This window comes from Dermochelys coriacea, chromosome 10 (genome assembly GCF_009764565.3).
Source record: "Dermochelys coriacea isolate rDerCor1 chromosome 10, rDerCor1.pri.v4, whole genome shotgun sequence".
In the NCBI taxonomy this organism is placed as follows: Eukaryota; Metazoa; Chordata; order Testudines; family Dermochelyidae; genus Dermochelys; species Dermochelys coriacea.
In genome coordinates, this window is record NC_050077.1 from 46,054,883 (window position 1) to 46,166,081 (window position 111,199).

Consider the following 111,199-nt stretch of genomic DNA (forward strand, 5'->3'; position numbering starts at 1 on the left):
TGGGATGGCAAGTACTCACAGTGAGTGAAAAACTTTCTCATCCTTCCCCTGGCCTACAACTTCCATACAACCCATCCCACACTGGAGACAGACACCAGTAAAAAGCCTGGCTGAACTTCTAGGCCCTGCAAGACTGCTGGATCCCCTGCAGATAGCCACGACATTTCAAGTGGCTAAAGCGGGATGCTGTGCCACTCAAGTTTGGCCTGTCCACCCTTCCATAGATGGAGGGGCATCCAGGCCATACCTGAGTGCTGCTGTGACCCCAACTGCCAGATTGCAAAGCTACTCCATTTGGGGTTCTTCTCAAATGGGGCGGCCTGGACAAACTACTTCTTGTGCCCCGCAAGTGGCCCTGAGCTTCTCCACCCTGCCCTGAGGAAAGTTACATTTCTTTGAACTTGGAGGATAGCAGGCTAGCTTCATCAGCTAGATCATTTTGTTCACTCTGTTACTCGTTGCAGACATGACCAATGCCAGGTTTACTATGGCAACAGTGGCACCATGGAGCTGGCCTTCTCCGCTTGCACTGCACCCCCGACCTTGCTGTCTCCCCCGCCGACCACTTGCTCCTCCCAGCCTGCCTGCTGGTTGGCTGAGGGCTCCTCTCTGTCCCCATCCCCACCCCCCTGCGTCTCTCTGCCCCCTGGCCGGACCCCAGTGCACCTCCAGCTCTGGGAAGTTTCTGTTTCCCCACACCTGTCTCTCCGATGCTGAGCCACCTGGGACTGATGCAGAAGCCTGGCCAGTCTCAGATCTCAGTTGGGGGGGCGATGACAGTGGGGGGAAGGAGGGGGCTTGGCTGGGCCTCTCCAGGCAAGCGGGTCCTCAGGGAGCCCATCCAGGACAGGCCCTGGCCTGGCTGATCGCGCCACTCCCAAGGGGCCGGAGCAATTCCCCATCCTGGGAACAGCCCTGGCTGCACTGCCAGCTCAGCCTGGCAGGCAGTCGCCTCCCAGCAGGGCTGGTGAGTGTGGCCAGAGGCAGGGCATGGGGGAGTGGGTCTCTTAGGGGTCTGGGAGCATGCTGGGCTGTGAGGGGGAGCAGGGAAGATGTGTGTATTGGGCACTAGGGAGTGGGGGTTCTGTGGGTGTGCTGGGCAGTTGTTGTGGGGCTGTTGGCAGGGGACCACTAGGCAGGAGTGGTATTGTGCAGGGCGCTGGGCATTTGTGGAGGGGTCTGAAGTGGGTGCTGGGCATAGTGGGTCCAGGGGGGCTCTGGCCACAGGGAGTCAGAGGGTGTTGGGCCAGGGGGTGTGGTGCAACAAGGGCCCGCCCCCTGAGGCGAAGTGGCATGCTGTCAGCACAGGGCCAGGTGGGCCACTATGTGTCTGGCAACTGCTGGTTTGTAAATAGTGCCCTCGCACTGGACTGGGCGGAGTAGGGCCGCCCCTGCTATGCCATGCCCCATTGCCCCTGGCTGGACCTTGCTCTGGGGACTGACTTCCCTGCACCATGCTCCATTGCTTCCATGGGGGCCCACAAATATGTTTGGCACTGGGCACACAAAAGGTTAATCTGGCCCTGGACATGACCTGCTGCAAGGTGTTAGGCAGGAATATTGCCTGTCTAAGGACATTCCATCTTGGTGTCTACCACCATGGGCAGTGCAGAGATCCGACTACTCATCTTGGCCATGTTGGGACCTCTGGGCTGGTTCTAGAGGCACTAGATCTCCATCAGCTTCTCACTCAAGGAACAAATCTCCATTGCCTACCACTGCCCCATCAGGTAAGAGCCATTCCATCTGCCTCAAGATCCATTGCAACTTCTAGAGATCACTGAATGACAGGATAGAAGGAAGGACGTCATGGATCAACCTCCTTGTATAGCCCCATCTTCCCCAGATGAAGCTATTACCTTAGGTCCTCCTCACTTATTCGAGAGTTTGAAGGTTTTCTAAGACTTAATGCAGAGTTTATACTCCCACATCAAAGAGAAAGCAGTTCAAATCTTAGTCACAATTCAGATCTTCATACTATCAGCCTAGACTCCAAGACACTTGTAAGCATAGGTGTAAACCCCTGAGACACTGGTCTTCAACTTCATTGGCTGTGGAATTCTCTCACCAGACATCTACATCAACAAAGCAATCATGCTGAGGTTTTCATTGAGGACAGCATACCAGCCATGACAATTCTTCAAGACACAATACCTTCTTTTGGAAACCATCTGTCCCTTTTTCGCAGTGTTTGGGCCAATATAACATCAGACAAATGGGTTCTCAGCACTATGGAAGGTGGCTATATCATCCAGTTCAATTCCCTTCCTTCCTCCCACCACCTTCACTGTCCCTATTCAGGGACCTAACTCACAAGGCTGCTTTACTTCAAGAGATGCTATCTCTTCCAGACTTGGGAGCTACAGAGGAAGTTCTTAACACAGAGAAAAATTATTTTATTTTTGTTAGTTCCTAATTCTCCAATAAGAGGTGGGTTCTGGACTTGAGGAACTTGAACAAGTTCCTCAAGAAACTGAAATTCAGAATTGTTCCCTTTCTTCTGTTTTCCCTTTCCTGGAACTTGGAGACGTGTGTGCTGCTCTTGATTTGTAGAATGCTTATTTTCACACAGGTGGACCTCCAGGCTAGAGGAAATATCCAAGGTTTGTGATCAGAAGAGTGCCCGGCCAGTAGACAGTTAATACTGTTTGGCCTTGTTCAGCTCCAAGACTTCACCTCAGGGGTTTGCAGGCCTGGCTTCACTCTGTTTACCATCTGGGAAAGGTATGGAGAGCAGATACGCTTTGAATGATTAATAACTATTCATTCTTCCTGGCCCTCAAAAATCAGAAAAGCTTATGCCTCTGTTGATTCAAAATAGGATCCACCTAGAAAGTAAAGACAAGAAAATGGATTATATCATGTGATCCACTGCACTCAAGAATTCTACTCCCAACAATAGAAACTAAAATGGCTAAATGTGAGTATTATTAATCATCTAAGCAAGAATCTCATATTTGCATATGGATAAAATGTCTTTCTCCTTCCCAATCTAGCCAAAAAGCAGTCCAAAAAGTTACCAAGCCGGGTAGTGCCCTGTTTTCCTATGCAAAGCGGCGCATTACACACTGTGACAGGTTTCAGAGTAGCAACCGTGTTAGTCTGTATTCGCAAAAAAGAAAAGGAGAACTTGTGGCATCTTAAAGACTAACAAATTTATTTGAGCATAAGCTTTTGTGAGCTTCTACTTGTGCTACATTGATGACATCTTCATCATCTGGACCCATGGAAAAGAAGCCCTTGAGGAATTCCACCATGAAATCAACAATTTCCATCCCACCATCAACCTTAGCCTGGACCAGTCCACACAAGAGATCCACTTCCTGGACACCACGGTGCTAATAAGCGATGGTCACATAAACACCACCCTATATCGGAAACCTACTGACTGCTATTCCTACCTACATGCCTCTAGCTTTCATCCATCACACCACACCATCCATTGTCTACAGCCAAGCTCTACGATATAACCGCATTTGCTCCAACCCCTGAGACAGAGACAAACACCTACAAGATCTCTATCATGCATTCTTACAACTACAATACCCACCTGTTGAAGTGAAGAAACAGATTGACAGAGCCAGAAGAGTACCCAGAAGTCACCTACTACAGGACAGGACCAACAAAGAAAATAACAGAACGCCACTAGCCATCACCTTCAGCCCCCAACTAAAACCTCTCCAACTCATCATCAAGGATCTGCAACCTATCCTGAAGGATGACCCATCACTCTCACAGATCTTGGGAGACAGGCCAGTCCTTGCTTACAGACAGCCCCCCAACCTGAAGCAAATACTCACCAGCAACCACACACCACACAACAGAACCACTAACCCAGGAACCTATCATTTCAACAAAGCCCGTTGCCAACTCTGTCCACATATCTATTCAGGGGACACCATCATAGGGCCTAATCACATCAGCCACACCATCAGAGGCTTGTTCACCTGTGCATCTACCAATGTGATATATGCCATCATGTGCCAGCAATGCCCCTCTGCCATGTACATTGGTCAAACTGGACAGTCTCTACGTAAAAGAATAAATGGACACAAATCAGCCGTCAAGAATTATAACATTCAAAAACCAGTCGGAGAACACTTCAATCTCTCCGGTCACACGATTACAGACCTGAGAGTGGCTATCCGTCAACAAAAAAACTTCAAAAACAGACTCCAAGGAGAGACTGCTGAATTGGAATTAATTTGCAAACTGGATACACTTAACTTAGGCTTGAATAGAGACTGGGAGTGGATGAGTCATTACATAAAGTAAAACTATTTCCCCATGTTATTTCTCCCCCCACCCCACCCCCTACTGTTCCTCAGATGTTCTTGTTAAGTGCTGGAAATGGCCCACCTTGATTATCACCACAAAAGGTTTTCCTCCTTTCCCCCCCCTGCTGCTGGTGATGGCTCATCTTAAGCGATCACTCTCCTTACAGTGTGTATGATAAAACCCATTGTTTCATGTTCTCTGTGTGTGTATATAAATCTCCCCACTGTATTTTCCACCGAATGCATCCGATGAAGTGAGCTGTAGCTCACGAAAGCTTATGCTCAAATAAATTTGTTAGTCTCTAAGGCGCCACAAGTACTCCTTTTCTTTTTTACACACTGTGAGTGGGCCAAGTGATGGGTAGGGAAGCTGTGAGTAAAATCAACAAGATATAACTTGTGAGATTGAAGATCAAATGTGGTAAACTGCCTATTGTCCCAAGAAATCCAAACCACGTGTTTGCACTCCAGAATATAAACTATACATTTATTTGCCTTGTGAGGTCTGATCTACAGATCTCTGTATATGGAGAGTGTCCCTTGTTCTGTCGCAAGGCCTAAATAATGTGAAATGCTTATTTACAATCAAAGAATGTATGAAATACGGCCATTAGATTTAGAAGATTATAAGGGATTTGTTGGTCTTCACTGGGAATACTTGCTGCACTTTAGAAGTAATAGGAATTGTCTGGCACAAGGAAGAAGGAATGTTGCAAAATATAACCAAGGGCATAATTATGCATTATTAAAAGAAATTGCTTTAAAAGTGGGAAATTCTAATTACTAATGTGGGCTAATAGTGAAATACAGTCCCTGAAATGAACCAAACATAAAAACCATCCAATATGAAAAGGAGAGAAAACATTTGTTCTACACCAACATCATCTCCTGGAAAGTGACAGAAGCAGCAGAGAAACAGAGCTGAAATCTGAGCATTCAGCTGGCAAATAGCCAATAGAAATCAGATCGTGCCTCTTCCTCCCTCCCACCTACACCCCCCCGCTCCAAGCTCTGAAATCAGGGCATATAAAACTGACGTCACCATGTGGGACCCCAGAGCTTACTGAACCCCTGTATGGGAAAGACTTCCCATAATTCAGGGTCACAAGACCAAGAGTTGACTAAACCCAAGAAGAAGGTGCAGAATCCCCAGTGTGACGGATGCCCGCACCAGCCATGTGGAAAGGGCTCTTCCTCCATTGCATGGTATCATAAATATAAAGGGAAGGGTAAACACCTTTAAATCCCTCCTGGCCAGAGGAAAAACCCTTTCACCTGTAAAGGGTCAAGACGCTAGGATAACCTCGCTGGCACCTGACCAAAATGACCAATGAGAAGACAAGATAATTTCAAAGCTGGAGGGGGGAGAAACAAAGGTTCTCTCTGTCTGTGTGTTGCCTTTGCCGGGACCAGAGCAGGAATGCAGGTCAGAACTCCTGTAAAGGGCTAATAAGCAATCCAGTTAGATATGCGTTAGATTCTGTTTTGTTTAAATGGCTGATAAAATAAGCTGTGCTGAATGGAATGCATATTCCTGTTTTTGTGTCTTTTTGTAACTTAAGGTTTTGCCTAGAGGGATTCTCTATGTTTTGAATCTGATTACCCTGTAAGGTATTTAGCATCCTGATTTTACAGAGTTGATTCTTTTACTTTTTCTTCAATTAAAATTCTTCTTTTAAGAACCTGATTGCTTTTTCATTGTTCTTAAGATCCAAGGGTTTGTGTTTGTGTTCACCTATGCAAATTGGTGAGGATTTTTATCAAGCCTTCCCCAGGAAAGGGGGTGTAGGGTTTGGGAGGATTTTGGGGGGAAAGACGGTTCCAAGCGGGCTCTTTCCCTGTTATATATTTGTTAGACGCTTGGTGGTGGCAGCAAAAAAATCCAGGGGCAAAAGGTAAAATAGTTTGTACCTTGGGGAAGTTTTAACCTAAGCTGGTAAAAATAATCTTAGGGGTTCTTTCATGCAGGTCCCCACATCTGTACCCTAGAGTTCAGAGTGGGGAAGGAACCTTGACACATGGTTAACAGGATAAGTAGTGGTGAGATTCCATTTCAAAGCTTGTATTTCCCCTTGTGTTCTTCAACACAATAACTGGCAGTTATCTTCCTGTGTCTACACTCTCTGGTGAGCCATCAAGTCACCATATTTTAGGTTTAACTAATGCTATATGTGTGCTCTCCTTTTAAGCCCAAGCAAATTGGCCGTGGCTCATGTCTACATTAGGAGTTGGATGTGTGAATCCCAGCTTGAGTAGGCATTCTTGCACTACCTCTCATTGAGCAAGCATGCTTAAAAATAGTAGTGGAGCCATGGTGAGCAGCAGCACAAGGTGGTCACTCTGAGTGTGTACTCACGGGGTCCAGGCAGGTTTATACTAAGGTTATGGCTACACTAGAGAGCTTACAGTGGTGCAGCTGCTCTCCCATCACTGTAATTAATCCACCCGCAACAAGCAGCGGTAGCTACGGTGGCAGAAGAAACTCTCCCACTGACATAATACTGTCCACACTGGCACTTAGCTTGGTGTAATTTATTTACATCCCTGAGTGACATAAGTGATACCAACATAAGTGGTAGTGTAGACATAGCTTCAGGGTGGCTAGCCCATGCTGTTGGCTCACCACTTCCTGTGTTACAGCAGCTATACAATAGGCACCAACTCCGTAAATGCTCCAGGGCTGGAGCACCCGCAGGGAAAACAAATAGTGAGTGCTCAGCACCCACCAGCCACAGCTGATTGGGGGCAGCTCAGTCAATGAGCTGATTGGGGGCGGGATGGAGGCAGGAAGAGGTGGGGCAAGGGTGGAGTCTCAGGGGAGGGGATGGAGTGAGGGTGGGGCAGGAAGAGGTGGAGTGAAGGCAGGGCTTTGGGGGAAGGGGCAGTGCAGGGGCGGGGCCTCGGGGTGTAATGAGGGTGGAGCACCCCCAGGGAAAAGTAAAAGTCAACGCCTGTGAGCTACACTACTAGTTTTAGCATGTTCGCTTACTGTGAACTAGCGCAAATATGTCCGTGAGCTTGGAATGACAGCCCCAGCTGCAAGAGTAGATGTAGCCTAAGAGGTTTGAACTATAACTTTAAGCACCTGCTTTTGATATTCTAAACTTGTCTCTTTTGGATCAATCCATTCAAATAGCAGGGAGTCGGGACTAGACTCTTAAATGTGCCTTAAAGACAAGTGTATCCTGACTCCTTGGAGAAACACTCAAAGTGTGATAAACGTGTGGAGACTAAAGAATTCGGTGACCGATAAACATAAGTAAATGTGATTTGCATTTTTCCTTGGTGTAACTGCTGAGTCTCAACACTCCTGTATGATACAGGCCGTTGCATTTCCTGGAAAAGAGAAACCAGAGCATCCCATGAAAGACAATTTTAATATGCTTGATCTTTTACATAATACTTCCTGAAATTTGAAAAATGAAACTTTAAATAAATGTGAATGACTGTTTGCTAAGAGATCATCTCTCTGCTGGCCTTGTTTTCCCAGGGTGGCAATAGGGCGCTAAGTCTTCAGTGAACAGCGATATTTACAGTATCACTTTGCGCCCCTTCTGTGCTGCTGGTGGTGCGGTGTTGCCTTCAGAACTGGGTGCTTGGCCAGCAGCTGCTGCTCTCCACTCTGCCTTCACAGCTAGGTGGCGATATATGCACTTGTGGGGTGGGGGGCATAAGAGACTACAGACACAAAGAAGAGTTTTGGTGATGAAATAAGTTTGAGAACTACTGGCAGAGCTTATTCCACTAACTTGTACATTGCAGCCAACTTTTTATTATGGAAGGTGAAGAAAGCAGCTAGGAGAGAGGCTGGTCAAGATTTGATTCTGACAAACAAGGAGGAACTGATTGACAACTTGAAGGTGAAGGCAGTTTGAGTGAAAGTGATCCTGAGGTGATAGAGTTTGTGATTCTATAGAATGACAGGAGAGAAAACAGTAGAATAAAGACAATGGACTTCAAGAAGGCAGACGTTAGCAAACTCAGAGAATTCCTGGGGGAAGCAAATCTGGGGGGGAGGGGAGTTCAGGAGAGTTGGCAGTTTTTTAAAGAGGTATTATTAAGGGCACAAGAGCAAATTAACCCAATGCATAGGAAAGGTAGGGAGTATAGTAAAAGATCACCCTGGCTTCACCAGGAGATCTACAACAATTTGACACTCAGAGAAGAGTCATACACAAAGTGGAAACGAGGTGAAATTACAAAAGATGAACCCATAAAAAAAACAGCACAAGTATGTAGGGAGAATTAGAAAGGCCAGGGCAAAAACTGAAATTAAACTAGGTAGGATCATAGAGGGTAACAAGAAAACATTTTACAAATACATGAGAAGCAAGAGGAAGACCAAGGACAGGAGAGAGCCAGTGCTCAGTGAGGTGGGGAAAGACAATAACAGAAAACACAGCAAGGCCAAAGTATTAATGTAAGTGTAAGACTGTCATGGAATCTGTGATTTTCATTTCAGCCCCGGGGCAGTGGGGCTGGAGCTCCTGGACAGCACCCTCACCTCCCGGGGGTCCCACCACAGCTCCTGGCCGCCGTGGGCAGCAAGGGGACCCCAGAGCTCCCAGCCACAGGTCCCCAAGTTCCCAGCTGCCATAAAGGGCAGGGCCCCCCACAGCTCTGAGCTGCTGTGGGTAGATCGGGGACCCCACAGCTCCCAGCCACTGTGGACACTGGGAGGACCCTGGAGCTGTCAGCCACAGTGGCAGCTGGTGCTGGACAGCCCTCCCTCCCCTCTTACAGCCGGTCTTGGGCTCGGGCTCAATCCCATTTTGTCATAGTTATTTTTAGTAAAAGTCACTAAAAGGCCATGGACAGGCTTCCATGAATTTTTGTTCATTGGCCATGACTAAGGCTAAGATTGAATCATGGGCATGTTTAGTAAAAGTCATGGACAGAATCACTAGCAATAAACAAAACCTCATGGCCCAGTGACCTCTCCATGACTTGTACTATTATAACCCTGATTAAATCTTTAGTTTTCTGGGGGTACCTGCTGGTGCTCAGGGTGGGGGCCTCCAGGGGGCCTGCTGGTGCTTGGGGAAGGGGGGTGACATGGGACCACTGCTGCTGCTGGCAGGGGGTGGCATGAGACTGCCGCTGCTGCTGCTGACAGGGGGAAGCCCAGGACTGCCACTGTTGGGGGGAGGGGGGCAGCAGCGCAACTGGCCCAAGGCCGCTCGGGTCAATCACTCCTGCCAGCTGCAGAAGTCACAGTGGTACCGGAAAGTCACAGAATCTGTGTCCTCCATGACAGACTCAGTCTTACCCATGACCTGTCCATGACTTTATTAAAAATAACCATGACAAACTCTTAGCCGTTATTAAATGCCTTTTTTGTTTAAGTCTTCACCAAAAAAAGTTAGGGTGATAGCTGGACATCTACCATATGAATATCAGTGTAAGTGGGGTAGGACTTAAGGCTCAAACAGGAAATAAACAAGTTAAGAACTACATAGAAAAGCTAGATGTCTTCAAGTAGGCAGGATCTGATGAAATTCATCCTGGAATACTTAAGGAACTGGCCACAGAGATCTCTGAGCCATTAGTGGTTCTCTTTGAGAACTCATGGAGCATGGGAGAGATCCCAGAGGACTGGAAAAAGGTGCTATATTTGCCCATCTATAGGAAGGGAGGTAAGGAACACCCAGGGAATAATAGACCAATCAGCTTAACTTTGGTATTCAGACAGATAAGAGAGCAGATAATGAAACAATCATTTCCTTCTCTGTGCTTACAGACCGAGATGATAAGTAACAGTCAACATGGATTTGTCAAGAACAAATCATGTCAACCCAACCTAATATCTGTCTTTCACAGGCTAACAAGCCTTGTGGATGGGGGAAGCAATAGATGTGCTATATCTCGACTTTAGTAAGGCTTTTGATATTGTTTCACATGAACTTCTTGTGACGGGTTGGATCACAGAAACCCCCTTGGAGCTGCCAACTCATGTGCCAAGATTATTTCTGCCCCTGCTTTTCCTGCCAGCTTGGGACTCCAGCACCCTGTCTTGCTGAGCCAGACTCGCCAGTCTGCTCCAACACAGACCCAGGGTCTGAACCATGTGCCCCAAAGCTGCAGACTAACTGAAAGCAACTTAAGAAGTGTTCCTGTCCTTGACACTGAGATGCCCAACTCCCAGTGGGGTCCAAACCCCAAATAAATCCGTTTTACCCTGTTTAAAACTTATACAGGGTAAGCTCATAAATTGTTCGCCCTCTATAACACTGATAGAGATATGCACAGCTATTTGCCCCCCCCCCCCCACCAGGTATTAATACATACTCTGGGTTAATTAATAAGTAAAAAGTGATTTTATTAAATACAGAAAGTATGATTCAAGTGGTTCCAAGTAGTGACAGACAGAACAAAGTGAATTACCAAGCAAAATAAAATAGAACCCGCAAGTCTATTTCTAAGAAAACTGAATACAGATAAAAACCTCACTCTTAGAGGAATTCCAGTAAGTTTCCTTTTACAGACTAGTCTCCTTCTAGTTTGGGTCCAGTAATCACTCACAAATCACTCACAATCACTCACAAATACAAAATGAGAAATGACTGTTTAGGAGGGAGTATTACAGAAAAGGATCTGGGGGTTATAATGAATCACAAACTAAATGAATGAAGTAATGTAATATCACCACAAAAAAAGGGAATATTATTCTGAGGTGTATTAGCGGAAGTATTGTAAGCAAGACACAAGAAGTAATTCTTCCACTCTACTCTGCACTGATAAGGCTTCAGCTGGAGTATTGTGCCCAGTTCTGGGAAAGATGTGAACAAATTGGAGAAACTCCAGAGGATAGCAACAAAAAGGAAAGATTGAAAAAACTGGGTTTGTTTAGTCTGAACAAGAGAAGACTGAGGAGGGACATGATACCAATCTTCAAGTGTGTATAAGGTAGTTATAAAGAGGAGCGTGATAAATTGTTCTCCTTAACCACTCAGGACAGAACAAGAAATAATGGGTTTAAATTACAGCAAGGGAGATTTAGGTTAAACATGAGGAAAAACTTCTGAACTGTAAGGGTAATTAAGCACTGGAACAAATTACCTTGGGAGGTTGTGGAATCTGTCTAACCTGTTCTTAAAAATCTCCAGTCACGAACACCTGTCAGGGATGGTCTAGATAATACTTAGTCCTGCCTCTGTGCAGGGGATGGGACTAGATGGACTGTGATTGTACAGATTTTCTCTACAAGTTACTGAAACATGAACATGGAATGCCATGGTGCCATTTTGATGAGATCACTTTTCAGACTAGAGCCATACTTCAGACAGCAGCTGCTTACAAATGTCTTCAGTTATGGAAATAAATAAGTAAATATAGCACCTGAAAAGTGGCTTTTTCTAGAGTCCAAGTCAAAAACCTGAAACAGGTCCAGGCAACCCAGATGGAACAGAAGGAGTTTTGTGCTCATTGTTCTGGTTACAGATTCCAATTCTGATTACTGTCCAGAGGCTGGGGAGAGTCTGGATATGGTCTCAGTAAATACACCCCCTGCCAAAAGAGTCATTTATGTTGACAAAACATAAGGCAAGCTTTAGATTCTCTATCGTGGTGGATAAATATGAATATGCTTTTACACTGCAAGGACAAAGGTAATGTATCCCAATTACATTTCCAACCTTGGAAGTGCCCAGTCAGCCAGTTAAAGGCCAATTGTTAATCAGAGCTGCTAGATGCTGAGTACTTTTGAATAGCTGATCTTTCAGATTTAAAAAAAACTATAAATTGCTTTGAGGAATGCAAGGGAGGGGAAAATAAACTGAAACAAGAAAAAAGTTTTAGCTATTCTCATGAAAGAAAATGTTTACTCTGTATGTTATCTACCTGGCAAGGGTGCATGCGTTTCTTGTGCTATGACTTCTCAAAGCGATGGAAGAGTCCTAAATTACTTAGTTTTATAAATCACAACAATATTTAACAATTCTACCCCAAGTCTCAAAGCACTCAGCCAGCATTCATTATGCAACACCTACCTCACAGGGATGCCAATTCATTTTTGAGTTGGGGAAACTGAGGCCAGGAGGTGCAGTGATTTGCTATTTGTCACGAAACAAGTCACTGACAGAGCCAGAAATACTATCTAAATAACCAAAGGGCTTGTCTTCGTTAGTGAATTGACATGAAGTATAGCTTGCGTGTTCCCATTCCACTTTGTTATGCAGAAATTAGCTGTTGGGAAAGCACAAATCATGGATCCCTAGAACACAATATGGTGAAAGCCTGGAGTGACTGGAATGAAAGTCTCTATGACAGTAACATAATACTAGGAACAGATACCTGTTTGCGTCCATATTTTGAAAGGTTCTGCAAAAAGCAGATATCCTAAATTCTGAATCTTCAGACATAATCAGAACTATTCAGAGTTTCTGTAACTATTTGTCTAAGGTGTACTACCTACCAATGACCAGCTTGCATACATTACAAAATGCATTCTAGCCTTTCAAAAAGTAATCAGAAGGAAGCAGTTACCAATGTTGTAAATTCAGATGGCAGAGCACTTTCCTGCTACACCGTTTAGAAAAAGGTACAGATTGTTTTTTCAGTTAAAGTCATTACTTTAATGCTTGAATGTTTGGCCATCACTCAACTCTTTGAATAAACAAGCATGTGTGCAAACTGTCAGAATTTCCATTTATTTAATACAGTCCAGCCTCCAGGGAATAAGATCTGGACAATAGCATGATTTTTTTCTGTAACAGAAATCAGCATAATCCAAAAAGATAGTTGAAATCTGGGGGTAAAATAGACACTAATTCACCTCTGATTTAATGTGTGGAAAAACTCAGAATTCTAAACAGAATCATGTTAATGACAAAAAAGCCAAACTAGTCTATTTTTGGTGAGAACTAAAGACCTGTCACAGGTTAAAAAGTGATTAAGAGATACCCAAGGCCACTAATAAGTGTCCTCTTAGAAAGACAGAGAAGAGATTGGCAGGGATGCCAAGGTTAGAAGTGTTTTTTTTAAGTTACTCAACCTGAACGGCTATCAACAAGAGGTTTGCAAAATTGGAATGGAACTAAGTGCCCTGGTTTGGGTGATTAACAGAGGCCAGACTGAGCTTAATGGGACTGGATGTCTACAACAGAGTTGAGAATTATACCTGCCTGGGCCAGCAGGGACGATGTTGAGAATTAAAACTGTCTCCCCTGAGCTTGTCAGGTCCTGATTGGTGGAAAGGTAATATAGAAGTCCCTTGGCAACGCAAACGTTTCTTGTTGCCATGTGCTGAAGAATGATAAGCTTCTTGTCCAGATGATCAAGAGAAGATCAGCTTCTAGCCCATCAGTCCCTGCACAAAAACTGCTCATAAGGCTCCATTGTTTATTGACTTTGGTGTCAGCAGCCGTGCTCTCATACTGCCAGCTATGTACAGTTATGTATCAATTCCTTGCTGATTTATGCAGCCTTGTCCGTTTCATCAGGATGGCCCACCTGCCCAAAAACCCGCCACACGCCAAGAAACCCAACACGAACAAATCAAACAACAAGCAAAGAAAAACCCCATTCCTGAAGCAGAGATTTTACTCTGAAAAGAGAGAGGAACCAGGGACTCCATGAAGAACTTTGCTTTTGATTTTAAATGGAAGGCACTGATACCACGGTAATGAGCAGCAGTATAAAACTGTCAGGTATCATGTCTCTCAAAATGGTTACTTGCATATTTACATGCAACTGTTCTTGAGCATCTGTTTCACATGGGCATTATTAGCCTTATCCTTTTAAGTCCACACTCAACACTAATAAATTAGAGTATGAGTTGGGGACATCACTTTCATTCCATAAGAAAATTCGCAACTCCCTATTGTTCTGTTTACACTCTGGCCTTTCCTCAGATATCCAGCTAATTCTGATCTCACTTGGATGCATTATGTGTCCTGGTTATCGGTACGCTAACCTTATGATTTCTTTTGTAATTTTTTTCTGTGGGAAACTAAGAAGTTGCCTCATTCAACAGCAACTTCTATGCTAAATGCATTGAGTAATCAGCCTTTGCAAAAGATGCAAACATCCTTATGACAAACTATTGAAAAATCACTGCAATTGGGAAACTGAGGTTGGCCAGTGGTTCTCCTCTGAGTGCAAGCATTTAGAACCATAAATATAGCTTAGCATTTGGAATCATTGCATAGAATAAGGATACATAATTAAACAATCAGTTTGTAAGAACCTAGAAGATAATGGGATTATAAGGAACAGCCAGCATGGATTTCAAGAACAAATCATGCCAAGCCAACCCACTTTACTTCTTTGACAGGGTTACTGACCTAGTGGCTATGGGGTAAGCAGTAGACCTGAGATATCTTGATTTTTAGTAAGGGTATGGCTACACTTGCAGATGTAGAGTGCTTTGACTTAAACCAGCCTTCATACAGAAGGGAAAGCGCTGCAGTCTGTCCTCACTGACAGCTTTGAGTGCACTTGATGGCCATATTTGCAGCACTTGCAGCAGCATTGGGAGAGGTGCATTATGGGGGGTGGGAGTGGGGTGGAGTGTGACAGGGAGTGTGTGGTGTGTATTTGGGAGGAGGGCGAGTGGGTTTTTGGGGGGGGCGCTGAGAGCATGTCAGCATGCTGTCTTGTAAGTTCAGACAGCAGCAGACCTCCCTTCCCACCTCGCCTGTCTCTCTCACACACAGCATTCCACAGTAACGGCTTGCTTTGTCTCCGAGCCGGTTGTCAGAAACGGAGTTTTCAAACGGCATATCCGCATTCCTAGGTGAGTTCTAAACAATGAGAAGAGTGGCCATTTGATTTAAGGGGATTAGGGGACATTTCCAGAGGCTGATCAGAGCGCAGTAATGCAGCACCTCATTCACACTGACCCCCCGGGCATTTCAGCCACTATGCAACAAGCGTTAATCTTCTTGCCAAGGTGGAGTACCAGAAGCGCTCTAGTCATGGAGTCAGACCACTCTACGTGCCTTGCCAATGTGGATGGGGAGTGAGCTAGGGTGCCTGGGGCTGCTTTAATGTGCTCTAACTCGGAAGTGTAGACAAGCCTAAGGCTTTTGATGTAGTCCCATATAACATTCTCATAAGCAAACTAGGGAAATGGTGTAGATAAATTACTAAAAGGTGGGTGGACAACTGGTTGAAGGATCATACTCAAAGAGTAGTATTCAATGGTTCACTGTCAAATGGGGTGGGGAGATGGGGAGCTAGTGGGTGCTGTGTGGATCAGTCCTTGGTCTGATACTAGTCAATAGTTTCATTAATGACTTGGGTAATGGAGTGGAGAGTATGATTATAAAATTTGCAAATGACACCAAGCTGGGAGGGGTTGCAAATACTTTGGAAGACAGGATCAGAATTCAAAACAGCCTTGACTTATTGGAGAATTGGTCTGAAATCAACAAGATGAAATTCAATAGTAAGCGAACTGGGAGCCAGGAGCAGAACTTGCACCCTTTGCAGGTTTCCGTCCTGATGCTGCTGCCTTGGCAGGGCTGATCCTGTGGAAAAAACCCAAGGCGAAAACACTTGACACCCTTCCCTGCTAGCACTGAAATAAACCAACAAGAACCTGCCCCTTCCAGCTTCCTTCAGGGCTGCCCCAGCTCCTCTCTCCTCACGATTATAATTCAATCATTGGGATCACGCAGGGCTGGAGCCCACCACACCCCTACGGGGCCAGGAGCGTGCCTGGTGTACTCCACAGGCGCTCAGCAGCTAGGCCTTGTAGGCGCTAGCTCTGGTGGGTTGCAGTAGCCACTCAGGTGCATGGCTAAAGTGAAGGGGTATTTTACTCAGGCTGGCAAGAAAGGAGGTTGTAAATACCCTAGTACTGTGGCTTAAACAGTAAAGAGATAGCACAGCAGTTCGTAGCTGGGCCCCTGGTCGGGTGGGCAGACCAATCGAGGGCCAATTAGACCTAGTGTCTGGGTTGCTTTGCAGCCCAGTGTCTCTTCTAGCAAATAGGTGTTTGCAGTTTCCAGGATGGGATCAGTCAGTGGGGCCACTCTGCACTGGTTCCCTGCCACTTCCTCTCTAGTCGCGCACAGACCCGCACCGAGCTGTAACATCCGGCAGGCACAGCCAGAGCCAGCTTTGTATTGGGGATTTCTCCCTGCAGCTACCTGCCAAGCTGTTTTTCCAAGAGCCAGGTCACTTCCTGGGCCAGGGATTTCTCCCCTTCCTGGCTGGAGAAAGAGAGCAGTGATGGGGAGGGGTTGCTGGCAAGGTAGTTTCTTGCTATCAGATTCATCACAGTAATTAGGGACCAAGAGTCCTTTGGGAGACTATTGTTCTCCAAGATGTGGGTGAGGGAGGGGGAATTGCTGAGCAGGCCTTAACTATTAAGAGCCCTTTATTCACTGGGAGTTGATGGGCCTTTATTCACTGGGCCCTTCTCCATGGGGCAGTCTGTATCCAGCAGAGTAGGGAAAAGGTGGTGGTGGGGGCGGGTGAGGGCAGGGGTCTGGACTAGATGACCTCTCGAGGTCCCTTCCAGTCCTATGATTCTATGATCTTGGCTCTCCCCTGTGACTTCCCCTTTTTCTTGTTCCCTGGTGGCTGCTGCTTTCTCTTTCACCTGCTGCTTTCTCGAAAGTTTGTCTCTTGCCAACAGAAGTTGGTCCAGTAAAAGATAATACCTTACCCACCTTGTCTCGTTTTCTCTTGCAGGCTGCTACCTCTTTCCCCTCTCCCCTGGGATGGCCTTCACCTTCCCTTCCTACTTCTTTTCCTGTGGCCTCTGCTGTCTCCTTCCCCCCTCAGCCAGCAGCTGATGCAAAGCTTTGGACTCTAATTAGAATTGCCCAGGAAGCATCAAGAATCAAAGTGGGGGCTGAACTCACAAAGACTGAGGGCAAACTGGTGCAGCATATTCCCAGTCGTGACTACCCCTGAATGTGCTGCTGTGCTGGGTCTGATGGTGCCTTGCTCATGTTGAATTTGGGGATTAAACCTTTGTGGGTTGCCATGTCGTGCAGGCCCTGTACTGGCTCTGAGTATGGGTGTGAATGTGGGGAGGATGCACACCGCCGACACAAGGAGCGTAGTATGGACAAGCAAAATCAATTTAATTACTGCAGTGGCTGCAAGTTGACGTAACTTAGGTTGACTTAATTTTATAGGTCTAGCCTTGCCCATATAATCTAGCATTTGATTTGTGTATTGCAGCTACTGCCTATTAACCTGTCCATGACAGGTAATTTTAGAATTATAAAATCCACATTTTTAGTTTGTAAATCTATAAAATGAGCAGAGATTAACTGACGCAAAAGCAAGTGCTGACTTCATGTGACCAGCAAAACTCAGAGAACAGGGAATGCTAACTATCTCCCTCCGGTATACACATATATACAGACCTGAAATAGTTCCCTACAAGTCCCCATTCTCTGTTACCTGGAGAACAATGAGGTATTTACGTGCTGCAGGCTATGCACTGACATACAAGTGTAAAATGCATGTATGTACACACATAATAGCTACACACACAGTGCTGCAGTGTAATAGCCTGCTAACCCAAGTAACACTTGGGAAGTTCTTTAGTGATCCCAGACAACACAGCCCAAATCCCAGCCCTAGGCCTGGGCTGTAAGTCAAAGTAAAGTCATGTCCCCGTGACCCACTGACTCGCATTCTTCACATTTGAAATGGCAGCCTCATCAGGGTAAAGCAGCATGACCCGCAGCCAGCAGAAAGAAGGGGAACTTTTGAGATGAGGCCTCTTTAGCTGGGTTAAAGAGCCTGCCATGGCTTTGGGCTGGGCAGGTCAGGATATGGCTGGGCTTTGGATGGCTGAGTCTCCAGCGTAGTGCTGGTGGAGTATAATGGGGCCCAGTACATCACTAGTCCATGGAGTGGGGAGGGTGGGCATGTTTAACTGGTTTGAAAAATCATTTCACAAATAGGTCCTAGAATGGGATTTAACTCTAGCGCTGGTGGAACTCCCGGCATCTGCTGCCACACACATCAGTTTCAGCACTGCCCCCTAGACAGTGAGCTGGCTTCACACCTGCCCCGCTCCTTGCGTTGCCATTTACCCCTGGCAAAGGGGCTGTATGCAGGACCATGTGCACACGTGTAAATGTGCAGCATAGTGGAAAAGCAGGCCATCAATCCAAGTCTTGACCAGCTTCTCTGCTCCAGCCTCTTGCCTTCTCAGGACCGCCCCCTCGAATCATGGGGAGCCAGTGCAGGCTGGGGTGTACTGCTTTATTAGGACCTCATGCGTCTTGCAGCCAAGCTTCTGTGTTATCCCCATTGGGTCATTGCAGAATGGGCAGCCTCACGCCTAGATACACTGAGTTGCAGTGATCAGCCTGGAACGCACAAATGCTGTAGCTTGGGCTGAAGTTGCTGGGAGGTTGTGAACAGCCCTGATCTGATGGCATGGTGACTTTAGGGTGGACAACACTGTGGGGTGTCTGGAACAAACATGGGGTGCCCTTCAGGGCAGGTTTGAATACTTTTGCCCTGATATGTGTTTTCTCCTCACCCACGCCAAAGGCCTATTCCTGCCGGGCAATGGAATAATTTTGAATGTGGTTCTCACTGCTTCAAAGCTAGCCAGTGGACAGGACAGGCACATGCTGATTTGCTCCTGCTTTGGAAGGGCAGAAGCGTGAGCTCCTGGGCTGTGTTGCAGAGGGTGAAGTCGCTGCATCGTCTCCCAGCAATCAGCCCCTCAGTATTTCCAGGGGTCACCTGGCATGAGTGCTGCAACTGACACGTCCCGCTGTGGCAGGTGCTTCCTTATTTACATTTCTCCCCAGTTTCACCGGCAAAAACCAGTTACGAAAGGGGAAGGGGCTTTAAGAAGGAAGAGAGGGGAGTTCACATCTTGAAGGATTTTGTAAGCTGGGGCAAAATCTCAGCCCTTTTTTTTTTTTCCAGTTGAGATTGTCCCTAGACAGCAATTTCTTCCTTTTCAGGTCTGTAAGTTAATACTGAGTTATGACTTGATCTTTGTCTCCTGAGTCAGCGCTGTGGCAAAGAGACAGTTGTCAAGGTGGCCTAGTCATTAAAAGGATCGTTGTTTTTTTCAGGTGAAAGTGAAACAATGTACAAAGTATGTGCTCACCTGCACGTATGTTCACATGGGTCAGGTGCCTGCTCCACAGGCCCATCACGCCAGCAGAGAGCAAGCGGACAGTTGTTAAAAATGGGCCAGTCTCGCTTTCTGTCGGGCCTGGAAGGAGGGCGGGAGGTTATCAACCTAGATGTCACCCAATAGTTCCTGTGCAAGGCAATTTGGGGGGACCGGTCAAAGAACCAAGTGCTGCAAGGCCTGGACCATGGAATTTGTAATCAAATGTCTCCGGATTTAGCCCTTTTCACCTTAGAAAGGCATATCCTAGCTACCGCCCTGCTGGTCCATCTCGCTGCTATTGCAGACCCAGCATGAGGCAAGCCTGAACTGCTCAATTCAGCCAGGCAATGCCTTGCCCAGCTCAGGAATAGCTTGAGCACAGGTACAGATCTGTGGCCATTTGGGCACCTCAGAGGGGTCACGATGCTGTGGGCCGTGGCTAGTGATAACTGCACAGTAGTGACAGGCTAGCAGGCAGGTCCTTCTTCCCCAAAGCCAGAGGCACCCACCACTTGAGGCACAGGAGAATCTCTTGCACCTCTAGCAGTAGAGGGCCTATGAGACACAGTTGAAAAGAGGGTAGGGTCTGATTAGACGCTAGCTGGTGCAGTGTAGTGCACCTCCTTAGCACCCTATATTTATATACATTTAGGCTGAGATTTGTCAAAGCTGCCTAATGCATTTGGAGTCCCAAGTCCCATTACATTTCCAGGGGTGCAGGCACCCAGCTCCCTCATGGGCAGCTTCTCTGCCCCAGGCCCAGGGTCCCACCCACTCACCCGGAGAGGAACACAGATGTAGTTAGACAAATACCGGAGGGGCCCCTGCCTGCTTCCCTGGCTAAAGAAGCCTTGGTGCTACAGGACAGGATGGGCCACCCCCCCTTGTAATGTCTGCGGCCTTTTTCTGCAGCCATATTAGGAGAGCAGAAGTCATGAGCCAAGAAGCAGAAAGACACATCCTCACTTTCCTTCTAAATTACATCAAAACAATGTAATATCGGGCTGTTCAGAAGTCCCCACTCCAATAGTACCCACCATCACCAGAGAAAGAAACAGATCTTAAGACTTTTAAAGAAAACTTTGAGGGCATTCTGCCTGGCAAGGAACCACTCCTCAACAGTTGTGGGTGTGAAATTGCTACTTCTTTATTGTTTTGCCTTTTTGGTCCCCACTTCGCTATTGTTTATCTGTAGGGTAACTCTGTCTGGTTCCTCAATTGTTTGTTTGTTACATAGCTAACTTTGCAAGGTGTAAATCGACTAAGGTGATGGGGGATGATTGGTTAAAGAATTGTTTCATAATGGGCTAGGATGGGTACAGCTAAGCAGGACTCAAGTTTCACTATATAACCTGGGGTCCAAAGGGAAGTGCTTTGGCAGCAGCTCCAGGACACAGCCCACGATCAGAGCAGCCAGACCTCACACTCTGCTGTTAACAATATCGTGCAAAAGCTGGAGTCCCCAGATGATGTGATACTGACTGGACACCAGGAAAAGTTCGTCTGCCTTATTGGCAGTGGTGAACATTGTATACTTGGTGTGTGCGTTCTGGTTTGGTGATGGTTAATAAATAGAGGTTAAGGCTATTACTGTGTAAGGCAAGGGTTCGCAAACTGGGGGTCGGGACCCCTCAGGGGGTTGTGAGGTAATTACATGGGGTGTCACGAGCTGTCAGCCTCCACCCCAAACCCTGCTTTGCCTCCAGCATTTATAATGGTGTTAAATATATTATAAAAGTGTTTTTAATTTATAAGGGGGCGGGGTCGCACTCAGAGGCGTGCTATGTGAAAGAGATCACCAGTACAAAAGTTTGAGAACCACTGGTGCAAGGCTCTTTCACTGGTAAAAAGTCCCGCAAACCCACAGAGTGTAAGGTTATGCCCTGAGCCCATGGAAGGCTAAGAGTGGGTGCCTGAATTAACAGGGTTACGCCTTGAGCCCTAGGAACAGGGTAAAAGTGGGTGCCTAGAGTGTGAGGTTATGCCCTGCATAGGTGCTGACTCTGTGGGTGCACCAATGCTCAGCACCCACCGGTGGACCCACCGATCAGCTCTCCACCGCCCCGCCAGCGCCTCCTGCCCGCTGACGGGCCCTGCAAATCAACTCTTCCTCCGCTCCACCAGCGCCTCCTGCTGGCCAAGGATCAGCTGCTCAGTGGCGGGCAGGAGGTGTTGTGTGTGGGGGGAGAGGAGCGGGGACAGGAAGAGGTGGAGTGAGGGTGGGGCGTGCTTGGGGGAGGGGACGGAATGGGTGGGAAGAGGTGAGGCGAGGCCTTGGGGGAAAGGGTGGGGGAGGGGCCTGGGGCAGAGCTGGGGGTCAAGCAGCCCTGGGAAATCAGAAAGTTGGTGCCTCTGGCGCCCTGAGCCCTAGGAACGGGGTAAGGGTAGGTGGTGCGGGTAACACCCTTACCTCCATGTCCACGCACTTGGGCAGAGGGGAGGCAGCTGAGGTCCTGGCTTGGGTGACGGTTTCTTACCCATCCCTGTGGTGTCTGAACCCCTTCTACAGCACACAGTGCCTTGTGTTCCAGGTCACGGTGCAGTGTGGACCCGCTGGGCTTTGCTTCAGAGCAGGGAGGGCAGCGCACCCACAGCCTCTCCCCATGGCTTGTGCTCTGGAGCACTGCCTCAGCATGGCCCTGGGCTATCATGGAAGGCCAGCTGGCTCCTGCACGCTGCAGCTTACGCGGCTTTGCTGACATGGATGAATGCTCTCAAGGGCCCCACAATGGGGCGCTGCCCTGTGGTGAGAGGGCGCCGGTGTCTCTCACTCTCGCCCCGTCACAGACTGGGCCTAGCGCAGGGCTCAGTGTTTTATGACTCGCCAGCTTCCCATTACTACTGTGACTCCTAGCACCAGCGCTGATGTTAGCACCTGCAGGGCTCTGCAAAGGGGCATGTACCCTGCTCAGCGGCCTCCAGCACCTGCTCCTGAGCGTGACGGGATCAGCAGCTTAGGCAGCCCATTGAGGAGATCTAAGAAGCCAGGTCCCCTGCATTCAGGCAGCTGTTTGGGCAACCCACCACCTCCCAGTGCGCCCCGCTCCGTGACACTGGGCCTTCGGGGTGACAAGGCTGGTTCCCCAAAGTGCCGGTGCCTTGTCTCCTTCTGACCTGGCTGAGCAAATTAGTCACGGAACCCTGTGGCTGCGGGGAGTCATGCAGGCTGCCAACAAGCCCAGCTGGGCTGCGCCTCAACAACAACCACAGGCCGGTTCCACAGCAAACGCCCCAGACTGTGTCATGCGCCCATGCTGGAGGAGCAGCAGCAAGTGTGGGACTAATGGCCTACATGGGGCTCAGCCAAGCCCTGTGCCGGGGCTGGGAGAGGCTGCAGCGGACAAGGGCATAGAGTCAGTGCTAAGGGGCTGCAGGGAGTTTCCTTTTTGTAGCTTTTGTTTTTATTTTACATTAATTGTAGTGCTGTGATACTACACCATTGAGGGTTCGGCTTTGGCAGCTACAGCCTCATGTTCCACAGAGTTTGTTCTGCCTGTTTTAGAGCTAGAACTCATAGGAACACATGAAACCACAGGCGAGTAACACAGGCAATCACAAGAACAAGGGCCACTCTCTTTTATTAAACTTACCAATAACGTTATGACAGTCACAGCATAGACAAGCCCTAGATCTAGCCATGCACCAGTTACAACTACAGCCAGCCTTACAGCCTCCTAGACAGTGTTAGGGGCTGATGGTTCTCTTATGGATTGATCATCAGGGAAGGGCTGAGCCCTGCTGGCGTTCTCCAACAGCAAGTGCCATTTTCCTGCTCTGGGCACCCCCTTTTTATAATGTGATTCTGCCTATACTGATGTTCGGGGCGTGTCCATGAACGTATCGCCATCTCTATTCCTTATTGGGCTGATGTTGTCCTAGAAACTTAAGACACCCTGGTGTCTGTAGGCTGTGTAGGTTCTCGTTTTTCTCACTAGCATTGCAGCACGACCTGTATCCTGTGGTTAAGATACATGTTGGAGCCGGATGTACCTCGACAGCATTTTTGTGATTTAAAATGAATCTTCCAGCTGATTTTTCACATATTACCATGAGGTACCTCTTGTCCCATCATTTTAGGGCGTTGGTTAGTATTCACTCACTTACTTATGTCAGCATTTCTTATCTCCAAGGCCTAAAATATCTAAGCTAAAATCTTGCAGGCGTCAGCCTACAGGGCTTGCGGTCCAGCCTTTCTTACTTGCATGATTCCCTCTAAAATACCGATCAATCTTATGCTTCCATAATCCTACAATTTAACACTAACATACAATGATTATACATAACAGGGCGTGTGTATCAGGAGTGTTGTAAGCACAACACGAGAAGTAATTCTTCCGCTCTACTCCAAGCTGATATGGCCTCTGCTGAAGTGTCGTGTCCAGTTCTGGGCGCCGCATTCCAGGAAAGATGTGGACAAATCGGAGAAAGTCCAGAGAAGAGCAACAAAAATGATTAAAAGTCTAAGAGACATGACCTATGAGGGAAGACTGAAAAAATATGCTTGTTTAGTCTGGAAAAGAGAAGTCTGAGAGGGGACATAACAGTTTGTTACAGGGAGGAGAGAGAAAAATTGTTCTCTTTAACTGCTGAGGATAGGACAAGAAGCAATGTGGACACAAGAACAAATGGGTATAAACTGGCCACCAGGAAGTTTAGACTTGAAATCAGACGAAGGTTTTTAACCATCAGAGGAGTGAAGTTTTGGAATAGCCTTCCAAGGGAAGCAGTGGGGGCAAAAGATCTATCTGGTTTTAAGATTCTACTCGATAAGTTTATGGAGGAGATGGTATGATGGGATAATGGGATTTTGGTAAGTAATTGATCTTTAAATATTCAGGGTAAATAGGCCAAATCCCCTGAGATGGGATATTAGATGGATGGGATCTGAGTTACTATAGAAAATTCTTTCCTGGGTATCTGGCTGGTGAATCTTGCCCATATGCTCAGGGTTTAGCTGATTGCCATATTTGGGGTTGGGAAGGAATTTTCCTCCAGGGCAGATTGGAGAGGCCCTGGAGGTTTTTCGCCTTCCTCTGTAGCATGGGGCATGGTTGACTTGAGGGAGGCTTCTCTGCTCCTTGAAGTCTTTGAACCATGATTTAAGGACTTCAATAGCTCAGACATGGGTGAGGTTTTTCATAGGAGTGGGTGGGTGAGATTCTGTGGCCTGCGCTGTGCAGGAGGTCGGACTAGATGATCAGAATGGTCCCTTCTGACCTTAGTATCTATGAATCTATGAATGGGCATAAATTGCAGCAAGGGAGGTTTAGGTTGGACATTAGGAAAAACTTCTTAACTGTCAGGGTGGTTAAGCACTAGAATAAATTGCCTAGGGAGGCTGTGGAATCTCTATCATTGGAGATTTTTAAGAGCAGTTTAGATAAACATCTGTCAGGGATGGTCTTGATAATACTTAGCCCTGCCATGAGTGCTGGGGACTGGACTTGATGACCTCTCGAGGTCCCTTCCAGTCCTATGATTAGATGATTCTATGTTAATCATAAATGAATAATAAACTAAAACCACTGACTACATTTTGTTAGTCACTGGCCTGCCAGGGCCAGGCTCATTTCAGTTTGAGTTGTTGGAGCCTTGTGACAGGTGCTAACATACACTGGCCCCTGGGTCATGTGCCCCTGTCACAGCCCCAGTCAAGCCCGCTTCTTGGCTACTCACCAAACTCTGGGGCCTGGGTGTTTTAAGCCTGAGTCCCAAGCTTAGGGCCTCTGATCTCACTCTTGGGGTGCAACTCTTCTATCACCCTCTCCTGAAAGTTGCAACCCCATGGCCCAGTCCCTGCTGGCACCAGCGCTCAGCCTCCCTTCCTGATAGTTCGAACACCCCCACTCCCAGTGCTCCACCTGACAGCCTGGGCCAGCTGGGCTATCGCTTCAAGGAGCATGACACAGGTGCAAACACTTCACACACACACACACTGACTTTGCACAAGAGTCCGACTCACCATTGCTCTGTCTTTAATCGCACAAGACTCCCAGAGTGACACTGCGTGAATAAACCCTACACCCGTGGTCCTGCTTCCGGTTCTGCCCCCCCACTCCAGAACATTCTTTTGGGGTTGTCTGGGGCCAGCCAGGGTCCTCCTGCTGCAGTGCATGGCTATGATTCTGAACCATGGAGCCTCCCCCCACCCCAATTCACCCCGTCTGATCTTGGTGGTCCATCCCCCTTCCCTTCTACTGCCACAACTCCTGTGCATCTCACTGAATCGTCCTCTGAGCGTCCTTTTATAGCCTTTCAGAACCTGGTGGCTCCCAGGGCAGCCTCTGAGAATGATCCTAGACCTTTACCAGGTAACTTCATTGCCAGGCAGCCATTCCTCAGCACACCCAGGGGTCCTGCTTGGATGCAAATTGTCTGGGACATTTGTATTGAATAGAGGACCAGCCCGATTTAATGCCCCCTCTATTGTAAACTCCGCATCACTGCCCCTTGGAATTTCAGTCCAGCCAGGCAGCACCAGGACAACAGAGGGGAAGACCCCATCCCATCCAAAGTGACGTCTGCAGTCAGACATACATACATACCAAGCCCTCCCCCAAGGCCAATACCTTCGTACATTGTACAGATTCCCACATTATCCTAACCCCTCTGCCGCCCCCACAGAGGAGCTGAGTCTGCTACGGCCCTGCCCACAGACCTTGGCCCCTTAGCTCGCATCGTAGAAACTTGGGCTTTTAGCTCTGAAGGTTCCCTGGCTACATCCTGCTGTCAGCCGAGAGGTGGCCATTACAACACCCTCCTGCAGATACCACTCGTGCTCATTACAGAACATGCTCTTCACTCATTCTTGCTAGCTTCACGTTGTCGAGTTCAGTGCTGTCACGTTGGAGCTGTGCCATCGGCTGCTTCCTCTGCATTGACCAAGCCGGAGGGAACAAACGCGGCTTCTTGATAAGCACATAAGAACGGCCACACTGGGTCAGACCAAAGGTCCATCTAGCCCAGTATCCTATCTACCGACAGTGGCCAATGCCAGGTGCCCCAGAGGGAATGAACAGAACAGGCCATCATCAAGTGATCCATCCCCTGTCACTCATTCCCAGCTTCTGGAAAACAGAGGCTAGGGACATCATCCCTGCCCATCCTGGCTAATAGCCATTGATCGACCTATCCTCCATGAATGTATCTAGATCTTTTTTTAACCCTGTTCTAGTCTTGGCCTTCACAACATCCTCTGGTAAAGAGTTCCACAGGTTGACTGTGCATTGTGTGAAGAAATGCTTCCTTTTGTTTTAAACCTACCTATTTATTTCATTGGGTGACCCCGATAAGAAGAGATTGCTACATATCAAATAACGAACCCCAATAATTACCAAAGACAAGAGAATGATTCCGCAGTTAACCAATTTTATTTTGGAAGTGCCTTAAAATCAGTCATTTGAATTTACACATTCACAGCTCATCGAGATTAATGATTTCACTTTCCAGCTTTGGTTCTGAAGCATGGAGCTTAACATTCACAATTCACGAAAAGAGTATTTGAATGCTTGCACAGTTTGCAGTAATCATTATTGTCATTCTTTCAAAAGGCATGAATAGTCAGCTAGCAAATTACGCTGGGCTTTTTGGTGATATGCCAACAAAAATAAGAGCTACGGGCTTATCCATTAAATACAGAAAGGGAACAAACAGACAAAATGAGTCAGACTTTCATAGCAGAAGCAGCAAGTGCAATGAATTAATAGTTTCTTTCAGTAGCAGCCAGCAAGTCCTGGTTTAATGCATGCACTTACTCCTAAACAATTCACGCCTGAGTGGCCAAACGAGGGAGCCACACTTCTCTGTGTCCTAGCAGGAGCAGGCGAGAGCTGGGCAAATGATGGAAATGATGGGAAAGCAAATGGCAATTCATCCCTCGTAGGAGCAGGAAACAGGCTGCCTTGTGGGGACGGTTACTGTCATTAGCAGAGGGGGGAACGTTCACCCCTGTAGGGGTGCAGCACACGCTCTAGGCACCACTTATGTACCATGCCAGCCCAGTGGAATGAACCCCTTTTCACTCTATTCCAATGGCTCAGGCCCACCCAGAAGCCCTTTCAGAGGGGCCCAGCAACCAGCTCCGTCCTGGATTTACTTGCAAGCATCCCAGTGCTCTTTGTACTAGTGTTTGCCAGGCTGAAAAGCCCTTAGCTGAGGATTCCCTTCAGCTGGAGTTGTGCAGACACCCTCCCTGCCCAAAGCACCCTGGTGTGGCTCTGCTGGTTTCCCCAAGGCGATCCTCTTTCCACCCTTCCTAGCACAACACATTGCTGCAGGCCACCATCCCTGGACATGGAAATGCTGGTGCTGAGTTCCTCCGAGAGCTGTGCTGGGGCAGGCAAGGGCCACATGACACCCCCAAAAAGGGGGGCCCAGGGCCCCAAGTGAACAAATTGCCCCAGGTCCTCCCAGGCGTTCTGCTTCCTCCCCCTCTGGCTCCCCCGCCTGGCCTGCATCGCTGCTTGGAGTCACAGAGATGCAATTTCTCCGTGTTAGATTGTTGTTTGAGTGCAGCTAGAACTCTGGCCCTAGTGAAGTTAATGGCAGCTTTGCCATTAAAATCAGTGGGGCAGGATTGCACCTGAGGGCTCTTTTATCTGAAGTCTTTAAGTTCCGTAAGATTTGCAGTTCGGTCGCTTAATGTCAGTGTCTCGCTGTGAGATTCCCGCCACTGCTCTGGAGCACAGCAGAGTGGCAGAGGTGTCTCTCTCTCTCATGTGCGCGCGCGCACACACACAGACACACACACACACACACACACACCCCTGCTCTGGGGAGCTGGCCACAGGGAAGTAGGGCAGAGATCCTGAAGGACTGCATGCCAGTGATGCTACCCTGGAACAGAAGCCCCTTGTTTCAGGGCCTCCGTGACACAGCACAAAGCTGCTGGATGCCAGTACAGAGACTGACGCAGCTCCCAATCAATCAGTTCATCGGTTCCTAAGGTCAGACGCACACAAAAGACATGCGTGACAGGACCTGGTGCGTCCCCACGGGATGGGAGAGCAGTGCTGGCTGGCTGGCTATGCTGCCGTTGGGGTTTCCATAAATCACAGGCAAAGCCACTCCCCGCTGGGCAGTGATCTCCAGGAACCTGCTGCCAGTGCCGTGCAGATCCCCAACATCCTTGCGATTCCCTCCTGGGACAGCGCGGCTCCAGGAGGGCATCTCCGTGCGGCTGTGCGGGGGACGTGCCATGGACACCCAGCAGCTCTGGTCTGAAAAGTGGCAGGGAACCTTTCCCAGGACTCTGGAAGCACCGAGTTCACGTAGCAGCTGGCCCCATGGTAGCCCAGGGAGCCACACTCACGCTTGGGCAGGGCTGTGTGTCTGTGGGTGGGGGGAGGGTTAGAAGTTCTCATAGTGATGCACAAAGTAGGTCTGGTCCAGTTTGTTGATCTGCTGACAGGCTTGCTCCACATTCTTGGTCATCCCCGGAGGGCCGCAGCTGAACACGCCGATCTTCCCCACCTGGGGAAGCAGGAAAAAGGCAGGGGCATCAAGTAACAGAGCCTCTGAGAGCACGGGGCTCCCCCAGCCAGCCCTCTGCACTGGCCTGGCTCATCACACCAGCAGTCTCTGCTCTGCCAGAGGCTCAGAGCAGTTCACCCTGCTGCTCTCAGGTGCCAGCTCTGGTTTCCTCCCACCAGCAGGAGGGGTGGGTGGCTCTACTCCCACTGTGCACGGGATGCTGGGGCCATGTATCTCACACCTCCCCTTCTCTTGGCAGCACCCTCCCTGGTTTGTTGCTCTAGCCTCTGGGAGAGTCCAGGAACTGAACCTGTGCACACATGCTAAGGGAAGACTCTGCCCTCAGGCCACACCACCGTCAGCCCAATGCACTTGTACCAGTTTGGCCTGCACCTTGCATGAACGCCCCCCAAAGACACCTCCCTTTAGGAACAGCCTCGACCTCCCTGGCAAGATGGGTGAAACAAAAGCCGCGTTTATTTCTCTGTTCACAATGAGCCTCTTTCCCAGAGCGTCTCAAACATCCCAGCTGGACTTTCGGTTCCTAAGGTCAGACGCACACAAAAGACATGCTGGCAGCGTCAGGGGCTCGCTGCAGCCATGGCCTCTCCCATCAGCAGTGCACTGGGCAGTACCAGGTCCCATCCCCCTCAGAGCAGGACTGTCCCTGTTTTTGCTACTGTTTTTGTCTAGTTTTCACAATCCCCAAGCAATGGGGCTCCCCCAGCCTGGCACATCCCTCCGCCTTGCCTGCCGGTCAGCCACAAGACATGTCAGTTAATTTAATCCCACTGCTTCTAGTCAGGCCTCCGACATCCCGCCCCACGTTCGCATGTGTGCAGGCTGTGGCTTGTCTCCCTTTGCAGAACACGGCAGAGCTGGCTCTTCTCAGCCTCCCTCACCCATCAATCCCTCCCCGGTCATTTTCATGGCTCTGCTCTGAGTGTGGTCAAGTTTGTCAGTACTTTCCCAGTGATGGGGTGTGCATGGTCTCCGAGGGCATCTGTGGCTCTCTGCCTCAGGGCAAGAGGACATTGCGTGTACAGCCCTCCACCATGTTGGTCTTTCACTGCCATGGCACGGTGCAAACTCACGTCCAGCCAGCTGGCCCACCAGCAGCCCCAGACGCTTTGGGGATTACTGGTGTGTCTTGCTGGCAGGGTGCCAGGCTGTGACGCCCCTGTTCCAAAGCCTTTTGGCTCTTGCTTTGCAGGGGCAGGGCTAAGAGATTTTTGTAACCCTTTGGTACCCAGACTGGGGTCTGCCTGACAGGACATGGTCAGGAGGGAACATGAGCCAGTGGCAGGATCAGCCCGGGCCAGCTGGCATGAGGCTGTCATTTTCCCTGTCAGTGGGGTTGGCAGACGCCTCTCCCCTCCCTTGGCAAGGCTTCAGGATAATCTGCGGCCCAGCCCCACCCTTTGACTATTTGGGAACGTTTTCTCCAGGCCCTTGGGAGCTCCCAATGCTGCACACAGGGCTCCTCGGGTGCCCCCCGGCACATTGCTCAGCTGCCAGCTCCTATACCCCTTGCTTAGCAGAGATTGGTGGGGGCGAGGGCCAGCCGGTACTGACCTGGGGATACACCTCCTGCAGGGACTTGAAGAATGGCACAAAGGGGGGCCGCCCAAAGTGCGTGATGGAGCGTAACCCTGTGAACAGGCTCCGGTTCAGCACCTTCTGGAAGTGTCTCTCACAGATATACTGAAAGGAGAAAGGCGCCATGGGTCAGGGAGGGGAGGTGGGCAGGGCCTCTTTGCTCTAACATGGCCCAGGGGGACCAAACCAGCACGCAGCAGCAGTGGGACCAGGCACACGGCACAGGGGGCGGGCCCAGCACAGAGCGGCACTGGGACCAGGGACACGGCACTGGGACCGGGGACACGGACCGGGGACACGGCACTGGGACCGGGGACACGGCACTGGGGGGCGGGCCAGTACAGACTGGCACTGGGACCAGGGACATGGCACGGGGGGCTGCCCCACCACAGAGAGGGACTGGGGTCAGGGACACAGCACAGGGTGGGGGAAGGGGCAGCCCAGAGCAGCACTGGAGCAATGGCTAATCACCTTATGCCCGCTCTCAGTTGGGTCCTGCCCCCCTAGCCCAGCCTTGGCGGAGGTGAAATTGGTCCTGCCCTTTCCCATATCCGGGCCTCCCCCTTGCCACAGAGCAGCAGCCCTGGCGTGGGGCACTCACCAGCATGGTAGTGCGCAAGTCAAACTTCTCAGCCAGCTGGGTGATGTAGATGTGCACAGACACCAGGTCGTGCCGGTCGTTCTCCTCCACCTCGCGGATGATATCAGCCAGCCACTCGAACTGCCGCTGAGTCCGCGTCACCCAGATGAAATAGATCTGAGAGCACAAGAGAGCGGGTCACCCCAAGCCAGCCCCTGCTCCGGGGGATCCCCTGCAGCCAGCCCCCACTCCCCAGGTCCCCTCAGCTGGCCCCATCCTGGGGACCCTCCACCACCAGCCCCACCAGGATCGGCCATGAAAGGTAAAACCTCTGTGCTAAGGGAGGCAATAGATCGCAGCCCAGAGGGGGCGCACTGGGAGCACTGGGCAAAACTCATGGTGCTGCATCAGTGAGCATTTCAGGACCTCTGAGGAAATGGGTTGGGTCCCAGAGATGTGCGCAGGGCCAGGGGACACGCTCTGACAACAGCATCACCAAATGCATCCGATGAAGTGAGCTGTAGCTCACGAAAGCTTATGCTCTAATAAATTTGTTAGTCTCTAAGGTGCCACGGGTACTCCTTTTCTTTTTGCGAATACAGACTAACACGGCTGCTACTCTGAAAACTGCAGCTTCTGAGACAGATAGCAAGGGAAGGACAGTGCTGAGACCTCAGAGTGACCTGGAGCAGACAGGCTAAGCCCGACCCCTTGGCCTCGCTGCCTGCTCTCTCCTGAGTGCTGCGGGACTGTTGTCAGACGTTCCTCTCACGTAACCAGGGCAGCGAGAGGAGAGGCTAGGGAGTTCCTCGCACTCTGTGGGCTCTCACCTTCTTGCACGGCATCTTGGAGTTGACTGAGGACTTGAAGACCAGGTCTTTGAGAATGGAGGCAAAGGGAGTCACCCCGATGCCTCCTCCCACCAGCACAGAGACTTCAAACTTGTTCCACTCCTGGTGGCCCTCGCCGAACGGCCCATCCAGATACAGCTGGGAAGGAGACGGTAGTGAGCAACGCTGCCATGCCCGCGCTGCTGTCTCAGGGAGCAGACCCCAGCTAGCACAGCGCAGAGCGCCCCAGGATGGGGGCAGAGGACATTTTACAAGCAGTGCCCAGAGATCTCTGATGTCCCCTTAGGACAGACAGGAGCCAGGCCAGCTACATTTCCTTGGACCATCCCACATGCAGCCAGTGGCAATAGAAACCAACGCACCAGCCGGGGTAGGATGAAGGACTGAGTCAGCCCATCCAGGAGTGGGACTGGTGGCTCCAAAGAATCTAGGTGCGCTAAGCCAGAAGCTTAGATCTCGGAGCCTGAGCTCCCCCCGTGCCACACACAGCTCACTCTGCTGATGCCCGGGTGCTGGCGCTCTGTCATGCTCGGAGGACTCCACTCTCCAGAGATGTGGCTTTTTCGCCCATCCCCAGACTCACAGGGGAGGAAACGCCCGACTGTACCTTGGGATATCTGCCAATTTCAGCCACAATTTCCGGGGAGTACAGCTCCCGCAACCGGGTGGTCCAGGGCCCTGCGGCTCGGATATGCAGGCTCAGCGCATCCTCATGGGGTGCAGAGGTCAGGGTGAAGGGGTGGTACTCATTTGTCCCCAGGGACAGGCAGGCAATTCGCACCCACTGCCCGGACTTGTAGTCAAAATCCTGTGGCCGCTGGAACTTGAGATAAGTAACGCCTAAGAGAAGGGCAAAGATTTCCTTAGCACCTTTCATAAGAGAACAGCTCCTGCTCTGTAAAATCAGCTTCCTCCTGATCTGAGCCATGCAGGGGGTGCTGCACATGGCTCCTTCCTGGGTGGGAGCTGCACATGCACAGAACAGAGGCTCCAACGCTCACCATGCTGCCAGGCCCCGGGTGGGAGCAGGACGGCAGGGGAGGGCTGAGATTGGGTGCAGGGAGAGGCTGGCTGGGTGGTGGTGAAAAGTGGTGTGGTGCTCCCAGCAGGGAAGAGCTTGGCTCTCAGGGGCAGGGCAGCTGAGCAGGCTGCCTGGAGGGTGACGCCAGAGGAAGCCTCCTGGCAGCCTTGTGAGCCTGTGTCTGCTCCTGTTGCTGGGCATGGTTTGGTCTCCAACGGCAGCAGCGTGGTGACGTACATTCCAGCGCCACTGCCATGTCCGACGGCCATCAACAGACTTCAGCAGGGATGCACCCATGTGTCTGCTGGGTCAAGGCAGCACAGGCCTGCCCCTGCCAGCCGGAGATGGCTAACCAGGGACGCTAAGAGCTCCGGGGCTCCAGATCTCTGAGAAAGCTGGATATACCCCGCAGGCCTGCGGAGGGTCATGCAGACTGCCTGACACGCTAAACCCCCCCCCTTCTCCCGGGAGCCGCCCCCACTGTACCTGAAGGGAGGAGCTCAGCTTTCAGCACACTCATCTCCACCTTCTTCCTGCTCAGGCTGATCAGCTTATCTGCCCCATAGATGAGAGCTGGGATGATGAAATAGATGTGGAAGCGGGGCTGCTGAACCAGGCCGTAGCTGCCATGGACAATGACCTAGGAACACAGCGCCAAGCACACCCATGATTGCAGCGCTCAGCGCAGGAAACCACTCAGCTGTTAACCTGCCCCAAATGGAGGAGCGGGATGGCAGAGCTACCCAGTGGGCAGTAAGGCTAGGTCAGGCAGGCTAGGTCAGAGGAGCCCTGAGCAGCTGTTAGCTATGATAATAATAATCCCTACTTCTTTGCATCCCCATTCTACAGATGGGGAAACTGAGGAACAGAGCAGGGAGGTGACTTGCCAAAGGTCACCCAGCAGGCCAATAATTGAGTGCAGACTAGAACCCAGGTCTCCTGAGTCCCAGGCCCATGCTCTACCCACTAGAACCCACAGCCTGCCACATGTGCACTCTCTCTGTTAGCAAGGTTCCAGCACCTGCATGTGCTTTCTAACCAGGGCAGCTTGGTGGCTCACAGTGCCATGCTTCAATCTCTGGGTGCTGAGTGGATTTGCACCCGTCTCTTCTGTACTGATGCATATTCTCTATGCTACCAATAACATTCATTCTTCCAAATCTGCAAAACGTTCACCTCCCCTCTGCTTAGCAGTTCCTTCCGCCGCCCAGCTCTGGACCTGTGTGAGCGGAGGACAAATAGGAACTCCCACCTATCGAGTCTAGGTTTGCACACTGTGCTCACCCCCATGGGAGGTGAAAGACTGGTTGGGAAGCCCATCCACTCCCTGTATGTCCCTCCAGCTCCTTGCTAAGAGCTGTGAGGAACACTCTGCACCAGGTACAAAACAGGCCTCATGCCCAATAGCCAGAGTGCAAGAGCGAAGCTGGGCCACAGGACTCCGATCCACATACCATGATATAGAGCAGCACGTAGAGGTGGTGCGTGATCCAGAACCCCCGGAAGCTGATGCGCCGAAAGTGATGGGAGGCGAACACGTACATCACCGCCAGAATCACCAGCAGCAGCACCCCGGTCATGCCTGCCAGAAAGAGGGTTGAAGAATGAGGGGCGAGGGGTCACCAGAATAGCCTGTGCCAAGCTTGGAACTGCCGGGGCAGGGGAGCTATGCAGACACCCCCCCCCCCACACACACAGAACGCCTGGCACGCACGGATGGTCACCCTTACCTGGGATAGTCTCAAAGAACCACCAGTAGTACTTCTGGGGCATCTGTGACCTAGAGAGAAAAGAGATGACCTAATCCTCTGATATCAGATCACAGATTTCTCCACAGAACAAACCAAACGCCCACTGGCTTTCCATTCCACAAATGGCCTCTAACATTGCCCTTTGGGGATGGTGGCCATCCACAGACTGCAGGCTCCCCAAGGAGCTCATTTCCCAGGCAGGTTGGATGAGATCTCTCAAGCCATCTAGCCCAGCCCTCTGCATCGCACTGTCCTCCATCTGTGGTCTTACCTAGCTGCTCCTCAAACAGTTGTGCTTTGCCCAAGGCAGGGCCTCCAAAACACACTCACCCATCATCCATGAAGACGTTGGAGAAGAGGCAGGACAGGATGCTGAGTGGGCTGACCGAGAAGATATAGACATTCACTACATGGCCCCCGGTGTGGAGAACTGCAGGACACAGAGACAGAGCAAATACATGGTCAAGCGCCATCATATAGCTGTGCTTGAGAGACCCAAACACACGGGTGGAGCTAGGCAACCAATAAGTGCTTTGCAATACAGAGGGGACCCCAATTTTTGCCCGGGTATCTCTGTCTGTGTCTAGGGGGGCAGGTCAGTCCTGAACGGCATGGCCCACATCTGACTCTGGCTGTGCAGGATGTAGAGTGGCTGGCTTTGGGGAATGCCCCATTCTCCGCCAGTATCAGGGCCAGGGGGATCCCCCCACCATGTAGCCAACTCACTTGAAAAGATCAGGGCCGCCATAGCAAGCCAGCGATGGAAGTCCACGGCGGCGTCGAAGGGGATGTAGCGGTTGAGGAAGGTTTCGCGCAGGAAGGTGATGAGGTTGCGGCACATGGTGAGCAGGATGTAGGAGTACATGAAGGAGATGCTGGCTGCCGCCCCCCGGGAGATGACAATGCCCACGTAGGTGGTGTCAGCAATTCCTGTTGCTGGCGATGCAAATGCATAGTCTGCGGACAAAGCGGGGTAGGGGGATTACACACAGGGCGAGCACAAGAGAGTGCGGGGGAGGAGCTCACTCCCTTTCTGTGTCTCCTTAATAGAGGGGCAACAAACCAGCTCAATTCTCCAAAGGTAAGGGCAGCAGGACATGGTGGAATGCAGGGGTGGGCTAGCGGGAGACTGGTTATGGCTCTCTGATTCCGAGGGCCAGTCTGTGCCAGCTCCATCCTCAGCACTCCCATGATGTAAAGCAGCCTAAGGGCCTGTCTGAACTTACACCCCTGCTGTATGGGATACCAGTGGAACGTCATGCCAGGGGGGGACTAGCATAGTGGAGGAGGGCTCTGCCATGCACAGGTACAGGAACTAACCTTGCTAGCTTTATGCCAGGGGAAAGAATACCACGCTGGCCGCTTATGGCCAGAGGCAGACCCCTTTGCACTGCGGGCAACAGGGACAAGTCTCATTAGAGTCTGGCTGGGGACTTCCATTCTCCTTGTCGTTCTGATGTCAGTGTGTGTAAATGATTCATGGACTCCCCTCACTGTCCCAGCCCATCACCCCCCCGCCCCATCAGGCTGGCCTAGCACACAGGGCCCTGCTCCCTGCGCACCCCCAGAAGCGCACATTCCTGCTTCTCTCCTCCCTGGATGGTGGCGCTCTGAGCTGCCCCGTCAGCAGGGGACGCTCTATGCTAGCTGGCCACTCACAATATGCTCTCTCCGCAAACACGCCGGCAGTGATGGCGGAGAACAGAACCACGCAGGCAATGTGGCGCCGGTAATTCTCAATGAAACGCTTGAACTGCTGGATCTTCTGGTGAACTTTGCTCCGTTGGTATTTTGTCCTTTGGGCCTCAGTGTATAAATGTGGCTGGTGAGGTGTTGCCCTAAAAAGAATAGTCGTCAGCTCACGGTTAAACAAATGCAGCACTCTTCCCACCAGAGTGGAGGGCAAAACTCCAGTGGGCTGCAAGCGAGCAAGGGTTAGATCAGTCACATAACCACAGGGACCATGCACTTCCTTAATGCCACTGATTGCCAGGCTCCTTGGGGCAAAGATTCTTTCACTACATGTCTGAGCAGCAGCTAGCACATTGGCTGGGCTGGCACTTCTGCTCACTACTGTGATACAGCTAATAAAGGAGAGTAGTAAAATGATGCAAATGTGTGTCAGGTGATGCCATCTGGCAGTTATATGGGGATTGATAACAGCTACTAAACAGGTTTCGGAGTAGCAGCCGTGTTAGTCTGTATCCGCAAAAAGAAAAGGAGGACTTGTGGCACCTTAGAGACTAACAAATTGATTCGAGCATAAGCTTTCGTGAGCTACAGCTCACTTCATCGGGTGCATTCGGTGGAAAATACAGTGGGGAGATTTATAAGCAGATACTTAAATAAAGGCAGATAAGATACACTTTAAAGGACAGCCATAAAATGAAAATAATTACAGTAATGGGAAACCTCAGGGACAGCACTAAGGGCAGGGCAGAAGGTTGGGAACTCCAGTGGTAGATCACTAAATTCATAGGAATTCCAATGTTGCTGCAGGGCATGTTCCTTCCTTGGGTGATGTTTGGTGTCACTACAGCCGTGGGTCTGGGCCTCGCCCCTCTCCCGCTCGTTGGGAGAGAATTAGGGTGAACAAGCAGAGGGAGACCATATGTCCCGTTTTGATCTGAACAGTCCCTTATTTAAGCTCTGTCTCAGCTGTCCAGACTTCTTTGGCAAGAGTGGGCATTGGTCCAGTTTGCTCTTGGCAGCCCCAAGCAGGGGGAGAAACAGGGATAGGATGAGAGGCAGGCAGGCTCCAGCAAGCAGCAACGCCAGCCCCAGTGTCACGAGGGGTGGGGAAGGCAGGCAGGCAGAGCTTGAGCAAGCAGTGACACCAGCCCCGCAGGGGAAGGAGGGACAGGGCTTGGGCAAATGGCTTGGGCCAGCCCCACGCGCTGTCCCGTTTTCCCTTTGGGAAATATGGTTACCCTAAGCAGAGGCCCCCGAGAGCAGGGAGATGATGTGCGGGGGAGTCCCCTACCCAGGGGAGTTCAGGACTGACCTAGCTCAGAACTGCCCCCGACCCCAGGTCCAACTTCAACTGGACCCGCTCAGCCAAAGAGACATGTTCCTCACAAACTGGCTCCTTTCCTGACCAACCTGACTGGAGTTGGACGCACTGCGACTTTTCAATGGGCTGGATTCTGACACCCCTTACACCCACAGCACAGCCACTGGCTCCTCGTGCAGGTCCACTGAAATTAGTGAGGCTACCCCAGGTGTTAGGCACTACTCAGCCTGGGGAAGGGCATCAGAAACTTGGGCTTAGAACTGCGTGTGGCATGCAGGGAAGGGCAGGGGTGCTCATGCCATGCTGCCATCCTACCCAAAGGCCAAAACTGGTAGTTGCTTTCTTCCTCCCTAGAGGGCCCCTGAAGTTTCAACTGGATCCAGATTCCTTCTTCACTTCCTGCCCTAACTGGTGTTTTATTTTATAATCCAAGCCAATCTGATACAAAGCCACACAGCCATAATACACATAACGCTCCGGGGTCCCTTTTACAGTCACTGTCCATAGAGAACAGCTGCATTAGCAAGGCATCAAACAGGAAACACTTGAGCCAAAACCTGACCCCTCAGGCAGCCGGCTCAGAGGCTCAGGCTAGCGCCCAAGGATTGGGGAGGGCGGGGGGCAGGGACATACGCATTTCTTGCCCATCCTCTTCCCCAGCTCTGGCCTCTCGCACTCCACAAGCTGTGCCGTGATTTCGAGTTGGGGCTTTCTCCCTGGTTGGGATTGTGCTGCCAAAGGAAGTATTTATAAACCAGAGATGCCGCTGTGGATAATCTGTGTAGCATGGCTCAGAGCCAGATGTGAGGGAATGAGGCTTTAGAAAGCAGCCAGGCACACTGGGCTCTTGTGCCGAGTTCTCCTGCAGTAGGAGCCTGACAGGTTGGGTTATTGCACACTTATACTGCAGTGTCAGGAGCCAGACCCGCCAGGCCAGGGGAGCCAGAGGGCTCCCCAGAGCAGAAGGCTGCACCTTCTCATGATGCAGTGTAAGCCTGGGGGTTCTGTACCAGAAATCTCATGTGAAATCCAGCTCTTGATGAGCTACCGTGTGAACTCAGCAGCCAGCCGAGGCTGGAATCAAGGGGGAGAGACAGGAGGAGCTGTGCTCTCCCTTACTGGGCTTGCAGTTGGCCTGCTCCCAGACACACGCTGGAGCTTCAGAAGCAGCCACTTGCCTTCCCTCTCTCCCCTCATCCTGCTGGGGCAGCGGCTGAGCCCGAGCATGCTGGTAGGGAGGAGATGGGTTGGGAAGACAGAATGCAGCACCAGCACACTGCCTGCTGGCCAGGGGCAGGCCCCAGGCCAATGGGCACAGCTTACCCGTTGGTATTGGGCCGGTTTATGAAGGAAACACGGTTGCTCATGTTTTGCCTGAACACGTCGGGAACTCCTGTGAGGAGGAGAAAGGACAAGCGTGTGACACAGAGACTATGCTTCCAGGAACGCCCCAATCATGCCCCTGGGCTCTCTGCTTGGCAGGGAGGGGCTCTGCTGGCACGGGCAGCCTGCTCTGCTCAAGAGAAGGGCCAGCTGTAGAGTCTCCGCAGCAGAAGGCAACTTCCCCAACTTGTAGCGAATGGCGCCTCTGTGGGTTGTAGCTGGAAAAAGAGATGCTGGAGGAAAGACAGGACTTCGCTCTGCCCTCCAGTGCCAGCCACCCCCAGCCCAGCTGAGCGCAACAGAAAGGTCACCTGGACTTTCTTTGCTCTTTGTGCCCCACCACGCTGACCTTTGATGCAGAGCTGGGTGAAGCGCAGCTCGCTGTCATGGTCCCGCAGCATGTAGTGAAAATCCTCCCACGTCAGCTCCTCCTTATCCTGAAAGCCTGATGCCTGGAACATGGACTCAATCACCTGCTCCATCTGATCGCCCGAGAGGCAGTTGTTGGAGATTTCGATGAAGGACCTAGAGCAAAGGGACAAAGCTGGGAGCTGCAGAACAATCAGCTGACTCTCAGAGGGCGAGAACACAGGCCTGGCTGGGGGATTATAGAGACCTGTGCAGGGGATGTGGCACATCATTATTGGAGACACTTCAGATGAGACCGACCATCAGAATACATCCAGGGGTTCTCAACGATATATCCAGGGGTTCTCAGCTCCAAGTACTGGACCCAAGGGGTTTCACACCTGACCCCCAGAAGTTGAAACACCTCAAATGAGCAGCCACTTTTGAGAAGGCATATGCCAACTACCTATCCTGCAGCACAGACAGGAGGAATACCTCAGCATCCTGATGAGCTCTTCCTTGGAGAGGAAGCCATTCCCGTCAACGTCGTACATGGTGAACATCAGCTTTGACTTCTCCTCTGGGGACCCTGTTAGGAAAGAAGATGGATGGAATAAGAATTACTTCTTATTTCTGTAGTTCTTTGCAAATTAGGGTCTCAAGGCACTTTACAAGGACTGAGGTGGGGCTTATGGGACCTGCAGTAACACAGTCATCATTCCATCAGAGAAATTCCTGCAAAAAAGCACACTGCTAATGTTACTTTGAATTTGCAAGCAAGTTTGTTTCAGCTGCATTTGCTGCTCCTCTGCGTTTGATTTCTCTAAATGCTGTCACGCGAGCTTTACCAGCATGAATAGACATGAAGAAAAAAATCTTACAGCTTGAATAACTAAACGCTCGTCAAATGCAAATTCTTTATGGAATATTTGAGTGTGAAAGTCACAATTCACACTTGTGTTAGTTAAGGACATCACTCGTCATGTCAGGGAGCAGAAACAATCCCCTGTGTTTATTTAAGTAATCAACAGGGCACAAATTTTGAATATTTCCAACAAACTCCTTCTTAATGAACTCCCAACCAAAGATGAGTCGCTGTGGAAATCTGCAGTGATTCTGAATAATGAATAAGTCTGAGACCATCACTATCTGTCTGCAGACAGTTTGCAAAGAGAAAAAGAGGCACAATTTGTCAAACAAATTATTTGTTGTTAATCATTCTCCTAATCAGTGCAAGGCAAAGATTTTCTGGCAATCACCTTATCTAGTCTGTCAGTTATCATATCCCATCTCCTTATTCCCTCCCAGTGTCTCAATTAAAGTATTAAGGTTGCGCGTTTCTCTCCAGCCTGGGGGTAAACTGGGGCAGAGTCTGGTACCCTGGCCAGGAATAAAATCACATTTACTTTGGAACCGAGTGTCCACAGAGGCAGTTATTCCAGAATAGCTGCTGGGAATAGCCTTTTCTGCAATAGCTATTCTGGTCAATTTCCCCATGTAGACAAGCTCTTAATAAAGCCTCCAAATGCACCCAGTATAATGCAACACCACCCAACTTCCCCCAAGGAAGCTACCCCCCAAAACTGCCTGACAGTATAAAAAAATGATAGTATGAAGTGATCATGGCATACCCCCCTGCCACTGCCTGTTGAAAAGGCAGCTGCAGAATTTGCTGTGGCTTTCCCTGTCTGCTAGTGCATCAGAAAAAAGGAGATTTTAAGAGTCACATCACTGGCCTCCCGACAGGTGGAGTGAGGGATACCTATTCAGAGACTAACTAGCCAAACTTTGCCCAACAGCATTGACAAAGAGAAGAGATCGCGTTCTCTGCTTTAACAGCTGAAGGAGAAATGCTGTTCTGGTTATTCGTGTTAATTCACAGGTGGAGGTCACTCTCTGTGTGAGTGAAACCAGGGTAGTAACTTGGACCCCAATTTAGGAAAGCAGTTATCCCATGCCTGAACCCATTCCTATTCAGGACAACACTTGAGCACACACTTAAATTGAAACACATGCTTACATGCTGTCCTGAATCAGGACCTCAGTTAGCTACTTCTTACCCGCATCATATTGAGAGGGATTTGGTCACACTTGTGTTCTGAGCTTGAAGGAATTTGGCTGAGGCACCAGTGGACTTCAGTGACTACACAGGGACAGGATTTTCACTTTATGTTTCATTTGATAGATGAACCATGCCAAGGTTCAGCTGAGTTATGATGGCTGGTAAGCAGAGTGTGGACAAAGAAGGAAGCTGTTTAGCTGGGGCTGTGACTGCAGCAAGATGCTTAGTGTGAGTCAGTGACTCTCTCCCAGTCCTCCAACAAAGTCTCACCTTTCATGAAGACCACCAAGATGTCCAGGAACTCTCGGAAGGAGAGATATCCATTGCCATCTTTGTCAGCAAGAGAGAACATGGACTCCACAAACATGGACTGGGGTTTGAGCCCCAGCGACTCTGCAAACTCAGCCCGGCTCAGCTCACACTTGAGAGATTCTTTTGCTGTCAAGGACGTTTCAAAGTTGAGGTCTCCGGCATCTGACTTGTCAATGTCCAGCACCTGCGATGAGAGAGGCAGGCTGAGGGCTAGTCCCATACTCAGCACTCAACTCAGTGGCTTGAGTATTGGCCTGCTAAACACAGGGTTGTGAGTTCAATCCTTGAGGGTGCCATTTAGAGATCAAGGGCAAAAATTGGGGATTGGTCCTGCTTTGAGCGGAGGGTTGGACTAGATGACCGCCTGAGGTCCCTTCCAACCCTGATATTCTATGAATATCTATGAACAGAACCATGCTAACCCACATCCCTTCCATTCCATACAAACATTGGCAGTCTCTCCCCAATTCTTAGCCAAGGTTTAATAGCAGATGCTATGGAAAAGTCTCCTATGACTCCCATCTGATGGTCATTATTATTACAATACACACTGGAGGGCATTTACTGGTACAGTGTACTCATCATGCTGTCATGCAACAGCCTCTTCCAGGTATTAAATGGTAATATCCCAGCACTGCCATTTCCTCAGTCCTCTGTAAATAACAGGGATTCTTTAAAAAAAGAAAAGGAGTACTTGTGGCACCTTAGAGACTAACAAATTTTAAGGTGCCACAAGTTCTCCTTTTCTTTTTGCGAATACAGACTAACATGGCTGCTACTCTGAAACCAGGGATTCTTTAGTGTCAAACAGATGGGCAGCTTGTTCCTTGTGAGTGGTTTGCCTATTATGGTGTGCAATAATAGCAGTAGTGCCTAATGCTTAATCAATATAAATAGCTGGCCTCCATTTACCGGAGTGCTCGCTACACCCATGTGCTGGCTTGGTACATACCTGGGCAAATAAATGTCTGAAGAAAGTCTCCAGGATCTGCTTCCTCTGCTCTTTGGTCACAGCCCTCTTCAGCAGGCTGCGTTCCGTCATGTCAGACACGTTGAGAGACAGTCCGTTTGTCTCGAAGTAGTTGGTCAGCTTCCAGACAAAGTCACTTCGCTCTGCCTCGCCATTAAAAAGCAACACCTAGAGGAGCCCCCAAAGAATGAGCCAGTGAGCTGGAGCCATTCTCGGCTGGGCTGGGAGTGGCACTCCACTAGCGTGTTAAAACCAGGCTAAAATGCCAAGACTCCAGTAGCAGCCCCAACACCACTCACAGCTAATCAGGCTCTTGCTTGAAGATCTCATTTTTCTTCCCTCTCATGTTCTCTCTGTGCCTAGGCACATGAGCCCTGCTTCCAACCAGCAAGACCCACCCAATGAGTGACACTTTATTTCTAGGGGGATGATGTAGATTCATTGTTTGAGAGAAGGCTACAGCTTCTTGTAACTAAAGATCAGAACCTACGGGGCCCACCTGAAGCATTCTCTGTGTAGGCCAGACCATCAGACACCTCTGGGCCATTCCTATGGAGCTCTGATTGTTATTTAGATAGGCAGGCATAGCCACCATTAACATGTTTCATGCTGCATGTACCAAAGAGTGGAAATTTAGGATCCAAAATATCACATGAGATAAAAATGCCTCCTATGGACTCCGGAGTTTCTACCTGTTTGATTGGTTTACCAGCACTAAGTAGAATCCTGACATTTATTTCATGCATACTTAGGGCATGTATGCTTTGGAGCGTCATGTTTACTAGAAATTCAAAGTTATTAAATCTCACAGATCTGGGCAAAAGGCTTTTCCAGAATCAGTACAAAGCACTGGTGTTATTATCCACTGGCCTAGAACCTCCAGTGTAAGGCTACCCCAGCAATAAATCCAGCCACCCCTGCCAAAACATTTAGTTTGGGCTCCCAGGAACACATCATCAAGGGAGGTGGAGGGTAGGGAATTTATTCCTTATGATTGGCACAGCCAGGCAGAGCGAGGGCTCAGAGGCAACGCCAAGCACATGTCATGTGTCCCATCACATACCAGGTCATACTCTTTGGGAATCTTCAGGAGCAAAGCTTTGTTCCCTTTGTTGATGGAGAGGACCATGTCCACCTGTTGTTGGTTTTTCAGACTGATGCTGCGGAGCACGGCTCGCCGGCTGTCCAGCACTTTGATAATCTTGTCTGGATGAAGTTGAAGGTAGATGAGATTGCTGTCTGTCTTGGGACCTTGCCACTCTAAGGCTGGCGGGAGAGAATGCAGGGAGTTAGGTCAGAATGGTTGTATGTGAGTATTAACAAACATCTTTCTTCACTGGGAGAGAGGCCTACAAATATATTTACTCCTGTTTGGGGTGGGTAACGGAAGCCCTTTATTCGTCTGCTGATCAAGCGGTCTATCCAAATTGCAGGGTGAACTGTACTAAAATGAGCTCAATTCTGGTATCACATGGACTGGTTCTGTCTGGTATAATTCCATTGTCTTCAATACAGTTACTCCTGATTTACACCCGTGTAAGGAGATCAGGGTCAGGTCACCAGCCTCCATTTTTAAGGACATTATAGAGCTGGAGGTCTCCATTTCATAGAGGATACATATTATTCAGTAACCCCAAATCTCCTACTGAATCACAAGGCAACACTGAGGGAAAAATTCCTTTATCCTATCCAGATGGCTCTCGGAGCATCAGAGCTGAGATCACTCATGCAGAAGGGAGAGGGGGATTTTACTCTAACTGGGCAATGCGAGAGAGAAGCTCCACAGCTTCCAGATCAGATGCTGGTAGCCTGCTCTAGGGCCAGCTCCAGAAGCTCCCACCTGCCCTCACATGAGTGCCCTGTACCAGAGACTTTCCCTCCCAGCTCCCAATTGAAGGTGAGCTGCATGAAGAAGGGTGTCAGCTCCATGCCAACGCTGTCCTAGACAGTAACCCACGCTGACAGCAAAGGGGGTTTGGTGGATGCATGACTTGGACTACGGAGGAACCACCCAACTCCAGCGAGCTCCACCATGCCCCCCCCGAGCCAGCCAAAGGTCCCCGCCTTACCCTGCACTCCCTCGCCTGACACCTCTTTCCTCACACTGGGGTTCGCTTTTCTCTGCAGCTTCTTGAAATCGCGCTTGCGGAAAGTAGCGACGATCCAGGCAACGAATAAACTCACTGAGGGAGCAAATGAGCAGGAAAGGGAAAAATGAGGTAACAGAACAACACAGGACCACCCCACCTTCTGGCAATTCAGCCCTGGTGGTCACCCACGAGGGCTTACAACCATTCCCATCTACCACTGGAGCCTGGAGGGAATGTGGGATGGTTCCACTCCCCCACTATGACACATTTCAACTGCAAATTGCTTTATTTAATCAAGGGTTCCAGTCACAGTTGTGCCTCTGCCTCCATCTCTGGCATCGCTAATGTCCCACTGAAGGTTCCTGCTGCTGCTGGGACCAGAGAGTCACACAACCATAGATGTGTTGGGCTGGAAAGGACCTTGAGAGGTCATTTGGTCCAGCCCCCTGCAGGACCAAGTAAACCTAGACTAGCCCTGACAGCTGTGTGTCCAACCTGTTCTTAAAAACCTCCAAGGATGGGGATTCCACAACCTCCCTTGCAACCTGTTCCAGATCTTAACTACCCCTAGAACAAAAATCTGTCCTGCTGCAGACTATGTCCATGGCTTCTCGTTCTACCTTCATCAAGACAAAACCACCAGATTGTCTCATCTGACCTCCAATTAAAAACACACGCCCCTAAATGCCACCCTGCCACAATCTAAGGTACATTTCCCTATTACACGTCGCCCAGTGTCACAGGGAACCTTGGCGCGGTGAAGTGACTCTCAGTGAAGTGCAGCAGGAACTATCATCCTGCAAGCTGCTGAGCATCCTCCTTCCCCAGTGACTGTGATGGGAGCTAAGAGTGCTCAACATCTCTTGGTGGTCCTCTACTTCAGCCAAGACTGGGCCTTTGCAGAGCAGGGGATAGCACAGGGCTGCAGTGGGCCAATTCCCAAGGGTGGCTAAGTGCATGCAACTCCCACTGATGCCAGTCAGGTGCTCAGCCCCCAAGGGGATTTGGCACAACAACCGCATTTAAGCAAAGAGCAAATAAACAAAGGAAGCAAAGACCAGTGCAAACCTAAAGGAAAACAGCAGAGGGCAACAAGGATAAGCCCGAATCCAGCCCCGCTGCCTTCGAAATAGTCCAGCACTGTCATGGGCGTGCAGTTTGCCAGGTGTTCCGTAGTCAGCTGCTGGGGCTGAGGACATGGATCCGCTGGTAGGCAGAGAGAAGATGGTTTGAGTGCCATGATACCAACCCAGCTCACGCTTGCTTTGCCTCTCTAGGAGCACACTCACTATGGGATGATGAGAGGGCTTCTCTGGAGTTTGGAAGGGTTCCCCTAAAGCTTGGGAGGTCCTGGGGAAAAGCTCTGGGCCCTACATTTAACTCCAGCTCAGAGTTTTAGGGGCCAGATCCTTGCTGTCAGTTACATGGGTTCCAGTCCCCTGGTTGCTGCACCCATTTAACTGAATTGGCCTGCTCTGGATTCCTTGAGAGTCATTTGTACAATAGCGTTCTGCAGCGCCCACTCTCCCACAAGACCTGGGAACTGGCAGTGAGGGAATTACCATGTCTTATGAGTTACCGGCACTAGGGAGCAGGTGCTCAGCCAGGCTTTAGTGCCAGACGACAGGATCATGTTGCAATTCTGGAGATCACTCTTGGTGCCATTACAAGTTGGCAGGATTTTTGTGTTTTAACCGGGAATTATAAAGCTCTTGCAATGCGATTGGAAGAATGCAATAATAAATGTTCGCACGGTAAATGGATAGGGCAGGATGGGGCAAAAACACAGCGGCAAAATGATCACTAATGATCATTAATCGCCACAACTCACAAACAAACCGTGGTCTTCTTTCTTCAGGCCAAGGCCAGTAACAGGGGACGAGCGCATGACATGGAAAGTGAGGAAAAGCGACGGATGCTGGGTTAGCCATAGGTGCTGGCCTGGGACCTCTGGAACTCCTGCCTGCCAGCTGTGTGCTTCACTTTGCCAATACCCAGAATGCTTTATTTGCTCTGACCTGACTCATGGCCATGCCAGGGTGTGAGCTCTGGGCCATTCCCATATGAAGAGTTGGCTTTGCTCATTGCAAGGGGGTTCCATCAGTCTTGGCCTCCAGACCGTCTCAGCAGCACTCTTCTATTAGAAACCATGGCAATTCAGGCCAGCTCCGTGGCTTTTCATTCAATTCCTGTGCCCAGTTTATGCTGCCCAACCCAACTGCTAATGCACACATGGTCCAGATGCGCAGCAGGGTGCATTAGAGGACAACCATGCAGGGAGTGTCATCTGGATGATGCCTGAGCAGAGAGCCTCTCAGCTGGTGGGCAGGGTGCTGTGAGCAACCTGGCTGTATAGACCAAGATCTACCATGGGGAAAGGTGAAGGGAACATAGCAGCCTGGCTCCCCTGGGTTATCGCCCCAGCAGCACAGAAAGGAAACACTCACCAGTACTCCAGTTAAACACCTGCATTGGGACATCTGTCGGCTCCGCATAGGTGACGTTAACAAGGACATCATGGAATGTGGTCTTTCGAATCTCTTCAATTTCATCATTTGTGAATAACCTGGGGAAAGAGAAAATGGAATCCAGTGTAGGCGTCAGAGACCCCTGCCCACACAAGGTGTATGTGTGAGCCCCAGCCCACGCAGTCGCTAGGTGAGCACCTGGAGCGTCCCAGGAGTTTGTCAGACCCAGAGACCCCCACCCACACCAGGAGTGTGTGTGACCCCCAGCCCACGCCCTCCCCAGATCAGCACCTGGAGAGTCCCAGGAATGTGTCTGACCCAGAGCTCCCAGCCTACACTGTGCCCCAGATCAGCCCCAGGAGGGTGCCAGGATTGCATATCACAGACTCTGACACCCACCCCACATCATCTCAGGAACTGGGGAAGAGAACTGAAGACCAAGGCTCCACAGCAGCTTGTCGATGGGTTGCCAGGGTGCTGCTGGGATGGGCTTTCTTCAGCCACATGAAAGTCTGAGCTCGTTCTCCAATACCTGAAGTGCTTCTCGGGCTTCACCATTGGTTTGCACTTTGTAGGGCTCCAGGCCCCAGTCTCAGGCCAGTTACTGTGCATTACAGGATGTTAAATTGCACAACACCATCCTGGCTGTGCTCTGGGGGAACAATGGCCAATGCAGAGACCATTCCTGGCATGGGCTGCCAGAAGAGACACTTACCTGTTCTTAGTGTTTTCGAACCAAAACCTGTCCCCGTCACGCAGGCGCGTAAACTGGTCCAAGATGATGGCGCTGAAGAGGTCTCCGGGGTCTCCGTTGCTCTCCAGCATGCCCCCCGGCAGGAGTTCCAGCTTGGAGATGTCGTTGTCGTATAGGGCAGCTACATTCTGAAGGACCTGGAGAACAAGCCCCGCGGCTTAGGAAGGGCTGATTACACCCAGTGCCCCCATGCACTAGTGGCTGAATGTAGCAAAAAGCCTAGAGAAGATTCGTTAGCCCTTTGGGGTCTTATGGAAAAGCCAGCTGGCTGTGGGATGGTGACAATGCCAGCTGTGTGTATGACCCTGTACGGGTGCCACAGCCTTCCCACTGAAACGGAAGGAAGGAAGCACCAACCAAGGTCAATAGATCCCCTCTACCCCTCCTTGCCCCTCCCAGAGATGTCAAGACTCATCTGGTGTGGGAGGGGCAGGTGCTGAGAGCCCTGGCTCACTGCTCCAGAGAACCCCCAGGTCTCTGCCAATGAGAGCACAGGAAAGCCTAGCTGCTCTGTCATTGGCAGGCGTATCCCTGTGCTTCCCATTGTGCCTGACTCCCAGTGGTCTGTGATCTCCACCTGGCACCTCCACCATCAGCTCCTTACCGAGGTCCCCTGTGGCTGGCCTCCTTTCCCCCAAACCACGTAGAGTCCAACCCTCCTGTACCATCTTCGCTGGAGCTGGGGCCTGATTATTTGCCATCAGATTAAGGGTCTCTTAGCATGCAACTTGCCACTGGCAGAGAGACATTGCAGCAGCTGGCTGCGGGGGCTGATGATACTTGTAGCTAGGTAGGAGTGAGGACTGGGGAGAACCTGGCCAGTACTCTCTGCCCTTCCTACTGACCACTTGAAACCTACGTCCACACTGCCGTCAGAGGAGTGGTGGCGGCAGCTCACGCAGAGGTACCCGCACTAGCTTTAATCTCACTAGTGGGCTAAAGCCAGCAGTGAAGCCGCAGCGGGCTGTAGTGCAGGCTGTACAAGTCCACCAGGGACCCTGGATACGAACATGTGTTGCTGGCCTGTGATAAAGCCATCCCGTCTTCACTGCTGTCTGTAGCTGTGCTAGCTAGACTACCTCCGACTATGATGCAGACATCGGCTAAGGATCTGATCTGACCAGAGATGGCAAGTCAGTGGAAGGGGCTAAGAACCGCACTGAGGTGGGTAGATGATTCAGTTGTATCAGCCTTGCTCCCAGCTGTGACTGCTCCAACTCCCCAAGCTGCTCCAAACCTCAGCCCAGGAGCAGCCGCGGCTCCAGGGAAGAGTAGAGCACACACAGCTATATGGGAGGGTGGGCAGGCACCAGGCAATGAGCTCAGCACAGAGCTCACCACCAGGGCAGGGCAGGGCAACCAGCTGCACCAGCCACCAATGCCTGAGGCCCCAGTGATGCTCTGAGGGCAGCAGCAAGGAACCCAGCTCTTCACGTGGTGATCTCTCTCTAGCCAATTTTAAACCCAGACCGAGGCCTGATTTACACACAGCATTTGAGCTAGTGTAGCTACGTCAGTGAGGGCTGTGGCTCGCTCCCCTTCCCTTTGGGAAGAACTATCCCAACAGAAGCACCTTGGGACCAGTGTAACTGTGTCCACACTAGGGCGTCGTAGCGCCTTGACTGCACCAGGACAGTTAAAGCCGTATGACTTTTGTGTGCAGATGAGGCCCCAGCAGCAGGTGTCTGAGGCTAACACAAGCCACTGAGGATAAATGACATCTCGGTGCTTCTGACCTTTCGATCCACGTGGGCGAAAAATGACCAGTTTGTGGCAGTCAGTAAGTCAAAGAGCTCCTGGGCCTTGGTATAGGTGGACAGGCCGAGGTCTCGCCCCCGTTGGATGTAGCTGGCCACGTAGTCGGTGCGAGAGTACTTCAGGGGCCCGTACCAGTAATCTGGGAAGAACAAAGAGAGGAGCTAAAGACATGGTAATGCAAAATCAACCTCCAGTGATCACCCTTCCCCTCACAGCACAGCAGGGGCCCTGAGAGGACAATGCTGCATGCTGGCCTCTCCCCTCACCAAGTCCCCTTCCCTCATGGACTCATCTTAAAATGAAGATTGCTGTCCAACACTAGCTAGGAAGGGCTACAGGAAAGAGAGCAGCTGGGCACGGCCACAGGTGCGGTTAGCGCAGAAGAGTGTCAGGACTCCTGGGTTCCATTCCTGACTCTGTCACCGACTCTCTGCCATGCCATGTCCCCTCCCTGTGCTTCTCCGCCCCAGCTGTAAAAGGGGAACAACAAGACTCCCCCGAACAGCCGAAAGAGACAGACATTCAGCCAAACTGCACAACTGCAACATGAAAGTGTCTCAACCTCTGAGATCCTCCACCACCTCGTTGTCCTCCCGCTCTGCGATCTGGGAGCACATTCCCAGCAGCAGATCATCCACGTCCTGTGCTGTCTGGAGATTGGGGTTCTAAATGAAAGAAAGATTCTCTGTCATTATGGTGCAAACCTCTGAGACACCCGTGATGTTCGCACTCGCCTGACCCAGCACCCAAAGGAACCTTGATTCATAGAATTTAAGGCCAGAAGGGACCATTAGATTTTCTAGCCTGACCTCCTGCCTAGCACAGGCCAGCGACTTTCACCCAGTTACCCCTTTATTGAGCCATTCCCTGGTGTTTAACTAAAGCATGTCTCCCAGAAAGGCATCCAGGCTGGATTTGAAAACATCCCGAGAAGGAGACTCCACCTGTTCCCTCGCTAGCTTGTGCCAAAGGTTGATCGCTCTGACTGAGAAAGGTGGGCCTGATCTCTAACTGGAATATGTCAGCTTCCTCCAGGCCTTCACAGTCCTGCAGGCATCAGCTAGATCCTCAGCTGATGGAAGTCACTACGGAAGCCAGCGGGGCTTCACAGATCTACACCAGCTGAAGATCTGGCCTTAGACTTGAATGAGAATTGTTCGGTTAATGCCCAGGGCAGGAAGAGGTTGGCTCCTGAGGCTCATTAAGCTAGTTATGCAGCTCATGCACTGCAGTTTTCACTGGTTGGCAGAACTGTTGGGTTCTGTTTCAGGGACATCTTTACAATTAGTACCAAAACATAAAATTTTTTTGCCATTATTTGTGAAAATCTTTCAGCAGGTGGAAATCCACAGCCAATGGAAGGCAGAAGGTCCCTTGGGGCCCTGAAGGGTGTAGCACCCTATGCTTTGTCTGTTCCCATAGGTGCCGGGTCTTCCTGTGAGCCTGGGCAGTACGTCACATTGCGGCTGCCATACACATATGCGTAACCATCTCCAGATCTGGCTCCCATAGGACAGATCCATTATCTTGGCCCTATCTGAATCTCCTGTCTGCAGAAGCTGCCTCCTCAGGGATGGGATGGAGGAACAGAAGCAGCATCAGAGAACAAGAAGGAGCTTTTCAGGAGTCGAGTTGGTTGGGAGTTTTCTGCTGAAACAGTTTTTCAATGGAAAAAAGTTTCTGCAAAATAGCCATTTTCTGCAGGAAAATTTTCATTGACCCAAAACGTATCAACTTTTCTAGGGAAAATCTCAACAAAATCTCTCATCTGCAGTTGGTTCGACCCAAATGAGAGCATTTGGTGCATTCAATCGCACGGATGTGTTTCATTTCAAGTCTGTTCAACGTGAAACTGTATCTGCCGAAGGCGCCTTATGCCTTGGTTCTCCCCTACAACCCCACCTCTGACCAAGCTGCATGGTGCATCATAGGAGTCATGTGCCAGGAGGGGTAGTGTGATGAGAGAGCCCAGCGCGTGGGCAGAATGAGGGTGAGAGGCACCAGAATCCAGCTCCCATGAGCATAGGCAGACACAGTTTAATATCGAGCTGGCTCGGAATGAAAAGTCCCGACCGTTCCAAATGGAAAATGTTTGAATTTCTTTGGGTGACAGCAAGCGCAATATTCCAACTTTCCTTGCGATTTGGGGTGGAAAGAAACATTGACCCAAGGGACTTTCTGGAGGGATATAGACCCCGTTCTGCTCAGGAGGGCGCTGCCCCATCGGGTAACTCCCTGCTTTATCTCCTCACAGCTGCAGTGCCTCGCATGTCTGTTCGCAGTGAAGTGCTAGGGTGGGGCAGTGACTACATTAGTCAAGCGCTGGGCAGGTGGGTGGGGTGGTCCCAGCAGCTTCGGCAACAGCTCCCTGCCAGCTCCCTGAGTGCAATCCCACCTGCCTGACTCTGTGCGGTAGAATTCCCACCAGGCCATTCTGGTGATGGGATGCGGGTGGCAAGGGCCTTGCCATCACTGGAACGGTCCATTCAGCCCCCTGATGACCAGCGAGGCTCTGATCCTCAGGATGGCCGGTAACCCTCACTTCTCACAATCTGACAATGCAAACTCTGCTACACGGCAGGCTGAGCCAGCCCATCGCCATGCTGCGCCAAGACCCTGCCCTCCTGACCCTTGAGTACTCCGCTATTTCCTATTGCAGGCGCATTCAGAATCAGAGACCTGAATCCAGCCCATTTGCTGCGACCGCAGCCATTTCTGCAAACCTGGGGGCCCTGGGCGGGCCACATGCCTGTGCCAGGAGCTGGCCTGCCTCATTAGAGCTGCCAATAAAGTCTGAGACCTCTGGGGATTCCTCCTCCCTGCCTGCCCCACTTTGAGTGGCTGGGCCGGAGCTTTGCAGTCCACGCTCTCAGGAAGGTAAATAAAGGGACGGGAGAGAGGGGAGTCTTTTAATCACCCACCTCACACAGCCACAGCTGCAACTCCCGGAGCCCATCGACTGGCAGACAGCCACCGGCCTGGGGGGAGGCTTAGCCCTGCACGCTGCCTCTTTCGGGGTAGGGCTCCTGGAACTTCAAGAACCTGCTGTGCCAAAGTATGGAGCAGCTCCCTAAATCCTGCCCTCCTGCTTCTGGGGCCATGTCAGGCGGCGCAGTGGGGACAAGACTTGGCCCGCGATGCAGGTAGTCCCTGCCTTTGGCCAGGATGCGGATGAGACGCTGCCCTTCCCAGGCCCGCCCTCCCCCCCATACCTTTCTGCACCAGTAGCTGTTGCAGAGCCGGAAGGCTAGCGACTTGCTGCTGTCTTGGTTGAGCACTTCCTGGAAATTGCAGCTCCTGTTTCTGGAACAGAGGAGAAGGGTGAGGCCTCGCATCCCTGCTCAGAGGGGCTAACAGCGGGGCTGAGAGGGGCTTTTCTGCAGCTTGCTAGAGTCTGAGTCCCCAGAAAACAGTTCTGAGTGTAGACAGCACCTTTGTATCCGTACTGTTACATACACAGCTGGGCGGGAGCTCCAGCTGCCCTGGCCTGCGCATGGCATGACCCGTGCTATACTTCTCTACTGAGAGGCAGCAGGGCAGGGAGCCTGCGTGGCCCCAGACTCTGGAGGGAACGCTTGCTAGGGCGGTGGTGCCAGCCCTGCTGCTAGGAGCTGGCAGGAAAGCACTGGGCTGGGTGATGCTTTGGAGTCTTGCGTCTTTCAGGGTTTGGGGTGGATCTGTCACCCTCCAGGAGCGGAGAGCAGCTCTCCCTGCTGCAGTCTGACCTGCATTGGCACGGCCGCTAACGCGCCTGACACAACTGCTGCCTCCACCTCACCCACCTGGCACTGCTGCTGCCCCAGCTGACGGGCACCCCCACCTGCCACGTGGCTCTCCCTACCTCCTGTAGACTCCGGGGGGCACCATGGTTGCCAGGGAGTGCCCCATGGCCGCCAGGAACTCGGTGGATATGCTGGGATCCACATGCTGCTTGTAACCTGCAACGAAGAGCAGCTGCTGGGCTACACCTCCTTGCGGGGGAGTGAAGAGCCCCCTCAGGGCCCCTCGCTCCCCCATCCACCCAATGCTCCCCCTCAGGGCCCCTCACTCCCCCATCCACCCACTGCTCCCCACAACCTCCCTAGGCCCATCACCCCATCCTTTTGCTTGCCTCCTGCACCCCGTGCTTCCTGCCCTCTCACCTGTGTACGACGGGATGGTTTTCTGTAGGAATGTTGGCAGCCACTCATACAGGACGATATTCTGTGGAGGAGAGGAGGAGATGGTGTCAGCACAAACACCCACAAAGCTCAGGGCAGAGGGCCCAGCCGTCATCATTCTAGGGGCTCTCCCTCATGCTGGCCCTTCTTCATGGGGCTCCTGCTCCCTCACCTGGTAGGTAGCAACGACCCACTTGCGCGCATGCTGGAACACATCCTCGTCCGACCAGCTGGGGTGCTGCTGAGCCAGCTTCGAGGCCCAGTGATTGTGGTAGCGGAACCAGACAATGCTCTCGGCCTGCAGGAAAAGGTTCTCGTTCCCTCTGGCATTCCCAAAGTCTACAACAGTCAAGGAACCCATGAAGTGCATGACAAACACACACAGAAGTTAGATGAAAACATAAAATACTCTTGCTGGCATGTAACACAACTATATTTCTTAGAATCCAAAACCCTACCGCACAAGAACCAAACCTAGAGAGAGGCAATTAATTGATCTTTAACTATTCATGGTAAATCGGTCCAATGGTCTGTGATGGGATGTTAGATGGGGTGGGATCTGAGTTACTACAGAGAATTCTTTCCTGGGTGTCTGGCTGGTGAGTCTTGCCCACATACTCAGGGTTCAGCTGATCGCCATATTTGGGGTCGGGAAGGAATTTTCCTCCAGGGCAGATTGGAAGAGGCCCTGGGGTTTTTTCGCCTTCCTCTGCATCATGGGGCACAGGTCACTTGCTGGAGGATTCTCTGCACCTTGAAGTCTTTAAACCATGATTTGAGGACTTCAATAGCTCAGACATAGGTGAGAGGTTTATTGCGGGAGAGGGTGGGTGAGATTCGGTGGTCTGCATTGTGCAGGTCAGACTAGATGATCATAATGGTCCCTTCTGACCGTAATATCTATGAGTCTATGAGAGACAGAGCAGGCTGTTCTCTAAGGCAGCACAACCTTTGCTCTAGGCCAGCTCTTTGCAGATTGCATGCCGAAAGACCCAGATTGCACATTTCCCTCCAGACCCCCTACCCTGTGAGCAGAAGCAGGAAACTCCTTGAAATTTAAAGTGGTTGCTTGTTTATAAGACCGTTTTCAATACACCATGGAGCTGACTGTTGCTGCCATGGGATAGAAAGGAAGCCTGCTGCTAGATTCCACATGCAGCTTCCCTGGTGCTATAGGGAGGGAAGAGATTGGAGAGGGGATGTTCCGGGGGCTGTGTGTGCTGGCACTGGGTAGGGGATTTTCAGTGTCCAGGTCTGCCAGCCAGAGGCCATTCTATGGGGAACAGAATAAAGGGAGAAGAGAAGAGAAGAGAAGAGAAGAGAAGAGAAGAGAAGAGAATGCCAGTAACTCTTTTATTGTCCTCTCTCTATATATCAGAAGAGAGAGGAGTAAGAGGGAACACAATAGAGAAATAGAAAAAACAAGGAGGCAGTTGATTAATTTAAAAGGCAGCACATTTAAACCTGATAAAGGAAGTCCTTTAACACTGAGCACAGCTACTCTGTGGAACTCATTGCTACAAAGTATGGCCAAGAAAAGAGGTTACATTTCTCTCTCATTTCTTTCTCCTACTGTTTTTAATCTTTCCTCATGAAAAAGTAAAAGAAAAAGCAAACAAAGTTGTTAGATGCACATCAGATATTTGATACAGTTTTATGGTGAGCAATACACTTCGGCAGTCATAAAACGTCTCTCGTCCACAGTGTGGCATGGCATGAGCTCACCTCCTGCTTTGGCCCGGGAGATACTGTGCTCTTCCTAGTATCAGGTAAAGGGGCAGAGAGCAAAGAATGGCCAGATAAAGAATTCTTTAAAAAAGCACAGCAGGATTGTGACCAGGTTTGTTACATGCAGCCTAGATCATTTCAGATTAGAGGGGGAGAGTGGGTTTCTATCAGCATAGTTTGGGCTGGTTTGGGAGCTGACGCAGGGCTGCGAGCTGACACAGGGCTGCCTCGAATTCACATTGCATCTTCAACTTACGCAGGTTCCTGTCAGCTTCCTTGTGTGATTTGGCATTTCTCTCCCTCTTGGGCTGGGTCCCTGCCTCCTTCCCCGGCTGGGCACCCACACAGAGTGGTTCCAAAACTTTCCCACTAGCTGGGAACTGACTTTATTATGACCTGACCAACATTATCCCAAAAGGAACCTTTGCTGGCACTTCCTCCCTGAGCTTGGCCGCCCCAGGGGCCTCCCTGGCCTAGTTTCCTCTCTCTAGGGAGCCAGTCCGGATGGAATTAACATGCTGCACTTGCTTTGATGAGTGCGCGGAGCTTCGGCAGCTTTGGGCAGAGTTCTGACCCTCATTGGCAGGGAGGTTCTACCCCGACGCACGACCCGATAACTGTCCCAGGGCTGTGTGGGCTGCAGGACAGCCTGGACCTGAAGCAATCCCCCCATAAGGGCTAGGGAGAGGCCCAGCCCTGGCAGGCTTTATGGTGCTGAGTCTGACCAGGATTCTGCCTTCTTTGATCACTGCCCCCCGCACTCAGGGTGTGGTTGGGGAAGGAACATTACCCAGGTGAGTCTTTAAACTGTGATTTGAGGACTTCAGTCACTCAGCCAGAGGTTAGGGGTCTAGTACAGCCATGAGGGGGTGGGTGAGGCTCTGTGGCCTGCGACATGCAACAGCTCAGACTAGATAATCATGAGGGTCCCCTCTGGCCTTAAAGTCTAGGTGACCCACCAGCACAGCCTGGGTCTGTAGGAGCAGCACCTGGCTGCAGGGAGTGGCCAGCACTTTGCTGCCCGGGCCTAGCAGGTGCTAAGAGATGTTTCTCTTCATGGCGCTGCTTGAATGCAGCATGAATGCCTCGGTTCCACACCACACACAGGAAACAAACAGCTTTGTGTCTGGGAATTTCTCCTTGGACGCCCTTTCTGGGGCGAGTGCTTGGCATCAAGTTCCCTAGATGCAGGGGGATCTGGCCTACCCACCCAGCCCTTCGCTCCCTGCCCTGAGGTGACGCTCTGCTCGGACACACCTGGCGGTGGGTTTGCTCGGGGAATCGGGTGGGAGACTGATGACTCAGTGCTGGGGGAAGCCCAGCAGTTTTAACCGCTTTTCTGAATTAATTTGCAGCATGAAAGAAGACATTTCTCTCAAGCAGCCTGTGCAATTGGCCACCTCTAGGTCTGATTCAGATCCAGGATGGGTTGGAGACTTCAGCCTGGGTAGGGTGTGAAATAACCTTGCAAATGTACCAGGGGAGGCTGAAAGATGGGAAACAGGGACATGAGGCTGCCTTACCATAGATCCCTTGGGGGCCGCCCTGTCCCGTGGACGGGTCCAGAGCCTTCCACATGAAGTTTCTCCCATCCGTCTGCTTCGGGAAGCTCTCGTCAGGCCCAGAAGCCAGCTTTCCACCAGAGAAACTCCTCAAGGCATCACTCCAGGAATGGGAAGGGCCATAAATGGCACTTCCATCAAGCCAGCCTGTCACCATGTTTATCTGAGGAGAGAAGCAAGGGCTTGGGTCAGAGCAGGATGATCAGCTGCCTCCTGGTCTCTGCATGGGGTTGGGAATGGAGAAGGATCAGGGCTTAGCCAAAACCCAGGTCCTCTGTGCCCTTGTATATATTGATGGCCCGCTACACACACAGTGAGATGAACAGCATGTATTCCACAAGGAACAGAAATCTTACTACCTTTCTATCAATCTGGAGCCGAAGTCACCAGAATCATCAAGAAAGGGATGGGCCTGCCAATGTTGATAAACTACCAACCCCATGACTCTTCATCCAGATAAGGGGTCTTCCCAAAGATTGGAGGAAGCTCAGTTATCATTCTTTTAAATTATTTTTCATTTCCTGCTTTCCTTTAGATTCTGAAACAAGCTCTTGAATCACAGGATGAATAAGGCAGTGCAGGAAGAAGTACTGGACTCCTCCCCAGCAAACCTGCTCTCAGCAAGGTGGTTCTAACCAGAGCCCCTCCTTTTGGCTGCTGCTTATCCATCCTTAGAGCCATGTCTCCTGCTGCTGCACTGTGAAGTCTGTTTCCATTACAGGTGGGCCACGTGTTTCATGTGGCAAACATTTCCAGTGAAAAATGGCCTCTTTTGAAAATATACATTTCCTTGCAAACATTTTGGTGTCTTCAAAACTTTTCAGGATTTGAAATTTTTCTAGGAAACAATGAATTCAAAATGCAACCTGCTAATCAGGCTCCATCGTGATTTTCCATTTCTGAGCTCTGTCTGTTTGTGTTCATCAGGTCTCAATTTCAGACTTTTAGTTTTCTGGATGGATCATTCTGACTGGCCAAATTAGGTACACGGTGGGACTTTTTTCAGCACATAAAAAAATTTCAATCTCAAAACTGAAAAACTTCATTATGGAAAATTTTTATTTTCAAAAACAGTTTAAAAAAAATCTGTGGATGGTTTTTAAGGAAAATGAAATCAACCCATTTGGAAAACTACTGACATGAAATGACACATGCATTGTGTTTTCATTTCTCAGCCTGATCTGCCTACTGTTGGCTGTTGTATTGGTGGTGAGAGTACCATGTGTTCCCATATCCTGACATTTCAGAATATTACCAATATGAGCCAGACATGCTGTTGTGTGGAAATGCATTAGGTTCCATGATGTTTTTTCATAGTACTAAGACTTGGGTGCCATAATGCATTTATCCCTTTGCAATGTCTATGACTGCCCATTTGCACAGCATACACATTCTATTGTTTATTACACCAAGATAAAAAGAGTTTACTGCCTAGAATGTCTTGTTTATTACATGCAACACAGGAGCAGAGTAACAGAAAGGTTTGTTAGTCTAGTGTAAGCATTTCATCAAATTAGTCCTAAAATGACACTGCTCATAACCCATGTTTAACACACCAGAGTTACTTCCGCACCTGTCATTAACATTTTCCTTGGGCATTTTGACTAAAGCGATAGAAATTCCCACAGCAAGAGAATTTTCTTGACCGTTATCACCTTAGGTGGCTATGTTTTTCCCCAACTCTGGCCTCCCAGAAAGTTGCGAGTGACTTGATTTGCCAATCAATTGGATAGTTCTGTGTCAATCTACAGAAATTGATGGGCTTTCTTTTGAAAGAACAAATATTTTGCTAAACGACCCCGAATGCTGACTTTGTCTAGTTGCACCAACAGCCTGGATGCTCCATTTCTATGCTGTTTTGTACATGGGGTAAGGTACTGCGGACTGTCTGTCTTCACAGATTTTTTTTTAACAACAACAAAAAATGTGATTCCGCAGCCTCTCTTCGCTGGGCTGTAATGCAGTCAGTACCCCATGCTGCATGCCGCCCATCTAACGGAGCCCTGTTACAGGCTGGGAGCTCTCTGCTGGGAGGTGAGTGGGGAATTTTAGGTTCCTGTTATTTCCTATGAGATGGGGAACTCTGTTTGATACTGGGAGAACATGGGGAGAGCTCGTCAGTGTCCCTAAGAGTGCTGGGATGAACCCCTTAAACTGAAGTTAGCAGATATGTCCTCCAGGAATCCAGGGCCTAAAACTAGTGAAAGAGCAATTCAGTTTGCAGTTCACAAACAAAGCAGTGCTGTTTAAGTTAGGGTGACCAGACAGCAAATGTGAAAAATCGGGACGGGGGTGGGAGGTAATAAGAGCCTATATAAGAAAAAGACCCAAAAATTGCGAATGTCCCTATAAAATCGGGACATTTGGTCACCCTAGCTTAAGTGCCAGCAAGAATGAAAAGGCCTTTAAGTGGCAGCATGCCCTTTGCATACTGCACTGAGGGGAGACTCCTGAGCATGTGCAATTGGATATTAATTAATTAGGAAAGCCTGACAGAGGGTCAGGGCACCTGGCCTATCTGAACCTTCACACAGAAAGAGCCAAGGGATATAAATAAAACAGATGCTGCAAGAGAGACTCTCATCTCTCTTCTTCCTGGCCTAGGTCCATATGCACTGAGTGCTGGAGATGCAGGGGTCCAGCTAAAAGCTCAAAGGGCTAGAGAACAAGCTAGATGATGAAAGGAAGGATGGTCCCCTCCAGTGGCTAGGAAGCTAGGAGATCTGAGCTCTCTTCTAGGGGTACTGTGACCTAGGGGAGTTTGCCTCCTGTCTGTAAAATGTCAATTCCCCACCTTGCAGGTGGGGCTTGTGAGGCCTGGCTCACTAATGCTTGTAAAGAGCGCAGCATTCTTATCAGACGCTGCTTATCTTGGTCACTACATTTTCAGCAATGCATTTTCTGTCTACTCCATGTCATTGCAATGTTTCCTCTCTTGCATCCTGGCCTGGTGACCAGTGGGAACTGTGTTGTTTTCAGGTCATTGCGGGCATTAATGTCATTAATGGATGGGGAGAGTGACTGGGGTGTGAGAGGACGGTGCTGCTGCTCTCTGCTCTCTTGTCCTCTTAATTTCATAAGGCCCCTTTATGTCACTGTGCCAGAGACCTGTTGACATATGTGCTGCCTCATCCCAGTCGGTTATGAAATACTCCTGTAAACAATGAATGGAAGAAATAAATACAACCCAAAAGGAAACAGAAAAGGAAATGCTCCCCCTTCACCTGTTCTCGGGGATTGTTGGGGCTCTGCCCCGTCTCCACAGCCCACTTGCTGCGCTGGAAGGGTAGGACCACGTTTCCAGCATTGTTAGGGTCAAACACGGGGTCTCCCATGGGGATGCGGATGTTTATGAATTGAGCAGGGCAGCCGGGATTCTCCACCGCCACAATCTCCGAGAGCACATGGAAACCTACGAGAGACCCAAACAGAGACAGTGACAGTTGGGTGGGATCAGGTTGTGAATTGCACCCCAAGAATAACAGCATTCAATGAGATTCAGGCAAATTCTCCATGGCCCTGCGTAATGACTGCTGTTCCAGCTTAGTCAGAGCGGGTCAGGTGAGATGCGGATGTCGGGGGGGCTGCACACGGATGGCCATGTTGGACAATGACCCACATTCTCTCTCTGACTTTGCCACTGGCTTGCTGGCTGACCTTGGGGAAGTGACTTGACGTCTCTGTTCCTCCGTTCCCCAGCTGCAAACAGGAGTGATGATACTTGCCTCCCTCTACAGTGCTTTGAGATCCCTGGATGGGATGGGCTATGGGGCAGAGTACTGTGAGGAGTGCTGGGCTTTACCCATCTGTGAGGCTGGGCAGATGAACACATGGCTCGCGCAGAGTCCCATAGTCAGCAGGGATTAAATTGGATTGAGCCAGTGGCTGTTCAGAGATCCCAATAGGTTCTACCTTTCATCAGCCTGAACCTGGTCCCTCACATGACCTTGTTCCTGGAAATGCCTGGCCACTCCTTCTCCTCTGAGCCACTCGCTGAGGCCTGTCTGAGCCTTGAGGGATTGTGGGGAGCTGTTCTCCAAGCCTGGCGACTGCCTGATATAAGCTGAGTGACGCACAGCAAGCAAGGACAGAAGAGGCATCTGTCTACAGGCAGGCCCTGAGCCTAAGGTACACACCCTTCTTTGTCAGGAGCCTTTGAGCTGTCTGGTGTTGGTTGAGGCTGGAGGCAGAGGTGCCACAACCCTGTGAAACAGGCCACTTGTGGGCTAGTCCAGTCTGCATAGCAGCAGGCAGGGCTGGAAATCTCAAAGGCCATTTTAATGCTGGCAGACTGTGCAGTGCTCGGGAGGGGAATTTCTGACGTGCTGTGTAAGCACTGACCATCACTATCTCTAGCCAAAAACAGAGCAAAGGGCTCAGGAAAAGCAGGGGAATTTTGAGGATGTATCCAACCCAGTCCCCTAAACCTTCCAGGGTTCTCCCACTCCTGGGTACTGCAGAGCTGCCCTCAGCCTGGGGATTGCGTCTCACCAGGATATCAACTTGCCTGCCCACTTCAGAGAGCCTCTAGCTCAGCTGGAGAGATGGGCTGGATGCAGGACTCTCTGGCTGGGTTGTCTGGCCTGTGATCAGAGGAGAGGGTTAGGATGGTCCCCTCTACCATTGAAATCTCTGAGATAAAATTGAACAGAGCACAGAATCCTGGCCAAAGTCTTTGCTAGCAGCCAGCACTGAGCACTGCTGGGACAGGCTCTTGCTGGGATCCACTCCCCAGACATTGAACAAACACTCAGTGAAATGGTTAATGAATGGGTGAAGTTCTGCGTATGACAGGAATGGGTATTTATTCATGCCTCTTGCAGACAGCAGGGACACTGCTGATTGCGCCAGGCTAGAGGGACTGCCCCAGGTGAGCTTGTGTTTGCTTTGACTTTTGGATCAGTGAGACTAAAGGAAATAGTAACTGAACTTCATTTCCTCTTGCTCTTTCTCCTCTGCTGTGCTGGACCTTTGGCTTTTGGGAAACCTGTTGCCTGTTTGCTTAGCCTGTGTGAACATACACAGGGGATTACACTCTCCAAACATGACTCAGACAAATGGAGGAAGTCACCAGCCCGGATCACGCCCCTACCGAGAGGAACGTCCTCTGAGATGCGTGAGGGACATGCCCCTGCAGAAAGGGCTGTGGGAACATATCCCAGCTTCAGAGGACAGAGCTGGCCTGGCAAATCCTGGTGCCCAGGGCTGCAGAACTCCAAATGAGAGGCAGGGGCAACTGTGTAGCTAAATCATCTGCGCTCTGGTGAAATTCTTACCAGGAAGAGTGTGGAGGGGCGAGGGGAGCCCCAGCTCTGAGTCTCAGAGGCACCCAAACCCTCGCTGAGTTTATAAGCTACACAAGAGTCTGCTGTGGAGTAGCAGCTCCACCTACACCAAGTGTTCATGCATCATTGGTATAAAACTCTGTCTAAAACAACAAGGAAGTTTACAAACAAAGACCGCATTAAGACTGAGTGACGGGCCACCACCACTCCTGGATGCCTCCCATTCAAATCCTTGTTCCTAACCTCCAGGGCTCAGCCAGGTCTGACGTCTTGGTTCAGAAGTTATAGATTTGAATCTGTCTAACCAAGGGCTTTGTAGGGGAAAGAGCGAGAGGGGTCACAAAGATGGGAGTAAAGAAATAGCCCAAGGGCTGTTCCCAGTGCCCTGCCAGCCACCTCTTACCAAAGAAGACACCCAGCACGGTTCTGTTCCTGCTGGAAGCCAGCCTGGAACTCCCCCGCGCGGCCACGTTGCTGAAGCTGCGAGCGTTGGGCACGTTTGGCTCCTGCAGGGGCTGGTACACGCCATCGGCATAGTTAGCTGGCAGGAGACGCAGCAGCTTGGAACCTGGTGGTACAACATCAGCATGTCACTGTGTCCAGTATCCCGAGGACAGATGGGATCCCATGGTTGTGGGCAGCATATAGGGGAAAGGGGGCCGTTGGGGCTGCCCAGAGGGCTAGGGAAAGCTCGGCTGGGGGGAGAGTACAAGGTAGCTGGAGCGTTTGGGAACCTGCCTTCCAGAAAACCTAGTGTCTTTGTAAAGGACCGTCAGGGCCGCACTGCTAAACGTTATTGCAGTGTGCTAAACATCCAAATAGACACATTCCTTCTCCTCCACACAATCAGATCCACACAGCATCTCCTCATTCATCGGGGTACAAGGGATGTTTACCATCCAACCCTGCACCCCCAATAACAGGCAATGCCAGATGCGTCAGAGGAGAACAAACTTTGAGGCCCAGCAGAGCCATGTCAGCCAGGAGCATGAAAACCCCCTGTAACTGACAAAAGACAAAGCCCACCTGCAGATGCAGCTAGCCTGCATAAAAGCCCTTTTTCTGGGAGAGGCTATTTCATTTGGGGAAATGGTAGAAACTATCCTGGGAAAAGCACTCATTTGCTAGTGCTGGTCTCCTGATCAACGCTAGCAGCAAGCCCTTGCCAGTGGAGATGAGGCCAAAATAAACAATGTTCCGCAAGCTCACCAGCTTGAGTTTCTGGAGGGATTGCAGGTGGGATTTTTGAAAGCACCTAAGGGAGTTTGATGCCAGCGCCCTTTGAAAATCAAAAGAAGCCACATGCATAAGGGAGTTTGGTGCCAACACCTACTCAAAGTCAATGGAAGCCAGGTACCTAGGGGAGTTTGGCACCTATCACCTACTGAAAGTCAATGGAAGCTGGGTACCTAAGGGAGTTTGGGGCCAGCACCTATTGAAAGTCCATGGAATCTGGATACCTAAGGGAGTTTGGTGCCAGCACATATTAAAATTCAGTGGAAGCCGGGTGCCTAACTCCCTTAGATGCTTTTGAAAATCCTCCCTGAAGGCGCAGCCCCGTTGAGGATCTGATCAAAGCCCACTGAAATCAATGGAAAGACTCAGGGGGCTTTGGCTCTGGCCAGCGGAGTGGGGGCTGCCTGCCCTGGAGGTGACCAAGGTACAGATGACAGTAGCAAGGCCTGCATCTGAATGTGAAGGTTGCAACCTCTCAGCCAAGCGCAGGTGGCAGAAGCCATATGCTGCTGTATTACAATCACCTCAAAGGACCTGGGGATCCAACAAGAGCCCTGAGCGATACCCAGGAGCAACCAATGGTAGACAAACCCCCTCTGCCACCTCCTCTGGCTGCCCCAAGCCACCATCTTCAGCTCAGGCAGGTCTGGACTGAGCTTTAGCCTCCTGGTCCCCATCAGGCCCCAGTTTCAAATCAACAGTTCTGCCCAGAGGCAGGACAAGCCAGGTCATCTACTCTGACCGAAGACGTCAAAGCTGCTGGCCCTGCCTTGCTGCCAGCGCTGGCCTCTTGTGCTCCCGCACTCACCTGCAGAGCCGCGGCTGTGGTGCAGGAGGTTGTTGTACCAGCCATCATAGCGTGGGACTTCCCAGTGAATGTTCTCTTGAGCACCTGTGAAGACACCAGACCCCAGGGCCATATTCAGCTGGGATGGCATGTAGCATGAGTGGCAGCTGTTATAAGGGAGATGGAGACTGAACCCAGGGAACAGGATGCAGGTTTGGTTTGTACAGCCACAGCTGGAGAAAACTGACACCAACGTCTCCTGAGATTTTAAACAAAACATTGAGGGGGCCCTGGATCGGTGTGCTGGTAGCCCAGCCTGCCAAAAGGTCACTAAGGCAGCAGCTCACTGCCAGCAAGGAGAACATGCTTCCCAGTGGGGCAAGACAACTACCTCTGCTACACAAGGAACACTGGATTTCTGTGTCATGGAACTTTTAAGCTCTCTCAGAGTGAGGGGCCAGACTGCCTCCCAGCCAATCAGACCCCAGGGCTGCGAGTGAACTGAACAGCAAAATGATATTACTGACCAATCAAAGCCCAGGGGCCATACCAACATGTCCCACTCCCTGCATGGGACACACCAGTGCGCATGGCTTGCCTACACAGTACTATTCACAGCAAACAACGGAGCCAGGGCATCCACCCCACAATCACATGCCAGGACACACCCTTATCTCAGCACCTTTCCTCCTCCCCCAAAAGACGTGGCTTTGGGTGGTAGATTCTTTCTAATCAAAGAAGCCCAAACAGAAGCGAGAAAACATGGGGCATTCCAATATGTCAGTAACCACAGATGGGGGATGGTGGAAGCAAGGTAATGGTACTTACCCACTGCGCCCCACGTCCCGGAAAGGAGCCACCCAACCAAGGCCAGGATCCAAGTCTTAGTCCTGGCCATGACAGTTGTACTTTTCCTGGGAGACTCTCCCACTGATGCCTCTGAAAACAGAGGAAAGTAGGTGAATTGGAGCCCCACAAAGAATTTCTAAACCTGAGGAGGCCTTGGTGTCTCACAGAGTGCAGGGGGCCAGAGAATGATCCTGTAGCTTGCTGGTTACAGTATGCACACAGGATGTGGGAGACCCAGGATTCAGTCCCCTGGCTCCAATAAAGTTTTAATTATTTATCCACAGGGGAACAGGAGAGACTGAGGCAGCCCCATGTCAGAATATCCCATCACCTAGTGGTTAGGGCACTCAGCGGGGAGATGCCTGTTCAAATCCCTTCTCCCCATCAGGCAGAGGGGGGGATGTGAACAGGGGGGGGTCTCCCACATATCAGGTGTGTGACCGACCCACTAGGCTAAAAGTTATGAGAGAGATGTGCCTCCTCACATAACATGCCTTAGGTGCTTACCTCCAAAGGGCTTCCCAACCATGGATCTCTAGGAGGGATGGACGCCTCCCTGCAGCCTAGACTTAGGTACCCATCTCTGAGAAGGGACAGGACTTAGTATGCACTCCTCTCGCTGGCAGCTCCCATTGGCTAGCTTAGGTGGCTCCCCTAACATGCTAGGTTGGAGTCAGTACTTGAAATCATCCAACCAGCTTAACACTTGTTCTGCTTCTGAGGCAGAAATCTTAAGGGTGGAGACCAGCAGTCTGCAAAGGCATCTTGCCTATGTATTTCTATAGTGTTCCTGTCCATAAGGCACAGTTCTGAATAGCAGGTCAGCACAGCAGGGGAAAGCGGTTGCAGAGTTCACATGTTTGCTGTGCACATCCAGCAAATAGTAGCATGGTGGCTCTGCTTCCAAAGTTATTTTCACCTGCTCTGAGGAAGGACCCCCTCAATACACTGTCTCGGCAAGAAGTCACATTGTTTGGATAAATCATTTTCTGGACATAGTTTCTGACAAAGATTACACAATCGTCTTTTCCCACATTCCAGGCCTAAGTGACACTCCAGATGTATCATGGTTTTTACATAGAGGCTAATGGAACACATGTATTTTACCTGAGTTTTAGAAACCCCTCAACCTGGACCATAATCTTTATCGGTTCAGTTTTGCATCTGCAGTTAATGATGCCTGAAACTTTTCTCCTATTACTAGCAGCAGGTACAAATTATAGCATGTGCACCTCTAACTCCGATATAGTAGTTTAAGATCTAAATGCTAGCATCTGTGCCCACGAAACCAGATACCATCTCCAGGCCCTCAGTTTGCGTGCAAGAGGAGATACACACTCTAAACCCCATTATTTTTGTTGCCCTTTGAATACATGATGCCATTACAGGTGGTTTGATACACTGTAAACAAATGTTCCTCTGCTTATGAGAAGAATACTGTATAAATCTCATATCAGCTGATCTCAGATCCATATGTTTATCAAGTATTATTACAAGCAAACCACTTCATTGGCTTTTGAAAGAAGTTACTCTTCATGACTATGGATTTAAGATTGAACTACTACTGAAGATTCCTCTACCTTGAAAAGCACAGTACAGTGAAAACAGAATGGCGACATCCCCTTTCGGTTGCAAGCAGTATGGCTATGTATGCATATGGGTATGTATTATCAGCTGACAGAATAGTTTCTAGAGGAAAAAGTTACAACCAAATTTACAAAAATTGCCAGCTGGGTGTAACATTAGCTCAGATAGCTCCAATACAACTAGCACTGTGAATCCCTACTACAGCATTATCCGTAGCACCAGTAGAAAGAGACACTCACAAATGGCTACTTCTCACAAGCAGAAAACCACAGATCCAGACTGTAACAGGATCTGGGCTGGTATGAAATGAACAGGAAATTTCCACTCCTGGCCCAGTTTAAAGAAATATAAGATAAACAGCAGAGAAAGATGGAATATTATGAAGGAAAATTATAGAAGCTAGCCAACAGCTGGAGTGTCCAATCATATATTTCTGCAAAGATAGAGAGACTCTAGTCTCTACCAGCAAGGCATGCATACAGTGCTCTTCCTGCCATGGCATTAGTCAATGCACTCTCCATTCAGGTCACATACTTCTCCTCTGGACGTAAATGTGATGAGCTGGGCACATGCCTCAGGGATGGCTAAAGACACTAACGAGCAACTTTGTTAAGTTTTTCATTCTCTCCAGGGTAATACTTAGCTCTTATACAGCACTTTTCATCAGTAGATCTCAAAGCACTTTATAAAAGAGAAGGAGTATTTGTGGCAGACTAACACAGCTGCTACTCTGAAACCTTTATAAAAGAGGTTGCTATTGTTAGCCACATTTTACAGATGTGGAAACAGAGGCACAGAGAGTAGAAGTGACTTGCTCGTGGGCACCCAGCAAGTCAGCGGCAAAGTCAGGAATAGAGCCCAGATCTCCTGCACCCGAGTTCAATGCTCCATCCTCTATAGCACACGAGCAACTAATGGATTTATCTTAACATTCCCTCCATGAAATAGGGAAGTGTGATCCCCAGTTTATAACTGGGGACCAGAGACACATGGTAAATTATGTGATTGACCCATGGTCCCACAGGAATCAAACCAAATGCACTGTCCAATAGCCCATCCTTCCTCCCTTTCCTCGTCCCTTCACTGTCTCAGAAAGGTTCTGCTCTCATGCAGAGTTCCAGCAGACACGAGTTTTGAACGTATCTTTTGTTCTTGCCTTCTGGTGCCTGGGGGATTTGTGCTAGGCCTGTGAAGCAGGGAGGGTGACTCTGTACATCTGGGATTCTCATCTCTCCATGGCCTGGCCCAGAGGATCCACCCAGCCTCTATCAACTGACAAATCCAAGACTGTGGGGAGTATTCAACAGGGACCAAGATCCCAAAATCCTCCTGGGGAGCAATTAACCAAGGATTATTTTGGTGGCTCCTGTGTTCCACTTCCTTGCCTGTCCTTTTGGGAACTCTCCATACTATCCATTCACAGGGCCGGTGCAACCACTAGGCGAACTAGGCAGTCGCCTAGGGCGTCAAGTGGTTGGGGGTGGCCAAAAGCAAGCTCCGGGGAGGCGGTGGAGTGGAGGTGAGCTGGGGCAGAGGGGCACGGGGAGGGCCGCCTGCAGCAAGTAAAGGGGGGGAGGCGGCGCACAGGGGAACCGCTCCCCACCCCAGCTCACCTCTGCTCCACCTCCTCGTCTGAGCACCGCCCCGCTCTGCTTCTCTCCCTCCCAGGCTTGCGTGCCAAACAGCTGATTGGCGCCGCAAGCCTGGGAGGTGGGAGAAGTGGCAGCAGCGGCGTGCTCGGGGAGGAGGCGGAGCAGAGGTGAGCTGGGGCGGGGAGTTGCTGTACGGCTCCCCAAGGAGTGAGGGGACAGCGGGGAGCTGCCATAGGGAGGGCACCTCAGGGCAGAGGGGGTGCAAGGTGGAAGTTTCACCTAGGGCACAAAACATCCTTGCACCAGCCCTGTCCATTCAGCATGTCTATCCCACCAAGTCCTAGCAAGGACTCTGGGACTCAGGCCTGCCAAGAGGACCTTCTGAGCCTGAATCATGTGGTCCCCTGGGGGTGGTGCTCCTTGAGCCTGGGAGTCTATTTCCCATGCGTGGCCACCTAGCGCTCCAACCAACCTGTGCTGCTGTTTGTTGCTTTGATGTCTCCTCATCTGGGGGCTGATTTGCCCGATTTCCTGGATGTATTCATTCTGAACCAGGCCAGCGTTCTCTCCCAACACCATGGAGAAAGAGCAAGCATGTTGGTGCTGGTGAGCTCAAGCATAGCTTGCGAAATGAAGGCCAGCCTCTGGCGTGCTAAAACAAATGCCTTGCGTTATGGCATCTAGCAGCTCTCTGGCCTGTTTATTGAACCACTCCTGAAAACACTGGGCTTTGACTGGGGAAGCAGTTTGCAGACTTGGGCGGGCTCCACAAGCCCTGGGAGCCCCATAGGGAGTTTGCAAGGTTTGAAACCCCTCCTCTACTGTGGCGAGAGGGAGGATGTGCTAGGAGGTAAACAATAGACAAGGGATCTAGTCTCAGTTCTGCCCCAAGAAAGGTCACTCACTCTCTGTGCTTCAGATCCCTGCTGGCACATTCAAAAAGCCAGCCCTGCCCTGTCCAGCAATGGGGTTTAATCCTGCTCCTCTGCCCACACCCCACTATAGCTCTGAGCTTCTCTGCCCCATAAAAACACGGAACCCTAGTGCTGTCAGAGCCGAGCCCTGGTCCTTGCCTCCTGCTAGGAGTCTGGGTGTGGGACTCCTTGGTACCCTTGATGTCACCAAAGGCTCCAGGCCCTTCATCAAATCGTCCAGTGAATCCTATCCAAAACCGCCGGACCCTAGCAAACACTTCAGCAACTGCACTCCAGATAAGAGCGATGCAAACAAACCCTCAACGCCAAAGAAGGGCTTCCAGGAGGAATTGGCAAGGAGTCAAGGACAAGCGCCCTCCACGGCTGAGCTGCTGTGTATTGAAAAGGGAGGGGAGGGACTAGCTTCCCCAAACGCTCACCCCCCCCCCGTGTGGGAACCCCGGAGGCTGACGGGGGCTGCTCCCAAGTACCCCAGAAAGTCTCTCTGCTCAGTTAAGCAGAGCTGCGCAGCACAGGGGATTGGACAGCTCCGGGAAGCTGGTCTCAGCCCCGGCACCGATGTTAAGTGCCCTGGTTTCTTCAAAAGATTAACCGCTGCCGAATGCCGGCTTGCGGCTGCTTTAGGGATTGTGAACCTTGCGGCGCATTCAGTCCCCCCTGGCCCCAGATTTACATTTCCAAGACCCGGCTTCTCAATGGGCCCCGAGCCTTTAGCAACGCCCAGTCAATCCGGCTGGGTGAGAAACCGTCTGGGGCCAGACGGTGCTCAGGGCTGGCTGGCAGGGGATGGGGTGGATGGGATTTAGCCCCGTCTCCGGGCAGGCCAGGGCTTGCTGTCCCTGTGCCCGGCGGGGGTCTGGGATCCCGGGAGTATGAAGAGACCTAAACCCACGGGGGGCTCGGTAGCCCCACAAGGCGGCTGTACGTGCCGAGGAGGCAGATTCCCACCGCCTGGCCCCGGACCGCCTCGCTGCGCGGCATTGGGGGGGGGGGGTATCCGGGAAGCAGCCTGCGGACTCCTGGCGAGCCCCGGGGAACAGGCGCTGGGGCCCCTGATCTGACTCCCAGCCTCCCTCTGGCCCGGGCACAGCCAGCAGCTGGGATGCGCAGCACAGCCCTGCCCGGGGGCAGCTGGCGGAAGCAAAGGGGACAGAACGGGCAGGGGAGCCCAGGTGCCCCGCCAAGGGCCAGGGGAAGGAGGCTCCCGTCCCGAGGGGCCTCGGTCCTGTGTCCTGGCCTCGGCGAGGGAACTACAGAGCCAGCTAGAGGGGCGGGGGGGAGGCTAGAGCCGGGGACTGGGCCCCTCCCCAGAGCACAGACCCTCCCGCCCCGCCCCTCCACCAGCGGCCTGAGCCCTGCGCAAGGGACCGGGCTAGGAGGAAGAAGAGTCCCCGTGGCCAAGATTTAATCGGCTGGGGGGGGGGGCGCCCAGAGCTCCCGGGGGGGGGGCTGTGCCTGGCGCTCCGCGTTCGGTTTGGGCACTTCCAAAGCGCGGAGCGACCCGCGTTGGGGGGGGGCCCGGGGGGGCTCCACCTGCCCTGGCCAGGCGGCTCCAGGACGGCGGGCGGCTGGCGCGGGCCGGCTCTCCCCGGGGACGCCACCTGCCCGCGGCAGGGCCCCTCTCCCCCGCACAGCTGGGCTCCCACAGCGCACCTCAGTAATCAAATAAATCAATCGCACAGTCTGCCCCTTGTCGAGGCAGCCCGCGCCCCTGCACCAGGTGGGAGCAACTTCCGCTGGGTGGCCAAGAAGGGCCGCACTTGCGTGGCGGAGGCGGCGACCGGCCGCCAGGTTGGAGGGCTGCTGTGTCTGCCGCCGCAGCTCCCACGTGGGCACTGGGCGGCCGCGCGGCGCCCCCTAGCGGCGCCCGGTGCGCCCCTCCGCAGGTGCATCCCGCGGCAGCTCCCGAACCCAGGGCCCGGCCCCCAGAGGGCGCACTCACTTGGACCGCGGGTGCGCCGGGTGTGCGGTGCCGCGCAGCCCTCTAGCCCCGGTGCCTGCCTGGCCGGCTCCGGGCAGAGTGGGGCTGGGCGGCTCCCGCGCCAGGGAGGAAGCGCTGGGGGGCGGGGCCCAGCTGCCTCCTTTGCAGAGTCACCGGCCCTGCATCCCGAAGGGGGGGAGGGGGCGGGCTATAAGAGAGCAGCCCGCGGGCTCCTGATAGCACTGCTGGACCCTGAGCGCTGCCCTGCCGGACAGGTAAGCGAGGGGCAGGCGCCCACCCTGGGCTGGGGCTCAGGGAGATGCTCCCCCTGCTAGAGCATTTCTGTCGGGAGGGGGCTGCAAGGGAGAAGCCAAGCACCCTGGGCTTCTCGGGCTACCGCAGTACAGCCCTGGGGACTGGCTGTGTCCCCGCGTGAAGATCCCTGGGGACTTGACCCGCAGCCCCTTTACCTGACCCCGCTCCCAGGAGATGTGTGGGTTGCAAGGGACCGTAAAGCCAAATCCGGGCTGACCCCCCTCCCCCCGACAGGGCATTGGCCATCCCCTGAGAAGCCCTTGGCGGCTGGGTGGGATTTCATCACCTTGCCTTTCCCGTCTGGGGCACCCCAGAGCCAGCCGAACAGCCGCTTCTAGCTCCGAGAGAAATTGCCAAGGGAGAATTTTCGTGGGACACTTTTTGCAGGGGAGCTGGGAAACAAACCGGACCGTCCCGGCGGCGGGATTCGGAGCGAAATGTTGGTTCCGATTCAGTTTTCAACAGCCCCTCCCCTCAAAATGCCGGGGTTTGATTTTCATCCCCATTCCCGCTTGCTTCCCCTTGCTTCCTTTTGCCGCTGAATAGGGTAGGATGAACCGTGCCAGCCCACTTGGCTTCTTTTTCTTTTCTTTTCTTCATTCTAACTTTTCAAAGCCCCTTCACCTTTGCATACTGTCGGAGCCGCAGAATTCACAAGTTTTCAATTTTTTTACGGCTTCTGCGATCTTTCCCAGCCTTTTGAAAGTTTCAGGGGAGAAAAAGAAAAAGAGGAAAACGAACCCCCCAGGTATAGAAATCTGGATCAACCTCAGAGCGGGTGAAACCCCGCCCCGATAGAAGTTGGAAGTTCAAAGAATTTTCAAAAAGAAAAGGACTTGTGGCACCTTAGAGACTAACAAATTTATTTGAGCATAAGCTTTCGTGAGCTACAGCTCACTTCATCGGATGCATTCAGTGGAAATACTGAGTGCATCCGATGAAGTGAGCTGTAGCTCACGAAAGCTTGTGCTCAGATAATGTTAGTCTCTAAAGTGCCTCAAGTACTCCTTTTTCTTTTGCGGGATACAGACTAACCGGGCTGCTACTCTAAAACGTGTCAATGATTAAAGTTTGACACCGTCTGATCAGCATATCGCGCTTTTCTCAGCACCTCAGAGTGCCTGAGAGGTTTAATCAGAACCTGATTCCCGAATTCAACCCTTACCCCTGCGAGTACCCCCACTGGAGTCCCTGCTTGAGAAGGTGGGTGGGTTCAGGCTTGTCTACACGGGGAATTTGACCGGAAAAAAGTGGAATCAGTGCTCCGGAATAAACGTGATTTTATTCCCGAATAAGTACTCCGCTTTGGAAATGGGTTAATATTCTGGAATAAAGTGACTTCTCCTCCGGAGAATAGAGGTCCTACATGGGAGCTACTGTGGAGTAGCTTATTCCACAGTAGCTATTGCGGTCAATTTCACTGTGTAGACAAACCAAACACACGGAGAGATTCCAACTCTAGCGCACATTACTATTTCATTTATTTATTTATATTATATAGCATACGCTAAATTCCTTATTATAAAACTCAGAGTTCTTGTCGGGTGTTTATTCGAAGAGTTTAGTTTCCCTTGCTCTGCCCCTTCTAACCTTCACCTATTTTCAGTGGTTGTAATATCGGAAACTTTCCCCTTTAGGGCTGAAACTGTTCCGGAATCTTCCCGGAAAAATGCAACGATTTTTGCTGGCCTTTTTGAGCAAATCAGTTTCGCTATTTGTGAGAAAGAGGAGAGTGACAAACAGCCTGGACTATCCATGAGACAGAAATACCCTTTTTAAATCTGTATATTTTCTAAAGAAATCACATAACAATCTTAAGAGCTAATCAAACTGGACAGAACAGCCCCGGCTGCTATGAATGCTGATGGCAGAAATGTATCTAAATCCCCTAGGCAGCTTTGGAAAATGCCAGCCCATACTCCTGTGCTCCAGCCAGTCGCGGGGGGGGGGGGGGGGAAGAAGAACTCCGAGCCAAATCCTGACTCTGCCAATTGCTCCCTCTTTGACCTTGGGCAACACCTCTCACCCTTTGGCGTGCACACAGGATCCCTGCTCTGCCAGGCTGGAAGGGGACGGGGGCTAGTTGCTGATGGTAGCGATACCCACCAATGCTATCTGAGACCCAGGGCCAGCAAGCGGGGCTAACACAAAGCCAGCTTTCTAGGTGGAGAGATCCAAGGCACAGCCCCGCCTGCGGCGGGTCTGGGCGCCTGCTCGCCGGGGAGATCGCTCCGACGGGTGCAGTTGCAAGGTGCACCGCAAAAGACAAAGCCCCTGATCCCCGCGGCGGCAGCGCCACGCAGGACCCAGCTCGCCCCCGCCGAGCGCGGAGCGGTGGCAGCCTTGGGGCCCGGGCTGTCCAGGGGAAGCGGGAGGCTGAGCAGCGGGGAGCGGAGCCGCGCTCTGCTTTCCCCGCACCGGCCGCTTCCACAAACCCCGGGCGAACCTCCTCGGAGCCCTGCTCCGAGCGCCGCCTGCCCCGCGCCTCCGGCCGGCGCGTTTCGTGCCCCGGGGCACGTTTCCATCGCAGCCCCCCCCCCCCCCCCGCGGCCGGGAGCGGGTCCCAGGCGGTGCTCAGACACGCTGGCCCCGGGCACGCCTGAGTCTCTCTCGGTCTCTCTCTCAGGTTTCCTGCCCTTTGCCCAGCCCGCACCATGACTCTCTTCGACGGCGTCTACCCCTTCTACCCTCAGCCCAGGAAAGCCTTCGCCTTCGATGTCAGCTCCATCATCGTCATCGCCGTCTTCCTGTCGCTGGCGCTCAGCTTCCTGCTCATCCTGCCGGGGATCCGCGGCCGAGAGGCGAGTGCCCCGGCCCCGGCCGGTCCCGTGCACCGCACTCGGGAACAGAGGGACCGCGAGCTCTGACCTGCCAGACCTACCGCATGCGGGCACTGACACCCTCACCCCCAGCCCTGCCCCCCGGCCCCCTGCTAGGCCAGTACCCCAGCCCTGCCCCCGGCTCTGCCAGGGCATCACAACCCTGCCCCCAGCCCCCTGCTAGGCCAGTACCCCAGCCCTGCCCCCCAGCCCCCTGCTAGGCCAGTACCCCAGCCCTGCCCCCGGCTCTGCCAGGGCATCACAACCCTGCCCCCAGCCCCCTGCTAGGCCAGTACCCCAGCCCTGGCTCTGCTGGGGCACCCCAGCCCTGCCCCCCCGCCCCCTGCTAGGCCAGTACCCCATCCCAGCCCCCCGGCTCTGCCAGGGCACCCCAGCCCTGCCCCCACAGCCCCCTGCTAGGCCAGTACCCCAGCCCTGCCCCCCGGCTCTGCCAGGGCACCCCAGCCCTGCCCCCACAGCCCCCTGCTAGGCCAGCACCCCAGCCCTGCCCCCACAGCCCCCTGCTAGGCCAGTACCCCAGCCCTGCCCCCCGGCTCTGCCAGGGCACCACAACCCTGCCCCCCACAGCCCCCTGCTAGGCCAGTACCCCAGCCCTGCCCCCCGGCTCTGCCAGGGCATCACAGCCCTGCCCCCACAGCCCCCTGCTAGGCCAGTACCCCAGCCCTGCCCCCCGGCTCTGCCAGGGCACCCCAGCCCTGCCCCCACAGCCCCCTGCTAGGCCAGCACCCCAGCCCTGCCCCACAGCCCCCTGCTAGGCCAGTACCCCAGCCCTGCCCCCCGGCTCTGCCAGGGCATCACAGCCCTGCCCCCACAGCCCCCTGCTAGGCCAGTACCCCAGCCCTGCCCCCCGGCTCTGCCAGGGCACCCCAGTCCTGCCCCCACAGCCCCCTGCTAGGCCAGTACCCCAGTCCTGCCCCCACAGCCCCCTGCTAGGCCAGTACCCCAGTCCTGCCCCCCCAGCTCTGCCAGGGCATCACAGTCCTGCCCCCCAGCTCTGCCAGGGCACCCCAGCCCTGCCCCACAGCCCGCTGCTACTCGAATACTGGGCTTCCCACACCTCTGCATTTGTCCCTCCCCTCTGATAGGCTGCACCTCCTGCTACTCAAGTCCTGGCCTCTCCCCCCTCACAGCAGTTTCGCTGTAAATCCAATGACATTATTGGTTATTTCTATTACAGTAGTGCCTAGAAGCCCTGATCAGGATTGGTGCAAGGTACTGCACAAACAGGTGCAGAGCCTCTGTCCCTGTCCCAGAGAACTTAGTCTCATAATGGCTTTGCTCCTTTTAAGTGATTTTGTTACATTCACTCACTTGCAAGAGAACTGAGGACCCCTTGGGCCACTCCTTACAGCTGACTCCCCCTCTTCCATCTCTCTCCTCACAGAGGCTGTATTGGCTACTTCGGGTTATCCTGAGCCTTTTCATCGGGGCAGTGATTGTTGGTAAGTGCTCCCTCGAACTAACCAGTGATTCACAGGGCTGTATTCCCAGAGCTGGGGCACTTCCTGGTACAGAGGCTTTGGGTGTGTGCACAGGAAGCATGGGCTAGTGGTTAGAGCACAGGCGATTTGGGTTCTCTTCCCAGCTCTGACTAAATCTTCCTGTATGACCTGGACAAGTCACTTAACATGTCTGGGCCTCAGTTTCCCCATCTCTGTAATGGGCTTGATAGTATTTTAATAAATGCATGGCCATCTAGGAATGCTGGGCTGTCACTGTTCTGCTCTGTGTGGCCAGTCAGAGCTTCTCAGGGAATAGAAATCAAATCCCCCTGTGCCAAAACACTCAGCCCCTTATGTGATCTACAGGAGAATGGCTGTAAGGAGGAGGGAGGCCTATGACACACAGCTGAACAGTTCTGGTGCCAGCCAGTGGAGGGCAGCAGTGCATGTACACATACATGCACATACTATCATATTTGCCCCTCTCACAGAGGTGCTGAGAGTGGCTGAATTCCTGTTTGTAAAGCACTCTGGGACCCTTAGAAGGCAGCTGCTGGAGAGATGCTGAGTGTTGTTATAACTGGCAGCACCCGATAGCCCTAAAGATTGGTCCCTGCCATTTTTACAGGCTGCTCCCTGAGTCCAAATGCCATGGGGGCACTCTGAGGAAATGCAGAAGTCCGGCTCTCAGAGAAGGGGCGAGAGGCAGCGGGTACAGTCCCCACCCCCTTCTCTGGGAGTGAGTCCACCCTCCCTGAGGCACTTGAGAGCTGCCACATGCTGCTCTCAGCATAACGAGATGTCCAAGTGCTGCTTGGACACACAAGAATAATGAATCGTTTTCAGAGCCGAAGCCAAGAATTTCTCTGTTTGGCACCACCCGGAAGCCCAGTTTGGAGTCCATAGATAGATACTCTGGCTCTGTGATCCCCAGCAAGTACTGGGGGAGAGGGGTCCTGAGTACTCGGGGATCACACCATTTTGCAAGTTCCTCTGGACTGCAGTGTGTCTACAGCAAGATCTCAGAGTTTGCTCTTAGGGTATTTCCTCTGAATTCTCCCCTTGGGTGAAAGGAACAGGTCTGGGTTTGTGCCTCCACAGAAGCAGGAGGTTCAGCCCTGAGCCTTGCATGGATCTCAGGCCACTGCTGAAGGCCCCACATTGCAGGCCACCCCAGCTCTGGCTCCCCCATTCCCTGGCAGTGCAGTGTCATTGGAGGTGGGGTGCTAAGAACTCTAGGGTCTGTGCCTGCCATGCCACCCCCTTCGAGGCCTACAGGGGTTCTACAGGGGTCTTGGGTTCCATGAACTAGATATGCCCCATGGGCTAGAAGGGGGACAACTTGATGCATCCTGTCTGCTCCACTCCTTCACACATAGACTCCCAGACCCCCCGAGCGTCTCCCTGAATCTGCCTGAGACGGGGAGGTTGTGCAGACTCCATCTTTAGAGCTTGAAAATCTGAAAGGTTCAAGGATGAATAAATTATTTGTTTTTTTTTTTTAAAGTGGGCAACTCAGCAAACAAGGGGGGCAGCACAGGGCAGCTGATCACCCTGCTTGGGGCTCCTAGGTCTGTGTTCTTTCCACTAGGCCACACATCCACTGCTTTGCACCACTGCCAGTGAGTGGCTTCCCAGGTCCTGCTGGAACATGCCTTAGTCAAAGTGACCCTTTGGATCTAAGATGTGCAGGCTCCTCTCTGCTTCTTTTTGCCACAGGGCCAGGCAATTCTGCATGGAGGGATCCCAGATAGGGCTAGGGGTGAGCCTAAGGAGCTTATTTCAGTATGAGAAGCCAGTCAGGGCCTTTTGGAGCTTGGCCGGCCAATGTCTGCGCAGAGTCTATGGCTTAGTTGTAATCCCTACAAACCCAGATTCTGCCCACAGCTGGTGATCATGAGGGCAGCAGTGCCTGGTGCTAGCCCCTGACTAACTCCACCCACGATTTCTCTCCCCTCCCAGCTGTGCAGTTCACCGGGGACTGGGAAACTGGCCAGGTGACAGCAAACACCTCCTACAAATCCTTCAGCCGCACCATGGTGAATGCAGACGTTGGTCTGCACATCGGCTTGGGGGGAGTCAACGTCACGCTAGTAGGTGAGTGCAATACTGGGATGCATCAGCCAGTGAAACGTGGCCCATGTGCGCAGCACGTGGGGATCTCTCCCCAACCCTGACTTTGGGCATCATAGCATGAGCCGTTGGCCCTCACTTTGTTGTAAGGCCACCAACTCCATACCAGCCGCAGGGACCCCTGTACATCTCCTCTGGCTCCCAGTGCATGCTGGGTACCAGTCTACTTGCTAGGCCGCCTAGGTCCTGTGTGGGGCAGGGGGGAACTACCTGTAACATGCAGTCTAATCTCTGGTTGCGGAGAGCACAGTTGCTTATCACCCAGTCAGTACTGTCTGACTTCTGGATTCTGGGCCATCCATAACACACAACCCATCAGAACTGGTCAGCCTGGGAAGAGCTGGGAAGGGGAGACAATGGGGCTTCTCCTCTTTCTGGGGTGAACTACCCAAGGTAGGCTGGTGGTATGAAAGGGCAGTAAGCTCAGTAATAGCGCTGCTTTTGAGGTAACTAACTGGCCCCCCCATTACTGCTTGGCCCCCTGAAATCCCACATACTGCAGAATCTCTGTTCTGCCCCAAGGTTAACGAGACGCTTCCCTTCTCTGCAGGGAAGCCAGTGAATCAGATCAATGAAACCATCAACTACAACGAGCACTTTGCCTGGCGCTTTGGAGAAAACTACGACCAAATCTACAATGAGGGCCTGGTGAAGGGGCTGCCCAGCCCCATCCTATACGTGGCAGAGAAGTTCACCCGGCAGAGCCCCTGTGGTGTGTACAGCCAGTACAGGATCTCCGGCCATTACGCATCAGCAACTCTCTGGTGAGCCGCCTCCTTCTTCATAGGGAGCCGGATGGTCCCTCTTCCTGAGGGGAACAGACTGTGCATCCTTGGTTTGGCCCCGGGCCTGCTCCAAGTGAGATGGGTTTGCTAGCAAAGCCTGCTGTGCCCGGAGACTCCTCTGGAAAGCCAGCTCTGGACTCCCATTCCCTAGGAGCAGACATGGCCTGCAGCAGTGCCTGCTTCCCCCCAGCTGCAATGGGGTCTACACAAGCCAGTCCATTCACACTAACCATACAGCACCCAAGTCAATCTGTAACAGAAGCCAGGCCCTGGGGATCACAGGTGTAGGTCCCGGGGGGCTATAGAGTGCTCAGCACTGCTGAGGATCAGGCAGGTGCCTAAATATGGATGGGGGAGTCTGACTTTAGGCTCTTGTTTTTGAAAATCTTGGTCCCTGTTGCCCACGGCCAGGAAGCATGAGTGGGTGGAGAGACTGTGGGTGAACTCCACGGGGGCTGGACAGACAGACAGGCGAGACTGGAAATATGGTCCTTCCGATCTGACTTGGAACCTTCCTTTGACTTGGAGTTGAGGGTTGGAGCCCACCCGCTTTGGGCGCAGGGGGATGAACTCACTGCAGTCTGCCTCTTCCCTTAGCCTGCCCCTGGCATGGCTTTCAGCACCTCCTGGCCCTTTGCAGAACTACAGAGAAAAGCTGCCCCCCCCCCACAAAGGAACAACCAAGTCCCACATTACGAGCCATGTTCTGTCCCTGGGTACCGCCCCTCTGTCTTGGCTCGTGGAAGCCAGGAGGGGCATCCAGTACACTGTCCAGGAACAGCCTGGAGCTCCTAGACCAGCCTGGAGGTGAGCATTCAGGGGGCGAGGGGTTTGCAAGGCTGGAGCTTGCCCAGCAGTCAGTTTGGTGCCAAGACAGTGGCCTGTTCCAGTGGCTGTGTGTGGGGCTCATCGTTTTGTGGCTTTTCTGTTCCCACCAGGGTGGCATTTTGTGCTTGGCTCATTGCCAACATGCTCTTTTCCATGCCAGTCCCAGTCTATGGGGGCTACATGATCCTGGTCACTGGGGCCTTCATGATCTTCTCGCTGCTCTCCTTCTCCACGGTCAGGAACTCCCCCATGTGCGCCATCCAGTTCGGTCCAGCCTCCTTGCAGACTGTCTACGGGGCGTCCTTCTGGCTCATGCTTGCAACAAGTAGGCATCACACTTGCTTTGTCTGTGACATGGTTCTAGGAGACACTAGGCAGCTGAGGAAGAGGCAAATTCATTCCATGCACTTGCTGCTTGTTGTCCAGTTCTGAGTCCCTCACAGCCAACCCGTGAGGGTCAGAGTCATCAGCTATGAACCTGGCCATGCTGCTCCGTGCTCTGCAGCTGCCTGGGGCTGATACAATGAGCGTGTGTGCTCCCTCGGAGCCCGGGAGCTGGTATTTTTTCCTTGCACATGTTTGATTGTGATTGACATTTCTGGTATTTTTTTCATGGAAACCCCAGAAACTGAAAATGTTTTAGTAGAAATTATTAGTTTTGGGTAAAAAGTTTTGGCATTTGGAAAAACATTGGTTTGGATTTTAAAAACCTCATTTTTTTTTAACTGAAAACGGTGTTTTAAAACTTTTTATTTTGTTAAGTTTTTAAAAAAAAAAAAATCACAGGAAATTTAAAAATCAAAAGGAAAACAATTCTCCACCAAAAAAAACCCCTGTCGTTCTCCAGCCAGCTCTGCCGAGCAGGCTGTATCCGCAGCTCTGCTGGCACCTGCTGGCGTAGGAAGCTCCAGATGGAACTCTGCTCGGAATCGCTCACACCCAGCCAGCCTGCTCTCCGGTGCTGTTTGGAGAAACACGCCTCATGCTCCATGAAAGTACCAGTTCCTTTGCACAGTGAAAAGCATCGCTCCCGGTGGTGGGTGGAATGGGCTGGCAGACCACCCTGGGACTTTTTCAGTAGATTGTGGATTTTATATGCGCTTAATGGGCCAAGTAGTAAGAATTCCCACAGTCTTTGTATGTTCCCCAAAACGTCCAGCTGATGGTGCTGTCGGCTGTGGCATAGGATTTGAAAGGGGGGCAGAGCACAGCAGCCCATGGCGCTGTCACTGCAGTGAGAGGCAGAAGGTGGTACGATAGTTCCCCATTTGGAGGCCGTTCCCTTTTGCCTGTCAGAAAACATACAGGGGGCGTCAACTGGGTGGAAGCTGGGATGTGTCCCAGGCTGGTAGCTGGGTGCGATCTGTCACCCTGTATGAGGGACATGCTGCTCCCAAGGGGCCCTCCTTGTGGAGGGTGCACAGTAGGGGAGTTTGCTGAGTGTGCGTGTGTTGCTTGTGTCTTCCAGGCTTGCTGTGTTTCCTGATTGGGGTGGTAGTGGTTGTGCTGCACTACTTCCGACCTAAGGCACTGAAAGCCTTCTTTGATCTGAATGAGGACAAAGAGGAAGGGAACATGATGCTGGGGGAAGCGTATGGCAACCCCCACTTCTGGCCAAGCAAAAAGGATCCTCATGACAACTATGCACTGACCATCAAGGCGGTCTAGAGGAAGCTCCTCCTCCCTCCCTAGTTGGACCCTAAACATGAGGGAGCGGAGCATTATGGAGTCCAGATCCTTCTCCAGCTCTCCACCGAGATTGAACTCGCACATCCTGTTGGCACCTCAGAAATCAGCGAGCGCCTTGCCATGCTCTGCTAGGCTGAGAACCCTCCGAGTTCGTCTCCTCTCCAGCGACCTCCAGAGAAAGGGAAGGCGCTGCCCCGTAGCCAGCAGGGACTCAGCACACGTGTTGAGCTGCATAGTCACTCTGCTCAAATGGGTTCACAGGAGCCATTTCCGCTTGCACTTCCGCACCCTTTCTGGAGTCAGGTCGAAACCCTCCCTTCTCCCACTGGACTCACACCTGGCTACAGATGTTGAACCCATGAGTAGGGGGACTGGAATCTCACATGCAGAGGCTGTGACACCCACATACAGTAAGTATGTGAGACACACTCTGATCCTGCAGGTGGGACTGAAATGCTACTGGCATCCAGTATTCTACGTAACAGACTGAAAAGGCCAAACCCAATATGAAGAATATTGGGGCTGTTTAGTATGTTCAATGAGCAGCCATGGACAGGGGATGGGGTAGGGCAGGGGAAGGGCGGGAGGGGGAGATCACAAAGAACAACAATCAAGCCATGCAGTGACTGACTAATGAGCTAATTTTAATTAACCCTAATTAATGAGCTGCCTCCTGCTGCAGTCCCGCTGGTCAGCACTGCACCTCTCTCTCTGTTCGGGAGGGCAGCTGTAATATTGGCATGACAAGACAGCAGGGGAGCGTTGCATTAAAGCACTGCCAGGAACTGCAGGTATAGGTACAGCAAGGGGGTAGAAGTACCTTCCTGGGGAGCAAACATTGCTGACTAAAGAGCTTTAATCTAGCAGCGAAAGGCAGCACAAGAACCAATGGCTGGAGGTTAAAGCCAGCCAAATTCAAAGTGGAGAGATGGCCCCAGTTGTTAACAGTGAGGGAGTGTAACAACTGGCACAAACTCCAAAGGCGGGGTGGATTCTCCATCTCTGCAAGTTTTCAAGTTCCAGCTGGCATCTTTCTGGGCCTCATAGCCTTTAAGGCCAGAAGGGACCATCACAGCCTCCTGCGTGTTACAGGTCACAGAACCTCCCCCACCCACTTTGGCAAAAGGACCATAACACAAGTTATGGGGCTCAATACCGGGGCAACGGGGGTGAAATTCTCTGGCCCGTGCCATATGGGAGGGTTACACTAGATGACCCGATGGTCCATTCGGGCCTTAAAACCTGTGTATCCCTGCCTGCTTCAGCAGCCACATGGGGCAGGCGCTGTATGCTGCCTGTAGCTAATATCAGAGCCACTTGCTGGAACAAGGGCTTAGGGAGGTTTCACTTTAAAAAGAGATGCATGGGTGGGTACAAAGTTGAATGACTCCTAAAGCCATGGATTCAGTCCTGTGTACCCCTGATCCCAGTCATACCCCCAGGTGCCACGGCTTCACTGGCACCTGAGCCAGCCAGTCCTTTGTGTTAGGCTAGCCCACCCTCATGTTCCCCCTGTAGCTCTCAAACTCTAGAGACCTAGGACACACTTGGGGCCCCACCCCTTGGAGATCTAGCTCCTTGTTCCCCGGGGGAGGCAGCACTTGAGTTCACCATCACCTACTGCTTCCGGAGACCCTGCTGTCACCTCCCTGGTGCTGTGAGTCACCACCCCAGGGCCAGGTCTTTGAGCCCAGTCTCTGAGCCCTCTGTAAATCTCCCTGTGGTCATCCAAGCCTCTTGCAGGGTGTCCATGAATGGGCTGGGGCAAAGGATTTGTGGGGTAAGTGCCCATGGGCAGGCAAGCTCCGTAAAGGCTGAGCATGGGGCCCAAAGGCAGATGGTCGCATGGCAGCACCTGACTGTCTGGCAGTGGGTAGGCAGTGGGGGACCGTGCCCTTGCTCCACATGTCTGGCGGGCGGGGGGTGTTCCCTGTCGTGCTAGGAGCAGGAATGCAGGCATGGGGGATGGGACTGTGCACAGACTGCCACACCATTGTGGGGACTGGCTTCCTAAGAGAATCTTCTCACAGGGCCCGATCCTGTGAGGTGCTGAGTGGCTCTCTGGCTGGAGGAGCAAGTGCCAGTCCTAGGGCTGCACAAAAGGAAAGCAGTGTGTTTGAAGTGGCCTGGCTCCTTTTGCCAAACCTGGGCCTGACCTCAAGCAAGCTATGACTTAGCGTGCAGTGAAGCCGACAGCACCATGGCGTGCAGCCGCTCAGGGGATTGGGCAGCTCTCTGTACTGAGTTGGTCCTGAAGGCAGGCGTCACATCACATGGAGACTCCATTGTCTCTTTGCCGGTTCCCCTCAGCTGGGCTGCCCTCTATTTATCCAACATTCCCTGCTGCATTTTAGCATCTGTCCACATGTAATTTGTGATGCATCCTGGTGAGTTTTGGAGTTTGTTTATTTATGCTAAGAACACCGTAATAAAAACAATAGAAGTGTAGCAATGTGCAGGCTCCTGACCTTTTCTGACTGCCTGGGCCAGCTCGTAGGGGCAATTCATGCAGTGGGATCTGAGCCTCCAAGACCTCCAGTCAGGCCCCAGGGCTGATCACTCCTGCGAGGGGCTGCTCTCTCCTATCTTTTCCACTCCCTCAATAGCACCTGAAATCAGCCTCCCAGCAAGCGTCAAATGACACTTTTGAAGCAGAGTTGAGATGAGATTTTTCTAAAGCACTTAAGTGAGTTAGGAGCACAAATCCCACTGGATGTCAACCCAGGGGCTGCTTTAATTGCACCAGGGTCTGAGAAGGCCTTCAGCAGACCCAGAATTCAGAGGCTGCAAGGTTGTAGAAAGCCTGAGGAGCACAGAATCTAGTCCCCAGTCTAGGCCCAGATCAAAAGGTATTTAGGCTCCTCACTTCCACTGAAATCACTGGGAACTAGGCACGTAAATGCCTTGGAGGATCTGGACCCAAGCCATGAGCCCACTATGTCTCTAATTCTTGTCACTTAAGCTCAGCTTTCCCATCTGCAAAATGGGCATCCTCTTACCTGAGGCTGTGGGCATAACATCTGGCACATTTGGGGGCATTGCTTATGGCAAAAATCTTTATTGGGCAGGAGAGCTGTACCTCAGGGATTACAAGATGAGTCTTTCGCAGTCCCTGATATCAAAGGCTGTGAAAGACATGGTGACATCATGATTGCCGCCTCTCCAGCAGCTGTTGCTAGGAGTGGACCATTTGCCAGCAATATCATCACACTCTCCGTGCTGTAATGCCAGGAGATCTGTTATCTACCCAGAACTGATAGGCACTGCCTGATTCACTGCCAGCCACTTCCTTTTAGCTGGGATTGTGCTGTATGTTTCCTTGTAGCAGTCCGCCACAGAGCCCAAGATCTACAACCGTTCCAGGATGACGCTGGATTTGTTTAAGAAAGGGTGGCAGCTGTCCTGAGATCTGAGTTATCTACCCAGAGCTGATAGTGAATCAAGCAGCACCTAACAGCCACTTCCTTTTAGTGCAGATTGTGCTGTATGCTTCCTTGTAGAGGTCGGCCACCGAGTCCAAGAACCACACACCACAAATGTTTCAGGAATGTTGCTGCCACATTTGCATAAACAAATCCAGCATCAACACTGAAGCTGAATGGCGACTGTGGGGAAGCTAACAGTTCATGCAGAAAAGTGTGTCGAGGTTCCTGGGCTGTAAGTTACAGCCCAACATCTTTAAAAAAAGCTCATTACAGGAGTCAGACAGTAACAGATCCAGTAGTGATACTGTCTGTACTGTACTTAAGAACATGTACGAGATGGAAGCATGACTCTGGCAGATAGCATCCTCTATGGAAATGCCAGTTACTGCTGGAGTGCCCACATATGCCCCCACACATGGGCTGAGCCAGGAGTTCCCTTGCCCTGTTGTGAGGAAGAGGGGTGATGTACAGCACTATGTGGGGAGAAGCAGAGAGACCTGTTTTAAGGCTGGCTAACACTTTCCAATATAAAAATTCTTGGGATGGTTTCTTTCAAGAGCACTTGCACATCTCTGGGCTCTAGCAGGACTTGAGCTCTGGCCAAGGAACAGTCCTGGGGTCAAGGAGGTGCCTTTTGCTGGCCTCATCCACCCCGCTCTGAGTTATACACTGTTGAGACACCATCTCCCATGTATGGGTTGCTTGGTTTCAGCAGTGTGCCCCAGAGCCTCAACATTCTCCAGCCCTGGGCATGCACCAGCCTGGTGTCTCACTTCAGCCTGGCACATAGAGCTCAATCACCAGCCAGACTGCATCCATCTCCTTCGGCTTTCCCCTGTGGGCTAGGGAGGGGGCACTGTGCTGAAATCCAGGAGCCCATGAGCTCTAGCCTGTGTCATTCTACAGATTGGGGCTAAGAATTCTGTATCCTTCACTGTTTTTAATCATTAAGCTGGGATTAGAACCCACTGTACTATTGCAGGAGGCCCAGTGCTATCCATTAGCCACCGTGCTCTCAGCACTTATCTTTCCCCTTGGCTACGTTGTCTGTAAACCAGGGTCACTCAGGTCTAGGTAACCCAGTGTGGTGTTGGCCTCCATTAACAGTTCATTCACATCCCCTGGCCTTTTGCCACGGCTCCCTGGCAAGGTTAGTTCTGTGGCTCACGTGGGAGCAGCCTGTACTGACCGCTCAGGGCTCAAAGCCTGATGATGCTAGGTCATGAACTGATGGCTGCAGGTGCACATAACTGGAAGTAACTTTTGCCTTTTCCACCCTTAGGAAATTACATTAAACAACCATAATTGAGGTTGCAGAGTCAAGCACCTGACAGTTAGAAAATGCCAATTTTAGCCTTGCTTCTGCCGCCTTAGTTCAGCCCCCTTGTGCCTCTGCTTCCCCCACCCAGTCTTTAATCACATGACCACATGCTCTAACCCTGCCTCACTCAGCTGGAAGAGTCTGACATGACAGGGCAGCAGTCGGGTAGGTTGGTTGGGTGCATACTGGCCTACGGTGGGTGCACTTTGCTGCTGTTCAGCAAACTAATTAATAATGTTTACATGGACTAATAGTTCCCCATTCCTCTGGACTGCAGCCCTGCGGCCTAGCATAGGTCACATACTCCCTCTGCCCAACTGCCCACCTTCGGAGGGGAATTTGGGATCTAATCCCAGGTCCATCGCTGTAAGGAGGGACAGGTGGCAGGTCTGCCCCAGTCACAGAAACTCTGGGAGTCACATAAGCCACCACCAAAGCCCGGGAAAAGCAGAGGGCACTGCTCAGTTTGGGATGGTGGACAAACATCTGAACCCCTTGCCAGCGGGTGCTAAGCTGAGAGAGCAGGGCAGCATGCCGCCAGTACTCCACATGGTGGAGGAATGCAGACTAGTGCCATACTACTTACAGCACTCATCTAAGAGCTGCTGAGCCACAAGGGGTGTTGTGCTGGGGGAGCAGAGTGGGACGATAGGGTCTTCAATGCACTGGTACCATGCCCCAGCACAGCCTCCTGAGACAGCCCCAGCCCCTTCCCTGGCTACTGGGCGAGGAGCTGGGTAGCCTTCTCTCTTCCTTCTCTCCATCCCCTCCTGGCTGTGGGCAGGGAGCAGAGCCCTGTGCACTCCCTACAGCGGGGAAGGGTCGCATCTACGCCTCTTGCTGGGGGATCCCCACTTACTGGTCAGAGGGGCCCAGCTGTTCTGTATCTTTTCTTCCCGGGATGGGGGGGAATACAGGTGCTACCAGCGAGTCCAAGCCAGGCTCCATCCAGTCTGGTGCCCCACGGCAGGCCTCCCAGGAGGGTTCAGGCATCCCCATACTGGACAGCGATGCACTAAGCCATCCATGGCTGGAGCCTGCTCCTGAGCCCAGGATGTCAGGACTCACCTTGAGCCCTGATGGACAAGGTTTAGAAACCTTCTAAACGATCACCTGTGGAACTGCACATTGAATTCTTCTGATTCCTAGAAACGTCTAATCCTTTTGAGGGATCCTCCTATATCCTTGGCTCAACAATGTCATGTGGCAGTGAGTTCCACAGGTGAATTATGGATGGTATGAAAAAGTATTTTCCTTCATTCTTTTTATTTCAATGACTGTTCATCCATCCACCTACACCACCACCATCCCATACACCCTAGGTGTCTGGTTAAAAAAATTTTTTTTTAATTGATGATACTTTTCACTGAAAAAAACCTCATTTTCATTTAAAAGTTTCATTTGTCAAAGAAATTTCAAAACAAACTGTTTTGCCAGGAGTGGCCCCATGTTAGGGCAGCCATGACAAAGTCAAAGTGCTTGAAACAATGGGAAACTAGAAGGGGCTTGGTGCTGTCCTGCTCGGAGGGTCTGATTCTCATTGAGACTAATGCCCTGCCTACACATATGGCACTGCAGCACGTCCGGGGAAGAGGCTCTATGCCGAAGGGAAAGAGCTCTCCAGTCGGCATAAAAAAAACAAACAAACCCCATCTCCGCAAGTGGCAGAAGCTATGTCAGCGGGAGAAGCTTTCCAGCCGACAAAGCACTGTGCCCATGAACACTTATGTCGGTGTAATTATGTCGCCCCCGCGGAGGGTGGTTTATTTCCACCCCTAAGTGACATAAGTTATTGCCAGCATAGGCTGTAGCGCAGACATAGGCTACACAGGAAAGCTGCACCTTGTTAAAGCCATGTTAACCGCTCCATGGACACCCTTGTTAAGAGGGGCTCATTTCTGTCCAGTTTATTTGATTCCTAGGGCTTCTCTTTGGCAAGTTATAGTAAGGCAAGCTGGGGTTTGAATCTGCAATGTGCCAACTTGCTGCACAGTATCAGCCTCTGGGGGACATTCAGTGTGCAGAGGCAGCGTCCACAGGGGATGCGTAGACACAACAGGCTGGTGTGCTGTAGATTTAGACCCTGTCTTGCAATGCAGAACCTCACAGTGGAGACAAGTCCCTAACTAAAATTAAGCAAAGTCTCGTTTAAAACTGAGATCACAGTGTCCACAAAGACTCTGGCACTGTAGTGGCATGGCACCCACCTCTTGTGAGTGACGCCTTCTGGGCAAGTGTGTGTCCCAGGCCTGGTCTCAGGCTGTACCCCCAGGTCTTCCTCCCTGGAGGCAATGGTATTGCCCACTTAGTCCATTTTGGCCCCAGATCTCCAGCTGGGCTTCTTAACAGTTCATATCCCCTTCTTGGGGCTTATCTCTGTCCAACTGTAGGCCACTTCCCCAGGGGCCTATGGAAAGGGAGACCCAGGCTCACCCACTACTCCAGGGCCCAGCCTAGGAACCCTAAGAATAGCAGCCACATGCCACTATGTCCCTTTAACTACACTGCTTTCAGTTCTCTGGGCCATTTCACCCATGGTACCAGCCTTCACCAATACTTCACCCTTACCATAGGACTTATTTAAGTTCAGGCCCAGCAGCAAGCCAGGAGCGCTTCCTCGCTGCCTCCATCCCTGCCAGCACTGAGCTGTCCACAATGCTGCTGTTCCTTTCAGCCAGCCAGGAGCACCAACTAAACTCCTCTAGCTCCCGCAACAAACTGAGTGTCTCTGTCTCTGCAGCTCCTTTTATATGGGCCTCCTGTCCCCTGATTGGCTGCTTTCCCTGCAGCTATGTTAGACTGCTTGGAGGACTCCTCTACAGCTCCTTTCCTGGGATGGGTGTGGCAGGACACTGAGGCCTCCAGCAAGGGGTCTCTGGGCCTAGTCCACCCCATCGTAGGCACTAAATCAGTTTAAAATCACACCTTAAATTAAACCAGTTACATTAACCTTGTTCATGTAGCTAATCCCAAAATGCTTTACAATAGCAGTGTGAAGGGCCCTTAATGTGACACCTACTAAGCAGGATTTAGTGTGAATGCAACCAAGACTCACTCAGGGCACCTTGTTGAGGTAGATCAAAGCAGAGTAAAATGGCAATAACCGATGACTTCTGCTGCTCACACATAAGCTGGTCAAATGTCATATGGGGGGGGGGTGAGAGCGAGAGAAGAGACTTCTTGATACCTTACATGAGTGCCCCTTGGAAGAGCTAGTTCTACAGCATTCAAGAGATAAGGCTATGCTCAATTCAGTCCTAAGTCACTCACCGGAGATGGTTCAAGAACTGAGTTTAGCTGAGCCACCAAGTAAGAGCCAGTGACCTCAGTCTAATTAATTTCCATGTCCCTGGAGGAGGAATCTTACAAAAAACCATCTCTGTGCCACTAATCTTTAGACAACACGATTCCAAAAAAAACCCCAATACAGCTCACCAAAAAGACCCACAAATAAAAGGGGAGACAATCTGAATCCTCACCCTTGGCATAGGTCTTCACACTGGAGGACAAAACACGGGAGAGCTGGGCCAAAGCATTCCGTGTCAGGGATCTGGCTCTGGAACTAGCATCCAGAGGAGAGCCAGCTAGCCTAGAGTCTGACCATCTTTAGGAAACACCTGCAGAACCTCCTCCTTTGAAAAGGTCTTTCCACTGGAAGAAGGACCCTCACAGCATGAACACCCTCTTCTAGCTACAAATGGCCAACCGGCTCTCAAAACAACTCTGGAAATGTGAAACCGGTCACCTAAAGAATCCAAGACTAATAAATTAATACAATTTGAAAAACACACAAACCCTCCCACAAGCCAAGATTTTACCCTGAAAGGGGAGAAGTGTCAGAGACCTATAAAGTGCACTAGGAACTTCGCTAGCGCTATTGATTTTAAGTGGCCGGTGCTGCAGTGATGGGTGGCAGGATAAACCCCAAAGAGAGAGAGGATTTGAGAGGGCATTTAAAGCCAACAGATATCCTTTGGAAGGCTGAAATCCAGCCTCAGTGGCATAACCTTCAGCAGGTTTGATGCATGATGGAGACTGGGAGGGTGATGAGGGAACCTAATAAGCAAACAGCCATGGACACAAAAACAATACACAAGAACTCCTTCAAGTATCTCAGGAGCAGGAAGCCTCTGAGAGGATGAGTGGGTCTGCTGGGGACAGACACTGAAGAGAAGCTAAATGCATCGCTGGGACAAGTTAAAGAACAGTCAAATCACCAAGACAAGGTGGTATCCATCTAAGATTTTTGCAAGAGCTCATTGAAATCAGCTCTGGTCCTGGCAGGTTGGGGGATCCTCAAGGAGCCTTATTGCAGTGCCAGGGCATAGGCACCATCTTTATGAGTTGCCAGGGGGTACCTGACCCCCGCTCCGCCCCAGGCCCTGTCACCACTCCATCCCTTCCTCAAAGCCCCCACCTCACCTCTTCTCTCCCCTGCTCCACCCCATTCCGCCCCTTCCCCACAAGTGCAACCCCCTCTCACCCCCACCGCTTCCTGCACACCGCTGAAGCTGATCTGCGGCAGGCAGGGAGGCTCTGCAAGGGAGTGGAAGAAGCTGATTGATGGGGCTGCGGGGAGGAAGCGCTGGGGGGAGGGAGAGGAGCTGATTGGGGGGGTTACCAGTGGGTGCTGAGCACCTATGGCCAGGGGTACGGTGTGAAACAACCTGTGCAGAGAGAGCGATAAAGCACCTAGATGGCCACTATGTGAGGGACAAACCAGCTTGGTGCCAGGGAAGGACAATCATGTCTCCACAATCTACTGGCGCCCTTTGAGCACCCCAGAAAACAGGACCAGATAGCATGCTGCCTGATTGTATTGATTTGGACTTTTCAAAATGCCTTCCATAAAGGCCCTCCCAAGAAGCTTGGAAGGAAACTAAGGAGTGCTGGAGGGAGAGGGGAAGAATTCCTGCCTGGGATCAGAAACTGACCCAGGGAACATCTACACAGCAGCAGGGAGGTGTAATTCCCAGCATGGGCGGATGAACGTGCACTAGATGTGCTCGAGGGAGCACCTACCAATAGCAGTGTGGCCACAGTGGTGGCCATCCGAGTACAAGCCCCCCATGCCCTGGGTAGTTCTCGTGTGGCTAGCATCCCACAGCCTTGCTGCTATTTTTAGGCACTAGTTCCAGCCGAGCTAGTGGGGGTCTGTCTGCCCGCACTGGGAATTACCCCTGCAGGTGATGTGTAGCCATACCCAAGAGAAATGAAAACAAAACAAGGAATAAATGGCCCGTTTTTAGGTAACAGCAGGTGGCTGCCCAGGGCAGTGTACCAGGGCTGTGCTGTTTAATACCTTCCCAAATGATCTAGGAGAGGAGGGGAGCAGTGGCAACAACTATTGAGCTTAGGCAAGACTAAGGGACCTAAGGAAGTTGGGGGATGGCCAGTGGAATTCAGGTTTGGCTATTGTAAGGCAATGCACATTAGCTGTTCAGACACACGGCTGGGTCCTACACACCGCACAACCACTCGGAAAAGAGCTGGCCATCGCTGGGAGCAGCTTGATGCTAGATGGGCCCCAGTTCTGTTTGGGCCATGCCTACATGCCTGGTGTGGATGTGCAGAGCTGAGCGGCGGGGGGCAGTTAACGATGGATAGGCCACGAGAACTCCCTCACCCAGCCTGGGTACAGGCTGCTACCAGCACAGTTTTGCACCTCCCCAACCTTCCCATCATAGCTCAGCTCCGCCAGGCAGGCAGGGGAATGGTGGGCACCCAGCAGGGATTCTCTACAGCTCAGTAACCATCACTTTGCAATGCTCGCTCAGGGGCGCCAGGAGCGTGTCCTGCTCAGAGGAGCTTGCTTTGTCTCTCAGGGGTTGCTGGGCAGGCCCCTCGTCTTCCTCTTCCTCTCCCCCTTCCTCACTCAGATTAAAGACCAGCTTCAGCTTCTCAGGCTGCACAGAATTCAGGACGATCACGCCCAGCCCCAGCAGGAAGCACAGCAGCCCTGCAACGCAACATGGGGGGGACTAGTTACAGGCTGCAGGTCTGTACCTTTCCTGCACTATACAAACTGTGCCACCAGAGGGCTCCCTGGGCTTGGCTGAGTCTCATGGCCAACTATATGGGCTTTGGCGCCACTCTGCTCTGATGGTACAGTGCGAAGCAGTCCAGGACGTGGGACAGGGTGAGCAGAATGGACTATGGTATCCCAGGGGAGGCCTCCCTATCTCATGTGAGGGGTCAAAACATGACAGGACTCACTGCTTGAAAAACTAAACCGCTTCTCTATGGAGAGAGCTATTTCCAGAGCTGCTGCAACAGCATCTAGCATTCCAGCCATATGCACACTGACCGATGGCCTGGTGCCTCTTCCATTCCCTTCCCTCCTGCAACTTCTCTGCACTCTCCAAGTTCCATGCAGATTGCTACTGCTTTATATAATGCAATATCCTCCGTATTATCCATCTCGTTCCTTGTACACCTTAACATCTTGTTCGCTTTGCAGATTGTTGCTACTGTTGCACATTGAGCAGGACATTACTGAATTGTCTACAGCAAGCCTTGCCCCTTTCCTCAGTAGTTATAGATAATTTAGAACCCACTAGTGAGTCTGAATAGTTAAAACTGCTGTTTCCAATGTGCATGACATTACATTCAACAGCACTGAATGCCATGTGCCATTATATGCCCCCCAATCACCTAGCTTGGTTAGCTCTTTCTAAAGTTCCTCACGCTCTTCTCCGATCTTGCCTATCCTCAATATTTTTGGGTCATCTGCCAATTTTACTACCTTGCTGCTCAGTTCTTTTTCCAGATCTTTAATAAATGTATCAAACCAGTCCTAGCTTTACTGCTCCAATATTAGCGGAGTTGAATATGCCAACCCTTGTAGTCACTCACTCATATTGTACTGGTGAATGCCTTCTTTGAAAATATACTATTTCCAGTGCTTTTCCTCTTGCACTGTTATCCAGGGCTTAACTTGTGCCAGGGCTGAGCCCCAGGTATCTCTAGGTTTGGCAATTCAGAGCCCCAACACCTCTGGGCTTGGCAGTTCACAGCTCTGGCACCTCTGGGCTTGCCACATCAGTTATGAAAGTAACAAAATTACTGGAGCTCCAGCATGCAACTGATTGAGCCCTGGCACCGTTTTCGGTACAAATTAAGCACTGCTGTTATCCCAACAGGGGGAGGGATTCAGGTAAATGGGATTACCCACCCCAAGGAGAAGCAGAAATTTGCTGTGTGATTAGAAACCTCTAATTTGTCAGACTTGGCATTTAATCAAATCCAAGGCCCAAGGGGACCCCTGAGCTGCAACGTTGCTCTGATCCATCTCTCCAGAATTACAGCCCAGGGCCCGCTCCTTTCTCATGGCAGATGTAATGCTGCACTTGGGGTCTGGAAAGAACTTTCTCAAGGGGCTGTTAGAGCCCTGGGCAAAGCTCCCCTGGAGCTCTGAGCCAGTTTGCCCTGTTGGAATCAGGTGGAAGCACTCCACACCATCAGTTTCCTGTGGCCAAGTGCAGTGTGGGGGGAACTGGTGGCCTTTGGTCCCACCTGTCTCCTTCTCTGTGTTGCTAGGTCACACAGCAGCACTGGAGAAGAGGAGAACCCCAGTTCACTCAAAGGAGCTGCCCACTGACCTGTTGCTAGCGTGAGCCAGAAGGATGCCCCGTAGACAGTCTGCAAGGAGGCTGGACCGAACCGGATAGTGCACAGCAGGGAGTTCCTCGCGACAGAGAAGAAGAGCAGTGAGAAGATTAGCAGTACTGCCGTGAGCAGGATCATGTAGCCCCCATACAGCAGGACTGGCATGGAGAACAGCATGTTGGAAATCAGCCAGGTGCAGAAGGCCAACCTGCGAGAGAGCAGCGGGGTTGAAAGGATAGGCCGTCCCTCGCTTTTATACTTACCTGCTTTGGGCAGCTCCCGAGACGTTCTCTCCGATCACTAGTGGGCAGCATCCTCGTCACCTGCCCCTGCAATAGTCATCCTTTGCACTGGCATAAAGGACTACAGAGAGCCAGGCCCACAGATCCCATGACATCTGCACCAAACCCAACCTCCTGCCTCACCCAAGGGGCGCTTCGGACTGAGCTCAGCCCCGGTGTAATGCTACTGAATTCCAGGGATGACTTTGTTAGAGGATCCCTGTTGGACACACTTGCCCTTGAAACCACCTTCTCCTCGACAAGAGGGAGGACTGGACGTGGTGATAGTGTGCAGTGAGGATTGGGCTGGGGGTGCAAGTGTAGGGGTCCCAGTGCTCACAGACTCTCCATTCCTCACCTAGGGGAGCATCTCCCTCTGAGAGGCCCTGGAATCCATGGGACCTGCGCATGCAGAAGAATTTTCTAACAACCCATCCCAGACTGCATTATCAAGGGACACACCTGCTCTGTGATGCCAGACCCCCCATAGCAGCCTTGCCAGGGGGTGCTCCAGATATTCAGAAACCCATCTTGGGAGATGACTTTGAATCAAATAGACCTCACCATTCTAAAGCAAGACTCTACGGCAGTTTGGGCCAGGAAGTGACAAAGAACATGTACCCCACTGACGCTGCAGGAGGGCTTTTGGGAGGCAGAATGCAACTACCTGAGGCAGAGTTTGGCTGGGATGGGGCCTAACATCCCTAGTTCTGCAAAAATGTCATGTGACCATAACTGACCATGGGTGGCCAGGGCCTTGGCTGGGTCTCCTCCAGGATTCAGAGTGGTAGCTGTGTTAGTCTGTATCAGCAAAAACAAGGAGTACTTGTGGCATCTTTGAGACTAACAGATTTATTTGGGCATAAGCTGTGGTGGGCTAAAACCCACTTCATCAGATACTTGGAGTGGAGAATACAGTAGGAAGATATATATATATAGCAGTACATGAAAAGATGGGAGTTGCCTTACCAAGTGGGGGGTTGAGACAATTCAATTAAAGTGGGCTATTACCAACCGGATGAAAAATCACTTTTGTAGTGTGTGACAAAGTTCCTCTTCTGCCTTGGTGGATCCTGCGCTTTTTGGCAGATTTGCTCACCTCAGAGGTTCATGGCAGCCCTCAGTTTGGCCACTTTTGCTAGTGGCTCAAACCTGCCGTTCAGTCAGTTAACCTCATCACTGGCCAGCATGGGGGAAATGGCAAATAATCTCCAGTCTCTGTTGTCCTACCTAGTGAGTCAGGGACAGGCCAGATCCCTTTCCAAATTAGATCTTCCCTTCTGGTGTTGTTCACAGACCAGGTCAACTGCTCTTGTGTCCAATCAGGAGTTGGAGAGAACCCAGGCCTGCCCTCTACACCAAGTTCCAGCCCAGGGCCCTGTAGATAGCAGTTGTCACATCTCCTGTATCTGTATCTGTATCAGCTCCAGCTCCAGCTCCCTGGGCTACTTCCCCATGGCCTCCCCCATCACCTTCTTTATCCTCACCACAGGATCTTCCTCCTGAAGCCTGATCACACTTGTACTCCTCAGTCCTCCAGCAGCATGCCTTCTCACTCCTTGCACACCCCCACTAACTGATGGGAGGTCCTTTTAAAACCAGGTGTCCTGATTAGTCTGCCTGCCATAATTGATTCTAGTATGTTCTTAATTGGCTCCACGTGTCTTAATTAGCTTGCCTGTCTTAATTGGTTCTAGCAGGTTCCTGATTGCTCTAGCGCAGTCCCTGCTCTGATCACTCAGGGAACAGAAAACTATTCATCCAGTGGCCAGTGTATATGCCTTCTACCGGACTCCTGTACCTCTCTGGTCTGGGTCTGTCACAAGTGGTAATCAGGGTGGCTCATTTCAAACAGTTAACAAGAAGGTATGAGTAACAGTATGGACAAATTAGCATGGGGAAATTAGTTTTCTTTAGTTCTTGTAGTGACCCATCCACTCCCAGTCTTTATTCAGGCCTAATTTGATGGTGTCCAGTTTGCAAATTAATTCCAGTTCTGCAATTTCTCGTTGGAGTCTGTTTTTGGACACTGTTATTCACACCTTCTTGTTAACTGTTTGAAATAAGCCACCCTGATTACCACTACAAAAGTGACTTTTCATCCTGTTGATACTAGCCCACTTTAATTGAATTGTCTCGATCCTCAACTTGGGAAGGCAACTCCCATCTTTTCATGTACTGCTATATATATTTTCTTACTGTATTTTCCACTCCATGCATCTGATGAAGGGGGTTTTAGCCCATGAAAGCTTATGCCCAAATAAATTTGTTAAGTCTATAAGATACCACAAGTCCTCCTCTTTGTTTCTCCTCCATAAATGGCACCTTCACCTATCTCCTATGTGATGCACTGAATCGTCACTGCCTGAGAAGGAAGAGTACCAGCTACAGAACCATCAATGTCTGGAGCATCTAGGATGGGTTCTTGACACCCAAGTACTGGCCTTGCTTAACTTCTGGCATGGCAGCAGATCATGAGCCCAGCTAAGTAAACCTTAGCTCAGTGTTAAGAGCATCTGGATAACTCTGCAGAAAGCTTATTAACAATCTGTCAGACGCTATTCAAGCCTTGGACAGTAATTTCCTAAGGATGGTTTATGCCCAATGAAATCAGTCCCATTATGATGCTACATTGAGCCGCACATTGTGCATCTCAGGAAGCTACTGAAGCTCTTTGACCTTCCATCTGAGAGAAGCCCCTTCCCTCGCGGACAGTTCTCCCAAGGTGCTGTGTCTTGCTGGGCCTTACCACAGAGTGACAGAGGTATAGTGGCTGGAGATCCAGTACTGGCTGTGCATGCCGCAAGGGCTGTGCTGGCTAAACTTCTCTGCCACATACAGGATGGGGCTGGGCAGCCCCTTCGCCAGGCTGTCCATGTAGATGCAGGTGTAGTCTGCTCCCAAGTGCCAGGCAAAGTGCTCGTTGTAGTTGATGGTTTCGTTGATCTGATTCACTGGGTTCCCTGCAGGGAAGAGACACATTTCTATCCTGCAGCAGCTCAAGGAGTCTGAGCACATGGGGAAGGGGAGATGGGAAGAGCTATTCAGTCACCCAAGGGCAGGGCACTTTTTCTGAGCTTACCTCCCCTCTGTCCTGCCAACCTGCTCCGGGGGAGCTGAAAGACCCTAGTGTCTCCCCCTCCTACTCACCCTTGACTTGAAGACCAGGACTCACCCACTAGCGTGACATTGACCCCCGCCAAGCCGATATGCAGGCCAATGTCTGCGTTCACCATGGCATGGCTGAAGGATTTATAGGAGGTGTTCACCATCACCCGGCCGATCTCCCAGTCCCTGGTGAAGTTAACACCTGTGAAGACGGCAGTAAACAGACATAGCCCCTGTGCTACTGAACCAGCCATTGACTGTGCACAAAGAGCGAGTGACAAACTCCTTGTCTCCATGGCAGCAGCCAAGTGCCTGTACATCAGGGGTGTGCACTGAGAGCGCTCTAACATAGGGCTGTCCTGTAAATGCGCCATGTAGACCCTGCAGGCGGGCAGCGGTCATAGTATGCCAACTAGATACCTTCCACACCATGACAGCCGGGTCTGTGTGGGGCAGTCTGAGCACAGCCCCATCTCAGCGTGATTTCCATGAGTCTGTCCTGCTCGGCTGACCCAGAGGCCACAGTGCGTCCTGCCCATCCCAGCCCCAGTATGGAGAGCCTCACGTCCCGGCGGAAAGCACACCATCAGTGTTTGCCTCTGGTGAGGGAGGCGACTTCACTCATGGCAAAGGCACTTGGTCCCCCCTCCCCTCAGCACAGAGCAGGCCATGGGTAGCTAGGCTGGGGGAGGGCACTGGGTTGTGCGTGGGCATGGGGGGAGCTAGGCTGCTTGTAGGAGCAGTGGAATTTGGAGGGAGGGTTGTTTGGATGGGGCACTGGTTTTGCGGGGATGGGGCTTCGGGTGAACATGAGCAAAAGCCAGCTGGCCTCTGTGGTGCCCTGGAGCCCCAGAGCATTGCTGGGGAGCCTGACTGACAAATGCACAACTTCAGCTCACCTCTGGGCAGGATTTCACTTTCTGGCCCCTGTGTAAATAACCTGCTGGTCACATGCAGGGGGCGAGCGCTGGCACCCAGCTCTGAAGGGTTTATTTACTTGTAAAGTGATGTACATCACCCAGCGCTGGCGGCGGCCTGGCCACCACTCACAACTTCTGCGCAAGTATGCTCGAATCCTGCACATCCGTCCCAGCACAGGCACTGACTTTCATTTTTCTCAGTGGGTGCTCCACCCCTGCTCTGCCCCAAAGCCCTGTCCTGACTCCACCTCTTCCTGGCCTCGCTCTGCCTCTCCCTGCTCCCACTCCACCCCCTACCCCGAGGCCCCCCGCCATTCCCCAAGCACCTCCTGCCAGCTGCCGAACAGCTGATTGGTGTCCCCACCAAACAGCTGTGGCTGGTAGGTGCTGAGCACCCCCTATTTTTAATATGGGTGCTTGAGTCCTGGAGCACCCATGGAGTCGGCGCCTCTGGCTTCAGCATCTCCACTCACTGAATGTCAGCAGTCTCGTCTCTGAGAGCTGCCCTTTCCCCGATGCTGCCATGCCAAGTGCCAGGTGGATGGCACCGTGCTGCTGGGACCCCAGGGCATTGCAGCCCTGCATGCCTGAAAGGGAGCTCACTGAGCCCAAAGGGAAAGGGCTGGATCGATACCCGAGGACTGCAATTCCCTCAGGATCCATAGATCAGACCCCCCGCGCAACCTTCCCCACCCCTATCCCACAACCCTGCCCTAGAAAGGCTGTGTTCAGGAGGCTGTGGCAATTCTCGGCACACCTATCAGCCCAGGCCTCTCTGACGAGGCGCAACAGAGGATCCTGCTGAGGTGCTGGTGTTTGTGTTGCAGACGCTTTCATGACTAGGGTTCCCCAGCAGATGTCCAGCGGCAGTCTGCTTCGTGTTCTGTCAGTGCTGGAGATGACCCCTGGAGGAGAGCTGCTTGAATGATTTATTGCAAATAATTTATCCTACCAGGGGCCAGCCACTCCTCTGCTTGCTAACTGCACAGCTGGAGCCAGTGCTCAGAATGTTAGTCAAAAAAGGGGTTGAGTCATCTTCTTTCCCCACGGAGTATTCAATGGGACACCCCCCCCCTTGCTCTTCATCAACCTTTGCTCTTACTCTCCTCTCTACCGAGGAGTGTTTCTTGCTATTTCCCACTTTGGTCCAGCCTCTCTGCCTGAAGGGGCAGATGACTACAGGGAACCGGGGCGTGGCAGCAAGTACTCACTGAGAATCACTGCTCCAATGAAGAGGCTGGTGACCACTTGCAGGAGCCAGAAGAACCTCTGTAGGGAGGACAGGACAGATCAGGAGCCAGCCACACTCCCCTATCCAGTCTGTGAACTCAACAGAGGCCAATGGCAGAACCAGAGAATTTCTGTTCACTTCATGGTTCCTGTAGGCCAGGGCTGGCCAGAAATTTCTGATCAAAACATTTTTCCTTCAGAAAACAGGGCTTCATTTAAATCACCATTTTCTGCAGGAAAAGATTGATTTCAGAGGGATTTTCCAATGGGAAAATCAAAACAAACGAGTTCAGTTAGAAACCTCAGCCCAAAACAAATTGTAACATTTTGGAACCCGCCCCCAACCTGAGTAGGGTGACCAGATAACAAGTGTGAAAAACCGGGACACATTTTGGGGCTGTGGGGTAGGATAGTTGCATATATAAGACAAAGCCCTTAATATCAGGATGGTCCTGATAATATCGAGACATCAGGTCACCCTACTCCTGAGCCCCAGATTAACTGCAGTGGAAGTGGCAGAGGTCTGACACAAACTGAGATGGGACAGGAAACTGCAACTCCCATGAGTCACTGCAGCAGCTCCCTCACAGGGAAAGACTGCTGTGCCTCATGGGAGATGGAGTCCAGCTGTGGCATGGGGCCTCTAGGGGAAAGTGGTTGCGGAGGGACACAGACCTACAACCCCCTGAGGCACTGCAGTTGCACAGGCCAAAGGAGCATTCTGAAATGTTTTTACCTAGGGAAGCTGAAACCTTTCAGTGGGTTGAAAATGAGGCAGCAGTGTTCTGTTTCCACGTTCCCAAATGGAACTTTTCCTGAACTTTTCAATTCACTAGAAGTTTAAACATTGCAACATTTTGTCCCAATTCAGGAAGAAAATGTATGTCACAATATTGGAATCTGACACCAGACGGGAAACCTGTTGGTCAATCAGGTCTAAAATAGGCACACTTAACCAGGGCTATTGTATTTTATACCAGTGCTGGGGACAGTCTGAGGTTACAGTGAAGGTTTGGCTTTGGAGAAGGAAGCAGGGGTGTGCTGGGTGGGGTTTCCTTTGCTACAAGGCCAGTGCGTTCCTTGTGGAGGTATGGAGATTAACCAATAGCACGTGGGATGTCGAGGCCTGTGTAGTGTGGCTCTCTTCACTGAAGTTCTCCTTGTTTCTCTGGTGTTGCGTGGGTGGGTTTCACACATCAGCTGTGGGATGGTGGGACAGATACCCCCAGAGCTAGAGCTGGGCAAGCGCTGAAAACCTTGGATCTGGGCCTGAATGTTCCTCTTGAGTCTGGCAGTTGGTCCAGGCCTCCATGAGATGGGGCCAGACATGGAGCTCGGAGCCAGGTCCAGGCTCCAGGCCCACCTCTAGATAACACCTCAGACATTAAAGAGCCCATGAAAGCAGGCTTCTGGCCCAGTGTCCTTGGCCAAGCTAGCCGCCTCCATGCTGCTTTTCATTAGGAGGAGTGCCCAGAGGCATTTCCCCTAGTCAAAGTGGCTGCAATAGCCCTTCTAGTTCCCTGGATGGTGCTAGCGACTCGGTCACTGGGGGAGTGATGTGTCCCCCTGGGGTCTCATACACACTGAGTGTGTCTCTGTCTCTCTGTGCGGGAGGGGAGGGCTCTCCACCTCCTCAGCACTTTAGGGGGTTATTCTAGTGGCCAGATGGCTGCTCACGCCACCCGCAGCCCCCAGAGCACCTCCCCAGTGCACGAGTTCAATAGCCTCTGCCCCTGGGGAAATTCACCCATTCACAGACAGTGTCAGCTGTTCGGTGCCATCATGGCCTATCAGCCTCTGCCACATACTCAGTGGGGGAGCTCTGAGTCCACCAGCCAGGAGGAAAGGGGCTAACTCCCCCTTGCTTTTAGCCTAGGATGGGGAGCTGTGCATCCCCCACCTCCCTCACCGAACCCCTGCCCTTACCCCTTTGCCCCGGATTCCAGGCAGGATGAGAATAAACGTGGCCAGCACGGTGAGGAACACGGAGATGATCACGACCCAGGTCGTGTTAAAGGGGAAAGGTGTCCTGGTGTTGGGGTAGAAGGGGAAGGAGCCATCGAGCAAGGTCATCACAGTGCCTGGGAGAGGCAGGAGATCTACAGACACAACATGAGCAATGAGTGAAAAGAATGCTTCTGGCTATTCCTCCCCACAGAGCAGGGACACACTCCCTCCTCTCTGGGGAACAGAGGAAATATACCCTGGGATACTAGCCCGGCCTTCTCCAGCTCTGCCGGGGCCCCTCAGTCCCAGCCCACAGCCCCCTGCTATCCCAGCCCTGTTCCCACCAGCTCTGTCAGTGCCCCTCTGTCCCATCCCACAACCCCCTGCTATCCCAGCCCTGCTCCCCCGCCCAGCTCTGCTGGTGCCCCTCAGTCCCATCCCATGGCCCCCTGCTATCCCAGCCCTGACCCCCGCAGCTCTGTCAGTGCCCCTCAGTCCCATCCTATAGCCCCCTGCTATCCCAGCCCTGTACCCCGTTGTATTAATTTAGATGGAATATAAGGGCCAAAGATGCTATCACAACCCAGTTATTGTTTAACATTAACCAGTTTTGAACAAGGCACAGGGTTTGGTATGCAGAGACCTTGGCCTGCTCAAGCTCATGGCAAACACACCATTCAACAGTATTTTAACCTTTTATTAAGAATACAAAAAAGAAGGACATACAGTTAAAGCCTTTGAAATGTGACCTATTTAGTAAGGATTGTAGTTTAATGACCTTTGTTGTTCCCTTTTCCTTTAGCTAGGGTTACTGTATTTCAGGTTCCCAAAAAGAGGACTCTGCCAGAGGGGCAGGGAGGGGGAGAGGGAGTGGGACGTGGGGTACAGTTATGGAAGGGGGTGTACTAGGAGGTCCACTGAGGGGGCTGGAGGGGGTACCTGCAGCCTCACACTCGAGGTGGGGGGCAAAAACAACAAGGAGTCCAGTGCCACCTTAAAGACTAACAGATTTATTTTGGCATAAGCTTTCATGGGTAAAACACCACTTCTTCAGATGCATGGAGTGAAAATTAAAGATAAATATACTGGCACATGAAGAGAAGAGAGTTATCTTACAAGTGGAGAACCAGTGTTGAAGGCCAATTCAGTCAGGGTTTATGTGGTCCACTCCCAATAATTGATGAGGAGGTGTCAATACCAAGAGAGGGAAAATTGCTTTTGTAGTGAGCGAGCCACTCCAAGCCCCTATTCAAGCCCAAATTAATGATGTTAAATTTGCAAATGAATTGTAGCTCTGCAGTTTCTCTTTGAAGTCTGTTTTTGAAGTTTTTTTATCGAAGGATGGCTACTTTTAAATCTGTTATTGGATGTCCAGGAAGATTGAAGTGTTCTCCTACTGGCTTTTGTATGTTACCATTCCTGATGTCTGATTTGTGTCCATTTATTCTTTTACATAGAGACTGTCCAGTTTGGCCAATGTACAAGGCGGAGAGGCATTGCTGGCACATATCACATTAGTGGATGTGCAGGTGAATGAGCCCCTGATGGTGTGGCTGGGGTGGTTGGGTCCTATGATGGTGTTGCTAGAGTAGATATGGGGACAGGGAAGGCAAGGGGTTTGTTACAGGGATCTGTTAGAGATTGGGGGCATGTCACGGCAGCAGGATGGCTGGTGCAGGATGGCTAGTCAGGACATCTCTCAGGATTAGGATGAAGAAGGCCCAGGGTCCCAAGAGACAGTGAAGTGGCAGCCATAATTGGTGCAGCTTGCTCCATTAGTCAATTTGTCCCCACAGGCTCTTTCTTTAAAGACCTCCCAAGGTGGTGGTGGGCGAAAAGCCATTCCCCTCATTATTTGTCCACCAATTAGGCCTAATTTCCAACACACCAATTTTGGTTCATTGCTTTTCAATCTCACACTGTTCTTGTTTACCAAGCATGATCTCAACACAGTCCTTGAGTTATTTCAGGGGGCCCTTTTGTATGGACTAATTCAGTCTTGTCTGCTTTCATGCCTTTTCCCATCAACATCTGCTGTTACTGGGCCATCTTATGAACTTAAGCTCACTTCTGACAGTTAAGCTCACAATTATGGGAAATGTGTAGGCCCAGTGATCACAACAGCCCCGGCACAGCACTGCCAGCGTCCCTCAGACCAACCAGCAGCCCCTTTGCTATCCCAGCCCTCACCCAGTTCTGCTGATGCCCCTCACCCAACCCACAGTCTTGTTGCTATGCAGTGCAAATGACTGCCCCCAACTGCTCTGCCGATGCACCTCAGTGCTGACCTGTTATTGACCAAAACCGGCCCTGGAGATAGAGAGCTCTGTGTGTGTTACATACTGACTAGCTCTGGGCGGGATTACGGACCATAATGCCATGATGATGACCAGTAGAGCCCGCCACACCAGGAAGAATACCTCCTCAAGAGCTTTAAGAGACTGTCATACTTTTTGACAGGGCCACAGGGGGAAGAGGCAGGGCAGGGGAGGTTCCAGCACTCCTGCTCGAGTCTCCAGTTTTTAAATATTACGAAGTTGGCCACCCTAGATAGGGGGTGAAGTTCATGCACTTCACTCCCAGATAGGTCTTTTCGCAGCTCTGAAATGGTCCCAGTCACTAGAGCTTGCCCCCATCTTTTCAGGGACTCAAAATGCCTAGACTGAACAAGTCATGTTTCAATAAAATGTGGTTTTAAAAAACCATGTATCTTGTGAGTCCCGTCAATAGACATATCAGAGTCTCAAAAATGGCTCATCCATATCGCCTGAAATTTGAGGGGAAAAACCCCCAACCATAAAAATTGCACAATTTGAAGTGGAAACGGCCTTTGCTGAGGGTTTCCGAAAGCAGCCAGTCAGGTCCATCAGTATAGTGGAAAGCAAAACGATTCCCGAACCATGGGCGGGGGCTATCTGTCTCTGGTAGCCCTGGTTTGGGCCTATGCTCTGGCTGCTTCATGGGCCAGCTTCTCAGGACAACTCAGCATTCTAGGTTGGGGATATGGGCGCTGGGCACTTCCGAAAAGCTGGTCCGAGGTGTGGGCACTGAGCACACATAGATCTGCCCACCCTCCACCCCGCAGATTTACAGACTACAGGCAGTGAGTCACCCTGTGCATATGCTGCCAGCCTGTCCTCCATGAGTCACAAATGGAGGTGCCGCCAGTCAGTAAAGGGAAACTAGTAAGTCATCATGGGAACAATTTCTTCATGCCTGCCCAGAACCCCAGGGTACATAGCACTAGGCTGCAGAACTCCCTCAAAGCCTCTTCGCACATCTCAACCACCTACTCCCTGGTCCTCTGGGAAATCATCTCTCCTGGCATTCGCAGGCAAGAGAGGCCGGGGCCTAGGGCAGGGGGGCACACGTCCAGAGGAGCAACTGTACTTCACTTGGGCCCAGCATAGTGCCAGGGCAAATGCCCTGCCTGGCTCGGTCATGAGCACAAAGCGACTGGGAGAGGAGGGGAAACATGGGGCTCTCAGGACCATGGGCATTTCAGCCAAAGAACAAGGAGAGGCTGAGAGTGCCTCGAAGCCGGCCAGCAGGATAGAATGCTAAACTATATTATACTGTTCAGCCACTAGGTGGCACCGTGCCTCAAATGCCTTATTTAAAGGCCCTCAGCCATGCCTGGAAGAGCCTTAAAGAAAGAATCCAATGATGAGCACGTCTGGGGCGCGTAAGCCAGCCCCAATCTGGTACTGGAGCATGACAGCCAGTGTCTCCTGCCAACTCCATGGAGACCAGCTCAGGTCTCTGATCCTGTGCTGTGCCTCCCAGACTGCAGCCTGCCCTTGGGGCCAGGCTGGGGGTGCTCGGATAGGGGGAGCCAAAACAGCACAATCTGCCCTCCCTCCCTGCATTTATTAACATTCGCTGAATGTTCTTGCTGTAGGTCAAAGCCCTGGGCCTGAGGGGCTTGTTGAGCTGGTGCCATTCAGCCCCAAGGGAGTGCTGAGCCGGCCATTCCAGGTTCTAGGTGAGGGACCCTTTTCCCTGTATTGTCACTGAGCTCTCCCTGCCCTGTCCCTGCAGCAGTGCTCAGTGCTCAGAGGAGATGGGTGATTCTGGAGCGCAGCGAGTGACACCCCCCGCACCGACCCCACAGCTCAGAAGTTTGATCATGCCACAGGCTCCACTCAGGAATATGTGGCTCTAGGGAAGCAAGACTGCAGCTCCCCGCCCCCACCCATATACAGAGCAGCCCCCATCACCACGGCAGCAAGGCACTTAGTTCCCATGGGCAGTTGGTTGCCAGCACCCCTAGCAAAGGGGGTGTCCCAGAAGCTCCACTCTGCCTGCAGAAGTGCCCACGTCCCCCAACGTGCCAGGCCTGGCTCTCCCACGCTGTGTCTGAGAGCAGTGCACAGAGGCAGCAGCCACGCACACTGACTTACCCGTCTCTGCTGCTCACAAACGGCCAGCTGGGCTGCGGAGCAGTGGTTCCACATGCAGCCGAGCGCTGGCTGGAGAATGAGAGCTACTCTCCCTCCCTCTATATAGGAGCTCCCTGGGCAATAGGCAGGCGGCCAGGCCTGCGTGTCTTGGCTGTGCTTTTCCCCATGGCACATGCCTCCTGCACTCCAACAGCAGCAGGTTGCTAGAGTGTGTCAGGGAAGCACCAGCCCCACCCACACCTGAGCAACATCTTGTTGCACCGCAGTTACCCACACCTCCTCCAAGCCCGGCACAGACAGGAGGCAGCAGAGCCACAGACACGACCGCCCCACCTGCTGCAGCGGTGAGCACCCTCTGGGTGCTGGGGGCCTGCTGGGAGCCTGCTAGGAGAGAGGGGAGAGGCATGTTCCAAACTTTCCGCCCTGCCCCCGCTAGCCCCTTTGGCTGAATTGGGGGATTCCAAGCTGGCTTATGCGTTAGTTTCAGTCAAGCAAAAAGCTAGACAGATAAAAGTTCCAGTTGCCTTTTTCAATGAGCCTTTAGAAAAGGTTCAGAGAAGGGCGACTAAAATGATTAGGGGGTTGGAACAGGTCCCATATGAGGAGAGATTACAGAGACTAGGACTTTTCATCTTGGAAAGGAGGAGAATAAGGGGGGATATGATAGAGGTATCTAAAATCATGAGTGGTTTGGAGAAAGTGAATAAGGAAAAGTTATTTACTTGTTCCCATAATATAAGAACTAGGGGCCACCGAATGAAATTAATGAGCAGCAGGTTTAAAACATATAAAAGGAAGTTCTTCTTCACTCAGCGCACTGTCAATCTGTGGAACTCCTTGCTTGAGGAGGTTGTGAAGGCTAGGATTATAACAGGGTTTAAAAGAGAACTGGATAAATTCATGGAGGGTAAGTCCATGAATGGCTATTAGCCAGGATGGGTAAGGAATGGTGTTCCTAGCCCCTGTTTGTCAGAGGGTGGAGATGGATGGCAGAAGAGAGATCACTAGATCATTACCTGTTAGGTTCACTCCTTCTGGGGCACCTGGCATTGGCCACTGTCGATAGACAGGATACTGGGCTGGATGGACCTTTGGTCTGACCCAGTATGGCCATTCTTATGTTCTTATGAGTCCATTTGGGGGCAGCTGAATTCCCCTCAGACCTTGCCCGGCACAGGCTCCATCCCTAAACCCAGGGTGGGGATGTGCAGAATAGGTGTTGATCCAGCACCGTGTCAGTGAGACAACTTGGGCTGCCAAGGCCCCCATGCTGCATGTTATACATGGGGCAAGTCCTGCTTTCACTTCCAACAGCATCATGGACTGGGATCAACCTGGGCTCCTCTCTCCCTGTCTGAGAGCAGAATCTGGCCCTGGGGTGAGCTGGTGAGAGAGCGGGGGAGGGGGATGGCGCTGTAACTTGTATCATTTGGCATTCAGCAGGGGTGCCACATGACATGCCGGGGGGTGCAGACGAGGTGTCATGGGAAAACTACTCAGCGCACCAAAGAAGCAAGTCCCCAGACTTGGCTCACAGCAGGGCTGCCCGCTCTTGTGACTGTATTATGAGTCTCATGATATTTATTATGCTTAAGACCCCAGCTCCTGGAGTCATGAGAATCTCAGCTTTCATAGTTGGGAAAAAAGTAAATGTCTAGCCCTGGTGGTTGCGGAGGACAGCTGGAAACCGTGACCCACGGCTCAGAAGCCAGAACACAGTCAAAAAGAAACCCAGCATGAATAATTTTTAAAACCTCATGATTTTGAAGTCAATTTCATGCTTTTAGGTGCCTGATTCATGATTTTTGAATGCTTGGGGTTGGCGTCGCAGTCACAGCCTGCAGCCAGTGGCTGATTCTGCTCTGCCCACGCCACCCTCCAGCAGGGAAGTTGCACCAGTGTAACCCCAGCCCTGAGGGATGACTTAAGCCTTCACCCTGTTACCTTCTGCTTGGATGGGATCTCCCCTCTCACTTTAGGGGCATGAGTCCTGTATCTTGGCACCTGGTGCCTCCACCTCAGGGGGACTCCTCCCAATGCCTGGGACATATGGAGTGCTGTCCCCTAAGAAAAGATTCCTACCAAATAATATACTAGGAGCATAGTCCAATACTCAGGAAATAAAATAATGATCAGAATCCCCAAAATAACAATACAACAATGGGGAGAACTTTATTAGGTACAGGGAACAAAGGGTAAGGAAAGAACAGGAGTAACTAGAATAATAAAAAAGCAGCAATACCTCAACGCTTCCCACTTCCAACACCTACAACTGGCCTAAATCACCCCGCTCCCTCCCAGCACCCTCCTACACAGACAGAAGGGGCAATGCAGCACTGCAATCGGCGGCCAACTTAAAACCCTGAGCAGAATAAATAGACATAGGATTTCTTACACAGTCTTCGCCCCTAAAAGGGTAGTATTGACCTCAGACTCCCTAGTCTGTAGTCCAATGGACGGTTAGGTTGGCTCTTGGCAGCCTCACCTCAGCCTCCAGCAGACACTTTCAGGACCTAGCACCAGAGCTCAGTTTCCCCTTGAGTAGGAATGGGAAATCAGTGAAGACCTCCCTGGTTTCAATGTTTCTCTTTCTGCTCCACTCCAAACAGCCACAACTGAAAGTAGAACCAACCCTTTGTCTCCGAGTTCTGGCATTTGATTGGTTCTTGCAATAGCTTCGGCTTCTTCCATCTCTGCCGTGGGCTCTCGATGACAATGGAGGTGGAGTCCTGAGCCTCTGCCACACTTAACACTGTGGTGAGACATATGGGGCACCTATGGGGCATGCTCAGGGGCACCTCTCTAGTCTATTGCTCCTGGGAATTCACCCCAGAGGCTCCCAGGGAAACAACTTCCATGAGCTCCAGGCTGCTGCTGGGGTTTATTTTGGCTGTGCAGGGCACTCAGATGGAGAGCATGCTCATAGGAGTTATGCTGACCCACAGTGCTTGTGCAGTGGGAGCTTGCAGTCAGAACGGACAGGCAGACAGGGCTTTTTATCCAGTGGAGTGGACATGGGAAAAACAAAGCGAATGGCGTTTCTCCTTGATCTTTGTCAGATCTTTTAGTAGCACAGTGCTACAATTCTCTGTCTGGCTGTGGCCTGATTCTGCGGCTCTCGCTCACTGGGAGCAGGGCTGACTCATGCAGAGAGTCACACAGATATCCCCATTGGGGTGCGTCAGGGCAGGCTGCTCCTGCACACCACATAGCCACAAGCTTCTGGGGTCGCCCCCACCCCTGGACCCACTCTGACCCACTGCAAGCCATGGAGCAGCTCGATAACTCTTCCTGGCAACCCAGCCTGCTCAGTCCCAAAGCCGCAGCATGGGGGCCAGGCTGATCAGTCATCCCGCAACGCTGTGCCTGCGTGAACTGCGGGAGGAAGGCACTCTCGCTCCACGGAAGAGATCTCAGCATCTGGTGAGGGTGGCAGATGCTATGCAGAAAGAAGCATGTTATGCTACAGCCCAGCAAGAAAGAAGAGATTTCTGGGGAATGACTTTATTGCCTTATTTCTGTAAGGTCTCAAGCTGACCCTGTCCGGTTCCAAACACTGATTCCATGGGACTCTGACAGGTGCTGCTAATCACCTAGCCTCACTGCCCCAAAACAGGTGTGTACAGGGCCTCTGTCTGTGGCAGCAGGGGGAGATTTCTGAGGCCCAGCTACTACCCACCCCATTGTCTTGAATCCTCTCAAATTACTGCCCAATCTCTGGGACAGTTAAGAAACAATGGCATATAGTTGGGGAGAAATAAACAACCCAGCAAGATGCAGTTCTGGGCTGCATGTGCCAAGGCATCAAGTGTTGGAACAGAAGGAAAAGTCCCTTTGCACAGGGACCGCACCTGGGATGCTCAGCTCCAGCAGAGGATGCCAACAGATTGGAGGAGCACAGAGAAGAGAAAGAAAGAAAGTAAAGAAAAAAAAGAAAACAGGTTTGGGGACTGATGGGGTGGAGTGAAAAGGACAGATTAGAGCTAAGGACACACTCGCTGGGCTAGTGATACCCAAAGGGTGCTCTAACTGTTTACACTTCGTGGAAGGGTGCAAAGACTGAGGCAGGAGAGAAATTACTGAGAGTTTATACGTGGTGACTAGGCACGATGGAGTGAGAGGAATTAAGAGAATGAAAATGTAGCTGGATACTAGGGGAAATATCTGAGCAGTGAGATGTATCAGGCTGTGGGACCGTTGCGCTAGGGCAGGGGACATCACTGGTTAAACACACTAAATCCCTGGAAAAAGCACTGTAGGGAAGAATTCTGCACTGGCTTAGGGAGTGTGAGAGATAGTGTGGGTGGCCTAGCAGGCTTTCCTAGCTCAGTGCTGGAGAAAGAAGGGGCCCATTCTGCACTGTCTGCCTGTGGACTAGAGTATCCAGGGACCCAGAGCCCAGACACAAAGAGCAGTTCTCTGAAGCCTCAGTCAGGATTGGTCACATCTGGGACTTGTCCAGTGCATACAAAGCCGACTTTCTCTGTGTGAAACAGCTGACCCTGCTGGCTCAGAAAACTGAGTCGCCAGCAGAATAGAAAGAGAAGGAGGCTGTGATAGATTCATAGATACTAAGGTCAGAAGGGACCATTCTGATCATCTAGTCTGACCTCCTGCACAGTGCAGGCCACAGAATCTCACCCACCCACTCCTATGAAAAACCTCACCCATGTCTGAGCTATTGAAGTCCTTAAATCATGGTTCAAAGACTTCAAGGAGCAGAGAAGCCTCCCTCAAGTCAACCATGCCCTATGCTACAGAGGAAGGCAAAAAACCTACAGGGCCTCTCCAATCTGCCCTGGAGGAAAATTCCTTCCCGACCCCAAATATGGCAATCAGCTAAACCCTGAGCATATGGGCAAGATTCACCAGCCAGATACCCAGGAAAGAATTTTCTATAGTAACTCAGATCCCATCCATCTAATATCCCATCTCAGGGGATTTGGCCTATTTACCCTGAATATTTAAAGATCAATTACTTACCAAAATCCCATTATCCCATCATACCATCTCCTCCATAAACTTATCGAGTAGAATCTTAAAACCAGATAGATCTTTTGCCCCCACTGCTTCCCTTGGAAGGTTATTCCAAAACTTCACTCCTCTGATGGTTAAAAACCTTCGTCTGATTTCAAGTCTAAACTTCCTGGTGGCCAGTTTATACCCATTTGTTCTTGTGTCCACATTGGTGATGGGTTCCCCCCAGTGTAGCCACCTGGAACTGGGGTACCACTGAGCCCTCTGACCTACCAGCCTGGGCTCCCTCTCACATTGTGCTGCTGTGACAAGTTGCAATGCCCTCCAGCCTGCACTTTCACCAGCATTCACACAGGTAGGGACATACCCAGCTGCAGTTACGCACAACCAGCCTCCCAGCCTGGGATCCCAGAGCAGTACCGTCCTGCCCTGGTCAAATCTGACCAGTATATGGGTTTAACACCAGTCCGTCTCTCCTTCAATGTGAAGAGAACAATGCACACTTGTGGTAACCAAGCTGAGATTTTCCCTAGACACCTTAG

At 51.6% G+C, this 111,199-nt stretch overlaps 2 protein-coding genes across 6 annotated transcripts; one reads left to right on the plus strand and one right to left on the minus strand.

The window, feature by feature from the left end:
• Nucleotides 1-26,680: 26,680 nt before the first annotated feature.
• LOC119862561 (dual oxidase 2-like) lies at nt 26,681-105,756 on the minus strand. 5 transcript variants are annotated; one of them, XM_038419465.1, is made up of 38 exons: nt 105,681-105,756; nt 101,257-101,429; nt 99,312-99,369; nt 97,248-97,382; nt 96,822-97,035; nt 93,785-93,999; nt 65,350-65,460; nt 64,543-64,626; nt 62,902-63,066; nt 60,438-60,625; nt 57,175-57,376; nt 54,096-54,262; nt 53,906-53,966; nt 53,605-53,701; nt 52,976-53,066; nt 50,326-50,428; nt 49,742-49,902; nt 47,967-48,142; nt 47,231-47,349; nt 45,852-45,989; nt 44,763-44,876; nt 43,757-43,959; nt 42,676-42,861; nt 41,682-41,907; nt 39,845-39,938; nt 39,351-39,526; nt 38,942-39,011; nt 36,265-36,443; nt 35,332-35,562; nt 34,936-35,035; nt 34,585-34,634; nt 34,309-34,436; nt 33,341-33,494; nt 32,441-32,673; nt 31,813-31,971; nt 31,004-31,159; nt 30,379-30,507; nt 26,681-28,803 (listed from the first exon to the last, which is right to left on the minus strand). In XM_038419465.1, the coding sequence occupies exons 2-38, from the start codon at nt 101,401-101,403 to the stop codon at nt 28,681-28,683; spliced, it is 5,343 nt and encodes a 1,780-aa protein (XP_038275393.1). In that variant the 5' UTR covers nt 101,404-101,429; nt 105,681-105,756; the 3' UTR covers nt 26,681-28,680. The 5 variants fall into 5 exon arrangements, with proteins under 5 accessions (XP_038275393.1, XP_043350189.1, XP_038275395.1 ...); XM_043494254.1 differs by lacking the exon at nt 101,257-101,429 and having other exon boundaries at nt 105,681-105,750; XM_038419467.2 differs by lacking the exons at nt 93,785-93,999; nt 96,822-97,035; nt 97,248-97,382; ... (1 more) ...; nt 101,257-101,429; nt 105,681-105,756 and adding an exon at nt 71,427-71,545.
• On the plus strand, nt 71,597-83,885 carry DUOXA2 (dual oxidase maturation factor 2). The gene is made up of 7 exons (XM_038419470.1): nt 71,597-71,680; nt 74,347-74,521; nt 75,945-76,002; nt 77,965-78,099; nt 78,686-78,899; nt 79,859-80,073; nt 81,217-83,885. The coding sequence occupies exons 2-7, from the start codon at nt 74,375-74,377 to the stop codon at nt 81,414-81,416; spliced, it is 969 nt and encodes a 322-aa protein (XP_038275398.1). The 5' UTR covers nt 71,597-71,680; nt 74,347-74,374; the 3' UTR covers nt 81,417-83,885.
• Nucleotides 105,757-111,199: the final 5,443 nt, after the last annotated feature.

Coding starts and splice junctions, on each gene's coding strand:
- LOC119862561 (XM_038419465.1), bottom strand. CDS start 101,403: ATGACCTTGCTCGATGGCTCCTTCCCCTTCTACCCCAACACCAGGACA. Junction 32,674..33,340: donor AGCTGAGCTCCTCCCTTCAG/GTACAGTGGGGG, acceptor CCCTTCTCTTAG/GCGTTACTTATCTCAAGTTC. Junction 28,804..30,378: donor TGCAGGAGGTGTATCCCCAG/GTCAGTACCGGC, acceptor CTGCTTCCCCAG/GTGGGGAAGATCGGCGTGTT.
- DUOXA2 (XM_038419470.1), top strand. CDS start 74,375: ATGACTCTCTTCGACGGCGTCTACCCCTTCTACCCTCAGCCCAGGAAA. Junction 74,522..75,944: donor CGGGGATCCGCGGCCGAGAG/GCGAGTGCCCCG, acceptor CTCTCCTCACAG/AGGCTGTATTGGCTACTTCG. Junction 76,003..77,964: donor CATCGGGGCAGTGATTGTTG/GTAAGTGCTCCC, acceptor CTCCCCTCCCAG/CTGTGCAGTTCACCGGGGAC.